This window comes from Lytechinus pictus, chromosome 5, assembly GCF_037042905.1.
Source record: "Lytechinus pictus isolate F3 Inbred chromosome 5, Lp3.0, whole genome shotgun sequence".
NCBI classification, from domain to species: Eukaryota; Metazoa; Echinodermata; class Echinoidea; order Temnopleuroida; family Toxopneustidae; genus Lytechinus; species Lytechinus pictus.
The window spans coordinates 31,446,996-31,559,223 of NC_087249.1; the positions used below are offsets into that span (position 1 = coordinate 31,446,996).

General features: G+C 36.5%; 3 protein-coding genes across 3 annotated transcripts in view; all 3 read right to left on the reverse strand.

The window, feature by feature from the left end:
- Nucleotides 1-29,466: 29,466 nt before the first annotated feature.
- On the reverse strand, nt 29,467-47,176 carry LOC135154134 (ZP domain-containing protein-like). The gene is made up of 5 exons (XM_064099412.1): nt 46,956-47,176; nt 36,836-37,233; nt 36,063-36,162; nt 30,744-30,960; nt 29,467-30,155 (listed from the first exon to the last, which is right to left on the reverse strand). The coding sequence occupies exons 1-5, from the start codon at nt 47,133-47,135 to the stop codon at nt 29,962-29,964; spliced, it is 1,089 nt and encodes a 362-aa protein (XP_063955482.1). The 5' UTR covers nt 47,136-47,176; the 3' UTR covers nt 29,467-29,961.
- An 11,856-nt stretch (nt 47,177-59,032) lies between these two features.
- LOC129261548 (uncharacterized) lies at nt 59,033-101,353 on the reverse strand. Its single transcript, XM_064099467.1, has 19 exons — nt 101,136-101,353; nt 100,337-100,366; nt 94,580-94,612; nt 93,616-93,651; nt 92,806-92,838; nt 89,116-89,151; nt 88,698-88,730; nt 85,635-85,670; nt 85,219-85,251; nt 81,743-81,778; nt 81,327-81,359; nt 79,308-79,343; nt 71,710-71,745; nt 66,232-66,264; nt 65,979-66,014; nt 63,127-63,153; nt 62,627-62,662; nt 59,553-59,579; nt 59,033-59,088 (listed from the first exon to the last, which is right to left on the reverse strand). Exons 1-19 carry the CDS (start codon nt 101,176-101,178, stop codon nt 59,033-59,035), a joined length of 669 nt encoding a protein of 222 aa, XP_063955537.1. The 5' UTR covers nt 101,179-101,353.
- Nucleotides 101,354-109,527: 8,174 nt separating this feature from the next.
- Nucleotides 109,528-112,228, reverse strand: part of LOC129262107 (CUB and zona pellucida-like domain-containing protein 1) — a 7,767-nt gene continuing 5,066 nt past the window's right edge. Inside the window, exons 6-8 of the mRNA XM_054900151.2 lie at nt 111,509-111,608; nt 110,385-110,601; nt 109,528-109,831 (exon numbers count right to left, since the gene is read on the reverse strand). Coding sequence (XP_054756126.2) covers nt 109,632-109,831; nt 110,385-110,601; nt 111,509-111,608 — 517 coding nt within the window. The 3' untranslated portion in view covers nt 109,528-109,631. The remainder of the gene's footprint in view (nt 109,832-110,384; nt 110,602-111,508; nt 111,609-112,228) is intronic.

A 112,228-nucleotide genomic window follows, 5' to 3' on the forward strand; every position in this document is an offset into this window, starting at 1 on the left:
GATCAAACAGTAGATTAGATCAGCCAGTCCTAACGTTAGGGCTACCGGATAGGCTAGAAATAGAATCTAGAATGAATAGAAGAAAGCACAGGCTAGGCCACCTAGGCCCTAGATCTAAATTCTTATATAAATCTAGGCCCTAGTCTAGACTGAGCTGTTGCCAGTGTTGGTCTAGGTTTAGGCCTGTTTTCTAGTCCTGGAAACCTAGATCTAAACAAGTCCTCAAAATGTATAAAATAAAAACTCCAAACAAACAGATGGACCTAAAGCAGGAGTAGGCCTAGATCTAGATAGATGTCTAGACTACTACTAGGACTAGATCTAACTTTAGGCATAGTTGGCAAGCAATGCATAGCGATAGATCTAGCACTGTTGACAGGAATAACCGTCGTTTCTGGGGATTTATTTAAAAGTTTCTGACATTTACTGTCATATCACATTGGTGAGACTAGGCCAACGTAACGTTAGACTGTTTAGTGTCGTACTCGTAATAGCGGAACAACCAAAATACAGTCGGAGACTGAAGCTTTTGGTCTAAGTTAGATCTATTCTAGACCTACATGTATACACAGTTGTTGTGTGTCCGGACAGGTTGTGTGTCCGGACAATCAATTTTTGAAAGTCATTCGGAAAAATTTACAAGCGAAGTTTCATAAATTTTTAGTACAAAATGTTAGGAAATATTATAAAGAACAAAATAGAAGATGATTACAAGTATTGAATTCATATTTTTAGTGTAATCCAAATACAAAAAAGAAGGCTTCAAAAATATAAAGTGTCCGGACACTCGATCCCCCATCCTAGATCTAGAAAGATCTATCCCTGTCTAAAGGCTAAGCCAGGCTAAGTCCTGCATGTTCTAGGCCTAGACCAATATTAACCCTTTGCGTGCGACGGGCTTCCACAGAAGCCCAGCGAGTCGTTCACTTAGCTACGACGGGCTTCTACAGAAGCCGAGATTTGTTTGGTTTAATTCGATGAAGTTTTTCAGCTTTTTCGTAATTGTTATGTACTAAAACCTTTCCCACTATTTCCTTTATAAACCTATTTCGACAATCAAATGAAAAAAATACACAGCTACGTGGAGAAAAATCCCTAAAATAGGAAATCATTTCAACTTTACCCGAATTTTTCGTTGGAGTCAGACGGGGAGGATAAATTTTGTGACGTGCACGTACGCGCGCGCACATTAGGCCTGATCACGTGATTTGTTCTGATCACGTGATTTGTTTTGATCACGTGATTTGATCCATATCGTTGTTTTGAAAGATAAGCTAAAATCATTTCTGGAAGATCGTCACGTAATAACCTACGCGTTTATTCACGATTTTCGTCTTATTTGTTTCATCAAGACGATATCACTCTAGATAGAATGATATCTCCTTGGTTTCATCGATCGATTGTATTTTCAGAAAAACAAAAAGCTTGTAATGTCTTTTTAGTACTTTGAGCTGATCGCGGTGCACTTTTGAACTTTTTCCCTCCCCATCATCCCTCATTATTTTTCTCTACTTTTCTAAAAAAAGACGAGAAAAGAAAGCAGTTTAGCACACCATTTATCTTATGCTCTTTTCAAAAGGGAAACGTCCATGTAGTTCATGATATCGGCACTACCGAAACAAAAGAATGTCTGGGCGGCAACTCAAACAAATTCCTTCCGAAAAGAGCAGGATACAGATGGTCAACGCCCCGAACAAAAGGAAGATTAGCGTTTATCGGCAAGATTACCTATTGAATGCCCTTCGTACTTAGCAATACAACAAGTTTTTATGAATACTTTTCCGACCAACATACTTTATCTAAAAAAAAGAAAACAAAATTGTCTCAATTACCAACAAAACAGGTGCTTATGACATCGGTCAGTGATCCATTTTGCATAAAAGCGCTTCCCCTGGGTGATGATGCATATGAGGATGAAAGAAGAATCATTTAGGGAAATTATAGAAAAAAAATGTTTATATGTCACGGTGAACGAGAGAGAATGAGAGACAGAGACGGCTAATAAAAATAAATTATTTAATTCATGTCAATATACAGAATGAATTTATAATAGGTAAGGTTCTAAAAGCTCTTTATCTTATTCTCCTTTTTTCTCCCAGATGATTTTTTTTGCATTGAAAAGTTGACGGAAACATTATCACTTCAAATTATAAAACCAACAATGAACTAAGTTTCCTCGCCTGAAATGAAGGAAATAGAATGATATATGATGAGAAATTACGTTAAGGCACCCACTATAAAGAAAACGCGTTTGTCTGGCGTGTCACCAGACAGAACCCGCTCAATCCTACAAACTTTTATTCATGTGTGACCTACACCCCCCCCCCAAAAAAAAAAGGTTGATACCGACCCAAATTTTATTGATTTTCCTACTTTTTCGCGAATTTCTTTTTTTTACCGGCGAATTGCGTGGTAGAAAAGATTTCATATAAAAAAAAATTGTTTCCTTTACTGCAAACATTTGGGGCGCTTACCCTGGTTAGCATATACACCAAAATATCTGATTTTTAAAATAAAAAACAGGGGCCGCTGAGCGCTTTGATAATGGAGGGGTTGAGCTGAATGTGGGAGGGAGTGGACTTGCCAAAAAATCACAAATTTATATAGACTTCGGATTTTTTTGTACATGTTTGCTGAAAGGGGTGAGGACTGAAACTTCCTACCAACTCCGCAGCCTCTGTACTATTAGATAGAGACAAAAATGAATTCTAACTATTAGGAATGTTTTTTTTTTATTTATTACTTTGTTTTCGGTTGTGAAACCAATGAGACAAATTGAAAATAGAACAAAACGAAAGAACAAATAAAAAAAACACTTTTATTGCGTAGGCTATAATTTATTCAAGAAAAAAATACTTTCTCTTAATTTCAGTAATTGCTAGCATGGCTCTTTTTGAGGGAATAGTAAGATAAAGAAAGAAACGTAGAAAGTGACAAGAAGAGAGTTGGGAGGTATGATTTTTGACTCATAATTTTAGTCACTTTTATTCGATTTAACTCTTTGAAATAATTTCAGGATATTACAAATCGAATACCGGTGCGCAAAGCTCAGGAACAAAATTATTTTATTACTATAATAGCTGCGTGGAAAATCGAATTAAATGAGACATTTGATTTATGAAAAAAATATAAAAAAAGAAAATTACTTTTGGTGAAAGATTGAGGTCTCTGTCTTGCCATAACCCTAAGCCCCAAGTTCACAAAAAATAGTTTAGTTGTGCATTTTCATACGATGATGATCATCATCGTATTGTCTTTTGCGAAGATATCTACCCACGTTATCAATATAGAAAATGGAAGATGATACAGAATTTATTATGAAATGACAGTAACAATAGTAATTTTAAAAGGTTTTCGGGACATTATTTGAGAAACTGGGGGAAAACCCCCCAAAAATTTCGACATAATGACCACGATGCAATAGGACGAGAGGCCCATCTCCGATACAAGTTGGTAAAAACGAGGCATTCTCTCGGAAGCGTTTCCGATGAAGAGAGAGGGAGAGAGAGGGGAGGGAGACGTTAGATGTAATGTAAAATGACAGGTACTGAGAAGGAAAAATCAGAGAGAAAGGATTGGGGGGATGGGGGCGGGTATATACCTCGTAATCCAAATCGGGAAGACGGAAGACGATATGTACAGATATAATTTAAATGAGAAGAACTCAGAGAAAAAAGGTGTAGAAGGGAGTGGCATAGAAAGACGATAGATATAAGGGAATGAAAGCGGTAGATAATACATTCAGTTTATAGGTTAGAAACCAGAGAAAGGGAAAACGAAGAAATCCCTTATTGGTACCGTTTTATAAATACATTATACATGTACATTTTATATTGACAAATGCGCAAAAATTAAACACATTTACCATCCGCCAGTCAAATAGGAGGATTTCAGTAGCTTTTAAGTGTTATTGAAAATTAGTAAACAAATTTTATATAAAACGGGCCCCTGGTAATTTTTTGAACCCCCACCCCCTCCCGCTTTCCCTCGTTCTCTCATCCGATATTGCTCTTATTTTTGTCTTCTATTTCAAAGGAAACAAACAGAAAATAAAGGAATTTAGAACACCGTCTATCCTCCGCTCTTTTGAAAATGAAATCGTCCATGCAGTTCTTGGTCTCGGCAGTCCCCAAACAAAAGAAATTCATGGCGGACACTCAAACAAATTCCTTATAAAAAGAGCAGGGGACAAATAGCCAACACCCTGGATAAAGGAAGATTAGTGTATTTCGTCAGGATAATATTTAGCAATACAAAAAGTTCTTAGGAATACTGCTTTTCATATTAGGACAGCAACATTAAAAAAAGTAAATGATTACTCAATTTATATTGACAACACATGCAGGCGCTTAAAACATGGCAAGAACATTTTCTTCTTGAGCATGACAGTGCTTTCTTCACAAAAAAAACCACAATTTCCCCTGGGTGATGATACACATAGGGATGGAAGAAGATGCAAGTGAGATTAAAAAAAGAATAGAAAATGCAAATCGAGATACATCTATAGGAGAATAATAAAACGACAGAAAGGATGGAAGGGAAAAAAGAGGAAATAGACCAGAAAGGTATATGTAAACCATAATGTGCGCTTTTGCTATTGCATGAATATTTACTTTAAAAGAATTATAGAATACTAGTCCCCCACCTCAATTTGTAATTCACGCCATTTTATAGAATGAATTTGTCATGTTAGGTTTTGGAAGCTCTTCATCTCATTCTCTCCTTCTCTCCCATGTGAAAATTTTTGCACTGAAAATTCGACAAAGCATAATCAGTTCAAACGCTAAAACTAACAATGAACTAAAAGTTTCCTCGCCGGAAATTGATGAAATAGAATGATAATTTACGTTGAGGCATCCACCTGAAAAAAAAAATGTTTGTTTGACGTGTCCCGACAAACCCCTCTCAATCTTGCACCTACCCCCCCCTAAAAATATTATTAATTTTTTCGCCAGTTTTTTTTTTTTTTTTTTGTCTTTTGTTTTTCTGCCGAATAGCGTAGCAGAAAAGGATCCATTTAAAGAAAAAAAAAGACAGGTTGACCTTATATTTTTTACGGCAAACATACTATTGGGGCGCTTACCCTGGTGAGCTTCAAAACTCAAATATTAAAAAAAAAAAATGGATAAATAAAAGGGACCGCTAGGCGTTTTTTATAATGGAGGGGTTGAGCTGAATGTGCGAGGGAGTGATCGGCCCCTAAAAATCATAAATTTATGGACTTCGCGTTTTTGTATACGTTTGCTGAATGGGGAGGGGGGGGGGGGTGGACTGACGCCTCCTACCGACTCCAACGCATCTGTATTTAATTGAACGATTAAAAAGATAGAGACAAAACGGGATACAAATCTTTCTTTATTTATTACTTTTGTTTTCGGTTGTGAAAAAAATCCAGAACGGTTAAAAACGAATAAAATGAAAGAACAAAATAAAACACTTTTAAATTAAAAGCATCTGAATAAAATTTAGATGCTACCATTTCAGTAGATAAAAATAATTTACTTTCTCTCATTGTGACAAAGAGTAATCGGTAGCATGGTTATTTTGGAGGGAAAATGGAGATAGAAAAATGAAACGTAGAACGAGACAAGGAGAGCGTTTGGAGGTATGATTTCAGATCCACTATTTGAGTCATATTTACCCCCTTCGCTCTTTGAAATTGCAACAGGAAAACAAATCGAAGACAGGTATGCAATCTTCAGGAACAAAATTATTTTTTTATTACAAACTATAATTCATGAAAAGAAGAAGCCAAAGGCGATTTTTAGTGAAACATTGAGGCCACCGTCTTGTAGCCCAGAAGCCAAAAATCACAAAATAGTTTCGGACTTTCGTTGCGCAGCATCATCATCGTACTTGCAAGGGAATATTCACCCTTTTTTATTCATTCTGGAAAATGAGGTATTTGGTATGCTGTGATTTTACCCAAAACGGATTATCGTCGTAATTATACACTTTGCAAATGATCTGTATACAAGGGGGTAAAGAGACCATTCATGAGTAGCGTGACAATAGACAATGAAAAAAGCACCAGAGCAGACAACAAAGCGGTATCGATCGAACCCGACTCGTCCGCGCGTGCTGATTGCCCTTACGCAATTTTGTACACACTGCCTATTGACTTGGGAAAAAGCGAAGATTTGACAAAAAAACACGACTTTTTCCTTATAAATTTCTTAACTATTCTGTTGATTTGAGAAGCGAGACCTTTAATTCTAGAAAGAAAAATGTCTGACCTTTCATCTTTACATTTACTAAAAATCCTGAAAATACTTCAGTTTGTCGCAATTAGCAATAGATTAGGAAAACACCGCCACAGATCCATATACCAGCAATGTACAAAAACAGCTCCGCCGCAGGGAGAGGTATCCGGTTTCGCGGGCCCGCACGCAAAGGGCTAATATAGGTCTATCGTTAGATCTAGGCATATGTAGCTTCAGTCTCAGTTGCTCCACTACGGCACTAGACTAACAAAGTTACGTTTTGCTTCAGCCTTCAGAAAAGTAAAAAGTAAAAACAATGTTCAATTCTCCTCCAAACAGACGGATATTAGTTGTAGATCTTGGGCCTAGGCTAGATCTAGGCCTAATGTTAGACCCAAGACTAGTCTCAAAAGTTACAAATGTTTTCCCTTAGACCCTAGGTCTACTTCAACTGAAGTAGAATAAAGATGTCGAGAGGAATCTACCCTATTCCATTTAGATTTTGACAAACAATACATGAAAAGTAATGAATGGGACTGATACATAAAAAACTGTGCAAGTCACTCGGTTTGGGATTGAAATGTTTTGGTAATTATTTGGTAATCTTCCCTAACGATATTCTATAAACTTTAAGACATTTGTCTCAAGTCAGACTAGCTAAGCCAAAGTCTCAAAGTCAAATTCTATGACCTTCTAAACTGCATGCAGGGGTGACTGCTACAAAATAGGAAAAATGTCATTGAAGTTGTTTTTTTTAACAAGTTTGATTTTATTGAAACTAATTACAACTATTGTAGTAAAAGAAGAGCATTCATCACCCATATATGGTAAGCATTTTTTTATTCAGATTATCTATATTTTGTTAATTACCAAAACATTTCAATCCCAAACCGAGTGACTTGCACAGTTTTTGTCTCGCCTGCATAGCAGAGCGAGACTATAGGCGCCGCTTTTCCGACGGCGACGGCGGCGGCGGCGGCGGCGGCGGCGTCAACATCAAATCTTAACCTAAGGTTAAGTTTTTGAAATGACATCATAACTTAGAAAGTATATGGACCTAGTTCATGAAACTTGGACATAAGGTTAATCAAGTATTACTAAAAATCCTGCCTGAGTTTCAGGTCACATGACCAAGGTCAAAGGTCATTTAGGGTCAATGAACTTAGACCATGTTGGGAAAATTATTTTCAAAATCTTAACCGAAGGTTAAGTTTTTGAAATGACATCATAACTTAGAAAGTATATGGACCTAGTTCATGAAACTTGGGCATAAGGTTAATCAAGTATTAGTAAACATCCTGCTTGAGTTTCAGGTCACGTGACTAAGGTCAAAGGTCATTTAGGGTCAATGAACTTTGGTCAAGTTGGGGGTATTTGTTGAATTACTATCATAACTTTGAAAATATATGGATCTAGTCCATGAAACTTGGACATAAGGTTAATCAAGTATTAGTGAACATCCTGCTTGAGTTTCAGGTCACATGACCAAGGTCAAAGGTCATTTAGGGTCAATGAACTTTGGCCAAGTTGGGGGTATTTGTTGAATTACCATCATAACTTTGAAAATTTATGGATCTAGTTTATGAAACTTGGACATTAGGTTAATCAAGTATCACTGAACATCCTGTACGAGTTTCAGGTCACATGACCATGGTCAAAGGTCATTAAAGGTCAATGAACTTTGGCCGTGTTGGGGGTATTTGTTGAATTACCATCCTAACTCTGAAAGTTTATGGATCTAGTTCATAAAACTTGGGATATAAGAGTAATAAAGCATCACTGAACATCCCCTGTGAGTTTCAGGTCACAAAACCAAGTCAAAGGTCAGTTAAGGTCAATAAACTTAGGCCATGTTGGGGTAATTGTTGAAGTGCCATCATAACTTTGAAAGTTTATGGATAGAGTGAATGAAATGTGGACATGGGTGTAGTTGACAGTCTTAAGTCTCCGTTCAAATGTCATTTATGGTCAATGAACGTGGTATTATGTCATTATATGAATGATGTTTTTGTGAATGATTATTTTATAGTAGTTTTCAAAGTTAGCACTGCTGCTATATTAAATTGCGTAATGCAGGCGAGACTGCCAGAGGCGTTCCACTTGTTGTATGTATCAGTCCCATTCATTACTTTTCATGTATTGTTTGTCAAAATCTAAATGGAATAGATTCCTCTCGACATCTTTATTCTACTTCAGTTGAAGTAGACCTAGGGTCTAAGGGAAAACATTTGTAACTTTTGAGACTAGTCTTAGGTCTAACATTAGGCCTAGATCTAGCCTAGGCCCAAGATCTACAACTAATATCCGTCTGTTTGGAGGAGAATTGAACATTGTCTTTACTTTTTACTTTCCTGAAGGCTGAAGCAAAACGTAACTTTGTTAGTCTAGTGCCGTAGTGGAGCAACTGAGACTGAAGCTACATAGGCCTAGATCTAACGATAGACCTAGGCCTATATTAGTATTGGTCTAGGCCTAGAACATGCAGGACTTAGCCTGGCTTAACCTTAAAGGAGAATGAAACCCTTGAAACCAGCTGAATCCATATCAAAGAGAAAAATCAAAGAAACATATTGTTGAAAGTTTGAGGAAGATTGAATGAATAATAAGAAAGTTATGAGCATTTGAATATTGAGATCACTAATGCCATGTAGATCCTCCTATTGGCAATGTGACCAAGATCTGTGATGTCACACACGTACAACTCCCTCATTACTTTAGTACTTATTTCACTTATATTCTCACTTTTATAGTGTCTATCACAAGGTGAGGTGTTCTCTTCATGAGAGGACAAGTACAGAGGTTTAACAACATTATATCATTGATGAATCGTTTGTCATATGATTAGAATGAGCAAAAAGAGATCTTTTGGGGTATATTTTCAGTGTCCAAAAGGGGAGAGTTGTTCATCTGTGACATCATAGATCTTGGTCGCATTGCCAATGGGAGGATCTCCATAGCATTAGTGATCTCGACATTCAAATGTTCATAACTCTTCTATTGCTAGTCCTATTTTACTCAAACTTTTGTTGATCTTATTCTTTGATTTTTCTGCTTTCAAAAAAGCTAACTTGCTCCAAGAGTTTCATTCTCCTTTAAGACAGGGATAGATCTATCTAGATCTACATGTAGGTCTAGAATAGATCTGACTTAGACCAAAAGCTTCAGTCTCCGACTGTATATTGGTTGTTCCGCTATATACGAGTACGACACTAAACAGTCTAACGTTACGTTGGCCTAGTCTCACCAATGTGATATGACAGTAAATGTCAGAAACTTTTAAATAAATCCCCAGAAACGACGGTTATTCCTGTCAACAGTGCTAACGTTAGATCTATCGCTATGCATTGCTTGCCAGCTATGCCTAAAGTTAGATCTAGTCCTAGTAGTAGTCTAGACATCTATCTAGATCTACTCCTGCTTTAGGTCCATCTGTTTGGAGTTTTTATTTTATACATTTTGAGGACTTGTTTAGATCTAGGTTTCCAGGACTAGAAAACAGGCCTAAACATAGACCGACACTGGCAACATCTCAGTCTAGACTAGGGCCTAGATTTATATAAGAATTTAGATCTAGGCTAGGGCCTAGGCGGCCTAGCCTGTGCTTTCTTCTATTCATTCTAGATTCTATTTCTAGCCTATCCGTTGGCCCTAACGTTAGGACTAGCTGATCTAGTCTACTGTTTGATCTAGAAATCTCTAACCTAGGCCTAGATCTAGACTAAATGACTTACTCACTTAGACTAAAAGTTAGACCCTATCTAGATCTAGAAGTAGAACTATACCAATCTAGGTGTACATAGGGTAATAGTAATAGGTCTACATGTAGATCTAGAGACTTGTAGACTCTATCTCAATGTAGATTCTAGATCTAAAAATAGTAAATGTAGGCTAGATCTAGTCTAGTTCTACTCATCTAACGTTAGGCATGAGAAAGGAAGTAGGCTAGGGATCTAGCATTGGATTATTTCTAGGACTAAAGGATCTTGATCTAGGCTTAGATCTAAACTAGGGGCTGTAGTTCGAAATCTTGAGGTCTAGCCCCCCCCCCCCAAAAAAAAAAAAAAATAGAACTAAGCCCTCAGCTACATGTAGTTCTCTATGTAGCCAAACAAAAGTTAGCATTGACCATTGTCTTAATCTTTTTTTGGCGTATACATGTAGTTATCATACAAACACATATTTTGATGAATGAGAAAATGTGTCTTGCAGATTATTTTAGCTCAAAACCTACATTTCATGGACATATAGGCCAATGTCATAAAATGAAGAAGTAGTTCAATACACATCATGCTGTTTACACATTTATTGATCTGATATGCTGTTACCATGGCAACACATTTTCCAATATATGTCTTGCAGATCTACACCTTAAAATCAATGTGTGAGCCAACTTTTATAAGAACTGGTAAAACTAATAAAGGGATTCAAACCACAAGATTTTCACCTAATTTCATTATATAATATGTTGTTACCTTGGCAACACGATTTCTGATACAGACAAAAATAGTCTTGCACATCTTCAACTCAAGACTATTGTGTGTGTCAAATTTCATGAGCATTGGTTGAAAAAAAATGAAGGAGTTCGAACTACAAGATTTTCACCTTATTTTCGTTATATAATATGTTACCATAGCAACACGAATTCTGATACAGGCAAAAGTATGTCTTAGACATCTTTAACTCAAGACTATTGTGTGCGCCAACATTTTAGGAGAATTGACCAGTTGAAAACTGATAAAGTAATTCAAATCACAAGATTTTCATCTAATTTTTGTTATTTTATTTGTTGCCATGGCAACGCAATTTTTTATAAAGGCATAAAATATACTTTGCACATCTTCACATCAAGACTAACGTTTGTACCACATTTCATGAATTGATTAAAACTGAAGAAGTCGTTGGAACTGCAAGATTATTACGTAATTTTTGCCCTAATATACCGTTACCATGGCAACACAATTTCCGACACATGCGAAAATGTGTCTTGCACATCTTTACCTCAAGACTTATGTCTGTGGCAAACATCATGAGAAGTGGTTGAAATATTATGAACTTGTTAAAACCACAAATTTTTCACCTAATTTTCGTTATTTAATATGCTGTTACCATGACAACGCAATTTTTTTATATAGGCATAAAATATGTTTTGCACATCTTCACATTAAGACTAATGTTTGTGCCACATTTCATGAGAATTGGTTAAAAACTGAGGAAGTAGTTGGAATAGCAAGATTTATACATAATTTTTGCCATAATATACTGTTACCATGGCAACACAATTTCCGACACATGCAAAATTGTGTCTTGCACATCTTTTCCTCAAATCCAATGTGTGAGCCAACTTTCATGAGAATTGCATGGTAGAAAACTGATGAAGTAACTTAAATTTTAAATTTTGGCCATGATATACTGTTACCATGGCAACACAATTTCTGAAAAAGCAAAAAAAAATTCTTACACCTCCTTACCTTAAGACCAATGCGTGTTCCAAATTTCATGAAAATCGGTTAAAAACTGAGGAAGAAGCTCGAAATGCAATATAGGTATAAATTCTATAAAAAATTGGCCATGATTTGTTGGATTTAAACCAAGTTGTCTTAAAACAATTAAGACAACTCACAACTTACTGTCTTTAAGTTAGGGCTAAATTCTTAGCCATGTTGTATTTATGAAATACAGACTCTGCAGTTTTAAGAAAAGTTACTTAGCCATTCATCCTATATCTGTCTTAGTCGCGCAAAACCTCTTAGCCAAATTCTAAGACAAAATTTTTAGCCAATTCTTTATGGAATACGCGTTTTGGCTAAGAATTTTGTCTTAGACAGAAAATAAGACAAAATGCTTAGATTTTTGACTTAAGCATGCTTATCTCGTTTATGGAATACGGGCCCTGGCTTCGTTGGCATGGCTACCAAATTGTTTGCGCACTTCTATTGTATGCGCGTATCGAGTGGACCAAAGGAGTGGACCAACGAACGTAGAGTGCAGCAACACACAAGCGTGTTGCTCTAAGTAAGGTCAACTCGATACGCGCATGCAGCTGAGCTGCGCGCATATTTTATTGTTCATGCCAACGAAATCAAATGCCGATCCAATTCAACAACAAATTAATAGTGATCAAGAAACGAATATGAAAGAATATGACTACAACGATATCAAAGATAACACAAAAAAATATGTTGAGGAATATACAACCATATAAAAACATACTTTGATATTTTAAACTTTACAAATATAAGTTTCAGGAAACTAAAACCATTACCAAATCGGTGATTGTTGTTATCAGCGATTTCACCAGACGGCTGTATTAGGTGATTTGCGCCGAGACGATTTTGTGACCACTCGCAAAGCATTTCGGGATTGAATATAACCACCTTATTTTCTTTGAGCTCTTCGCTGAACCCATCATCACTCTATGCTTAAGCTTCATTATGCTCCGTCGTCTGCTTAGATCTCAACCCCTAGTCTAGCACTGGTACTTGCTAGGCGTCGATCAGCATTTATCTGCAGCCCATAGACCGTGACTAATTTATGAACCGGCAGCAATGCCAATGGGTATTAAACAAACTTATTTACGTACATCTATCAGTAGTATGTTATTTCTTTTCACCAATTTCCCAAAAACTTATAAATTTAGAAATACATTCCAATCAGTAATAAGTGAAGTCTACATCTAACTTAGATCTTGATCATGTTGATCGATAGACCCAAAGCTTCAGTCTCTGTATTTTGGTTGTTCTGCTGAACTGCGCTGGCTCACTCTCACTGATGGAGATTATAGTAATAATATGTCAGAAATTGTTGAATAAATCCTCAGAAACGACGGTTATTCCTGTCTAGTTGATCGATAGACCCAAGTCTAAAGATCTAACTTTATTAGTCTAACTAGACAAATCTCGATCTGTTAAGATCTGTTAAGATGTTGTTCCACACTGGATATCTAACTTTAAGTAGATCTAGAAAAGATCTAGCACGACTCGTTGGTATGAGATAGTCTATGCAAAAATAATAAAATAATAATAATAAACTCAAAACAGACGGATTTCACCCTGTCTACAGATAGGACGCCTAAACCTAGACCATTTGAGGGTTGGTCTATGCAAGCTAACTTCGGTTCAATTAAGGCCAGCCTGCATGGGCTAGTCGCTAGGACTAGTCCGTTAAATGCCTACAGCCAGGGTAAATTCCTTGAGTCTAACTGTTAGATCTAGAAGATTATATGGTTGACAAGTTACCGTTAGGCCTTAGCGTTAGACATGAAATCCTTAAAATTCACTTTAGAAAATGCATAAAATCACGACGAGCTCAGTCACTTTGCTCTTTCGTTTTCGAAATTTCTCAAACAAATATTACGCGTTCTGCCGGCCAAGCACAGGCCAGGCCCAGGAAAATTAATTATGGCAAACAAATTATGTAAAAGTCTTTAAACATTGATTGCAGAGAATAAATGGTCAAATTAAGATATGGATGCTGTCTATCAAATCAACTTTCTGCCCAAAATCAGAAATTAAGATGGTCTAATCTAGCCCCCATCCCTATTCCAGGCCTACCCTAATTGTAATACTTAATGGGTTAGGTCTAACGCAAAACGATGATGGCACTCTGCCAAACGATGTAACATTGCAATCAGTTTCCATCAATTAGCTGATTTTTCTTAGAAATTATTGAAGAAAACCAGGGAAAATGTGGATAGGTTGCCGTTTATTTAAGCTTTAATTTGGCTTTGGAAGTTTGGTTGCTCAATCGACCTTCGACGCGACACAGCCTGGCTGTGCAGCTGCAGCGCAGCGCGTAGCCAATGCAATGCATCCGATGCATGTTTTTTTTTTTCGCCGTCCATATAGTCTCGGACTCGAAGTTGAAATTTAGACCCGGATTTCGGGGAAACAGCGCCTTTATTTCAGATTTATAGATTTAAAAGTCGAATGAAATTAAAAATTTGAAATCTAACCTTGAACAATCATCGTTGATAAAACATCAGCCCTGAAGCAATTGCACTTCAAATCAGACTACGCAAATTGGACGTCATTGTCTATGTTGCTAGAAGGTCTATGACGAGTCGCTTGAAGCCACAGCGCATCATCAACGTCATTAGCTAGCTGCGCGACCGGCCCAGACTCGGCGCACCCAGGCCGGAAAAATGACCTCGATTATTACGGTGGTTGTCTATGCATTTATTAGTGGTGCAGCGAAATTCAGCAGAAGAAAATAACAGATTAGGGGTATCCTCGTCATAGACTTAATATTCCAAAATGAGGAAAAATTTCAAAATCATGATTATTTAAGCTAAATATTTTCTTTAAAAATAAAAATAATATTTTTAATATTTATACCCAGAATAACCGATCTAATAATTGTTCCTTAAAAAATATTTGAAATTAACAAATGAAAAAAAATAAACTCGACAAATTTCCCAAAACCCCACCTTATTTTTTAGAGTGGTCACAAAATTCGAGCGGAGTTGACCTTTCTTAGAGCAACACGCTTGTGTGTTGCTGCCCTCTACGTTCGTTGGAGTGGACCTTCCTAATAGCAACACGCTTGTGTGTTGCTGCCCTCTACGTTTGTTGATGCGTATCATGGTCAGTGGGCCTAACTGAATGCGCATACCCACATTACTGGCGCTGCATACACCACGCGAAAGTATAAAATAAATTTTAAACAAACATATCAGGCCTTCAAAAAGTGTCGTGGAATTATTTATCCGAGGTTGGTCTGGCAATTACTTTTTTCCCCGTGGGGCGTCTCCAAGAACTGATTATTATTATTATTTTATGCAGATTTCTTTTTTTAATCAATGTTACAAATTAAAATACAATTCAACGAAGTCGAGAAAGCTTATTGAGTAAAACATGTTAACTGAACAATGTGATAAATCCTGGAAAAAAAATCATAAGTTTGTTTATACTCACGGATGCATTCTGGAGTATCTTGGGACCAATGTCCAGAATGTGTGCATGTAATGGTCAAGCTATCGGAATCCACACAAGACATCACTTCTGGATCTACAAGACAGTAGTTTTCATCGCAAGAGAATGTGATATTGTCACCAAAAGAACGTCCAGATCCTTCAACTTGACCGAAGTTTGGCACAGCTGGCTCAGGGCATTGGACAACTATGTATGTATAAAAAGGAGGAAGAGAGAGAGAGAAAGAGAGAGAGAGAGACAGGGGGAGAGACAGGGGGATGAGAGAACAGGGGGGGGGGTGGTAGAGAGTACAAAGATATTTTAGAAAATCGTGTAATCTTGCCCTATACCCCAAAAGTTTAAATATGCTTTACAATCAAACAAAATTTGATAATGCGTGGGACGGAGTTGGGCGGGGAAGGCGGGGCCGCTTTTGATATGTCATTTTGGTAGGCTTACATGTTTTTTTCTTCACAATTTATAAGGGATATTTTGCAATTAAGAACCGGCAAGGATATTTGATGATAAATGTTTCCGATACGATGATTTCACACCCGCAACTACACTCTAACATATATTGGGTAAAGTTGCTCCATGAGCGTAATTATGTGTCCAACCAAAATTGGGCATTTCTTTTCGGCATTTTCATTTATCCAGTGTGATGACAATTTTGCCTATTCTAAAGTAATTGCTGCTTATTTTTTAACTTTACTTGACAATATGCTTCCCGCATTGGGTAAAATACTGCCCAAAATTGTTTGGACACATAATTACCCTCGTGGTTGTAAAGATTTAACCCAATATTTTTTTTTTACAGTGTATGGTTTCCATTTTGCGTGGAGTAAGGGGGAGGGGTTTTATTTGAAAAAAAAGTCGGATTAGAAAAAAAAATGTCTGAGCTCATCGACCAATGCTGTCAGAATGTTCTCCTTGAAGGGCTTATACTCACTAACAATGACATTAATAATTGCTTTATTTCATATCTTGAATCCTCGTATTTAATGCTGCCATGAACCCCTGCTATGTTGCGATGATATGTTTCTAGCAGTCCAACCGCCCCTACCATACACCCCCTCCCCCAAAAAGAGAGAAACAGTCGTAAACAATATGACATTGGGTTGTTTGAGTTTACCGTTGACTTACCCGTTTCAAACGATTTTAATTTATATAAAACGTAATGAACGAATGCCATGAAAAAAAAAATTGGGGTATACATTGCTGTCAGATTTAACTCAATTTTGATAGTTCATTGATTCGAACCATAACGGAAGATTGAACATGTTTAAGAAGAGGCGGATGAAAATCATTGACGGTTGCAGAATGTATAATGATGATAGGCAGGCCAACATTTCATTTTATCAAATGAATAATGTAATTACTTTGCATGAACTTTGTAAGGGCAAGAGCAGTAAGTGAGCCTAGACAAGCCTTCATTTGAACTAAGAATACACATCATTGACTGATATATGATAGAAAAACAAGGTTTCGATTATACACGGCTGTCAAAGGAGTAAAGTACTGTCGAGACTATATATACAAAAACCAGTGAATATGCCATTGCAAGATGGCGTTAGAATTTTGTCATCGATTGAGTCCATAGTCTGATGAATAATATCTAAAGGGGAATCCAATCCAAATAAAAAGTTGTTTTTAGAGGAAAAATAAAAATCAGACAAGTTGGATGCTTGACAGTTTTAACAATGTCAGACAAACAATAAGAAAATTATGCAAATTTATGCAAATGCGGCCAACTTTAAGTCGCCATGGGTATTACCCATGGCGACTAAAAATTGGCCACATTTGTGATGTCATAGGGTTGTAATAGACAAGGACTACTCTTCCCCTTACCCCAGTATACAAAATGGCTAATATGTATTTTTTTTTTTTTTAACTTTTACTTCAAATCATTTTTTCATTCATGATGGAATAAAGTTATATGTATATTTTGATTACTGTCCCAGGAGATCCTGATAATTAAGTACATGGCCCATGGAAAAGTTGTCCTTCCCCCTTGTCATAATGCACTTACCGAATTGCCAATTTGAAATTGATATTGTCTCAATTCAGTTAAAGCAGCCATAACTTTCTAATTGCTTGCCGATTTCTTTCAAACTTTCACCATTCTGTTTATCTTATTTTTCTCTTTACCAACCCATAATTTTATGGCCAAGGTTGGATTCCCCTTTAACCACTTATTAATTACACCTATGTTTCTGATTTTCTTTGAAACAAACACGATATACTCACGATCACAGTTGGGCAAGTTTTGGCTCCATGTGCCCTGCGATGTGTCACATACCAAGACAACTGTATCCTGCTCGATGTCCATCTCATATCCTGCATCACACTCGTAAACCGCGTACACCCCATCGCTAGTTGTAGTATGCCCGTTGACAAGGGTCGGCGGGTCGGGGCAGTTGTCTTTGACAAGAGTACATGTATGAGTATATCAAATGCCGATACGGTTACAATTAACACTACTATTTTGAGATTGAAATTGCACGTGACGAGGCCAATGAAGATACAGGTTTATGTTATATTAGGGATATACTGCATACGTCAAACAAAAGACACTTACGAAGACTACTATCACGATTTTACACCGTGCGAGGCAAGCACTCTGCTTGGAAACCAATTTACAAGTAATCATTACCATAATAACTGCCTAAATCGAACAGCATGTTATTCCTGTTAGCATGATTAGAAATATCCCATGCTCTTTCTGGTCATGAAAACGTGTTTTTTTTTATTATCTTTTAAAGACTATCCTCAAATGACATCAAATCGAACGGTCAATTTATACCTCAACCATGTCAACGAAAGAGTAGTTTAGAGCACACGGCGGTAGCTGGGAAAACAATGTAATTCAACAATGCATTCCCATAGTGCATAGGCCCTATTTGTTTTATTTATGACATTCTTCAGACAAATATGTATATGTTCTTTGAAAAGAATGAGGTGGTGTTTCTTACCCCCACCCCCCCCCCCAAAAAAAAAAGTGTAAATGTTAAATGCAGGGAACAAATTTCACTGGCGTATCGCTGTGCGTGAAAGCATTACTACTCGATAATAGGTCCGATTGATAGTATACATGTATATGCACACAGATGACTCTAATAACTCTATCCTAGCCGTTTATGGCCAATAGTATTTATCTTTACATTACTGTACATTGCAAATCGGGAATTTAAAAACAGTGTCAAGATGATATGCGGTACTACTACTACTACTACTACTACTACTACTACTACTACTACTACTACTACTACTACTACCACTACTACTACTGCTGCTGCTGCTGCTACTATACTACTACACTACTATCACTACTACTACTACTACTACTACTACTACCACTACTAATACTACTACTATACTGCAACTACTTTAGGCCCTAATTCTTCTTCTTTTGTCCGGATGCGACACTAAACCATGCATCTCTAAAAAAAAAAAATCCGACTCCCAAAGCAACATTTAGACTGGACAATTTTTTTAGTTTGGCGGACTTCCCCCTGAAAAATGTGAACTCCTTGACTGTTATTTTCATAGGTGTTGTTATTGCAACAGTGATAGTCCAGGATAGGCCCCATATAAAATGGAATAAACCTTGTTTTTTCATATAAATTATATAATGTTTTTTTGATGTTTTTTCGAAGGTGCTGATTCCTTATCTGAATGATGCTACTCTTGTTACCTTGAGCGTTTTCCTCAAATTGGCAAAATCAAATATGGCCGCCAAAATATGCAAATTACCCATGAAAATCATAAAATTGCCAACACATTGACTATAAAATGATGTAATTGTTTTACAGGAGTGAAATACTCCCTGAAAAATGATTTTTGACAAAAATATTTTCTTGATATTCAAAATGGCCGCCATAGGCCCCTGTATACTTTATTGTGTAGAATATGAATGGGGAAAATAATTTCAAAACAAGATCACTATTATTGTATGTTATTGTGATCTACGAATAGACTACTGTCGGAAAACATGATTACTTACAAATATATGTCATTGTCTATGTCATGTGATAAATAATGTATACACAACAAAAAAAGTAAGTCCCCCCTTAAACAAACATCAATAATTTCCGAACTAATGCGAGTTTATGATATATTTTTACATGAGCGTGTAGGTTATTTTATAAGCTACCCTCTGAGTAAACGTTATGGACGTATTTTACTTCATGCTTCAGTGAGCACCGTCAGAAGGCAAAAATTTCACTTTTCAAAAGTCACAAGCCAAATATCATGACTTTGATTCCCTTTTATTGGAACTAATTCCACATTCTCATCATAAAAAATAGTCAGAAGTCTTGTAAAAGGTACTCTCTAAAAGACGATACAACTTTTTTGGCTAAATTTCACGGTTGAATAAACACAAGTCCAAATTTGCTATAATTGGATTTTTTTACACATTTATATCAATAAAAATGATAGAATATGATGACAGTTATTTTTGGAAGAGTTTCTTCAACAATATTCATCGTTTCACGGTTCAATGAACATTTATTGAAAACAAAAAATACGATTTTCAAATATCACAGGCAAGTATTAGTTCATTTTGGGAACTGAAAATTATCTTTTCTCAACTTTTTCGTTATGTTCATGACCAATTAACATGTTTCAATGATTCAAATGTGTTTAATTAAATATCCACGCTTGAATGAACATGTGGAATGCGATTAGCTCTTTTTTACGTTATTGGAAAAAATGCAATTTGTTACTATGGATATCTGTCACAAACCTCCTTGCATAGTTCATTTGATTAGATTTTTATGAAAATCCCGATGTTTAATGCATCAGTGAGCACACAATATTCGAAAATTATGCAAATGAGAAAAAAGTTCAAGGCCTTGGCCCCACTCTGTGTCGTATCGAATTGTTATTTTGGTGTGCGCGCCTTTTGGATAGTGTTACTCTGAAGCCATGTACGAAGTTTCATGAAATAACTGTTGGCAGAAGTAACAAAAACCGTCCATGAAACAAACCCTCATTTCATATTTGTTAAAATTTTGACTTCGTCTCTCATAGACTTGTGTACATTATGGGTGCACATGTTTAAGAATAAGTAACCCCTTATTCAATATGGTGGAACTTTTTTTCACGGCTGTCTTTAGCAATGTCATTTGGCAGTAATGTTTATCAAACTATGGGCAGAATTCTGTGCAAAAATGAAATCGATTTGTTTATTTATGGATGAGTGAGCACGCATCAAAGTGGGAAAATTGGTATTTTCAATGTCACAGACTCATTTTAAAGGGTAATAAAGTTATTGTTTTTATCATCCATCATTTCTATCACCACACACTTTCCGAACTTTAAACATTTTCATGGTTGAGCGAGCACATTCGAAAACTTAGGAATGAATACTCTTTATACTGCATAAATGTATTCTTTTACTAACAAATGATCAGTTTAATTTATGGACAAATCAGTGGTGGGTCCAGAATTTTAAAATGGGGGAGGGGCCTATAATCGGGGGAGCCACCAACATTTTCAAATTTTAACATGATCTAACAAGTTGTAGAGGATAATACCACTGACCCCTATATGATGATACGTCACAATACAGGGGCCGGGGAAGGGTTTTCAAAGTGGGGGGGGGGGGGCTGACCATGCAAAAAATCACAATCGTATGGTAATTTTTACATTTTTGTACATGCTTTTGGAAAAAAAGTGGGGGGGGGGGGGGACTGGAGCTCCCCGCCCAGCCCCACCCCCCACTTCCGCGGCCCCTGCAATACACTGTGCTCACTCAACCATGAACGTATGATATCAAAATTGTGTGTGGAGTGGCTAAATGATGGATAGTAAAACAGCATAACACCATAAAATTCACCTAAAGACAACATTTGCCCAACTTTGTATTTGCACAATTTGAAAAACGACTCTTGTGACTTTCAAAAATTGTCATTTTTAATTCAATCTTTAATTACTCATGCATGACTCAACCGATCAATCTTATCTTTCCCCAGAAGCTGCTCAATGAGTGTAGAAAACCACCTACGGAATATCATATCTCAAAATAATTCCGTTCAAAAGTTACAGCAATTTGATTTAGGGGGGACTTACTTTTTTTGTTGTGTATATTATGATATTAAAAGCGCGTATAAAAGGGGACAAATAATTTTGACAACATTTGTATTTTCTTGACTATAAATTGCCAATAATTGCGAAATATTGGTGTAACAATGTCTGACAACATGATTTATAACGAGACATATCATTCCCTTTGCCATTATGGTAATTAATGTTGTATTTTGAAATTCAAAATGGCCGTCGTAGGCCCTTTTTGTATTATGTACAATATGAGTAAAGAAACTGATTTTCAAAAGAGTAAGAACCATAAAATTAATGTAATTGTGATCTCCGAGTAAAATATTGTCTGAAATCATGTTTTCTGGCCAAACATATTTTGTCATGCATGAGATAAATGCTGTATTTTGAAATTCAAAATGCCCCTCATAGGCTCTAACAGGATTATGTACAATATAAGTGGGGACAGATAATTTTGTAAGAATTTGGATTTGCTTGACTATTATCCATATAATTCTGTGGTATGAATAAAATATTGTTTGAAAACGTAATTTTTATGAATTATAGCATTTCCTCTGCCATCATGGCCATGTAGGTGATACTGTGTTTTGGTCGCTATACTGCTACAAGCCCTAACTAAATTATGTAACATGCGTACAAGGAAACTAATTTTCACAAGAATGAGAACCAAAAAATGCATGCAACTCTTATGTATGAGTAAAATATTGTCCTGAACATGATTTCTAACTAAATACATCACATATTGGTCATGAAGGTGGTGCTGTACTTTGAAATTCAAAATGGCTGTCCCCGAAGTGTTATGTGGGCCTACATTATAACTGGGGATAGATAATTCTGACAGAGTTTGGCTTTGTTTGACTATAAAAATTGTAAGAGTGGAGTGCTGTAAAAAACACATGGTTTTTAACGTAAAACACACACGTAATTACGTAATACACACACACAATATCTATCACACAGCACATCGCTGTGTGTGATAGATCTTGTGTCATTAAGGTGATAAATGCTGCATTTTGAAATTGAAAATGGCCGCCATAGGCCCTTATCGTATTATGTACAATTTGAGTAGGGACACTAGATAATTTCCACAAAAGTGCGTATTGCAGTCATTTTGGAATTAAAGATTTAGCATTTATCACCTAAAAAACATAAGAAATTATCTATTTCGTTAGATATCATGTTGTCAGACAATATTTCACTCATACAACACAATTTAGTCAAGCAAAGCCAAATTTAGTTAAAATTACACTATTAAAATTTTGGGCAACATACTGCCCACACAACAATTTGTTTTAAAAACTTATCCAACGCTGTAGTTTTTAACCAATACTGTGTAGTTTTCAACCAAAGAACACATCATTTGTTTAAAACTACCAATAATTGGATAAAGTTTTAACCAATTGTTGTGTGGACTGTATGTTGCCCAACATTTTTAAGAGTGTATTTGTCCCCTTTCACATTGTACATAATACCGTGTTGGCCTGTAGCGGCCATGTTCAATTTCAAAATACATTATTTATCACCCACCTTACAGATCACAATTATATGCATTTTATTGGTGCTAACTCCTGTGAAAATTGGTTTCCCAATTTAAGTTGTACTTATACATAATACAATCAATGTCTTTGGCTGCCATTTTGATGGTCGAAATACAATATTTAACACAAACATGAAACCTGAACGATATATCTCGATAAAAATTATATTTTTAGGCAGTATTCCACTAATTTACCACAAATACATGCATTTCAGCGCTTACTCTTGTGAGTGTTTTGTCCTCTCTAACATTGTACATAATAGGTCTACTGTTAGGAACTTTTTTCTATAAGAATACAGGATTTTTCACATACATGGCATATAGAATAATACATTTCTTTAACAACGTGTTTTAGTCAGCATTCCACTCGTTTATGATAGTATTATGCATTCTAGTGCTTTTGTGATTTTTTTTTGTCCCCATTCATCATGTAGCTACATAGTGTTAGGGCGTTTGGGGGCCATTTTGAATATCAAAATACAGGATTTATAACATCCATGATATATATTCGTTAAAAACCATGTTTTCAGACATTACTTCACTCATAGATTATGATTAATTGCATTTGAGTGCTCACATTTGTGAAAATTAATTTTCCCCATTCACATTGTACATAATAGGGTATATACAGGGGATTATGGCGACCATTTTGAATATCAAGAAAATAAATATTTTGTAAAAAATCATTTTGTCAGAGAGTATCTTACTCCTGCAACACAATTACACGTATTTTATAGCCACGAGAGGGCAATTTCATGTTTTTCATAGGTAATTTGCATATTTTGGCGGCCATAATGGATTTTGCCAATTTGCAGAAAATGCTCAAGGTTATACACGAGTGGCATCATTCAGATTCGGAATCAGCACCCACGATTTGACAAGAAACCACTAAAACATATTGTATATATGACAAAACAAGGATATGCCTCTTCTAGCCTGGACTATAGGGCCAGCATAAGAAACCCATCATTAATCAGCTTTATATGTTGAACAAAAAAAAAATTAAGTACATACCCGAAGTTGCTATACGAACATTTGACAACAATAAGCAGCAAAAACACAAAATAATCTTCCAGAAAACCATTGTGAAATCCACAGGTGCATTGAACACAACAACAATGTTTTTTAATTCTTTCAGTCCATCCTATTGAATTTGTACTTTTTGTATTGTCGTGTTTCGAGTTTATATTTATTATCATTATTTCATTTTATCTAAAGTACATAACCTCTTTATCGTGTTCACACGTCCTAATGACCCCGCTAAGCGATGACAATTAACTCATGCAGCATTGACATATAGAATATGGGGATAATAAGCATTTTCATTTAGAAAAAAAGGAAAGAGATAGAATTGTCTTATTTAGACGCTGATAAAAAAGGGGAAAATATGGAATTGTACATCATCATCATTACCATATCCATCATCATCATCATCAAAATCATCACCATCATCATCATCAGTGGCGGACCGTGACCGGAGGAGACAAAGCATTGGAGGGGCACAGCATTGTTCACAAACAATACAGTGCCCCTCCAATCAATTGTCTCCTCCGGGTCACGGTCCGCCACTGATCATCATAATCAACATCATCATCATCATAATCAATATCATCTTCGTAATCATCATCATAACCATATTCATCATCATTACCATTACCATAATCATCATCATTATCATCAAAATCATCTTCACCATCATCATCATCATCGTCATTATCACTATTTTCTTCTTTTTCCTCCCCTCCTCTTCTTCTTCCTTCTCCTCCCATTCTCATCATCACCAGCACCACTGTCATTTTTTCAGCCATTACCACTATCGTCGTCGTTACTATGTGTTCAAAATCAAGTAAAAAAAAGCAATTCACATAGATAAGAACGATATTTACATCTTTCAAAACTGTAGGTAATCATCCTGAAAGCTAATCGCTACTTAAATTTGACCCTACGAACCCATTATGTATAATTTAGGGAGGTCAATGACGAAGCTGCGATCACTATTAACCCACTTTATGATATACTAAATGGTATGAAGCAAATAGTGACGCGATTCATAGATCCCTACATTGACCTTGGTTCCGCCCTTTTTATCAAAGGGCGATTTAGCCGTTTCTTTGCGATTCATGTAAGTTTCTGGAGCTTCGTGTTGATTCATAGAGCTACAGCTCTATGGTTGATGTAAACTAAGAGGGAACTGCCTACACAAATTATTTTAGCTGTAGTATGTCCCGAAGTTCACGCTTTTGACTGTATATTGTCCACGTTTTCTTAGAAATAACGAATGAAGGATAACATTGCACGGTTCGTATCGTTATAATTGTGGTAAAAGTCTTACAATTACAATATAAAGTACATGATAAAACTTGATCATTGAAAATAATAGGGCCTATTACAAAATATGGCATTATGTACAAATAATCCTGCTCATTATCTGATACTAGTGATATTGACAGCTATTCTTCGCTTTATGCAAGATTTAAGGCTTGCTGAAGACATGTAATGATTATGCGATATGAAGATGAAAACAATGACCTAGTGCAGTTTCTGGTATTTTTTCTTCTTCATGAACGTACACGATATTGATCGGACCTGTAGGCCTTTGCAAAAGGGAGCCGGGATTATTCTTTGGCGGGTTGTCGGGGGCAATATATCATTTGTTCTTGTCGTAAATGAAGTAGTTGGAGTATAGAGACTAGTTCCAAGACCGAACCATTATTATTGGATGCTCTTTTTCTTCTCTCTTTACAATGTTGGCCATGTGTTGGTCTCTCCTCTTCCTGTTTTCCCTCTCCTTTATTTTCAATCAGTTAAAAACATCATAAGCACGAGGAGGGAGGCTTCCTTGACCTAAACGCTTTTGCTTTACACATGTATACAATACATATGATATTTCCATCTTTAAAGTTTGCCATGAATTATATCTTGAATTCAAGTTCAAGTTTTTATTTTCATTTCAATCATTAACATTATACACAAATACAACATAATAATATATATATAAACAAATCAAATATGATTGCAATGATTACAAATCAACTACAAATTCCAAAACAAATAAGGGGACACACTGAAAAGCATTGCTTGTAGAACGTGTATCCTGTAAGATATATCACACAATGACAAATTGGGAAATCATTCGCATGTGTTGGTGTAAGAAAAAACAACATGTTTAAATGAAATAATAGGAATAAAAATAAGATGATGAGTAATGACGAGAAATATTAATAAGATGGCAGAGATACGGGACGACACTATAAACACAAAAGAAAATAAAGACATGACGAATAGAGGGGGGGGGGGGGATAAAGCACTAAAGGGGGAGCGAAAGAGGAAGAGACTGAGAGGGCAAAGATTCTTAGGAAGAGACAGACAGACAGACAGACATACAGACAGAGAGAGACACACACACACACACAGATGGATATGTAGAGAGAAAGGGTGAGAAAGAGAGAGGGTGGGGGGCGGGGACAAATGTCTATAAAATATTATAGTATTTCTTAAAGGAGAATGAAACTCTTAGCTTTTGTGAAAGCAGAAAAACCAAAGAATAAGATCAACAAAAGTTTGAGTAAAACAGGACTAGCAATAGAAGAGTTATGAGCATTTGAATGTCGAGATCACTAATGCTATGGAGATCCTCCCATTGGCAATGCGACCAAGATCTATGATGTCACAGATGAACAACTCTCCCCTTTTGGACACTGAAAATATACCCCAAAACATCTCTTTTTGCTCATTCTAATTATATGACAAACGATTCATCAATGATATAATGTTGTGAAACCTCTGTACTTGTCCTCTCATAAAGAGAACACCTCACCTTGTGATAGACTCTATAAAAGTGAGAATATAAGTGAAATAAGTACTAAAGTAATGAGGGAGTTGTACGTGTGTGACATCACAGATCTTGGTCGCATTGCCAATGGGAGGATCTACATGGCATTAGTGATCTCAATATTCAAATGCTCATAACTTTCTTATTATTCATTCAATCTTCCTCAAAGTTTCAAAAATATGTTTCTTTGATTTTTCTCTTTGATATGAATTCAGCTGGTTTCAAGGGTTTCATTCTCCTTTAAGTGTGATGAGCTCAGTCATTATTTTGGTGGGTATTCAAAGAGTTTTCTCTAATGGATTAAGTCCATGACTATTAAACGTCAAGGCGGAAAATTGTTGAACAATGGGAGTTCACAGCCTGCCGCCCAAATGAAATATATTATAAGTTATTGGAAAAGAGAAATCGTCTAACGCCATCTTGTGACGAGTTGGATGACGATATCATTTCAAAAGGCAACCGGAGAATTAACTGCCTCAATTGGTAAGTATATGTGAGACATTTAGTTTTAGGTAGATCAGGGACCCTTTGCAGAAAGAGTTGCCTTTAAGTGCGACTCAAAACATCTACTAAACCCGTTTTCAGAAGTCAGGTCCATCCAGAAAACTCCCTGATTTTAATAAAATGAGAATCAAACATTCCATGAGAAACAAATACAAACTAAGAAAATTATGGGATTTTGAAGTTATGCTAAGTTTCCCAAACAACATGAACAAGTAATATATATATATATCACATCATAGATGGTGCGCACGTTAAATTTGGTTTGACTTGCATGCTCCAGTGTGAATAATCGCAGCATTAAGACTCAAATTAAAATTTTACTGCCGACAGAAAATATTCATATTTTGTTAACATTACAATTTGTATTACATTTTCTGTTGGAAATATAATTGAATTTATCCCCACTTTCCGTTCATCTCGTCTCTGAAATCAAACCAATAAAGTGTAGGCATAGTTTATTTCAGTATTTTCAAATTGTATCATATATATATTATATATGTTATATCTGTATTATTGATTTTGCAGTCTCTAATTGGAATCACAATATTTACACGACATTCATACTTATTTAACATAAAACAAATCACATAATCGTTTGACAATGTATATTTCATTTTGGGATATTCCGCTACTGAAAACGTGCACGATCCTAACTTTGCAAGTCTCTTATTCTGATAGACGTGATAACAATTATCTCTTAAGCTTAAAACTTTTTTTTAAATTACATTCGGAGTCTCTTTATCCACTATTCAATACGATATTTTTATTTATTGATTTATGTCTCCAACCAAAATGAGATTTTTAAGGATTTGTCACACCATGGACCTACATGTACTACTCTCCATGGTCACATCAACCATGTTTTAGGTGGAAAGGTGCTGGACCGCAACAATGGCTAAAATCCAATGACGGTACATTCTAACATTTTTTTCTCGTTCGCGCACATATTGACCAACAGATTGGACATTTCAATAAATCCCTCGTGAGTTGAAAGTACTGTCTTATTAGATACGTGCTGAATTCAGTATTTAAGGATCCCGACTTCCAGATAAGTTCCATTTGAATAAGTCTATTCCAATCGGGACATAAGACACACATTATGCCCTAATTATGTGAGCATCCATTTTAATTGATGAGCAGTGACTTGGAAAAATGATTAGGTCTTCTTGGAGCTTCGCCAGGATATCCTGATATATGGATGGTGTCGAGCAAGATGTGTTTCAACTTGTAAGAAATACATATACATGTATATCATAGAGTCACAAGGTCCATTCGGTCTAGTTTGATTTTTTCGTTTGAGTTTGTATTCATTCCCCCTTTCCCGTCTACCTTAACAATACTTGATCATGGGGGCGGGGGGGGGAGGGGCCCTAGGGTCGTGGTCCCAAGGTATGACTCTGGCATCCAGCAGAAAGTCTTTATCTTCGCTAACAAACTCGACACTAACACATCATATTTATGCAAATTTAGTTAGGCTCTAATCAATCTCTCTGTCTATATATATTATATAGCTGGAATCCAACTTCGGCACGCGGCTACTCATTGTTCATTAACTCATCTCCACCCCCAAAAACCTTAAATAATCAATGAAAAGGTTGGAAATTTGCCTGGCGGGTTATCATGGTTAGTGTAGCCTACTTGGTCGCGCCTAACTGCTGGCCCGCCTCCGTGGTCTACTTGTTAAGGCATTGGCGTTCTGAGCCAGGGTCCCGGGTTTGATTCCCGGCGGGATCCTTCATTATATATATATATATATATATATATATATATATGTATATATATATATATATATATATATATATATATATATATATATATATATATATATATATATATATATATATATATATATATATAGTATATATATATATATATATATATATATATATATATATATATAATAGATGCTTGGCTTCACTCAAGGTCCCTCAGAGCTGTCATCCATTCTGAATCAAAGGTTGAAAAATTCCGCTGGGAATCAAACCCGGGACCCTGGCACAGAACGCCAATGCCTTAACAAGTAGACCACGGAAGCGGGCCAGCAGTTAGGCGTGACCAAGTAGGCTGCAATAACCCGCCAGGCAAATTTCCAACCTTTTCATTGATTATTTACGTTTTTTTTTTGGGTGGAGATGAGTTAATTAACAATGAGTAGCCGCGTGTCGAAGTTGGATTCCAGCTAATACAAGCCTAAATACATGCATTCATCAGGAAGGGAGCAATACATTGAGAGAAATTAGATAATTGCAAACAACTTGTGGCAACTCTTTTGTAGTTAATAAACAGTGAAACAAACATTTTTGTTTGCAATAAATATTATCTTCCATTAATTGATCAAGCCACGGAAACTATATCGTGATATTTTCCCCCCTTTTTATATATCAGACATCCAAACGTCGTGGAACCCACAAGTATTTTATTGAAAGTCTTCGTTTATTTGCTTATCTTAGTAATGTTCAAATGTTAAGAAATTATTCTATATTTGAATGATTTTTCAAGACAAAAGATAATTAAATTCGGAGCACAATTAGTTCCCTTCTATCTTGTCAAGCGATTTCTCTTTAGTTGTAAAGATCTCATTAGGAAAATTACATGTAGTTTTCATTTTACTGTTAGATACATTATCCTATATGCAGCCAATTCTCTGTGGAATATACCATATAATGAAAAAAAAAAACACCTAACCTATTACAATCCACATTGAGTGAAGAGTATGAATTTATCTTTGATTTTTTTTTAATGTATTGACGGAATGGGAACCAAATAAAACAGAGTAAACGACGCTGATGCTTTTGATATTTGCCAGGTTATTCTTTTGTATCCAATAACGTGATGAATGTTTATGTTTCAACTTCCTCCCCTTAAAAGGTCTGCAATGCAATATCCTAAGGATGTACCGGATCACTGGAATTATATTTATTCGCTCTCATCAAGAAGTCTAGCTGATTCTTCTTTGTACTGACCCCGCTTTGGTGCTGCAGAGATATTGCTGACTTTGCGGAGGACTACTACCATCATGGCGGCCATTGCCATGACAACGGTTGCCATAGCAGCCATAGCAACCACCCATGGGTTGAAAGCGTTGGTAACTTCCTGTTGTGTTGAAACTCCTGCAAAACGGTAACGATAGAAAGAAAATTAGTAACAATTATAATATTACAGTAAGAGCACTTTACTACTTCTACGGCGAAGACAACGATTACTTCTACAAAAAAGTAGTGTTCTTCTACAACAAACGCTACAGGTACTCGTATTAGCTAGTATTTATATAGCGCCTTTCTACATACTCGTACTCTTACATTAACTTTGAATAGCCGATTTACCTGGCAAAAACAAACTACTTTTATTATAGAGGTCATGATGACAACTTTATTAAATGGCAGGGTAATGATGAGACATGAACGCTATCGTTTGTTATAATTGCCGTTTCCACTACCTTGTAACTTGAGTAAAACTTCATCATTACGCGTTAAACAATCCTTACTTCGTTTATAAATTATTTTGGTGTTGTGCTTGACCAGTTGACAGACTTTTCTTATCTAAATCGAAAAAGACTTATGCCCATTATAAACCAGAAATAGAAAGATGTATAGGCCTTGCCACTGAGAAAGGTTACTGTTCGCCGATTTCTTTCGCAGTAGCAGTCTTGTTAGTAAACTAATGAATGAATGTGAGTGGAAAAAAGATGAAGAACGTACCACTCTGGCTAATGTCAATTCGGGAAATGCTTTCCTGTGACTGTGCAGCGCGTCGTACTCGAATAGGTCCTCGGGTAAATCGCTTGGTCTTTAATCCACTGCTGACGTCACGCCTACTCCTCCCTGTGATCATTGATGTCGAGGTGTTACATCTTTCCTTGCAAAGGGATTTAGTTTTTCCGGCATCGCATACCAGGAGATCACAGTGGATATAAACCTATTAAAAAATGTAATAAGGGAACATGACTAAAGACCCGGTCTCACTAGCCGACGGACGCAAAACGTATTCATTAAGGACACAGCGGACGAAAATAATTTCCATTCGTTTTCATCCGCTCCGGAAATTTGCGAAAACATAACGGAAAACAACGGACCTGGGTAGTATGTAGCGCGGATGTTAAACGGGTGTTCGTCGGATACCTTGCAGATAAAAACGGATGGAAGTGGATGTCAGCTCCGAAGCGGTTACCAGGGGTTTGGGATACTTTATTTAAGATATGCACACGCTTAGAGTACATCCTTTCTATTTCCGTTTTACTAACGATGCATAGACGTTCCATGTACCTTATCTTTCCTCTCTCTTTCCGTTGGTCAGCTTCATTGGATCTGAGTTGCGAGGATGCCCAGATGATGCAGAGAGGATACAGCGGACGTTTGACGGATGAAAACGGACACAGAACGTTTGTTGTTCGTATATGTCACGTATATACATCGTACACGGCGGAAAGTTCATCCGTTAGGAGAGTTTTGTGCATCTCAAAGTTTTTGCGTGGATGAAATCACAGTGGTCGGATGCTCGAAGGATAGAGCGTATGAGACACGTACACAATGGGTACACAACGAAAGCATAGCGTGCTCCAACGGATGGCAAGAATTCTGTCCGTTTTACATCCGCTTTGCATCCGCAAGTGCTGTGGGACCGGGCCTTACGGAGCTAGAATTATATTTACACAAATCATCCGTCTTCTAACTTTAAATCAATCTTATCCATCTTATTTTCAAAATAAGCCCCTAATAATGAACTGCATTTTCGAAAAGCTTACATGTTCAACATGTCAAAGACATGAATTACTAATCATATGAATGATGTTGAAATCATTCAGATAAGAAAAATAAAAATCTTATGTTTCCCTTTATGGAGCACAAACATAATGAGCCAAACAATTGTCGTGAGCGAACAAAATAATGACGTTTTTGATCCAATTTTGTGATACATTTTGACTTAGTATTCAGAGAAAGATATCACAATTAACTTTTTGCTTCCTTTCTCTCTCTTTCTTTTTCCCTCAAGTTTTTCGTGGCCAAGAAACTGTTGTGAGGGGGGGCATCAAAGGCGGATCCAGGGGGGCCCGAGGGGCCCCGCCCCCCCTATTGGCGGAGCAAAAAATAAAAAAAGGGGGAAAGAAAGAAAAAAAAAAAGAACTAGAATTTTAATTCGTCATGAGGACGAATTAGGTGATCTGTCTCTGATTTCATGATCAGGAAGACAATCAGCATGTTTATTGAGATCAATATGATCATCATGAGGAAAACTGAACTTCTCTTACGAAAAGAACGTGTTGAATACTCTTGAAAAGGAAGAAATTAGAAACTTTGGAAAAACGGTGTAAATGATACACATGGTACATGTACATGTTATATTAAAAGGATTTTTAAAACTATTTTATTGTGCAATGTTTTAACTTATATACCTTGTAATGGTCATGAAGGACCATTTGTGAAATGTTGAAAAGAAAGAAAAAAAAAATGTTCATCCCGAGGTTCCAACCCTCGACCTTAGGATTGCAAGTCTGATGCCTTACCAACTGAGCTACACTATTTTCCATAGACTAATACACATAATCACTATTTCCCATAGACTTTACACATAGCAAATTGAGAGGATCTCAAATCCAATTTTGCAATAGAAATGCGGGCATGATCCCGGCATCTGATCGGAAAATGGAGACTTAATTTGCGATAGCTTACAATCTCAGCTACAACATACTCCAAGCCCAGAGAAAACCGACAAACAGAAATGGAGATATAGCTCGCGAAATAGAGGAATGTAAAATCCAGTTTTGAGAAAAAGTCATTTCCCATAGAGATTGCACACAAAATGAGCGAAAATGACATGCCTCTATAACTTGCCATTTTTCAGGATGATCCGTTCCTTTAAATGTTAATATAGCCATTACATTAGAAAGAATATGTTTTCAGCTACAACATGTAACAAAACTTGGCGAAAATTGACCAATATTTACGGAGTTAGAGTCAAATTTGCATAATTGTGATGACGTCATAAGTAGCAAAATGGGAATTTTGAGTTCCGACGCCAGTTTGATGACGTCATGATAAATTTTCGGGTCAAATAAGACATGAAATCATATCTCCCATCCACACTCTATTCGAATATGAAAAAAAATTGGGGGTCAACGGACTACCTGAAGAGCTATAATGAGTTTTGTATAGGCATGTTTTTGCACATATATTGTCAATGGTTAGTGCGCGCGCTTAGGTGATCAGTCAATCGACAGATCAGCTATTAATTTCGTACGAATTTTCTTTATTTATTTATTTCTTAATTTTTATTTTCCACCCTTTTCTTGTTAGCGTAAAATCTCAAAATCTACATCTTCAATTTTCTTCAAAGTATCATCAGTTATGGGGACTTACCATGCCATCTGGATAAAACAGGTTCAAGGTCAAAAGGTCATCATGACGTCATCTAGACGCCATTTTGTAAAGTCACATAATCAATCATATCTTCATTATCAATTATAGAAAATTAACCATATTTACATCACATTAATTTCAGGTCAAGTGTCAACTGTCCATGTCATCAGAGGTCATGTAAAGGTCACGACGTGCGCGTACGCGCGCGTCAAAATTTTAAAATGCTCAAAATCACTTTTTGACCAAAGTAAAGTATGAATCAGGTCATTTTAAGCATTTCAAAAATTTGCGCGCGCGCACAGTTACGCGCGCGTTCTCACGCGTAACGGCGCTATGTAAAATAGGATCGCCATTTTTTTCATATCAATGCACCGCTAATATAATTTTGAACAATTTAATACCTTGATCGACCTTCTACGACAAGTAATAACGGAATTAGCCTCCATCAAAGTTTACAGCACGCACGCGTGCGCGCACTAACCATAGACATTATATGTGCAAAAACATGCCTATACAAAATTCATTATATCTCTTCAGGAAGTCCGTTGACCCCCAATTTTTTTTTCATATTCGAATAGAGTATGAATGGGAGATATGATTTTATGTCACATTTTACCCGAAATTTTATCATGACGTCATCAAAATGGCGTCGGAACTTAAAATTCCCATTTTGCTACTTATGACGTCATCATAATTATGCAAATTTGACTCTAACTCCATAAATATTGGTCTATTTTCGCTCAGTTTCTTATATGTTGTAGCTAAGGACTTACTCTATCTGATGAGTTGGCTTTATATACATTTTTAGGAACAGATTATCCCTAAAAATGTCAATTTATAGGGGTATGTCATTTTCGCTCATTTTGTGTGCAATCTCTATGGGGAAATGACTTTTTCTCAGAACTGGATTCTACATTCCTCTATTTCGCGAGCCATATCTCCATTTGTTTTTTATGGTTTTCTCTGAGCTTGGATTATGTTGTAGCTGAGATTGTAAGCTATCGCCAATATGGTCTCCATTTTCCGAGCCGATGCCGGGATCATGCCCTTATTTCTCTTGCAAAATTGGATTTGAGATCCTATTAATTTGCTTATGTGTAAAGTCTATGGGAAACAGTGTAGCTCAATTGGGAAGGCATCAGACTTGCGTCCTTAGGGTCCAGGGTTCGAGCCCAGGGGTGAACATGATATTTTTTTTTTTTTTTTTCTTTTCAACATTTCACAAACGGTCCTTTATGACCATTACAATGTTTATAAAATAAAACATTGGACAATTAAAAGAGATTAAAATCACTTTAATGTACAATATGTACATGTACAATATAGACTTTTTCACAGAACTTTCTCATTTCCCTCTTTTTCAAGAGTATTCAACATATTCTTATCGTAAGAGAAGTTTAGTTTTCATCATGATGATCATATTGATCTCAATAAACATGCTGATTGTCTTCATGATCATGAATTCAGAGACAGATCACCTAATTCGTCCTCATGACGAATTAAAATTCTAGTTATTTTGTTTGATTTACAAATTGATTTTTTAAAGTGCTCTTTAAAATGTCCGTTTTATGGTGTGAATATCATTTGCAGCTTTTTGCGCTGTGCGCTCGCATTGTTTGATTTGCCAAGAAAGCCTACATATTGTCTTTGTTTATTCCATAAGATTCTTATATATTAATTCGATAAAAAACTACTTAAAATCCCCTTTTATGACAGTTTTTCAAAAATTTCGTCTCGCCATTTGAGCTTGCATTAATAGTCAAAAATATATCAACTCATAAATCCTATTCATGATTACAAAAGTGCTTAAAATATCCAGTTTTCAGGCCTCAAATGTAAACAAATTTCACTCACTCATTAGAAATATTACATTAATAAATATGATTATAACATTTTCATGAATTCCTAATAACGAAATTGTCCCTTTTTCATAAAGGAATATCAACAAGTTTCATATCGCGCTTAGGAAAAGCCAATAGGAAGATAGTCATCATTTTTCTTATGACAACATGTCCTTAGGCCTATAATGTCCAGGTCCTAGGTCAAAATAATAACAAATATATCAGCTCGCGCTTCGCACTCGCATCATTTATTAAGTGCTATCCACATACACTTCACAATTTCCCTACATAGTGCTTAAATTCACCCTTTTCATACCGGAATATCAAATATTTTCCGCTCGCGCTTCGCGCTTGCATTATTGATTTTCATGATAAAAAATGAAATGTATTCAGAATGCCCAGATTCTGTCTTACTCTAAAACACGCGCACACATGTTTTTTTTTTAGATATGCAGCTTGATCTTCATTCAAAACGTGCTAAAATTATCCAGTTTCCGCTCGCATTATTACTGTAGGAACTTCCTTTTTCATGATTTATAAAACATGAATAGAGAGTCCCATTTTTAGGTCGGAAATCTCAAAATTTTTGGCTCATTACGCCACTGAGACAACCCCTTGAAAAAAAAAACAGACACAAATCAACTTTGAGCGGCCGATCGGGGAAATGTGGGTGAAAAAAAAAATTGCCCCCCCCCCCCTATTGGCGGGAGCTGGTTCCGCCCCTGGGCATGGCCCCCAGCCACACCTATTCGCCAGAGGAACTGACATTAAATTCATACGTCAAGCGAACTGTATCGAAAAAAGAAATGGATGACTGACTTACCATATCTTCCCTCTTGATGAACCTGAAAGTGTTCATCTCCACTCCTATGCTATAGTTTGTAAGATAGGTGATGTTGGTGTCATCGCCGTCAAGTGAGCAGCTATACATTTGATATAAGAAGAATATATATATATATCTATTGTACTTGAAGCAGTGATAATTATGAACAAAACATCAACATTCTATTTTGATATGATGTTGTTATCAAATGCCTCTCTTTAATACGGACTGTAGAATATTATTTCAGAATTGAACAAGAATAATGATAGGGAATACCCCTGCTAGTGTACTCAGTTTCACCTTGAAACAACTTTATAAACTTCCATCCGTTATACATGTATTTTAACTGCATCGCAAAATAATTGCTTTGTAGGTGGTAGCATACAGTCAGCTGGGCGTATACAGGTATGTAATTCTATTAATTCAATTATTTAATTCAATTATATTTAATTCAATTCTTTAATTAATTTGAATTCAATATAATTCCCTACATACATACGTTTTCTATAGCCTAGTCCAGGTCGAACTACATGGACTAAAGAGTGTGTTCTTGAGGCTAGTCGGGTTGACCAACACAGCTTTTCTTCTTCTTCATCACCTTACTTTCTTTACCTTATCAAACTTGCTAAAGGTAAACATATATGTTCCATTGACTTTATTACGGTAGTAAAAGGTAACGATAGTTCCAACAAACATGAACCAGTTGAGAGGGATCAATTCTTGTGAGACTGCGACATACTGATATACATGTATTAAGGAAGGAAGAATCTTACGCATTGCCAATAAACTCGAAATTGTCGTCAGAGTCGTAATCCGAAGTTGGTGTGGCTATGCAGGAACGGATGGAAAGGTCGAGGGTATTGTCCAAAGACAGCACAGATGCAGCGAAGTACAGTTTTTCATTGAGGCCAATGACGAAAGGGTAGGGTTTTACAGCCTCCTTATAGGTGTAATCCGTGTAGATATCGAATAAGAAGGTGTAGTCACCCTCCTCATCAAGTCTCTTGTTGATGGTGTAGTCAGTGAGTTGGTAGTGGACTTCCCCAACACGTTTATTCCTATTGTACGAGCATGATAGAGGGATATAAATGGCGTAATGACGACTGATGACATCATCATCTAGGTAACGGCTGATAACACGGTTGGTGTATGTCTCCTCGTCGTCACTTTCCTGAAAGAGATCACATGAGTAAAAGTAAAAACAGCTTGAAGAAAGGAATGACATTATGTTTCAAAACACATCTAGTAATCAAACATCGATGTGTGTTGTCATACTTTCACATTCACCATGATCAAAACCTGGTTCTACGCCAACTTAATTTCACAGTCACCACCACGTCGGTATTCGAACTTTTCGCAGGAGGACGGGAACGGACATTTACGACGGTAGTTGAGACTTTTCGGCCCGTCGTAATAGAATATCCTGCAATGCAAGTTGTGTGTTATGAGAATTGTTTACCTTTCGCATCCTTAACGGAAACATTCAATCTGCGTATCGTGTGAGAGATTCTGGTTGCTACTTAGGTAACAGCCACATATCCGATTTAGGACGAGCTTTCAGAGCCACATTTTGTTCCTCCTCGCACTCGAGGTAGCCGCTCGGGGGGGGGGGGGGTGGAGGTCACTTCCATTGACGAGTGCATACCAGGCGCCACCAAAGAAACGCGTAAAGGATATATTTTTTAAACATTGGGCACGTTACGTAGACAACGTAATAAGAGTGGAAAACGCTAAAATACTGAAACAGGGCGTATAATTTCGCTAGGAAAGCTATATTATTTAAGGTCAATCTTTTGAGGGTATAAAAAGACTTAAATGCTTCATAAAGGATGTACTTTTTGCCCCAACACTATGTGCTTAGTACGAAGCCCCAAACCGGACATTTTTGACAACGAAAAAAAATTTATTACGTACGTACGTAGTATTATTGAGTACGTACGTAGTATTATTACGTACGTACGTAGTATTATTACGTACGTGCGTAGTATTATTACGTACGTACGTTATAAGCACCGCGTCGAACCTGTCGGGGAGTATAGTCTGACGATAGATTTTGGATTAATATGGATGTCAATTTTTTTCATTCATTTATTTCGATTTCCACGCCTTTTGTGGGCTTTTATGACTCCGGGTTGTGACTATACATATTCACATTACAGCACATTTCAATGATCGCTATGTGAGCTGGACAATATGGGGGGGGGGGGGGTCACCCCTAGCTCCCATAATGTCATACGTGTGATCGAGCTTTATAGTCAGTTTGTGGCGAGGCAAGATTATAATATCAAAGAAACATTGTCATTATAAAAAAAAAAAAAATTAAAAATCCAGGGGCCAGCATATAGGCAGATCCAGGAGGTAAAGGGGCCGCCCCCCCCCCATTTGCGGCGCGAAATAAAAGGGGGAAAGGAAGAAAAAAATTAAGAAAAGGAAGGGAAGGGAAAGAAAAGGATTTAAAAAAGAGGCAAATAAGAATAGGGAGATTAGTACGTACGTACGTAGTATTTATTACGTACGTACGTAATAAGCAACTCGTCGAACCTGTATTCTTGACAGAATGACAGTCGGACTAGAGTTTGACTATTATGGATGTCAATCTTTCGATTTTGACGCCTTTAGATCTGCTGGACACTAGTTAAGGGGGGGGGGGGTCACCCCTCCCATAATAGTGTTGCATGGCATTATAATATTTATACATTATGAGATGGAGTAGCAAGAATATCAAAATTAGCATACTGTATACGTTCAAAGAAACATTGTCATCAACCACATCCTAAAATATTTTTTTTTAAGTGCAGGGGTCAGCAAAGGCAGATCCAAGAGAAAAGGGCAGCGCCCCCCCCCCCCTTACCCCATATTGGCGGCGCAAAAAAAAATTTCGGGGAAAGAAAGAAAAAAGAGGTATTAAAGGAGAGGGTAAAAAGAAGGAAAAATAAGAATATAAAGACGGGTCACGGGTGAATAAAACGACGGGTGGGAGGGGTCGACGACTTTGAAAAAAAATCTTTCATGTCAATTTAAAAGTTGATATGAAGCTTAAAGTATTCAATTTTAATTCAATACACAAAACATATTCCATTTCAGAAATAGAGCTTTCATTATTTTGTCTGATGCGCACTCGAATTATTTGAAACGTGAAGTAGGTCCTTCTTCGTGTCTAGTTGTGAAAAAAATATCAGCTAGCACTGCGCGCTCGCATTTTGGTTAGTGAGAATACTTCAGTATGAATTCTAAAATTTTGCTTTCTCATTCGGCCTATTATTAAATGAAAATTTTCCTTTTTATGAATTCATAATCCTTATTCTTTGTCCCTTTTTTCAGATCGGAATATCAACTATATTTTCAGCTCGCGCCTAGGTAGAGGAACTAAAAATATTGATCCTTTTCATGTGCTTAGAATGTCCCGTTCCTATAAAAAAAATAATATATATATATATATAAATGTGTAAAGTTATACATGTACAACAGCATTGGCAACTCTTTTTATTTAAATATTGTAAAGAAATGGATGAAGAGAACAATGGTAGGCGTAGCTTAAATCAAGGTTCCCCAGAGCTATCTACCTTTTGGAAAAATTGGTGATGCCGAAAAAATGTCTCTGCCGGGAATCGAACCCGGGCCCACAGCTTTGAACGCCGGTGCCTTAACCACTAGACCACAGAGACGGGTTATTGGCTAGGGCGACCCTGATCCGATTGACCGTCAGATAGACAGATTTTCGACACTATACCAATTATAATTTCCTTTGTCGGGTGAAGGTGGGTTTTGAACAATGATAAACCGCCATGCCTCAGCTGGATCAAAGCTATTGCTTTGATACAGTACACGTATGGGAGAAAGTATAGAAATGTGTAAAGTTATACATGTACAACAGCATTGGCAACTCTTTTTATTTAAATATTGTAAAGAAATGGATGAAGAGAACAATGGTAGGCGTAGCTTAAATCAAGGTTCCCCAGAGCTATCTACCTTTTGGAAAAATTGGTGATGCCGAAAAATGTCTCTGCCGGGAATCGAACCCGGGCCCCCAGCTTTGAACGCCGTTGCCTTAACCACTAGACCACAGAGACGGGTTAGTGGCTAGGGCGACCCCGATCCGATTGACCGTCAGATAGACAGATTTTCGACACTATACCAATTATAATTTCCTTTGTCGGGTGAAGGTGGGTTTTGAACAATGACAAGCCGCCATGCCTCAGCTGGATCAAAGCTATTGCTTTGATACAGTACACGTATGGTTGAAAGTATACAAATGTGTTAAGTTATACATGTACAACAGCATTGGCAACTCTAGTGGTTAAGGCACCGGCGTTCAAAGCTGGGGGCCCGGGTTTGATTCCCGGCAGAGACATTTTTTCGGCATCACCAATTTTTCCAAAGGGTAGATAGCTCTGGGGAACCTTGATTTAAGCTACGCCTACCATTGTTCTCTTCATCCATTTCTTTACAATATATATATATATATATATATATAGATACATATATATATACAGTTACAAAATAGAGTATCCCGTTTTCTTAAATCTCACACTTTTTCCGCTCGCATCAATTATCGTGTAATTATACATATCTGTATACCTTCGCGCTCGCATTATTCATGAAGGAAGATAACCATCCTTTTCATAATTACCAATAGAGTATTTAGATCTCAATCTAAAACTTTTTCCGCTCGCATCAAACAGTTTAGTTATACTGCTATCTAAATCTTTAACTTTTGTCGGTGCCCTTTGAAAGATCAAAGTGCCCGAAGCGCGAGCTGCAAAAATTGATGTTTGGACCTAAAAACTAGACATTCTATTAAGCACTTTTTATAATTATGACAATGATTGGCAGATTGAATCGAGCGCAAGCGGAAAAAGTTTGAGATTTAGATCTCAAAACAGGATAGACCTATTCTATTCATATATTAATGAAAAGGATGGTTATTCCCCCCCCCCCCGAATCTCGAGCTGAGATATTTTGAGATTCAGACCATAAAAAAAATTACAGATCAATTTGTAAATCACACAAAATAATATATAAAAGCTCGATGTCCGAGCTAAATATTCATGTGACATGAAGATTTATTTATTTTCAAAGTTTTCCTCTAACCTTATTTCATTCTTTCCCTATTCTTATTTGCCTCTTTAAAATTTTTTTTTTTCTTTCTCCCCCCCCCCTTTTTTCGCGCCGCCAATGGGGGGGGGGGGCGGCCACTTTACCTCCTGGATCCACCTATATGCTGGCCCCTGGAATTTTAAATTATTAATTTCTTTAATAATGTTTCTTTAACCGTACAATATAGTTAATTTTGCTTGCCCCTACGCTCTTTGGGATCTTCTTTTCTGTGCTGCTTTCACACGCCTTCAGATCATCTAAGGACGGTGTGTACCTACACACAAGAAGCGATGGAAAACTACTCAATCTTGCACGACTTCGGGCTAAGACGAAAGTGAGGAAAATCCTGATTAGAGACATGCTGTTTGCTGATGATGTTGCTCTTTCATCACAATCCGAGGAAGGCCTTCAGAGACTGATTGACTGCTTTTCAGAAGCTTGTGAAGACTTTGGCCTCACCATCAGCCTCAAGAAAACAAACATCATGGGCCAGGATAAACGCAGTGTTCCAGATATCTCCATTGGAAACTACACCCTTCAAGTGGTTGAAAACTTCACCTACCTCGGCTCCATGATTTCCAGCAAACTCTCCCTTGATCCCGAGCTCAACGTACGCATTGGCAAAGCAGCAACTATGATGTCTAGACTCTCAAAGCGGGCCTGGGAGAACACTTCACTAACCATCAACACAAAAATGAAGACCTATCAGGCCTGTGTGCTCAGCACTCTCCTGTATGGCAGTGAGTCATGGACCTTGTATGCACGCCAAGACATCGTCTGAACGTCTTCCATCTCTGCTGTCTGAGACGAATCCTGAACATCAAATGGCAGGACCACATCCCAAACAAGGATGTCCTCAAGAAGGGAGAAATGACAACCATCTATGCTTATCTAACACAACGACGACTAAGATGGCTTGGGCATGTCACTAGAATGGACGACGGCCGTATTCCGAAAGACATATTGTACGGAGAGCTAGCGACCGGGATCAGGGCTGTTGGAAGACCTGTCCTCCGCTTCAGGGATGTGTGCAAGAGGGATATGAAGACCAGTAAAATCAACACTACAAACTGGGAAGCCCTAGCTGCAGATCTCCCCAAAAGGAGACATGATGTGAAGATGGGCATCCAAAGGAGCGAACAGAGAAGAGTAGAACAATGGGAGGAGAAAAGACAACTAAGACGACAGTTAGCCATGGCTCCAACAGCTCAGCCACAAGTGACATTTGTATGCAGCAACTGCAACAAGACCTGCCTCTCAAGGATTGGACTGTGTAGTCATCGCAGGAGCTGCATTTTATGAATTAGGAACTAAAAGAAACTACCAGCTCAAACTCTATTGTCTCTCGAGACAGACAGATGCCAATGATGATGATGATGATGATGATATTCTTACCACGCCACAAACTGACTGCAAGGTTTGACCACACGTACAGTGTATAACATTTAGGATCGAGGGGTGGGTGACCCCCCCCCCCATATTCCAGCAAATCACATAGCGATCATTAAAATGTGCTGTAATGTGAATATGTGTAGTCACAACCCGGAGTCACAAAAGCCCACAAAAGGCGTGGAAATCGAAATAAATGAATTAAAAAAATCCATAATATCCAAACTCTATAGTCCCGACTATAAAGGTTCCCCGACTGGTTCGACGCGGTGCTTATTACGTACGTACGTAATAATACTACGTACGTAGTCCAGGGGCCGCGGAACGGTTTTCAAAGTGGGGGGGGGGGGGGGGCTGGCCATAAGTTGGGGGGGGGGGGCTGACCATGCAAAAAATCACAATCATATGGTCATTTTTACGTTTGTGTACACGGTTTTGGAAAAAAGTGGGGGGGGGGGGGGGTGAAGCCCCCCCGCTTCCGCGGCACCTGCCGTACGTAATCAACGTAATAATACTACGTACGTACGTAATAATTTTGTTTTCGTTGTCAAAAATGTCCGGTTTGGGGCTTCGTAGCTTAAGATCCGAAAATCCGTTTTGAAAGAGGTGTGGGAGGTCCTTATCTTAGACCTTAGCTCGTTCCATCCACATGTGGACATTGATCCGCAAGGGTTTGCCACTGGCATCGATCTTTGTCGACGAGGACTGCTTCGTTCCAAGTTGTGTCCCGATCAGTAAGATCTCTTAAAATTGTTTTCCACTATGTTAGACGCGGTCTCCCTCTTTTCCTTTTCCCTCCTTCTGGTTTTCATGTTACAGCCGTCCTGACTAGGCTGCTTTCTGGCATCCTTAGGACGTGACCAAGCCATGTCAGCCTTCGTTTTGCAATTATTTGGCCGAGTAACTTTTGGTTTGTTTGGTGCCTTACATGTTCATTTGTAATGTGTTCCCTCCATGAGATATTTAAGATCCATTGTAAACATTTGTGATGGAAAGCATCTTGCCTTTGCCTGTCTCTTACCGTCATTTCCCAGGTTTCACTGGCATACAGAGGATTGATAAAATGGTGGCTTCATACACCCTCAATGTGGTTTATATTCGGATGTTCTTCACTTTCCAGACAGCATCTATGCTCCCAAACATTGACTGCGCCTTGCCAATCCTTCTGTAAATCTCCTCTGACCTTTTCCCATTGTTACTAATTGTGCTACCAAGGTATTGGGTTGACCTTCTCTATTGCCTCACCCTCAAAGGGTAATGTTATATATAAGTAGAATTGTAAGAGCAGTTACATTCATTTATTTAGTTATTTCCTCTTTAAGGATATTCATAGCATACAATGATTAAGAATATTCCAGAATGTCTCTGTAAAGCTTTGTCAGGCACCATACTAAATGAGATGATTAAATGAGTAATTTTTGTTATTTCTGGAATGTACAAAGAGAGACAATATAGACTGCTAAACAATAGAGACTGCTATACAATAGGCACTCCTAGTGGTAGTGGAAATGGACAATAGGATTAGGTATGTTGTTTTCATTGTTAATTTCAAGGATCAAGAATCTTCTAAAATTAGACTGTTCTAGAAATTGGCAGAATGTTCTTTTTGTAGACAATACTAGAAGCTTCCAGAATAGTGATTATTAATATATATAAGCCATGTAAGCTGGCAGTTTCTTCAAGGACATCATCAGATCAGAACTCAGAGTTTCACGCCAGACTTTATGTCAGAGCATAGTTTATTTCCGACTGGGACACAACGTTTATCTTCTGTGGAATTATTTGCACACCATCAATGAACTGTTTGCAGTTACTTTGAGAGAGGAAATATCAGTTCTCATCGAGATCATCAACCTGTTTTAATGAACGCTTTTCAACCCATGGATTGCTGAAATTGACTGTTAATCATTATCAACATCGTCTTCACGGACATTTCAACTCGTTACAGTGACTCTTGTCATGCTTGTTATTCATCGGGCTTCAACATCAATTTCATCATCGCCATCATTGTGAACTTTAATTTAATGAATCTTCGCCAACCAACGTGGATTTTATCTGGATTTAATAAAGGACTATCATAACTTTGGATTGTACATCTGACACTTCAAGAGATGTACGATCATTATTACTTTTGTTTTGTTTAGTATATGATTGATCTATTTCCTGTAATAAAAGAAAAGGAAATCAAATTTAAAACTAAATTTTCATTGTTATTTGTTGCAGTATCGTAACAGGTACTAGAGTTGTGTTCTGGCCTATTTGCATTGACTTAAAATCACTTCTTGTTGAATCTGAGACCAATTTTGTTCATTACCTCCTGTGATTTCTCTGTACTCGTTTGTAAATTATTTAGGTTTGGGTCAGAAAGTGCGATGTCGTCAGCAAAGTCGAGATCAAACAATTTCCTTTGTCTATAAGGAATACCTGTTGCCGTTTGTTCTACACGTCTCATTCCATAGTCGATGACGAGGAGGAACAGGAAGGGTGAAAGGGTGTCTCCTTGTTTGACTCCTAGTGTTCCCCCTTTCAACCTAAATGCAGCTCTCAATGTTTGAGTACAAAGCTTTCATGATCACAATAATTTTGTATTTAACAATTGACCACATCGCTCTTCTGTTCACGCTATCGAAAGCTTGTTTGAAGTCAACAAACATGATTGACAGTGATTGTTGACATTCCCTTGTCGTCTCTATCACTCTCTTTATGGTATGTATTGCACCTGTTCAAGATCGACCCTCACGGAACCCAAACTTTTGTTCTCTGAGTTGTGGGTCCACTACCTTGTAGATTCTTCCCAGTACAACACTTGCCATGACTTTGCCTGTAACAGCTAGAAGCGTCACTCCCCTCCAATTTGCACAGTTTGTGAGATCACCTTTTTTTGCTAGCCTTACTGTGAGGTAATAACCCATCGCTTTACTTGTTTAGGGGTCAATTCAGGGAATAATTTTCAAGATTACCGCTCTGTTTCCATTACTTGTTAAGGGTAGGGCTTCACACTCCGATGCTTGTTAACGGGTGCATTTTCTGAATATGGGAAATCCCTTGTTAGGGTATGTGTTTTTTTAAACCCCATGGTCGCGCCTGGTGTCCACTTGTCAAAATTTAATTCCCTATTTCGGGGAAAGTAAAACATAATGCCCACGGGGCATATGTTCTTCACATTGTGTGTGAGATGACTCGCCGTTTGTGTAGGAGGAGCCAGCAAAATAATTAAAAATTCTAACAAATCCGAATCGTTTTCTATCAGACTTTGCTATGCACATCAACGCTGCGAAATGGTTTATCAGGAGAGGTGAATATGACCAACGGATTTAATTGCCAGTGATCCACCAATAATCCTCATTAAGTGCAAAATCGATTCGATATACACCTGAGCCGTAATTCAGTAAGTTGTTTTCTCACTTAATATGTTCTGATTTGTTTGACGAACCACTTTCTTATCCATGTCACAATACACCATATAGGCCTAGCGATTCCCAATGAAATCTTCAGCCAAGCGGCGCGGCTGGAGTCTCGGGGTCAGGCGGGCATGCTGTGATGAGCAGTTTTACGCGCGTGGAAGCACGGGATTTTCTCATCTCACAACTTGCGAAGGCATGCATGGTGTCGCATGCGTTGTTATCGAAATGTCACTGTATAACATACATGCAATACCGGGATGCAATATTAACAAAAAAATTGCACACGAACCGCAGATCTGATGTTGCCGTACTCGAGGTTGCGAAAGGTACCAATTGTGCGGGCAATTGTGATACTGCAAAGGCGACGTCAAACTGATATTATGCCGGTGGGGTAAAATATAATTAGGTTAGGGAAATAAAGGATAAGAACTGAACTGACTGACTATATACTTATCTGGGATAGGGAATGGGCCGAGTGAAACTAAAGATGAACGGTCCTACCCCTACCTTAAATAACTAATGTTAATACCTCCCACGGGGATCGGTAGAAGTTCCCTATGGTACAATATAAGCGATGCTGCCTTGGTCCCAGTTACAATACGTTGGAGGGTGCACCCTACGATGGAGGGAGATGTTGGGCGACTGGCTGATCCGGGTCTCATCGGCGGCACAGGGAGTTCTCACCAGGCCGTGGCTCTCACAGACAGCTTTTGGTCCTCAGCGGGTCTACAACTCACTGTGCCCTAGCTTATTTGCTATAGTTTTTGGGGTTCACTCATACACTGCACTGATGAATGTAGTGAATATAATGACAGAGCAACCTATTCATGGATTGAGGGTTATTAACAATGTTAAGCCATGACCAGCCAGGCTGTAACACTGTGTTGGATATGCTTAGGTGCATTAATGTGCACCCAGGCACATAAGTGCAGCAGCACTACACTAAGATAAAGATAAAAACCTGACAGAGTGGAATTTTGATAACATTCTGAGTAATGCTTACGGTCATGTTTGTTCCGCACGCGGTTAGGTTTGTAGTGAGTTTGATGATTGTCTCATTGGCACGGTTAGATGTGTCTTCTCCCATGCAGTAGGTATTATAAGGGTCTATTTCGTTCTCGAAACGAACGTTCTCACCCGACATGTCACCAGTCAGGAGTGATTTGGGGATCTCAACAATCATCTCAGTGTCTGTGCATGTTAGGAAGATTCCTTTAGTGTCCAATTCTGGAAGAAGAAGAAAAAATACATCGCGCGATGACGATAATGAAATTCTGATTAACAAAATGAAATTACAGAGGCTCGCTTCAAAATAAACAATACACTCCTATTTTCTTACTAATTGCTTAAGTACTTTTTAGCGGATATCATTCTTAAAGGAGAATGAAGCCCTTGAAACCAGCTGAATCCATATCAAAGAGAAAAATCAAAGAAACATATTGTTGAAAGTTTGAGGAAGATTGAATGAATAATAAGAAAGTTATGAGCATTTGAATATTGAGATAACTAATGCCATGTAGATCCTCCCATTGGCAATGCGACCAAGATCTGTGATGTCACACACGTACAACTCCCTCATTGCTTTAGTACTTATTTCACTTATATTCTCACTTTTATAGAATCTATCACAAGGTGAGGTGTTCTCTTTATGAGAGGACAAGTACAGAGGTTTCACAACATTATATCATTGATGAATCGTTTGTCATATGATTAGAATGAGCAAAAAGAGATGTTTTGGGGTATATTTTCAGTGTCCAAAAGGGGAGAGTTGTTCATCTGTGATATCATAGATCTTGGTTGCGTTGCCAATAGGAGGATCTCCATAACATTAGTGATCTCGACATTCAAATGCTCATAACTCTTTTATTGCTAGTGCTATTTTACTCAAAATTTTTTTGATCTTATTCTTTGATTTTTCTGCTTTCACAAAAGCTAACTTGCTCCAAGAGTTTCATTCTCCTTTAAACTAATTTTCGAAATTTACAAATGGCGTAGACTAAATGTAATCGCATACATGTCTTATTAAAATAGAAGCTCTCTATGACCAGTTCCATTAAATGAAAAACTTAAATTCACAAATCACTAGACCTTTCCAAGTTTATACATTAATTGAAAAAAAAATGTCTAATATAATTTTTGTTTGAGCAATCATCTGGTATTTTTATGTACACTTTAAATAATCAATGCACTGTTCATGTTCATGGTTTACAAACAATACACGTTGACAACAAAATAATCAAAAAGAAAAAAAAACGCAAGATAAATTATCATCTCTCATGACTTTTCGTAAGTCAGCATTAAAAGCCAAACTAAACTAAAATTTGTTTCAACGCTTCCGCTTTTCATGGTTCTTCCTTTTATAGAACTGAGAAAAATTAATCGAGTTTACAGAAAACAATATTTTTGATTAAAGGGAATACACCGTACTCATGTCAACATGCATGTTTTATGCATGATCATGTGTTATCGATATTACATACTGCGGCAATGAGGTAATATTCAACTTTTCTATGATCAGATGTTATGATATAAAAGGCCGAGCTCGGACAGTCATCAACTTGATTTTAATACAGTCAATTTCACACAACAGGACAATACGAATTTCATCGAAAATTGATGAAAAATCAAATTGTGGCGCTTTGCATTTTGCGATATTTAACACGACATATGAGGCTTGTAAAATTAGCAAGACGTCATCAGCTCCCTCTTAGATATTTATTCACATTACGACTTCCAAAGTATTCAATGTCTACTCCAAGCGGAATCTGCGTAAAGTTGCGTAGGGAGTGCGCGATTTGCTGCGTAGGCATACTCATGACAAAAACAATGGATCGGCGTAGTCCCTGCGTAGGGTAGCGTAGGGTCTACGTACACTTGCGTAGGTCATGCCTAGTCACACTGTCACTTTCGTTAAGTTACGTCTGCCGCAGATAGATACGGATTAGTGGACGCGACACGGACGCAGCCATCTGCAAACGTAACTCTACGTAACTGATCCGTATTGATACGCAGACTTACGGCGCAAAGCCTGCGACTTCGGAAATTTTAGAAAATTTTTGAATTTCACATTGGCTCACCAAGGGTGCTAACTTCCGCAAGTCACCGCAACTGAACGTAACTATCCGTAATTGTACGTAAATATCCGTACTTTGGACGCAGATTATCCCTGAAATGTTTTACCTCGCGTCCATTTGCGTCCGTTTGAGTCCCCCGTAAGAATTCGCAATTACTCACAAGTTTACCGACATATACGGATGCTGCGGACAATCGCGTTCTTTTACGGAAGAGAGATCCCAACCACCCTTTTTACCTTCCCCTAGCTCTACCACCTTGCTTCCTGGGGAAATTTTCAAATAAAAATTCAGTTTGTTCACATCCATTACAAATTGAACAAGAATTAATTTAATATACGAACATTAAAAAGAAAATAATCTATAAAAAAATCAATATCTTGACACAAGGAACAGGCAAAACCAAAATGCTGTGGATGTAGGTGATTGGTAATGGCTAGAATAATACAGTGGCGTAACTACGGGGGGGGGGGGGGGCATGGGAGGCACGGCCCCCTAAGGGCTGGTGAAGAAAACAACGGGGAAAAGGACAAAAAAGATTTATAAAGGAAGATAAAGGTAGTGGGAAATAATGAATTATTGTTCATTATAATTGTAATAATAATTACGTTATGTTATATTACATAAGAAACCTTTTTTCATAACTTTATGAAACATAATTTGCTCAGGGCCTATGTCTTCATTTTTCCTGGTGCTCGCATTGTTTGTTTTACGAGATACATAATCCTGTTGTGCTAAAACCTCCCTTTTAAAGTCAAAATACACCAAATATATTTACTTCAAGTTATTATTGTTTTATGTAGTGACATGCTTCTTTTTTTCATGACTGCATAAAGTGATTGCCCCATTTTAAGGTCTTAATATAAAACAAACATCTCCTGTCCATGCTTGCGTTCACATTATAGGATTGGTGAGATATGTCTGCTCTTCATAAATTCCTAAATTCAGTCCTTAAAATGTGTGGTTTTCTGATCTGAATATCACAATTTTCAGCTCGCACTTCGCGCTCGCATCATTTGGATAGTTAAATACGTATGGTCTTAGTGAATTCCTAGAAACAAGCCTTAGAATGCCCCTCTTCGGGTCTTAATTTCCTAAAGTTTCAACTCGTGTTTCGCGATCGCAATATTTGATTAGTGAGATGCGTATGTTAATCATTGTTACAATGACTACAAGTGCTTCATGTGTTTAGATGTAATTCTAACAAAATCAGCAAGCTATTGGCACTCGCATTAGATGACTATGGTGAGATATGTAGCCTATACTCTTAATGGATTCCTAAAATATAGTCCTCAAAATGTCCTTGTTTGGGGTCAATACATACAACAAATTCTGCTTTGCGCTTCGCGCTCGCATTTCTTTGTTTAGCAAATCAGGTACGTATCATGATTACAAAAATTTGATAATGTCCCTTTTCAGGTCTGAATAACACAAGTTTTCAGTTCGCGCTCGCATTATTTGATCAGTGAGATACATATCCGTTTAATGGCACTGTCTTTAAAGTGTCTCTATTAGGTCAGTACACCTGGCAACTGAGCGCGCTTCGCGCGCTCACTAAGTGACCGGTAAGTGACTCAGCATTTTGCTGGTGCCCCCATGCCGTGACCCACGGTACGCCTCTGTTTGGGGGAAATGTACATTATATTACTATGTTCATTAATCATGATATGCAAGGGCGTAGGCTGGTTTGAGCATGGGAAGGTGCACATCTTGGGGAGATGGAACTGAAAAGGAAATAAAATCAGCTGTTGAAAGCAGAAGAAGGGATACACATTTCGTTTTACTTGCCAGTGTCGGAACTCCTCTGCCTCAGCGGGAGGGTGGACGTGCACCTCCACCCTAAGTCCTTGATATTGTAGCGTTAGTGGAAAGGGAACTGAACTATTGTTAGCTGTGTCATTCTCCTCTCATTATTATGATGCAGAATTATCATGATATTCTTATGGTAAGCTTGAGTCTCGAATGACATATCAGGTGTGTTTTTGTCAGTACATGCATCGCAGCTGCAATGACATGAGGGCGCAGTAATGCGATTTTTACGTCTGGTATCACAGGCCTATAATTCCCCATAGACTCGTGTGTTCACAAAAAATAAGGAGGAAATTCGATGGTTGAATGTTTACTACCAGTGGATAGGATATATGTCTGACATTCCATATCTGACCAGAAAAAGGGTACCTCGACCGGCTCATTTTTAAATTAATTCGGCATCTATGAAGACTACACCTGACAGGCTCAAATTTGGCGCAAATATTCACTACTGAACGATACGCGCCGTATAAGCTAAAACAACAACAAATTCATTACTTGAGAGAGTAAAAAATGCCCTAATTCGTCCGCCAGTAAAGTGGTGATATATCTTTCCAATTAGGATAAAAAGGAAGTTCAGGGGAGCGTTTCATGAAAGGACTTGTCAGACGTTTTATCCGACAAGTCCCATTTTATCCGACAGTTACCATAGTAACATTGTATATCAGCCAATCAAAATCAAGGAAAGATATCAGATCTGACAACATGTCGGACAAAAATGTTGATGAAACGCTCCCCAGGAGGTACCCTCCCTAGAATCAGTGTAAGATTGTCAGTCATATTCATTCATTATTGTCAATCAGCAATATCAAATTTAAAAATGAGTATCTTTTGCCTGCGAGTTGTAATTAGGCCCGTGTAACCGTCTATGTTTTCGTGGTCAAATCCAATAGTGAGCCTGTCTCCTTTTCCTCTTGGCCCTATATCACTGTACCCCATTTAGTATGGTGGCCCTGAAGGGACATCGCAAATAGACCAAATCGCGAATATTCACGACGAAATTGGCGACGAAATTCACGACGTCGCCAATTTCGTCGTGAATTTCGTCGTCAATTTGAATATTCACGACGAAATTGGCGACGAAATTCACGACGTCGTGAATTTCGTCGCCAATTTCGTCGTGAATTTGTTTTGCTTGCCTGGGCGGTATGCGGGTTGAAACCAATTCGTCTGCTGCTAACTCCTCCACTGCAGGGTCGATCTACATTCATTTAGTCTAATGCAATTCTGTCCATTAACTTTTCGCCTAACAACCATATGGTCCAATAACCATTTGGTCCAGTCATCACTTCGTCTATAATCACCAGTTCGTCTATGACCATTTCGTCTCACAACTAGTTGGTCTAATATCAATTTTATTTTCCTTAATTTCGCCCAATTAACACTTAGTTCAATTAGACCAAATGGCATATGGAATGAATGGCAATTGGACCAACTTGGTTATTAGACAAAATGGCAGCTAGACCATGTGGATAGTGGACGAACTGATGGTAGACCAAATGAAAGCAGACGAGTTGGCATTAGACCAATTGAAAAAAAACATTGAAAGGACAGAACGATGTCCACTGCTATCCATATGCATAGGCGGATCCAGGGGGGAGGGGGGCCAAGGGGCCCGCCCCCCCCCTATTGGCGGAGCAAGAAAAAGGAAAAAAGGAAAGAAAGAAAAAAAAGAGGGAAAAGAGAGTAAAAAAAAAAGAAGAGGAGGACGAGTGAATAAAGTAAGATAAGGGGAAGACATGGAAATAAAAAGAATATTTCATGTCACTATATAAAATTTTCGCTCGCGCTTCGCGCTCACATTGCCTGTTAAGTGATTTTCATATCTTGTTCAATATGGAGTTTGAATATCAAGTTTGGAAGTCAATATACAAAACATATTTCATCTCGAAAATCAAAATTTCATTATATTGCGTGATTTACAAATTGATTTTTAAAAAGTGCTCTGTAAATATGACAGTTTTATGGTCTGAATATTAACATTTTCCGCTCGCGCTGCGCGCCCGCAAATTTCGATTTAGCAGGTACCTATTATTTTCGTGTATTCCATAAAGTTTTCAAAATATCCCTTTTCAGGTCTGATTGTCAAAACGTATCAGCTAGCGCTACACGCTCGCATTTTGATCGTATGTCTCAATATTGATTATACAATCCCCTTTTCATGACAATGCAAAGATTTAGGCTCGCAATTTGCGCTCGCATTAATTGTTAAAATATATTAACTGATGCATCCTATTTAAATTACAAAAGTGCTTGAAATGTCCAGTTTTCAGGCCATAATATCATCAGACTTCACGCCCTCATTAGGCATTAATGAATAAGATATTGATTTAATAATTGAATTGTCCCTTTTGTTTCATCTCGCGCTTAGCAAGAGGAATAGGAAGACATTCATCATTTTCATATGATGACATGTCCTACATGTCCTAAGGATGTACCGGTCCTATGTCAAAACTCAAAGTAATTATAATGAAAAAAATCAGCTCTGTGCGATCCATATCCACTTTACAATTTTCTTACAAAGTGCTTGAAATATAGAGCTGAAATTGACTCTTTTTTCAGATCGGAATATCAAAGAGTTTAAGCTCGCGCTTCGCGCTCGCTTTGATTTTCATGATAAAAGATGTATTTAGAATGCCTAGATTTTAGGTCTAAATATGAAACACGCGCGCGCATGTTTATTCAGATATTCAACTTGTTCTCTATTTAAATCATTATCCAGTTTCACATCACAATATAAACAATTTTCTGCTCGCACTTTGTGCTTGCATCATTAATGTAGGAATTACTCATTTTTTTTTTGAAAATTTACAAAACATGAATAGAGTGTCCCGTATTTAGGTCTAAATCTCGATTTTTTCCGCTCGCGCTTCGCACTCGCATCAATTGTTTAGTTATATAGCTATCCTGCTCACGATTACAAAAATTGATTAAAATGTTCCATTCTTTATGTAGAAATGTCAAAAATTTTCAGCTCGCGCTTCGCGCTCGCATCAATTGTTTATTATATACCTATTCTGTTTAAGTTACAAAAAGTCCTTAGAATTTCCATTTTTAAGTAAAAATTTCAAAAAAATTCAGCTCGTGCATCGCGCTCGCATTATTTGATTTTTAAAATATATAACGTCTTCATGACTAACTGCATGCAGTCTTTAACATGTACCTATTCCACCAGTTCATTTCTGCTCGCGCTTCGCGTTCGTAGTAATTATTTATTTGCATACACATCTTTTTTAGGAAAACAAACATTGCCCAGAATGTTCAAATTATAGGAAAAAATACATAAGATTTCCAAAAAAATTTAGCTTCCGCTTCGCGCTTACATATAAATAAGGATTATGGTATTATATATTTATGTTGATTTATAAGAATAAAGCTAAGAAGAACCCCCCTTCACAAAAACCAAAAATCATCTTCGAGCGGCCGATCGGAGAAAATATGGCTGAAAAATAATTCCGCCCCCCCCCCCTATTGGCGAAGGCTGGATCCGCCCCTGGAACACCTAACAGGCAATGCGAGCGCGAAGCGCGAGCGAAAATTTTATATAGTGACATGAAAGAATCTTTTTATTTCCATGTCTTCCCCTCATTTTATTTTTTAACTCGTCTTCCTCCTCTTCTTTTTTTTCTCTTCTCTTTTCCCTCTTTTTTTATTTCTTTCTTCCCTTTTTTCTTTTTTTTTGCTCCGCCAATAGGGGGAGGGGGCGGGCCCCTCGGCCCCCCTCCCCGCTGGATCCGCCTATGCATATGGATAGCAGTGGACATCGTTCTGTCGTTTCAATTGTTTATTTTCAATTGGTCTAATGCCAACTCGTCTGCTTTCATTTGGTCTACCATCAGTTCGTCCACTATCCACATGGTCTAATTGCCATTTTGTCTAATAATCAAGTTGGTCCAATTGCCATTTATTCCATATGCCATTTGGTCCAATTGAACTACTAGTAAGTGTTAATTGGGCGAAATTAAGGAAAATAAAATTGATATAAGACCAACTAGTTATACGACGAAGTGGTCATAGACGAACTGGTGATTAGACAAAGTGATGACTGGACCAAATGGTTATTGGACCATATGGTTGTTAGGCGAAAAGTTAATGGACAGAATTGCATTAGACAAAATGAATGTAGATCGACCCTGCAGTGGAGAAATTAGCAGCAGACGAATTGGTTTCAACCCGCATACCGCCCAGGCAAGCAAAACAAATTCACGACGAAATTCACGACGTCGTGAATTTCGTCGTGAATAATTGGCGACGAAATTGGCGACGAAATTGGCGACGTCGTGAATTTCGTCGTGAATATTCGCGATTTGGTCTATATTTGCGATGTCCCTTCAGGGCCACCATAATTTAGCATCAATGAACTCGTGAAGGAGATATTCAGCTTTGCACTTGAAAGTCACTATTGACCTGCAACCGACTCGCTGGCTACATACAAAGACTACGTCTTGAACCTCACAATGAAGATTTTCATGTGTGGACATAAAAAGCATTTGAAACTCCAAAATGTACATAAAGTGATACTTCTAAACGAAAACTACTACAGCAAATCAAGACCCCTTAAACAACCAAAGGAAATTATGCATATAGGCTAAGCCTCTTTTGATTGCACATGTGCATGGATGCTGCAAAGCAAACTAAACTTATGCTGAATGGAAGTAAGACAGGATTGCCAGTTGGATAATACTTATGTCACATTTGCTCTACGGCGGCCGTACGGCTAGTCGAAAACAGCCGTTTAACATTTTTTGTATCAGCTACATATAGGTGGCTTGAATTAAATTTAATAAAACGACTGTTTTCGACTCGCCGTACGGCCGCCGTGGCGCAAATGTGACCGAGGTATATAGCTTGATGTTAAGGCTCCGTCACACTTATTCTGAATTGATCGTGCCGGTGTCATAGGATATGTGGCCCGGGTACCGGCGGTCCAAAGCGGCTAGTTGGTTAGTACCGCCAGTACAAAACGGCTAGTCGATCGGGCCCCCCGGATCCAAATGACTAGTTCAAATTTTTGCCGAAACGATAGGAGAGCCGCCGTTTGGTTCCGTCTTCGTCAGAAGGTTCGAATGTAGTAAATCTATTCTATAAATATCTGCTTTGGTGAAATGTTTCAATATATATATTGGTGTGATTTTTAATGTTATTTCATCACAATTATTTCTATAATTCGGTCTAAAAAAATGTTGGTAGATCTAGATAAGAGGTATTTCAGCCTCGTACGTTACGGACGGTTACCTACCCTCGGTACACGATGCGATGTACCGGTACCTTTTTTTGCGCACGCGCAGCGCTGGACTGCTTGGACAGTTGACACGGTACCGTACTGTACCACGTCTCTTATTTGGAGTAGGGTCTACTATAACGTTAGTTTTTAAACATTTGTTTTTTAACTTTTTGATTGTAAACATGGACCGTGATATTGTTATGTTTAAAGACAATATTATGTCGTCGGCTCGTCAGATGGGGTTAAAGCAGGCTGGTACTAAAACAAAGAGATTCCTATCCTTCGTAACACATCCCTGGTCTGAATATTACGTCAATATCTATACATCACAAATTATATTTTTTTATTAAACAGTCAAAATTTTGCTCGCAGCTTAAAAAAAAATGCGTTGTACGCCATGTCTGGCCCAAACTTTTGCCTCATTACGCCACTGGGGTAGATAGTATACTTTTTTTTTTTTTTGTTCTTCATATTTTAAGTGCGCTTTTTGCCTTTTTCCCCTGTGTCCCTCTCCCACTTTAAAATTTGCCCCGCCGCTCCTGATTATTTTCCTCTGTCTTCATATTTCTATACATTTGGTAAAATATATAGCGTGAGAAATGACTAGCGGACAAAACGTCGCTGGTGTTTCATACTTCAATGATCAGTGAAATGACAATACAAATCTTGTAGCTTCTTTCTTGTGCCAAGCTTTGGTCGAAAGCTTGGTGCAATTAAAGTGATATTAAGAAGCTACATAGGCGACGGAAGTGGGGGGCGAGGGTTCTGTCCCCCCTAAATTTGAGGTGTTTTTTTTTTTGCTTGTCAATTTTGTTTCCTGCGTCCCCCCTAAATTCAGGTGGACCGCCCTAAAATTGTTTAAAATCGTTATGGTCCCCCTAAAATTTTGTTTGTTCACTTTTTTTTTTGCTTGTCAATTTTTTTTCCTGTGTCCAACCATAAATTCCAGGTATACCCCCCTAATTTTGTTGGCTTCCGCCGCCAATGAGAAGCTATACGACCAATTTTGAGTCATTCATTCACTTCTAACTAAAAAAATATATATAGGGCCTAAATGGTATTAAATGGTATTAAATGCCAGCCAGGTGTGGATCCAGGAATTTCAAGGGGGGCACTTTTGTCCAGAAAAATTTGACAGGCAAAAGATAAAAAAAGGGTTAGCACTTGCACATATACGGTACTTTCGACCACTTTTTTGTGGCTCTCAAAAGGGGGGGGGGGGGAGGCATGAGCCGGGTGTGCCCCCCCCCCCGGATCCGCGCCAAAGCACCCCTCCCTCGAGCTTAAGGTCAGTTTGGTGCCCCCTCATAACGGGTCAAGTTGATGCCCCCTCAGTTTAAGTTCAATTTGTCCACCCCCCTCCCCCATGTGACACATGAATGCGCTCCCGGTCAAACATCAAATTAGCACCCCAAAAGTCGAGCATCATTTCTGCTCCTCGCTAGGTCAAACTTCAAATTGCGGGCGCGCCCATGCACGCTCTTTTATTATTATTATTTCATCTCCCCCTCTTTTCCCCCTTCATTTTCCTCCCCCACCCCTTTTTTTCCTTTTCTCATATATTTTTCCCCATTTTTTTGCGATCTCTTCTTCCTAGTTCTCTCCCTTTTATTTTCATATATTTCCTCCTTTTTCGACTACCCGGGTCCCGTGCCCCAACCCCCCCCCCCCCAAAACAAAAATATGCGCATAAAAAAATTATGTGTGTGTGTCTCATTACCGTGTTTACACTTAATCGGATTTTGCATCGGCTTTTTCATAGCGTGTAAACGCGATTAACTTGCATCGGCTCGCGGTTCAGAACTGGCAAATTGCACCACCAAAGTAGTAGGTTCTGAACCGCGAGCCGATGCAAAATCGGCTTTTTTTTACTACGTGTATTACAGAAAGCCGATTCTGCATCGGCAATTGGTGCGCATTTCATTTACTTTACCATTGTGACGTAATTGTAAGCGCACGGATCCAGCGTTGTCTTTATTATGACGTATATTGTTGGTGTGCGTATCATTCAGGTTTTTGCATCGGCTCGCGGTTCTGAACCGCAAACCGCGAGCTGTAACAGCGTGTAAACGCAGTGCAAGATAAACCAAAAGCCGATTCTGCATAGACTTTTGGTTCTGAACCAAAAGCCGATTAAGTGTATACACGGTAAATGAGGAGTCACTTAGAGTTCCCTGTGTTTTTGGCAGCCTTATTGTTGGACTTATATAGTTTTCTTGTATTGATACATTCATTTTGATTTCTACTTGATTACTTTTGGGGTTCGAAGAGCATGCAGCAGTGTTTACCCCCCCCCCCCCATCACCCTAGTCGCCAATCCAATCCTATTCCTTGCTTGGTTATGAAGACCAAGACAAACCAGCCATATTGGTGGATTATCGAAGTTCACACCCCGAATAGCACAGGCGCACAAAGGGAGCACGCAGTGTGAATAGGGCTTTATGGCTCCACACAGCAGCCGTCCCCGGATGTTTAATTAATTAATGGGAAGAGTGCTAAAAAATACGACTCCCTAAATAACTTGAGATTCTCAAATCGGCAACTGTATCTGTTCTGTGGGTGTGGTTGACTTGGAGGAGCCAATTGGTTGAAAAGGACGACTGGAATATCACATTCTTGCTGTAGGGGTGATAATGGTGCATGAATAGCGTATCGGAACAAATCGCCTGGTCGGAACAAAACGATTATGACGATCGCATCACACAACAAAATTCGGAACTAATCGGCGGGTAAAAGAGCCGTCGATTAGTACCTCCGGCCCCGATCACCTGCCCGGTCCAAATCGCCTATGACACCGGCCTGATAATATTTGTTCGAAAACCAGCTTGACAAGGGTTTCCCGCTATTCTGCTCTCCCAATTTGTCCAATACGTTTTGAATGATGCTAGGAAACATACTGTGAATGATTTGTGGTTTCAACAAATCAGGATGGGTGGGGGATGGGCTGGGATTGTGGTCAATGCAAGTATGATGATTTTAGGAGTGGCACCATTTACCTGTAGTTGGGACACCTTGGCTACCCGTTGTAACATCTGAAAAATATACATTATATTTTTATCAGTCAATAATGACAAAGAGTACGAACATTGTAAAATGACAATATTTCCAATTACTATAATTCCCAATCCTATTGGCTAGCCCATCGTAACTCGGATTGACGAAGAAATATGTAAATGAAGTGAAAGTCTATACACCCTAATTGGCTAAGTGATTTTCAACATTTATTACGATAATCATTTTGTTAATAATCCGATGGAATGGGTAGAAATTCAAAATGTAATGTGAGAGTCAATTTTATTCTGAAGGAAGTTATTAAAGCAACATATTTTGTACTTCACATCTTCCAAGTGCAGGAAATGGCTACCTGCATGGCAAAGATATTATTTCCTTGATATATTATCAATATTCTCTTTGTTTTAAAACTTTATCATGATCGATTAATTTTCATTCAAATATATAATTAGCTTTATTTTTTTTGCTTACGGCATAGTCTTACCTGGATATTGGTGAGCAGTTGTAGATTCTGATTTTGAAAAGAAAAATTAAAATGAGAGTTAAATTTCCTTTCAAAATATGTAAATAATTGATAGGACGTCACGTTTTTCATGTTTCATGTCATAGAACAGTGGCCGTGAAACGGTAATAAAATTAACTTAAGGCATAAGGAGGTTAAGTCGGACGCCGGGGAGGGATCATTTCTACGTTTTTGTACACGGTTTTTGAAGAAAAAAAGTATGGTGGAGGCTGAAGCCCCCAGCGTCAATATTGCTCCTGCGACAATTGCTCCGGGCTTAATTTCGTTTAGAAAATGTTAGTGTTTAGGTTGCAATAGGATGTTATGTTAAGTTTAGGGTTAGGGTAGGGTATAGTAATAAAACCAGGGTTGAAGTTGGTGCGATACTATCATGAAATTTCAACTGTGTCGGTTGGAAAACAACTACTGATTAAGCTTATGTTCTAAACACGAGAAAAAATCTCGAAGAGCTGCATTGAATTATTTTGCTACTTAATGATCAACGATAACATAACATGATACTTAGTACATTCTTACACTTACTTGGGGAAGAAGAACTAGTTTTGGAATCTAAGGGGAAAAGTATATAGTGTTGATTAATTCAACATTTTTTTCTAAAACTAGAGAAAATGGATGTATATTGATGTTTCCGTGAAACAGTTCATTTTCTATGAATTTTAACAAACACCATTTTTTTCTTGCGAAGAAACCATAAATTTTTTCCAGGATACTTTGCACCCACAATATTTCAACGATGAAGTAGTTGTTGATTTTGAGGACGGAAAATTGCCCTCAAATTTCTGATTTGTTGCGAGACTGATATCGCCCAAAGAGTAAGTAGTATGAAAAATAGATATACCAAGTTGATAATGATGTAAAAATGAAAGAAATTTGATAAACCATAATGAAGATGTTTTAGGATTAAAGTTGGATGTCAATAGTATTATTTACATAGAAATTACGTAAAGTGGTTCGCTATGCGAACGCGTAGCGAGTGAAGTATGTCAGTTTCAGAAACAAATATTGAAAAAAAAAATGTAGAATTCATGAAAATTATAAGGATTTACTTATTTGCTCGATAGGTTGTAGTGTCAACAAGGTATTGAAATTTTAGCACAAAACACATGTTTTATTGGTGAGATTAAGCTTTGTCAAATTCGATCCAAGGCACAAGATTTGTTATGTTTGACGGCCATTTTGTGTTAAGGTCAAGGTTTCGACTTAATTACAGTTATAAATTAGGCCCAAGGTTTATTTCGAAATAAGATATAGATTTCTATAGCATGCATATTAAATAATGCCTGAGATAAAGGCTGAATGCTTTATGAGGTTTATAATGAAATCTTTAAGCTGCATTATGCATCATTATGCATGAGGTTATGTAGGATATTTTGTGGACAGGATGTAGAATCCAGGTCAAAGGTCAAAGTCTGCAGCTGACCTTTTTTTCATTTCATTCAGAAGTATCTGGAATTTCTAAATGAATTAATTTATTGCATTTTACACCTTTTGGTCTTCATGCAAAACAAAAGCAAAGGAATAGACAAAAAAGGAAATATTATAGAGCAGTTCATTGATGATTTAGATCACTTTTTTTTAAAGCTATGAACACTGTAATTGTTGGTTATAAATCATGAAAGAGGTTTTCAGGATTAATTATTGCTTAATAAGCACCAAGTATTAATGCAAGAACAATGAGTCCATTAAAGGACATGTTATATTTAGTTAGCATTAACTTTTGCTTAGATAAACAAAGATTTAGCACTGAATGATAAATGAAAGAATTTATTTTTTATTCTTAGAATTGTGCTTAACAATGAACAGCTTCAAGCTAATGCTGTCAATCCAAACAAGCATAAAATAGTAATATTGCACATGCGAATTTAAAAGATTATTAATTGCATGTGTGTAAAGGAGATTTTGTTCTTCCTTTAGTTTTCAGGATGAGATGTTGATTTTTCCACAAAAAAGTGAAGCTTATAGTTTCTTACTATTTATATAAAGCACAATTCTGAGAGAGTATACTTATGGAACTATTTGTGCTCTATAGACAATAGAGGTCAAATATCCTTAAGATATTTTGCATAAATTAGGCACTTACATATACAAAAGAACACACAAGACAAAAGGTTATTTCATGAAGTGAAATTATATATATCTATTGTCATACGAAATGTACTAGTGAACTGATTGAAAGCATGACACTAAACAATATGTTTATCCTTTCTGTTTCAATTACAGATTGAATGATTTGGAAGGAGAATCTTATAGTTTTCTTGTATTGATACATTCATTGTGATTTCTACTACTTGATTACTTTGGGGGTTCAAAGAGCATGCAACAGTGTTTAACCCCCCCCCCCCCATCACCATAGTCGCCAATCCAATCCTATTTCTTGCTTGGTTATGAAGACCAAGACAAACCAGCCATATTGGTGGATTATCTAAGTTCACACCCCGAATAGCACAGGCGCACAAAGGGAGCACGCAGTGTGAATAGGGCTTCATGGCTCCACACAGCAGCCGTCCCCGGATGTTTAATCAATTGGAAGAGTGCTAAAAAATACGACTCCCTAAATAACTTGAGATTCTCAAATCTGCAACTGTATCTGTTCTGTGGGTGTGGTTGACTTGGATGAGCCAATTGGTTGAAAAGGACGACTGGAATATCACATTCTTGCTGTAGGGGTGATAATGGTGCATGAACAGCGTATCGGAACAAATCGCCTGTTCGGAACAAATCGACTATGACGATCGCATCACGCAACAAAATTCGGAACTAATCGGCGGGTAAAAGAGCCGTCGATTAGTACCTCCGGCCCCGATCACCTGCACGGTCCAAATCGCCTATGACACCGGCCTGATAATATTTGTTCGACAACCAGCTTGACAAGGGTTTCCCGCTATTCTGCTCTCCCAATTTGTCCAATACGTTTTGAATGATGCTAGGAAACATACTGTGAATGATTTGTGGTTTCAACAAATCAGGATGGGTGGGGGATGGGCTGGGATTGTGGTCAATGCAAGTATGATGATTTTAGGAGTTGCACCATTTACCTGTAGTTGGGACACCTTGGCTACCCGTTGTAACATCTGAAAAATATACATTATATTTTTATCAATCAATAATGACAAAGAGTACGAACATTGTAAAATGACAATATTTCCAATTACTATAATTCCCAATCCTATTGGCTAGCCCATCGTAACTCGGATTGACGAAGAAATATGTAAATGAAGTGAAAGTCTTTACACCCTAATTGGCTAAGTGATTTTCAACATTTATTACGATAATCATTTTGTTAATAATCCGATGGAATGGGTAGAAATTCAAAATGTAATGTGAGAGTCAATTTTATTCTGAAGGAAGTTATTAAAGCAACATATTTTGTACTTCACATCTTCCAAGTGCAGGAAATGGCTACCTGCATGGCAAAGATATTATTTCCTTGATATATTATCAATATTCTCTTTGTTTTAAAACTTTATCATGATCGATTAATTTTCATTCAAATATATAATTAGCTTTATTTTTTTTGCTTACGGCATAGTCTTACCTGGATATTGGTGAGCAGTTGTAGATTCTGATTTTGAAAAGAAAAATTAAAATGAGAGTTAAATTTCCTTTCAAAATATGTAAATAATTGATAGGACGTCACGTTTTTCATGTTTCATGTTATAGAACAGTGGCCGTGAAACGGTAATAAAATTAACTTAAGGCATAAGGAGGTTAAGTCGAACGCCGGGGAGGGATCATTTCTACGTTTTTGTACACGGTTTTTGAAGAAAAAAAGTATTGGGTAGGCTGAAGCCCCCAGCGTCAATATTGCTCCTGCGACAATTGCTCCGGGCTTAATTTCGTTTAGAAAATGTTAGTGTTTAGGTTGCAATAGGATGTTATGTTAAGTTTAGGGTTAGGGTAGGGTATAGTAATAAAACCAGGGTTGAAGTTGGTGCGATACTATCATGAAAGTTCAACTGTGTCGGTTGAAAAACAACTACTGATTAAGCTTATGTTCTAAACACGAGAAAAAATCTCGAAGAGCTGCATTGAATTATTTTGCTATGAATTTTAACAAACACCATATTTTTCTTGCGAAGAAACGATGAATTTTCCAAGGATACTTTGCAGCCACAATATTTCAACGATAAAGTAGTTGTTGATTTTGAGGACGGAAAATTGCCCTCAAATTTCTGATTTGTTGCGAGACTGATATCGCCCAAAAAGTAAGTAGTATAAAAAATAGATATACAAAGTTGATAATGATGTAAAAATGAAAGAAATTTGATAAACCATAAATGAAGATGTTTTAGGATTAAAGTTGGTTGTCAATATTATTATTTACATAGAAATTACGTAAAGTGGTTCGCTATGCAAACGCGTAGCGAGTGAAGTATGTCAGTTTCAGAAACAAATATTGAAAACAAATTCTGTAGAATTCATGAACAATTATAAGGATTTACTTATTTGCTCGATAGGTTGTAGTTTCAACAAGGTATTGAAATTTTAGCACAAAACACATGTTTTATTGGTGAGATTAAGCTTTGTCAAATTCGATCCAAGGCACCAGATTTGTTATGTTTGACGGCCATTTTGTGTTAAGGTCAAGGTTTCAACTTAATTGCAGTTATAAATTAGGCCCAAGGTTTATTTCGAAATAAGATATAGATTTCTAGAGCATGCAGATTAAATAATGCCTGAGATAAAGGCTGAATGCTTTATGAGGTTTATAATGAAATCTTTAAGCTGCATTATGCATCATTATGCATGAGGTTATGTAGGATATTTTTGGGACAGGATGTAGAATCCAAGTCAAAGGTCAAAGTCTGAAGCTGACGTGTAGTTCGTTTCATTCAGAAGTATCTGGAATTTCTAAATGAATTAATTTATTGCATTTTACACCTTTTGGTCTTCATGCAAAACAAAAGCAAAGGAATAGACAAAAAAGGAAATATTATAGAGCAGTTCATTGATGATTTAGATCACGTTTTTTTTGTGTTAGCTATGAACACTGTAATTATTGGTTATAAATCATGAAAGAGGTTTTCAGGATTAATTATTGCTTAATAAGCACCAAGTATTAATGCAAGAACAATGAGTCCTTTAAAGGGCGTGTTATATTTATTTAGCATTAACTTTTGCTTAGATAAACAAAGATTTAGCACTGAATGATAAATGAAAGAATTTATTTTTTATTCTTAGAATTGTGCTTAACAATGAACAGCTTCAAGCTAATGCTGTCAATCCAAACAAGCATGAAATAGTTATATTGCACATGCAAATTTAAAAGATTATTAATTGCATGTGTGTAAAGGAGATTTTATTCTTCCTTTAGTTTTCAGGATGAGATGTTGATTTTTCCCAAAATAAGTGAAGCTTATACTTTCTTACTTTTTATATAAAGCACAATTCTGAGAGAGTATACTTATTGAACTATTTGTGCTCTATAGACAATAGAAGTCAAATATCCCTAAGATATTTTGCATAAATTAGGCACTTACAGATATATAAAAAAAAAAACAAGACAAAAGGTTATTTCATGAAGTGAAATTATATATATCTATTGTCATACGAAATGTACTAGTGAACTGATTGAAAGCATGACACTAAACAATATGTTTATTCTTTCTTATTCAATTACAGATTGAATGATTTGGAAGGAGAATCTTATTAAACTCCATCCTCCATACAATATGCGGTATTCTCTCTGTTATTGAACTCCTTCTGTGACTTTAATGATCTAATACCTAAAATATATACATACGACTGTCCACTACAGCCTTTATCAATAATGTGACCAAATATTTCCTTATAAAGGCTGTAAGTCATTGCTAGACATTTCGAGGTAACATTTTTTCAATGCGTTGAGCACATAGATGACTTTTTCTCTATCTCCTCCCAGCACACATTAACCTTATAACAAAGAAAGGTTTGAATCACGCTACAGAAAAAAAGCAGAATGTCTGCTAATACAAATCTCAATACACGATAAAGAATATCATAAAATATACAGGGGAGCGGTTCATCAATGTTTGCCGTATGACAAGTTGTCAATCTGACAACCTTTTTCTCTTTTTGATTGGTTGGCAAGCACGGTTTCTATGGTAACTGTCGAAAAAAAAGAAGACCTGCAGGATAAAGCATCCGACAAGTTCATTTTTATAAAATTTAAAATCATTTAACAGTGTCAAATCGCGTTTTCACGTCGTCCTCTCTGTGAACACACTGTGAACAAGCACACTGTGAAAATATCCACAGCGAAAAGGTATCTTCACAGTGTGAGATTGAGCTGTTTATCAGCATGAATCACATCGTATACTGTGCTTTTTTGAAAACATGACTGTGAAAACAATGTGAATTCACCATATATACACTGTGAACACACTAATCTATAAGGGCAAAGCTTACCCGATGTTGTGACAGCGGGAGCATCAGATGTGACATCTGAACAAAATAAACAAAATATATTCATTTTATACCTTAAGAACTATATTATTGATTTGATTGCTTAGTGGTCATTTCTTTTATTGCTGTTTCACAGTTCACCTTATAATTTCAATTGTATTGCAAACACATTTTGAAAACATGACTGTGAAAACAATGTGAATACACCACATACACTGTGTGAACACTCTATTCATTATATAAGAGCAAAGCTTACCTGATGTGGTAACGGGAGCATCAGATGTTGCATCTGAACGGAAAAGACAACAAAAAATCATTTACGTTCAAGAACTACACAATTGTCATGAATGCTTTTGTTATTTATTTCATTGCTCTTTCATAATTCACCTCAATGTTTATTGACAATTATTCAGTGCACAAAAGGATAGTAACCTTCAACTCCTCACTATTTTTGTGATTTCTTGGTTTAGCTCTTATTGGGCACACTGTTAAAAATAAAACAGTAACAAGCAGTAATTATTACTGGCAGCTGGGACTCACAAACAGTATGAACTGTAAAATTGCCTTGGGCTGGAAAAAATTCAAAAAAATCTGGATGATTGTAAAAAAAAAAACCACCATTTTAACATTCATTTACCATGAAAATCGCCGTTAATTTACAAATACGAACACTATTTATACGATGAGATGCACTACAATCAACGTAATAACACGATAGTACGTTGGTATTTTTACAAAGATTACTTTGTCATACATTTAACTAGTAATTCTACGTTACATATCACTGCATAAATACGGTTGGTTTGTTAAATCATAGTGTCGTCTCTTTTTAAAATGTAAACATCCTGTAAATCTACGATTTTCTTGGTAAAATTACTAGTATTTTTAGTATTTTTAACAGTGCAGCGCATAAATTGCTATGTCTGAAAAAAAAAATGTTACACGTAATCTGAATAAAGAAGTTTCGCCATAAATAAGCGGGAAATAAAATATAGTAAAAACTGTATAGTCCAAAGCTGCAAGTTTCAACAATTGCAGCTTGCACCACTCCCAGTGTTGAAGCGATTAACCACCGAAACGTTTATAATGATGTCCAGTCTGTTTGTTAGAATAAAGTCAATTCCGTTCCTAGTGGTACCAATTGGACTTTGCCATGCCCATTTTTTTGTCCTTTTTCTTGAAGAAAGAGTTCATTACTCAATGCAAATTCCATTAGACGATCTCCTCTGTCATTCCTAGAGCCTATTCCAAATTTTCCTAGCATCACCTCGCTATTATTTTCAGTTTTGCCAACTTTAGCATTGAAATCTCCCATAACTATAGTAAAATTCTTTAACAGTTCTATAAAATGTATACATGTATTTCGGAGATAAAAGTCAATTATGTTTCTTGTTTAAAATCTTTAATAGTATCTAGTAGGGTCCTTTTGCAATAAGAAAACATAAAACAGGAAATTTTGGCCTACATTACAATTTGGACGCAGATATTTTCTTCGTTGAGATTTCAGCAGGAGCTCGTCTAGGTCCTGACGATGTTTTGAGGACGTCATATCTTTGCTGAACACTTTTGCTGAACTGTCTGCAAACGCTCCTGATATGAGGAACAATTTGGTCATTTTCACGAATGCATTATTTTGCAATTATATCCGAAGAATACTTCAGGTAGGCGCAGATTCACTGTGGATCTATTCGGTGAGCGGAGACGTCACGGCCTGGACACGAAAACGACACCAGGGGATCGCTTCATAAAAGGATTTGTCGGACGTTTCATCCGACAGTTTACAAAATACTAGTCCGACATCTGTGTTTGACAGTCGATCAAAACAAAATTTGCCTCAAAATTTGTAAGACGACTATGTTGATGAACTGCCCTCCCATTCCGACCTAAATTCAAAGTTGTTGCACACACAAACATGATTGGAAATTTATATTTTTTCTAATAATTAAGCAAATGCTATTCTTTCTTGTCTAAAGGGTACAAAACTGTACCTTCATTTCCCTATATGTGTGTGTAAGTTATGTCTCTTTGTACAAAATAAGTCGCAGCAATGAATATTTTATGCGTTAAGTCAGGTGTAAATCCATGTTTTAAAATTCTAGGTGGGCAAAATTGGAATATGATTTTCTTATAATTAAATACATCATCAGTTTGCTCATTTCATATTGAGTAAGACATGATCCACTGTTTCACCGAAAAATGTATTACTCCTTGTCTGATTTTGATGGAAATTTTTAATGTTTTGCCTGTGTGATTTTACGTTATCTGTTCAAATAAAATTATATTGAGCCTAGATTACCCGTTTAATGTTTTGCAAAATAATCTACGCATTCAGCGACTCAATGTCCTTATTTGAAAATTAAAAAAAGGGAAATATTATCTTTATGTTGATACGGTACTGGTATGTGCATATCTTTTCTTTTCATCTTGATAACGCCAATTAGTAATGATTTAACGGGTCGGTATTGCATTTGGCTAATCCGTTCTGAAAGTTCCAAACCCCTGAATAATGTGCCAAGAAAGTTACTTAGAATACCCATGAAACGAAACGAATTGAATAGGGCAATCGAAAAAAATCATAAACCTAACTTATTGAAACAAATGGCCAATAATGTTTTATGAACAAGGTTATTTTTTCATTACATAATTCTGACGGTACTTACCACAAAGTTTTAGTCTTGTGGGTAAATCGGGAGGAGGGGAAGTGCAGTTACATGTTTGACCGTTACTGAAACACACGTCGAAGGCAGGTACTATAGTGAAATTGATATATTGCACAAAAAATCACATCTTTCGATGATGCCTTCGGTCAAGAGTATATAGGCCTGCCGTGGGGATTTTTCGAGGAAATAAATTCACAAAATTTCTCCCATTTTGGCATGAAAGAGTTCAAATGTGCACTTTTCTTCTTATTTATTCATCTTTTTATCTTTTTTTTTTTTTTGGGGGGGGGGGGCGGGGATATGTTTTCTCTCTTCTCGGGGAAGGGGCACTACCTTTACAATCGATGAAGAATCTGGAAGAAACTTAAAATGAAATCTTTATAGATACTTGCAATTATGAAGTGATTTATTTTGAAAATGTTGTCTTATACCTGTATATTTCCAATTACATATATTATTGATGTGCTTTTAGGCATTTTCTTTGGTTGTTTAAGGGGTCTTGATGTGTTGTAGTTTTCGTTTAAAGTTATCACTTAATGTTTATTTTGGAGTTTCAGATTATGAAGAGGAATGTTATATAGGTATGTAATTTTCAAATTCATTATGACCCCAGTAATTTATTTCCTTTTCTTCATATTTCTTTTTAGGTTTTTGGAAATCCCAGGGAGACAGGGGGACGTGTCCCCCCCTATCCAAAATAATAGGGGGGACACAGTATCAAATGCCTCCCACTATTTTTGGTATTTTATGATGGAAAGAAATACATCATTCAAAATCGAAATAATGCATGTATTTTTTATGAGATTACCTTATATTTGGGGGTGATAACTTTTTTTTGCTTGTCAAATTTATTTGGGTCGAAATTACCTTACATTTGGGGTGATAAATTTTTTTTTTAGGGGAGGGGATTGTCAAATTTTCCAACCCCTGGTCCCCCTACCTTTGGGGAGAGATTTCCGCCAAAGGTTCTTTCAAAAACAACTATACACATGATACAAGGACTGTGAAATGGACTGCGTTGAATGGAGGCTTCCTTTGGAGGTAATGTACATATTCATGTGTTCATTAATCATGATATGCAAGGGCGTAGGCTAATTTGAGCATGAGAAGGTGCATATCTTGGGGAGGTGGAACTGAAAAGGAACTAAAATCAGCTGTTGAAAGCAGATGGGATACACATTTCGTTTTGCTTGCCAATGTCAGATCTCCTCTGCCTTAACGGGAGGATCCAGCCTACGCAGTGGCGTAGCTATGATTTTTTCCTGGGGGGGGGGGGGGGTCCTTGCTTTTTCAGGGTGGCAACATTTTTTCTGTGTGTGTTTACCATGTGTCACAAGGGCAGATCTGACTTTCGCCAATAGGGGGTGGGGCCCGAAATTATCTTCACCTATATTTCCCCCGATCAGTCACTTCTCAGCTTTATACTTAAAAAAACCATAAATATGATATAATCTCATAAGCCTTATATAAAAAGTGCAAGCGCGAAGCGCGAGCGATTTTTGAATATCTTTCATGTATTTTGTCCTGATAATTTATCATTGGCTGGGCAATGTTTGTGATCGTGATTCCTGAACAAGATGCGTATGTAACTAGATAAATACTGCGAACGTCAAGCGCGATCAGACATTTTTAATAAATGTTCTAGCATGATCGGAAAGGGACCTGTTAAGGACTGTTTACAGCTATACCCACGAATACGGTACATATTTCAACACTGGGAGCGTGAAGCGCGAGTTAAAACTTTTTAACATTCCGACCTAAAAATTGACATTCTAAGCATTTTTAGTAATCATAAATGGGATAGGTATGTAACTTAACAATTGATGCGAGCGAGAAGCGCGAGTGGAAGATAATTGAGATTTTAGACCTAAAAGGGGGGACACTATTCATATTTTGTAAATCATGAATAGGATAATGCGAGCGTGAAGCACGAGCAGACAATTATTGATATTCTGATCTGAAACTGGATAATTTAAGCATATTTTAAATAAAGAACATGCAGGCTATCTCAATAAACATGCGTGCGTATATATTATATTTAGACCTGAATCTGGGCATTGTGAATACATTTTTTTAATCATGAAGATCAATAATGAAAGCGCGAGCTGAAAATATTTGATATTACGATCTGAAAAAGGTAATTTTACACACTATTTCAAGTACTGTGAATGAAAATTGTGAAGTGGATGTGGATCACACTTAATGAATGCTGCGAGCGCGAAGCGTAACCTGATATTTTTTGTTATTATTTTAACAAAGGACCGGGATATTCTAAGGACATTTTGTCATATGAAAATGATGACTATCTTCCTATATTCCTAAGCTTGTCTATATTCCATTCTGAAAATATCCAATTTAGTTATTAGGAATTCATGAAAATGTTATTTTCTTATTTGTTAATCTAATATGCGTAATGACAGCGTGGAAGTTGTTGTTTTCAAGGGTTGAAAACTAGAAATTTTAAGCATTTTATAATTATGAATAATTGATTAATTATTTTCAATTTGATGAGCACAAAAGTTCAATTTCTCAATACCCTCTAAATATATTACCCTCTATCAACGCAGATAAACTTACGAACTCGTTTTGTTAAATCAAGCCACCAAGAAAACAACAGAAATGCTGCTAATTGATTATTGTTGTATTAATCTTAAGAGATGATAAAGGATATCAGAGAATACACAGGACAGCGTTTCATCAACATTTGCCGTATGACAAGTTGTCAATCTGACAACCTTTTCTCTTTTTGATTGGTTGTGAAGCAGTTTCTATGGTAACTGTCGAAAAAAGAAGACCTGCTGGACAAGGCATCCGACAATTCCTTTACATGAAATATACAATCATATTACCGTGTCAAATCGCGTTTTCACGTCGTCCTCTCTGTGAACACACTGTGAACAAGCACACTGTGGAAATATCCACAGCGAAAATGTATCTTCACAGTGTGAGATTGAGCTGTTTATCAGCATGAATCACATCGTATACTGTGCTTTTTTGAAAACATGACTGTGAAAACAATGTGAATTCACCATATATACACTGTGAACACACTATTCTATAAGGGCAAAGCTTACCCGATGTTGTGACAGCGGGAGCATCAGATGTGACATCTGAACAAAATAAACAGAATATATTCATTTTATACCTTAAGAACTATATTATTGATATGATTGCTTAGTGGTCATTTGTTTTATTGCTGTTTCACAGTTCACCTTATAATTTCAATTGTATTATTCAGTGCACGAATGGATGGTAACCTTCAACTTCTATGAGGCGCCGAATGTACCAATATTATATAGAACAATTATTTGTTATATAATCATTATTTATTAAATAATAACTATTATTTATATATAATTTACATTTTATTTGTAAATAACTACTATTATATAAAATATCATTTATAATTATTTATATATAATTCCAAGTAATACTTCATTATTTGTAAATAAAAATAGTTCGACATTCCATTATTTATAAATAATGATTATTTGTTTTTCATTATTTATAAATAATGATTATTTGTTTTTCATTATTTATAAATAATGATTATTTGTTTTTCATTATTTATAAATAATGATTATTTGTTTTTCATTATTTACAAATAATGATTATTTGTTTTTCATTATTTATAAATAATGATTATTTGTTTTTCATTATTTATAAATAATGATTATTTGTTTTTCATTATTTACAAATAATGATTATTTGTTTTTCATTATTTATAAATAATGATTATTTGTTTTTCATTATTTATAAATAATGATTATTTGTTTTTCATTATTTATAAATAAGGATTATTTGTTTTTCATTATTTACAAATAATGATTATTTGTTTTTCATTATTTATAAATAATGATTATTTGTTTTTCATTATTTATAAATAATTTGTTGAGTTTTCCATTATTTATAAATAATGATTATTTGTTAAATAATGAAAACGTCTACTTCATTATTTATAAATAATTTTTTCGAGTGCACCATTATTCTCATTATTTATAAATAATCATTATTTAATGTTCGAGTTTTCCATTATTTATAAATAAAGATTATTTGTTAAATAATGCCATTATTTATTAAATAATGCCATTATTTATTAAATAATGGAAAACTCGCTATAACATGCAAATGTGGGACCGCCCATGATATGAATATTCATGATGCCATTTCCTTTTTCGTGATTTTTCTTCACAAATTTTTGTCCATTTCCTCTTCATAATGACATTTCTTGAAGCAATTTTCTAGGGATATGGTCTGATTGTAATATTCTTCATTTTCTATATAACTTCGTCTTCGTAGAAATATCAAAAAGTGTAATTTTATACGATTTTTCCTACAGTTCACAATCCCCATAGGCGCGCGTGTACGGTAGGGACAACCGGTGAATCGACGGAGTGCTCTTCATCGAAATACTACGTTGGTTGGTCCCCGGAAGTGGCGGGCGGAATTTAGCCCGAATCCTCGATGGAAGTCGATCAAGTGCATATGAGCTGAGAGAGTGAAATATCAGTGTACTTGTACAGGCCCTTCTACTTTTTATAAATATTTCTTGTTGCTTTTTTTGTTAAGTTAATTTTTCCTGGTGTAGAGATAAGTTTCAGTTCTAATAATGCACTTCAAATACATTTTGGAGTGTCTGTTTGAGGCGTTTGGGGCGATTTCACCCTGGCCCCAAAATGCTCGCAACGACAATACGGGGGCATGATGACCCCTAAATTTTAAAAAACTTATTTTTCTATTGAAAATTATCTCAAAATTCACCAAAAGTGTGCACGAAAGCCTTCGTATTTCACTTTTAAAACTCCAAAAAGTGCCCAAATGACAAGCTTGGTCGCTTCGCTGTGTCGCATTCAACTTGAGAACGTTTAAGCGTCTGCTTCGATATATCCCCCCCCCCCTCCTCCGAAAGAAATTCTGTATACGGCCATGCTCTAAAGAGCCTGGCACATTGATTTATGTATACTTTCATTTTCATTATTTTTATCTCATTATCAACATGGCCTTACGCAGAATTTTTTCCAGGGGGGCCGGGGCCGCGGAGCATGACGCGTGCGTAAACTTTCTAAAAAAAATCTTGAAAGCGAGACAGCCACGGGACCAAGCCCAAATGACAAGCTTGGTCGCTTCGCTGTCTCGCTTTCAACTTGAGAACGTTTACGCGCGTCTGCCCCCACCCCCCGAAAGAAATTCTGTGAACGGCCATGCTCAAAAGAGCATATGGCACATTGATTTATATGTACTTTTCATTTTCATTATTTTTATCACATTATCATCATGGCCTTACACAGAATTTTTACCGGGGGGGGGGGGGGGGGAGCAGCTAGGACGCGCGTAAAGTTTCTCAAAAAAATCTTGAAAGCGAGACAGCGACGCGACCAAGCTCAAATGACAAGCTTGGTCGCTTCGCTTTTTCAAGATTTTTATGAGAAAGTTTACGCGCGTCCTGCTCCCCCCCACCCCCCCCCCCCCCGGAAAAAATTCTGCGTAAGGCCATGATGATAATGAGATAAAAATAATGAAAATGAAGTATACATAAATCAATGTGCCAGGCTCTTTAGAGCATGGCCGTATACATAATTTCTTTCGGAGGAGGGGGGGGGGGGGGGGAAGCAGACGCGTAAACGTTCTCAAGTTGAAAGCGACACAGCGAAGCGACCAAGCTTGTCATTTGGGCACTTTTTGGAGTTTTAAAAGTGAAATACGAAGGCTTTCGTGCACACTTTTGGTGAATTTTGTGATAATTTTCAATAGAAAAATAAGTTTTTAAAAATTTAGGGGGCATCATGCCCCCGTATTGTCGTTGCGAGCATTTTGGGGACAGGGTGAAATCGCCCCAAACGCCTCAAACAGACACTCCAAAATGTATTTGAAGTGCATTATTAGAACTGAAACTTATCTCTACACCAGGAAAAATTAACTTAACAAAAAAAGCAACAAGAAATATTTATAAAAAGTAGAAGGGCCTGTACAAGTACACTGATATTTCACTCTCTCAGCTCATATGCACTTGATCGACTTCCATCGAGGATTCGGGCTAAATTCCGCCCGCCACTTCCGGGGACCAACCAACGTAGTATTTCGATGAAGAGCACTCCGTCGATTCACCGGTTGTCCCTACCGTACACGCGCGCCTATGGGGATTGTGAACTGTAGGAAAAATCGTATAAAATTACACTTTTTGATATTTCTACGAAGACGAAGTTATATAGAAAATGAAGAATATTACAATCAGACCATATCCCTAGAAAATTGCTTCAAGAAATGTCATTATGAAGAGGAAATGGACAAAAATTTGTGAAGAAAAATCACGAAAAAGGAAATGGCATCATGAATATTCATATCATGGGCGGTCCCACATTTGCATGTTATAGCGAGTTTTCCATTATTTAATAAATAATGGCATTATTTAATAAATAATGGCATTATTTAATAAATAATGGCATTATTTAATAAATAATGGCATTATTTAATAAATAATGGTTATTTGTATATAAATAATGATTATTTGTATATAATGGCAAACTGTAAAAATTGTTTATAAATAATGATTAATGGGATATTGAAACAAAATTATTATTTATAAATAATGAAGTAGGTATTTCATTATTTAACAAATAATCTTTATTTATAAATAATGGAAAACTCGAACATTAAATAATGATTATTTATAAATAATGAGAATAATGGTGCACTCGAAAAAATTATTTATAAATAATGAAGTAGACGTTTTCATTATTTAACAAATAATCATTATTTATAAATAATGGAAAACTCAACAAATTATTTATAAATAATGAAAAACAAATAATCATTATTTGTAAATAATGAAAAACAAATAATCATTATTTATAAATAATGAGAAACCAATTATCATTATTTATAAATAATGAAAAACAAATAATCATTATTTATAAATAATGAAAAACAAATAATCGTTATTTGTAAATAATGAAAAACCAATTATCATTATTTATAAATAATGAAAAACAAATAATCATTATTTATAAATAATGAAAAACAAATAATCATTATTTGTAAATAATGAAAAACAAATAATCATTGTTTATAAATAATGAAAAACAAATAATCATTATTTATAAATAATGAAAAACAAATAATCATTATTTATAAAAAATGGAATGTCGAACTATTATTATTTACAAATAATGAAGTATTACTTGGAATTATATATAAATAATTATAAATGATATTTTATATAATAGTAGTTATTTACAAATAAAATGTAAATTATATATAAATAATAGTTATTATTTAATAAATAATGATTATATAACAAATAATTGTTCTATATAATATTGGTACATTCGGCGCCTCATAAACTTCTCACTATTTTCTTGTGATTTCTAAACAAGTGTTAAAAAATTCCCTTTTTCCTTAAAATATAGAAAATGGATAAAAGAAGTCCTGCTTGATAAAGTATCCGACAAGTCGTTTTTCATGAAATATAAAATCATCTTACAGTGTCAAATTACGTTTTCACGTCGTCTACTCTGTAAACACACTGTGGATGTTTCCACAGCAAAAAGGTCAGGCGCGGTAGTAGACTTTTTTTTTTTTTTTTTTTTTTTGGGGGGGGGGCTATAATTTGGGGCCTTGAACAATTATCGACATAAGTTTATTCAATGCAATGAAAATGGCCTATTGTGGATGGCCTTATACCGATCAAGCAGCTAGTCCTCCTTCCCCTCCCATAGGCTACTCAATGTATACTCTTCCAGTTGGTGATATCATTCGAAATCACTGTATCAATTATCATTTTTATGCTGACGACACAATTATATGTTTCTTTTGATCTGAAGACCCCTGGAGCTCTCAATAATGCACTGGTTAAACTCCAGAATTGTATATCAGATATAAGAAAGTGGATGGTAGTGAATAAGCTAAAACTAAATGACAAAAAACTGATTTTTTTGTTGTTGTTGCGGCCTCTACTTATAACTTGCGCAATCTTCCACATGTTCAACTCGATGTTGATGGTACACTCATTAGACCATCAGAAAAAATACGAAACCTCGGTGTCATATTTGATTCCCGCATGTCAATGTCGTACCATATCTCTCATATCTGTAGCACAGTCACTTTTATTTCAGGAACATTTCTAGAATCAGAAGGTTCATTGACCAGTCTGCCTGTCACAATGCTGTTCGTTCATTGGTTCTGTCTCGTATCGATTATTGCAATGGGCTCCTTTCTACAATTCCCTCTAATAAATTAATCCGTATTCAACGACTACAAAATTGGGCAACACGATTAATTTTACAGGTTTCCCGAGATCATCCTTCCCAACCACTCTTTAATTCTCTTCACTGCCTTCCTTTTAAACAGAGAATTACGTTCAAATTACTCGTGATTGTCTACAAAACACTGAATAAACAGGCTCCACAGTATTTCAGTAACTGCTTGAATCTGTATACACCAACTATAGAGCACTAGGTCGGCCAGTGATCACCTTCGCCTCATATATTCATTAACTCGTATATAGATTAGCTGGTGACAGAACTTTTACGGTGTCGGCTTCATAAGTCCTGGAACGACCTGCCACTAATAATTAGACAGTCTCCAACATTAGCAATTTTCAAAAAGTCATTAAAAACTCATCTCTTTCGTACTTTGTAGTTTTTAAAAATATTACATTTAATTAATTCATTGTAAGCGCTTTGGGCCTAATGGGAAAAGCGCAGTACAAATAATAAGTAATAATAATAATAATATGAGCAATATTTTGTATCAATGTTATGCATAAGGGCCTGATGGGTGTTACAAATGTAGATAAGGACATTTAACGAAAGGGGGGGGGGCTAATTATCAGGAAAATGGGTCTGTGTTGTTACTCTCCCCGTACATGTTTTTAAAGACTTTGAACGTTAAATGTGTAATAGAACATGGGCGGAGATGAATATTGGGGATGCGGCAAACATATCGATTTGCCCTGCCCAATAATTAGAATGAAAGTAAAAGTAATGACAGAATGTTACACTTGAGTGAGCACTGTCCATTTTTGTAAAGCTCGCAGAAATCTGTTTGCGCAGAAATGCTCGTTTTCACGTTGTGTCAAGGGGAAAGGGCGAAATCAAACTTACCCTGCGAAACATTTCTCATACATTTCCCTTGCACTTTTAGTCAATTGAAATAAAGCGGATACATTCAAGCATTTTGTAACAATTTTGCCACCCAAATTGAAATTTCAACACTTAGTAAGCACAACCGTTACCCTTTTTGGATCTGAGGACATAACTGAATCTGAACAAAAGTTTATCTTAAACATCTCCAGCATTTTTTTACTAAGTTTTTATAATTGAAAGTGGGTTTACATTTCATTTTTCATTTAATACTTGTTACTCCACACTTCCCAAGTTTGACAATGATTAACAAAATGAAAATCAAGCCTAAGCCATTTCATGTAAATCACAGCTCAGTGTAAAGCAAATATCGTCACGATGGCCTCGGTGTGTGGGGGAGCGGTGTTGGGCGCAGTGAGCTCTTCGAAGTGTTTTGTGCAAGGAAACAGGTTAAAAGAGGTAAAAGATATCTTCAAATAAATTTTACTGGCTAAATTCCACGTGTTCTTCATGATTAAGGTCTACTTTTATTCGAATTACCATTTCAAAGTTCTACGCAAATCATTTTTCACTAACTTTTCAAAAGAAAGTGGTGCTCACTCAAGCGGAAATATTTTTCGACAGTTATATCGTCATTTGCTTAAATGGATCTGTACCAATGTTTAAATGTGGAAAAATCTTCAGGATATTACAAATGTAGGATTTTACAGGATTTTTTCTAAGTGTAAACTTTTTTTTGATACGCACTGTATAGGGATAGAGCCATTTTCTTTAAAAAAAAATATCCTAAACGATGACAAATTTCGGAGCGCTTTTGACAAAACACTGACAGGTTTAGAGTCAAAAATTTAATTTTATGGCGTTAGTATTGTGATATTCGTGGTGGATGAAATACATGTATATAGGGAGGTTGATTTTGATAGAAAAAAAGTTGCAAGGCTATATTGCAGGATATCATTGACTTCCTATACTCGCATTGGATGTTTTCTGAATTTAGGTGATATTTTGCGAGGGAGCGTTTAGCGACCGAGCGAGAAAATTTTCGAATTTGAGTAGTGAAAACTTCGATTTTCGAGTACTTACGACATGCATGGAATATTGCATTAATGAATACATATATAAGAATATAAGGCCTACATATTTACATTTTTTTCTTTGTGGTAAACTTTTTAAGGGAGCTTGAGCGATTTTTTAAATTTTTTTTTTTTTTTTTTGGGGGGGGGGGCTTCAGTCCCCAAAGCCCTCCCCCCTAAAACCGCACGTGGAAAAGGCATCTGAAGTCACAGTGCAAGATTGAGCTGTTTAACAGTTCACATTCAATTTATTAACTTACATGACATCAACATTGTTCCTTACTGTCTGGGAATGATAACTGAAGTATTTTTCTTTATTATGAAAGCAAAAGGAGACAAAATAATAAACATAAGAAATATACGATTTAAACAGAATTTCTGAATTTTTGGCTCCCCATAATTTTAGTACTGAGTTGGACCGTGGTCCAAATTAAACCTAACTTCAGAATACGGGCCATTGTGAACGCAATGTGAACATACTCAGTGTAAACACCTGCGTTCTTTATACAGCAAGCCTACCTGAAGTAGTGACAGCGGGAGCATGAGAGGTAACACCTGAAAAATAAACAACAAAAGGTATTTATTCACCTTAAAAACCCCTACATAATCATCATGTATGCTTTTTGTAATTTCCTTCAATAATGAGTCACCATTTCAGGCTTGGTAAAAACTTTTTTAGTCTGCTCTTGAATTCCTTGTCCTCTATATTAACCTATAAGCACATTAGTAATTTAATGATAACTAAATAAATAAATGGAATGCTACTGTATATTTTCGCTCGTAATGCGGATAAATACAATGAATATAGACATGTTAGAGGAAAATATATATACTTATTGTTTGTTATTAGTTATTCACCTATGAATGGGAATATAGGCTTTGTTAAGAGACTACCAGTTTTTCATTGAGGCATTGAGTATATGGGCGTAGTCTAGATAAATGATTACTTTAAGCAGATGTATAATTAACCTGGGAAGAAATATCAATGACTTTAGAACTATTTTGACTTAGGGAAGGTGGTAAATTTGATCAGGCGAAGAGAAATCTGAATAAATACAGATATATATAAATAAATGATATTTTTTAAATAAACCGGTCCAGATTTCCTTTTCTAATCACATAAACTGTTAAACAATGACAGAAATATATCCTATCCACTGGTAGTAAAGGCGTCAGTCACTAATCAGAGCAGCGACCGACCGATTAGTAACCTGCTCGGGCGCCGCTGGAATTTAGGAATCGCCCAGTGATTTTTGTAGAAGTCGAATGGGCTGTAAAAAGACTTATCGGTTGTATTGCCGAGCAGTGCCCTGTCGATTATTCAAGGCCAAATCTGGGTCATATCGTGGGAACTGTTCAGTTTGGCGTCCGAGCAGTGATCGGCTGACGTCCCACCGATTCCCTGGTGGTCTCCCATCGGCCACCGGCCTATTTTTAAGTAATGGCCAGGCCGACCTTGAATTCGCCGCGAGATCATCGACCGATCTCCGAGCGGCCAGCGGCCGGCGACCGGCCGATGACCGCTCGACAGCCTTTGATCCAACGAGTTCAATTTTTGAAAAGTGAGCAGGCGCCGCGCTAAGTCCTGAGCGGCGACCGAGCGATGCCCTCAAAACCAGTGGTGCCCAGACGAAATTGGCTAAAAACTCGCCGCCCGGTCGCCGAGCAGGCTAATTTTAGAGGTTGTGACTGTAGCCTTAATATTTCGACAATCTAATTGCATCTTTATTTTTATGTTTTTTTGCAGTCAATTTAACACACCAGGTTATGGAATATGTTTTACGCGCGTGATACCGGTAACGTCGACGTCGGTGTAATACACGTGAATGAAAATGGCCCACCCTGGAGTAGGTACTATATAACTTGACAGCTGGCATGTCTAATATTAGGCCGCCCCTATCCCTGACGCGGCGATTAATTAGTTTCAACCCCACAATAAAGCGAGGGAAGAGGAATACAGGCATACAGTCGTTTAAAGGAGAATGAAACCTTTGGAACAAGTAGGCTTGTGTGAAAACAGAAAAATCAAAGAAACAGATCAACAAAAGTTTGAGAAAAATCGGACAAATAATGAGAAAGTTATGAGCATTTGAACATTGCGATCACTAATGCAATGGAGATCCTCACATTGGCAATGCGACAAAGATGTGTGATGTCACTTGTGAACAACTCTCCCCATTACTTTTATCACATCTAACAGTAGATAATGTGTTCTTTCTATAGGAAGGCTTGTAATACAGATTTTTAAAGAATACATCATGAATAAGAGTTTGTATCACCATAAGAAAAAAGCAAAAAGAGACATTTTGGGGGTATTTCATAGTCCATCAAAGGGAAAGATGTTCACATGTGACATCACACATCCTTGTTGCATTGACAATGGGAGGATCACCATGGCATTAATGATTGCAATATTCAAATGCTCATTATTTGTCCGATTTTTCTCAAACTTTCTTTGTTCTTATTCTTTGATTTTTCTGTTTTGACACAATCCTACTTGTTCCAAAGGTTTCATTCGCCTTTAAGGTATACACTTACCTGAGGAAGAAGAACTCTTGGTAGTTGAAGAATCTAGTAAAAAAAAAGAGAAAAAAAAAACCGAGTGTTGATAAATTCAACATTTCTCTGACACTAAAAAATGAACCTCAAAATGTTCGGCTATCTACTGCATTGTTTTTCGATGATGTGACCAGATCTAGTTCGATAAAAGCTTCATTGGATAGCCGAAATCTTCAGGTTATTTTTTTTTTCAATGAGTTCAGCACAAAAGTGGAATTTCTGAATAATCTTCTACCAACACAAATGATCTTAAGTGACCGTAACAAAAAGGTGTTTAGATAAAGCTTCCATGAAAAACAACTACAACAGAAATGCTGCCAAGTCGTTATTTGTTGTATCAACCTCACTATGCGAACACATTGTGAACACTATTCATTATATTAGAGAAAGCCTACCTGAATTTGTGACAACGGGAGCATCTGATGTAACATCTGAAAAATAGACAATATAATAATAATGATGATAATAATAATAATATATATATATATATATATATATATTCACTATAAAGAACTACATAGTTGTCATGCATGCATGCCAGTAATTTTTTATTGCTGAGTCACATAAATCATTATTAGTGCTCAAAAGGATGGAAACCTACAACTCTTCAGGTTTTTTTTAGGTTTCTTTGTTTGGCTCTTACCGGACCAAAGGTGCTATGTCGGGATATGCTCTTACACATAATGTGAATGCACATAGAATTGAAAAGTTGCGCCTGTGGCAAAATAGTCCCAAAAGAGTGGATTCCCTCAATTCCAGCTTGCATGATAAAATATTGATGTCTCTTTGTCTATCTCTCACTGTAGTTGATTTGAAAAAATGCATGTCTTTACCTGGAAATATATACTTTAACTATCTGCTGCAGCCTCCATCAACGATGCGACCCAATCTAACCTCAAGGTTGCAATTAGGGAAAGTTGAGAATTTTCGAGGCAATTTTTGTCAATGTGTTGGGCACAAAAGTTGATGTTTTCAATATATTCTACTGACATATTTTCTTGATCGTGTTTAAGGCTAGCCATTAAGATAATAATATATTTACATAAAAATAGACATATACACTTCTACTTCGTTTTTTGTTGTATTTATTTCAAGAGCGAGAAGAGAGCTCCATTAACATTTTTGTCTGACAAGTTGTCAATCTGACAACCTTCCTTGATTTTGATTGGTTGAGAAGCACAGTTACTATGGTAACTGTCGGATAATATATACGACAAGTCCTTTCATGAAGCGTTAACTGTTCTTCAAACAAATTTTGACATTTTTACCTGAAGAATGGAAAACGATAAGTAGATACGTATATAACTAAATAATTGATGCGAGCGCGAGCTGAAAAATTCGAGATTTAAACGTAAAATGGGACACTCTATTCATATTTTGTAAATCATGAAAAGGATGAGTAATTGGAAATCTTCCAATATTAATAATGCGAGAAGTATATAACTAAACATTTGATGCGAGCGCGAAGCTCGAGCTGCAATATTCGAGATTTAAACCTAAAAATGGGACACTCTATTCATACTTTGTAAATCATGAAAAGGATGAGTAATTGGAAATCTTCCGATATTAATAATGCGAGAAGTATATAACTAAATAATTGATGCGAGCGCGAATCGCGAGCTGAAAAATTCGAAATTTAAACCTAAAAATGGGACACTCTATTCATACTGTGTATATCTTGAAAAGGATGAGTAATTGGAAATCTTCCAATATTAATAATGCGAGCGCGAGCAGATTTTTTTCGTTATTTTTACGTTTTGATCTGATAAAAAAAAGGATCTGTTAACGGCTGCCTGTTAGCCATGAAGACGTTACATATTTCAACTATCAAATAATGCGAGTGTGAAGCGCGAGCTGAACATTTTGACCTGAAGAATGGAAAACGTTAAATATATAATTAAATAAATGATGCGAGCGCGAAGCGCGAGCTGAAAAATTCGAGATTTAAACCTAAAAATGGGACACTCTATTCATATTTTGTAAATCATGAAAAGGATGAGTAAATCTTCCTATATCAATAATGCGAACGCAAAGCGGGAGCAGAATTTTTTAAATTTATTTTTATTATACGTTTTGATCTAATAAAAAAAGGATCTGTTAACGGCTGCTTGTTAGCCATTAAGACGTTACATATTTCAACTATCAAATAATGCGAGCGCGAAGCGCGAGATGAAAATTTTGACATTTTTACCTGAAGAATGGAAAACGATAAGTAAATAAATATATAACTAAATAATTGATGCGAGCGCGAAGCGCGAGCTGAAAAATTCGAGATTTAAACCTAAAATGGGACACTATTCATATTTTGTAAATCATTAAAAGGATGAGTAATTGGAAATCTTCCAATATTAATAATGCGAGAAGTATATAACTAAATAATTGAAGCGAACGCGAAGCGCGAGCTGAAAAATTCGAAATTTAATCCTAAAAATTGGACACTCTATTCATACTTTGTAAATCATGAAAAAAATGAGAAATTGGAAATCTTCCAATATTAATAATGCGTCAGTCACTAATCAGAGCAGCGACCGACCGATTAGTAACCTGCTCGGGCGCCGCTGGAATTTAGGAATCGCCCAGTGATTTTTGTAGAAGTCGAATGGGCTGTAAAAAGACTTATCGGTTGTATTGCCGAGCAGTGCCCTGTCGATTACTCAAGGCCAAATCTGGGTCATATCGTGGGAACTGTTCAGTTTGGCGTCCGAGCAGTGATCGGCTGACGTCCCACCGATTCCCTGGTGGTCTCCCATCGGCCACCGGCCTATTTTTAAGTAATGGCCAGGCCGACCTTGAATTCGCCGCGAGATCATCGACCGATCTCCGAGCGGCCAGCGGCCGGCGACCGGCCGATGACCGCTCGACAGCCTTTGATCCAACGAGTTCAATTTTTGAAAAGTGAGCAGGCGCCGCGCTAAGTCCTGAGCGGCGACCGAGCGATGCCCTCAAAACCAGTGGTGCCCAGACGAAATTGGCTAAAAACTCGCCGCCCGGTCGCCGAGCAGGCTAATTTTAGAGGTTGTGACTGTAGCCTTAATATTTCGACAATCTAATTGCATCTTTATTTTTATGTTTTTTTGCAGTCAATTTAACACACCAGGTTATGGAATATGTTTTACGCGCGTGATACCGGTAACGTCGACGTCGGTGTAATACACGTGAATGAAAATGGCCCACCCTGGAGTAGGTACTATATAACTTGACAGCTGGCATGTCTAATATTAGGCCGCCCCTATCCCTGACGCGGCGATTAATTAGTTTCAACCCCACAATAAAGCGAGGGAAGAGGAATACAGGCATACAGTCGTTTAAAGGAGAATGAAACCTTTGGAACAAGTAGGCTTGTGTGAAAACAGAAAAATCAAAGAAACAGATCAACAAAAGTTTGAGAAAAATCGGACAAATAATGAGAAAGTTATGAGCATTTGAACATTGCGATCACTAATGCAATGGAGATCCTCACATTGGCAATGCGACAAAGATGTGTGATGTCACTTGTGAACAACTCTCCCCATTACTTTTATCACATCTAACAGTAGATAATGTGTTCTTTCTATAGGAAGGCTTGTAATACAGATTTTTAAAGAATACATCATGAATAAGAGTTTGTATCACCATAAGAAAAAAGCAAAAAGAGACATTTTGGGGGTATTTCATAGTCCATCAAAGGGAAAGATGTTCACATGTGACATCACACATCCTTGTTGCATTGACAATGGGAGGATCACCATGGCATTAATGATTGCAATATTCAAATGCTCATTATTTGTCCGATTTTTCTCAAACTTTCTTTGTTCTTATTCTTTGATTTTTCTGTTTTGACACAATCCTACTTGTTCCAAAGGTTTCATTCGCCTTTAAGGTATACACTTACCTGAGGAAGAAGAACTCTTGGTAGTTGAAGAATCTAGTTAAAAAAAAGAGAAAAAAAAAACCGAGTGTTGATAAATTCAACATTTCTCTGACACTAAAAAATGAACCTCAAAATGTTCGGCTATCTACTGCATTGTTTTTCGATGATGTGACCAGATCTAGTTCGATAAAAGCTTCATTGGATAGCCGAAATCTTCAGGTTATTTTTTTTTTCAATGAGTTCAGCACAAAAGTGGAATTTCTGAATAATCTTCTACCAACACAAATGATCTTAAGTGACCGTAACAAAAAGGTGTTTAGATAAAGCTTCCATGAAAAACAACTACAACAGAAATGCTGCCAAGTCGTTATTTGTTGTATCAACCTCACTATGCGAACACATTGTGAACACTATTCATTATATTAGAGAAAGCCTACCTGAATTTGTGACAACGGGAGCATCTGATGTAACATCTGAAAAATAGACAATATAATAATAATGATGATAATAATAATAATATATATATATATATATATATATTCACTATAAAGAACTACATAGTTGTCATGCATGCATGCCAGTAATTTTTTATTGCTGAGTCACATAAATCATTATTAGTGCTCAAAAGGATGGAAACCTACAACTCTTCAGGTTTTTTTTAGGTTTCTTTGTTTGGCTCTTACCGGACCAAAGGTGCTATGTCGGGATATGCTCTTACACATAATGTGAATGCACATAGAATTGAAAAGTTGCGCCTGTGGCAAAATAGTCCCAAAAGAGTGGATTCCCTCAATTCCAGCTTGCATGATAAAATATTGATGTCTCTTTGTCTATCTCTCACTGTAGTTGATTTGAAAAAAATGCATGTCTTTACCTGGAAATATATACTTTAACTATCTGCTGCAGCCTCCATCAACGATGCGACCCAATCTAACCTCAAGGTTGCAATTAGGGAAAGTTGAGAATTTTCGAGGCAATTTTTGTCAATGTGTTGGGCACAAAAGTTGATGTTTTCAATATATTCTACTGACATATTTTCTTGATCGTGTTTAAGGCTAGCCATTAAGATAATAATATATTTACATAAAAATAGACATATACACTTCTACTTCGTTTTTTGTTGTATTTATTTCAAGAGCGAGAAGAGAGCTCCATTAACATTTTTGTCTGACAAGTTGTCAATCTGACAACCTTCCTTGATTTTGATTGGTTGAGAAGCACAGTTACTATGGTAACTGTCGGATAATATATACGACAAGTCCTTTCATGAAGCGTTAACTGTTCTTCAAACAAATTTTGACATTTTTACCTGAAGAATGGAAAACGATAAGTAGATACGTATATAACTAAATAATTGATGCGAGCGCGAGCTGAAAAATTCGAGATTTAAACGTAAAATGGGACACTCTATTCATATTTTGTAAATCATGAAAAGGATGAGTAATTGGAAATCTTCCAATATTAATAATGCGAGAAGTATATAACTAAACATTTGATGCGAGCGCGAAGCTCGAGCTGCAATATTCGAGATTTAAACCTAAAAATGGGACACTCTATTCATACTTTGTAAATCATGAAAAGGATGAGTAATTGGAAATCTTCCGATATTAATAATGCGAGAAGTATATAACTAAATAATTGATGCGAGCGCGAATCGCGAGCTGAAAAATTCGAAATTTAAACCTAAAAATGGGACACTCTATTCATACTGTGTATATCTTGAAAAGGATGAGTAATTGGAAATCTTCCAATATTAATAATGCGAGCGCGAGCAGATTTTTTTCGTTATTTTTACGTTTTGATCTGATAAAAAAAAGGATCTGTTAACGGCTGCCTGTTAGCCATGAAGACGTTACATATTTCAACTATCAAATAATGCGAGCGCGAAGCGCGAGCTGAACATTTTGACCTGAAGAATGGAAAACGTTAAATATATAATTAAATAAATGATGCGAGCGCGAAGCGCGAGCTGAAAAATTCGAGATTTAAACCTAAAAATGGGACACTCTATTCATATTTTGTAAATCATGAAAAGGATGAGTAAATCTTCCTATATCAATAATGCGAACGCAAAGCGGGAGCAGAAATTTTAAATTTATTTTTATTATACGTTTTGATCTAATAAAAAAAAGGATCTGTTAACGGCTGCTTGTTAGCCATTAAGACGTTACATATTTCAACTATCAAATAATGCGAGCGCGAAGCGCGAGATGAAAATTTTGACATTTTTACCTGAAGAATGGAAAACGATAAGTAAATAAATATATAACTAAATAATTGATGCGAGCGCGAAGCGCGAGCTGAAAAATTCGAGATTTAAACCTAAAATGGGACACTATTCATATTTTGTAAATCATTAAAAGGATGAGTAATTGGAAATCTTCCAATATTAATAATGCGAGAAGTATATAACTAAATAATTGAAGCGAACGCGAAGCGCGAGCTGAAAAATTCGAAATTTAATCCTAAAAATTGGACACTCTATTCATACTTTGTAAATCATGAAAAAAATGAGAAATTGGAAATCTTCCAATATTAATAATGCGAGCGCGAGCAGATTTTTTTCGTTATTTTTACGTTTTGATCGGATAAAAAAAGGATCTGTTAACGGCTGCTTGTTAGCCATGAAGACGTTACATAACTATCAAATAATGCGAGCGCGAAGCGCGAGCTGAAAATTTTGACATTTTACCTGAAGAATGGAAAACGATAAATATATAACTAAATAATTGATGCGAGCGCAAAGCACGAGCTGAAAAATTCGAGATTTAAACTTAAAAATGGGACACTATATTCATATTTTGTAAATCATGAAAAGGATGAGTAAATCTTCCTATATTAATAATGCGAGCGCAAAGCGGGAGCAGAATTTCCGGCCGATGACCGCTCGACAGCCTTTGATCCAACGAGTTCAATTTTTGAAAAGTGAGCAGGCGCCGCGCTATTAAAGTCCTGAGCGGCGACCGAGCGATGCCCTCAAAACCAATGGTGCCCAGACGGCAGCCACTCGGTGCCCGGGCGAAATTGGCTAAAAACTCGCCGCCCGGTCGCCGAGCAGGCTAATTTTAGAGGTTGTAACTGTAGCCTTTATAATATTTCGACAATCTAATTGCATCTTTATTTTTATGGGTTTTTTTGCAGTCAATTTAACACACCAGGTTATGGAATATGTTTTACGCGCGTGATACCGGTAACGTCGACGTCGGTGTCATACACGTGAATGAAAATGGCCCACCCTTGGGCCTGTTGCATAAAACTTTTTACCTGAGAAAACTCAGGTATTTTTTACCTGAGTTTTTGCCCTGTGTTAAACTCAATGGCAGAAATCAGACTAACCTTAGTTTTTTATGCAACAGGCTGCTGGAGTAGGTACTATATAACTTGACAGCTGGCATGTCTAATATTAGGCCGCCCCTATTCCTGACGCGGCGATTAATTAGTTTCAACCCCACAATAAAGCGAGGGAAGAGGAATACAGGCATACAGTCGTATACACTTACCTGGAGAAGAAAAACTCTTGGTAGTTGAAGAATCTAGTATAAAAAAAAAGAGAAAAAAAACCCCGAGTGTTGATAAATTAAACATTTTTCTGACACTAAAAAAATGAACCTCGAAATTTTCGGCTATCTACTGCATTCTTTTTCGATGATGTGACCAGATCTAGTTCGATAAAAGCTTCATTGGATAGCCGAAATCTTCAGGTTATTTTTTTTTCAATGAGTTCAGCACAAAAGTGGAATTTCTGAATAATCTTCTACCAACACAAATGATCTTAAGTGACCGTAACAAAAAGGTGTTTAAATAAAGCTTCCATGAAAAACAACTACAACAGAAATGCTGCCAAGTCGTTATTTGTTGTATCAACCTCACTATGCGAACACATTGTGAACACTATTCATTATATTAGAGAAAGCCTACCTGAATTTGTGACAACGGGAGCATCTGATGTAACATCTGAAAAATAGACAATATAATAATAATGATGATAATAATAATAATATATATATATATATAAATATATTCACTATAAAGAACTACATAGTTGTCTTGCATGCATGCCAGTAATTTTTTATTGCTGAGTCACATAAATCATTAGTGCTCAAAAGGATGGAAACCTACAACTCTTCAGGTTTTTTTTAGGTTTCTTTGTTTGGCTCTTACTGAACCAAATGTGCTATGTCGGGATATGCTCTTACACATAATGTGAATGCACATATAATTGAAAAGTTGCGCCTGTGGCAAAATAGTCCCAAAAGAGTGGATTCCCTCAATTCCAGCTTGCATGATAAAATATTGATGTCTCTTTGTCTATCTCTCACTGTAGTTGATTTGAAAAAATGCATGCCTTTACCTGGAAATATATACTTTAACTATCTACTGCAGCCTTCATCAACGATGCGAACCAATCTAACCTCGAGGTTGCATTTAGGGAAAGTTGAGAATTTTCGAGGCAATTTTTGTCAATGTGTTGAGCACAAAAGTTGATGTTTTCAATATATTCTACTGACACATTTTCTTGATCGTGTTTAAGGCTAGCCATTAAGATAATAATATATTTATATAAAAATAGACATATACGCTGCTACTTCTTTTTTTGTTGTATTTATTTCAAGAGCATGAAGAGATAGCGAAGAATATCCTGGATACAGAAAAAAGCTCCATTAACATTTTTGTCTGACAAGTTGTCAATCTGACGACCTTCCTCGATTTTGATTGGTTGAGAAGCACAGTTACTATATGGTAACTGTCGGATAAAATATACGACAAGTCCTTTTATGAAGCGTTAACTGTTCTTCAAACAAATTTTGACATTTTTACCTGAAGAATGGAAAATGATAAGTAGATACGTATATAACTAAATAATTGATGCGAGCGCGAGCTGAACAATTCGAGATTTAAACGTAAAATGTGACACTCTATTCATATTTTGTAAATCATGAAAAGGATGAGTAATTGGAAATCTTCCAATATTAATAATGCGAGAAGTATATAACTAAACAATTGATGCGAGCGCGAAGCGCGAGCTGCAAAATTCGAGATTTAAGCCTAAAAATGGGACACTCTATTCATACTTTGTAAATCATGAAAAGGATGAGTAATTGGAAATCTTCCAATATTAATAATGCGAGCGCGAGCAGATTTTTTATCTTTATTTTTACGTTTTGATCTGATAAAAAAAAAAGATCTTTTAACGGCTTCTTGTTAGCCATAAAGACGTTACATATTTTAACTATCAAATAATGCAAAGCGCAAGCTGAAAATTTTGACATTTTTACCTGAAAAATGGAAAACGTTAAATATATAATTAAATAATTAGGATCTTTTAACGGCTGCTTGTTAGCCATTAAGACGTTACATATTTCAACTATCAAATAATGCGAGCGCGAAGCGCGAGCTGAAAATTTTGACATTTTTACCTGAAGAATGGAAAACGATAAGTAGATAAATATATAACTTAATAATTGATGCGAGCCCGTAGCGCGAGTTTAAAATTTCGAGATTTAAACCAAAATGGGACACTATTCATATTTTGTAAATCATGAAAAGGATGAGTAATTGGAAATCTTCCAATATTAATAATGCGAGAAATATATAACTAAATAATTGATGCGAGCGCGAAGCGCGAGCTGAAAAATTCGAAATTTAAACCTTAAATTTGGACACTCTATTCATACTTTGTAAATCATGAAAAGGATGAGAAATTGGAAATCTTCGAATATTAATAATGCGAGCGCGAACAGATTTTTTCGTTATTTTTACGTTTTGATCTGATAAAAAAAAAGGGTTAACGGCTGCTTGTTAGCCATGAAGACGTTACATATTTTAACTATCAAATAATGCGAGCGCGAAGCGTGAGCTGAAAATTTTGACCTGAAGAATGGAAAACGATAAATATATAACTAAATAATTGATGCGAGCGCGAAGCGCGAGCTGAAAAATTCGAGATTTAAACCTAACAATGGGACACTATATTTATATTTTGTAAATCATGAAAAGGATGAGTATAAAATCTTCCTATATTAATAATGCGAGCGCAAAGCGGGAGCAGAATTTCATTATTATTACTTTGAGATTTGACATAGGACCGGGACATTCTTTGAGGACATTATGTCATCATATGAAAATGATGACAATCTTCCTAAGCATGACAGCGCGAAATCTGTTAATATTATGGTCTGTAAACTGGACATTATTTTAAAACACTTTTGTAATATTATGAATAAGATGCACGATATAATATCTTCCAACATTCAATGCGAGCGGTAATCGCGAGCCGTAATTTTTGATAAACTGGGGATTTTATCACCAATCAAAATGCGAGCGTGCAGGGCTAGCTGATACGTTTTGACATTCTGACCTGAATAGGGATATTTTGATAACTTAAAGGAATACAGGAAAACAATAGGTACCTGACAAATCAAATTCTGCGAGCGCGCAGCGCAAGCAGAAAATGTTAATATTCAGACCATAAAACATAATTTTTTACAAAGAACTTTTTAAAAATCAATTTGTAAAGCAAACAAAATAATGAAAGTGCAATTTCTGAGCTGAAATACGTTTTGTATTTTGACTTCAAAATTTGATATTTTAAGCTCCATATTGAGCAAGATATGTAAATCACCTAAAAGGCAATGCGAGCGCGAAGCGTGAGCGAAATTTTTTTTCCCGACATGAACGATTTTTAAAATCATTTTCCAAGTCTTCCCCCATCTTATTTTATTTACTCGTCTTCCTCCTCTTATGTTTCTTCTTTTTTTCTCCTCTCTTTTCCCTTTTTTTTTCTTTTTTTTGCTCCGCCAATAGGGGGGGGGGGGCCCTCGGCAACCCCTGGATCCGCCTATGCACCTCAATGTGTTCTGACAAAATACTCAGTGCTCAAATGGATGGAAATTTACAACTCCTCATGGGTTTTTTGTGTGTGATTTCTTTGTTTAGTTCTTATTGCGCCAATGTCAGGAAAAAATGTTACACATAATCTGAATGCAAATTTAATTGGAAAGCAGCGCCAAATAAGCGAGGAATGAAATATGGCAAAATAGTCAAAAGCTAAAGATTTCATCAATCCAGCTTGCAAGAAATGATAGATATTTCTCTATCTCTATCCCCCACTGCAGTTGTTCTGAAAATATATATGAATTTATTTCAACTACCCACTGCAGCCTTTGTCAACGATGTGGAGAAATCTAGCCTCATAAAGGCTTCATTAAGGAAAGGAAGAAGTTTCGAGAACGTTTTGAGCACAAAAGTTGAATTTCTCAATATCTTCTATACCAACACAGAGGGTCGCAACATTTAGAGCGTTTTCAACCATCACATTACAAAGAAAAAGCGACAACAACGACAACAACATACACGCAGCTTTTTCATTATTTGTTAACTTGTATTACACAGGAGAGTGTTTCATCAACATTATTTTGCCGGATGAAAAAGTGACCGATCCGACAACTCTCCTTGATTTTGATTGATTGGAAGGCACAGCGCCTTTGGTAATTGTCGTGTAAAACAAGACCTATTGGATGAAAACAACCGACAGGTCCTTTTATGAAATGTAAAATCATCTTAAAGAATAGTACGAGGGAAGGAGAGTACAGGCGTACATGCACTTACGTGAGGAAGAAGAACTCACGGTAGCTGAAGAATCTAAACAAGAAAGAAAACGAGTGTTGATAAATATTATTGAACAATTTTGTTATGAAAATAAAAAATATCCGTTACCTAAAATAATCATTTAGGCTATGCACTGCAGCCTTTATCAACCATGTAGCCCAATCTAGCCTCATGGAAGCTGTAATGTGAGAAAGCGAGAAATTTCGAGTGTTTTTTTTATCCGTTTAGGATGCACAAAAGTTGAATTTCTCATTACTCTCTAAATATGTTATAACGTCTTTGCCCTCTACCAATGCAGATGAACTTGCATACTCGTGTTTAAATCAAGCAACCAAGAAAAAAATAACAGTAGAAATGCTGCTAATTCATTGTTTGTTGTATTAACCTCAAGAGGTGGTGGAGAATATAATATAATAAAGAAAAGCAATTCCATCAACATTTGCCGTAAGACATGTTGTCAATCTGTCAGCTTTTCTTGATTTTTATTGGTTGAGAAGCACAGTTTCTACGGAAACTCTCGAATAAAAGAAAATCTGATTGATAAACATCTAAACAACAGACAAGTCATTTCATGAAAATGTAAAATCATATTCGAACCATTAAGTTTTAGCAATGAAATAGCGTGAAATCCCATTTTCATTTCGTCCACTCTGTGAACACACAGTGAACAACCACACTGTGGAGTGTCCACAGCGCACAGTGCTTGATTTGAGTTGTTTAACAGTTTAAATCACATAATATGCAGACACACTGTGAACGCATGACTGTGAAAACTCAGTGAACACATTATACATTAGGGCAAGCCTATACCTAAAGTGGTGGCAGCGGGATCATCAGAGCTAACATCTGAAAAAATAATAGGCAAAAAAAAATCGTTTACGTTCATGAACTACATTACTTTTGTCATTTATTTATTGCTCTTTCATAATTCCCTTCAATGTGTATAAAATAACAATTATTCAGTGCAACTAATTGATGGTAGCCCTCAAATCCTCACTATGTTCTGTGATTTCTTGGTTTAGCTTTTATTGGGCAAAAATTGCTATGTCTGAAAAATATGTTACACATCATCTGAATACAGAAGTTGCACCAAAAATAAGCGGGAAATAAAATATGATAAAAGCTGTATAGTCCAGAGCTGCAAATTTCAACAATTTCGGCTTGCACGAAAATATGTATTTTGGTATTTCTCCATCTCTATCTCTCACGGTCGTTGGAGAATCTAATGTAAAAAAAACTAACAAAACGAATGTTGAGAAATTCAACATTTTGTTCTGAAAATAGAAAAAAAAAACACGTAAATACCTAAAAGATATACTTTCGACTATCCACTGCAGCTTTTATCAATACAATCTTTCCTTTAATATAAGGGCTGTAAAGCGTTGCCATAAATGTGTACGTTAATTATTTTCAGTGTGATGAGCACGAATAAAAAAATTTGAGCGTTTTAAACATCACACTACCAAGGAAAAAGCAACAACAGAAATGCTGCTATTTCATTATTTGTTGTATTAATCTCAAGAGATGATAAAAATATCATAAAATACACAAGAGAGCGTTTCATCAACATTTGCCGTAGAACAAGTTATTGATCTGACAATTCTCATTGATTTTGATTTGTTGAGAATCACAGTTTGTATGATAACTGATTAACATAACCTCTTGGATGAAAACAACCGACAATTCCGTTTATGAAATGTAAAATCATCTTAAATAATAATACGAGGGAAGTACAGGGAGTACAGGAGTACATTGGTTTATGGCATACACTTACCTGAGGAAGAAGAACTCACGGTAGCTGAAGGATCTAAAGAAAGAAATAACAAAACGGGTGTTGATAAATTCAACATTTCTTCTGAAAATAGACAATAATATGCTTATACATGACAACTATTCATTTTAAGTAGTTGTATATAGCCTTGCATAACCTAAAATAAAACACTGACTGCTGGCTTCACACATAGGCAGTCATTGTATTCATGGGATAATATTAACTTATTTAATTCACGGCTAAGTCGCTTCGTTACCTGAGCGGGATTTGTAAAAAGTATAGAGTGCGTATCAAAAAAGTTTACACTTTGAGAAAGCCCTGGGAATTAAAAAATATACATGTGGGTAATTTTTTTCACATATAATTTTGGGCTTGGGTCTCATCTATCCAACGAAAGTAAAAGCTTTGAGTGAGCACTGTCCATTTTTGTAAAGCTCGCAGAAATCTGTTTGCGCAGAAATGCTCGTTTTCACGCTGTGTCAAGGGGAAAGGGTGAAATCAAACTTACCCTGCGAAACATTTCTCATACATTTCCCTTGCACTTTTAGTCAATTGAAAGAAAACGGATACATTCAAGCATTTTGTAACAATTTTGTCACCCAAATTTAAATTTCAACACTTAGTAAGCACATTCTTTACCCCTTTTGTGCCAGCTAGATCTGAGGACATAACTGAATCTGAACAAAAGTTTATACCAGACATCTCCAGCAATTTTTCGCTAAGTTGTTATCATTTAAAGTGGGTTTACATTTCATTTTTGTCTCACCTGCATAGCAGAGTGAGACTATAGGCGCCGCTTTTCCGACGGCGACGGCGGCGGCGGCGGCGGCGGCGACGGCGGCGTCAACACCAAATCTTAACCTGAGGTTAAGTTTTTGAAATGACAGCATAACTTAGAAAGTATATGAACCTAGTTCATGAAACTTGGCCATAAGGTTAATCAAGTATTACTGAACATCCTGCCTGAGTTTCATGTCACATGACCAAGGTCAAAGGTCATTTAGGGTCAATGAACTTAGACCATGTTGGGGGAATCAACATCAAAATCTTAACCTAAGGTTAAGTTTTTGAAATGTCATCATAACTTATAAAATATATGGACCTAGTTCATGAAACTTATACATAAGGTTAATCAAGTATCACTGAACATCCTGCATGAGTTTCACATCACATGACCAAGGTCAAAGGTCATTTAGGGTCAATGAACTTTGGCCGGATTGGGGGTATCTGTTGAATTACCATCATAACTTTGAAAGTTTATGGATCTGATTCATGAAACTTGGACATAATAGTAATCAAGTATTACTGAACATCCTGTGCAAGTTTCAGGTCACATGATCAAGGTCAAAGGTCATTTAGGGTCAATGAACTTTGGCCAAATTGGGGTATTTGTTGAATTACAGCCATAAATTTGAAAGTGTGTTGGTCTAGTTCATAAAACTTGGACATAATAGTAATCAAGTATCACTGAACATCCTGTGCGAGTTTCAGGTCACATGATCAAGGTCAAAGAACTTTGGCCACGTTGGGGGTATTTGTTGAATTGCCATCATATCTCTATAAGTGTATTGGTCTATTTCATAAAACGTGGAAATAAGAGTAACCAAGTATCACTGAACATCTTGTGCGAGTTATAGTAGTTTTCAAAATCAGCACTGCTGCTATATTGAATCGCGTGATGCAGGTGAGACGGCCAGAGGCATTCCACTTGTTTCATTTAATACTTGTTTCTCCACACTTTTTCAAGCTTGATAATGATTAACAAAATGAAAATCAAGCCTAAGCCATTTCATGTAAATCACAGCTCAGTGTAAAGTACATCGGCGGATCCAGGGGGGTGGCGCAGGGGGCGCGCGCCCCCCCTAATATTTGAGCGGCGCCGCTCAAAAAAAGTAAAAGAAAGAAAAGGCGCCGCTTGAAAAAATAAAAATAAAGGAAAGAAAAGAAAACTACCTTTTTTTCCAACAACTTCGCCGGTATAGCAGTGCGCTGCCTGCATATAACTGGTGCCAATGAAAAATAATCAGCGCCACCTAAATCTAAATCGGCGCCGGACAAGAATAATCAGCGCTATTTGGTTATAAATCGGCGCCAGTCAAGAAAAAATGACACTGCCAGAGTCTTAACCGGCGCCAATCAAGGATAATCAGCGCCACCTAAATCTAAATCGGCGCTGGACAAGAATAATCGGCGCCATTCGGTTATAAATCGGCGCCGGTAAAGAAAAATCGACGCTGCCTGAGTTCTTAACCGGCGCCGATCAAGGATAATCAGCGCCACCTAAATTTAAATCGGGGCCGGACAAGAATAATCAGCGCCATCTGGTTATAAATCGGCGCTGCCAGAGGCTTAACCGGCGCAGATCAAGAATAATCAGCTCCACATCTAAATCGGCGCCGGGCAAGAATAATCAGCGCTATTTGGTTATAAATCGGCGCCAGTCAAGAAAAAAAATCGGCATTGCCAGAGTCTTAACCGGCGCCAATCAAGGATAATCAGCGCCACCTAAATCTAAATAGGCGCCGGACAAGAATAATCGGCGCCATCTGGTTATAAATCGGCGCCGGTAAAGAAAAATCGACGCTGCCTGAGTTCTTAACCGGTGCCGATCAAGAATAATCAGCTCCACCTAAATCCAAATCGGCGCCAGTCAAGAATAATCGGCGCCTCCTGGTTCTTAATCGGCGCCAGTCAATTATGAATTGCCGCTGCCTGAATCTTACGTGACGTCTGTAAAATTAATCAGCACTACTTGTTTAAATCGGCGCCGGTCAAGGCAAATCGGCACTGCCTTTGTCTTAACCGGCGCCACCTAAATTTAAATCGGCGCCGGTCAAGAATGATCAGCGTCCCCTGGTTCCACTAAATAGGCGCCGGTAGAATAATGAAGAAGGGCCTATTGCCAACCAAATCTAGATCGGCACCGGTCAAGAATGATCAACGGCACCTAGCTGGTTATACATTTTATTGTTGAATGGTCATAACGAATAACAAAGCTTATCGCATGCCCTTACAGAGTGGGCTGGGGCGGGACAGTTGCCCACAGATGTCATGAAATCTTTAATTTGTTATTTTAAGAAATCCCAGAATCATACAAAAGTGTAGAGCAAATCGTTTATTTTTTTATCTTATTTTCCAATGCTTTAGTAAAAAAAGGTCAGTCACTTTTCTTCTTTACACATTCCACATTGTGCCACCTCTTTAGTGTAAGACAGCTACTCAAGTGTTTTATGAAGATGATTCGATATTTTAGTCCAAAACGTTGCTTATACCGGGAGTGTATAATTACGCAACCATGCAGACGTATATTCGTTAGACCTTAAACCACTAAATATAATTTTCATAAGCATTATATCCAGTTTCATCAAAGTAATTAGATAAAAATTACTCATCATTACAAATTGCATTAGATTTAGTGAAAAGCATCACAATAATTCTGTATAAAGGCCTAAACATCATGTACATGAAAATTGAATGATAACATATAAACCTGGATTGGTGAGGTATTACAAATGATTCATGATGACTTGTAGTATCATTGTATATGCAGTGGCGTCCATCCGGGATCCGGGGGGGGGGGACAGGGGGCGATCGCCCCACCAATGAAAATATTGGGTTTGGGGGGCAAACATATCGTTTTGCCCTCCCCCAATAGTTCCGCATGTGCAAAAATAAAATAAGATGGTAATGTTACACAGAAATCAGCAAGTGAGATAGAGCTACACAACTCGTTCTTTATTTAAAATCGTGCAAATTGTCCGCTTTTCAGATTGGAATATAAAAATTTTCAGCTCGCGCTTCGCGCTCGCATCATTTCTGTAGCAAAACCCCATACTTTTTATGATTAAATATATGTGAATAGAATGTCCCGTTTTCAGTTCTAATCAAAAGAACTCCCGCTTCGATTTGCAATAATCTTTTGTTGGATATAATCTTGTTCTCTATTAAAAACGTCCATTTAACTGTCATTTTTTCAGATCGAAATATCAAAATTTGAAGCTCGCGCTTCGCGCTCGCATCTACCATCTTAATCATTGGTACCAAAATGCTTAGAATATAAACCTTTCTGGTCAGAGTATAAAGAAATTTTAGCTCGCCCTCGGCACTCGCCTTATATGTGTAGTGAGATATGTATCCTCCTTATGAGTTACTACAAACAGTCCTAAACAGGCACCTTTTTCCTTTTTTCAGGTCAGTATACTATAAAAAATTTCAGCTCGCGCTTCGCACTCGCATTAATTTGTTGGTGAGATGTGTGTCTCTATCTCATGAGTCATATAGATATATATGTATATACATGTATATATATATATTTATATATATATATGTATATATTTATACACCTTTTTTCAACATTTTCTTTTATGGCGCCGGTGAAGTGCAAAAATTTGTGCGCCGCTCGGCAGTGCGCCCCCCCTTTCGCAAAAAGCTGGATCCGCCTATGAAGTAAATATCGTCACGATTGCCTCGGTGTGTGGGGGAGTGGGGTGGGGTGCAATGCACCCTTTGAAGTGTTTTGGGCAAGGAAACAAGTCAAAAAGGGAAATATTTCTTCGAATCAATTTTACTAGCTAAATTCCACGAGTTCTTCATGATTAAGGTCTACTTTTATTCGCATAAATATTTCAAAGTTCTGCGCAAATAATTTTTCACTAACTTTTCATAAAAAAGTGGTGCTCACTCAAGCGGAAATATTTTTCGACAGTTATATCGTCATTTGCTTAAATGGATCTGTACCAATGTTAAGATGTGTAAATATCTTCAGGATGTTACAAATGTATAATTTTACAGGATTTTTTTCTAATTGTAAACTTTTTAATACACACTTTAGTAATACTGGTCCCGTGGTCTCTTAAGTATTTCTTATTCCGAAGAAAGATGAATTACATCCGAGGTTTCCTATCATTAATTGAATTCTCTTATAATAATACTACAAATCAACATTTTTTGAGAAGTTTTAGTTTTAATTTCCTTTTCCATACATAAATCTAATATTTGTATACGATTGCACTTTTTGTGATGTCGAACGTGGGTATGTGTTGTATATTAAAATTTCGAATAAAGTATTCATCTATTACCAGGACCATAATCAATCTTGATTAATCATCATAAATTGTATCATTTTGATGTTTTTAATTTTATTTTTTAGAAATCGTATTATAAATTTCATCCTTTGGAATATAAAACTTGAAAACTGCATTAACAATTTTATACTTTATCTTTGAAATAATATGGATTGGCCTTCTACCAGGAAGTGTAGACCAGCTATCAATGACAACTTTAAAAAATGCCCTTACTAAACATGCTAAAGACCCAATAATTTACAAAAACTAGACCACACTCCCCGGCACACCTCCAGTTAAAACTCATCTTGGAGTATTTCGTAGGAACATCATACCTTGCAAGTATACCAAGTATCTATTATTACAATGCGGTATCTAGTTAATGCAAATACAATTTAGTTGACTATGTAGTAAACTATTGTATAAATGGATGTTTCATTTTGTTTATGTTGATGACGACGACGATGAGGATGACGATGATGATGACGATGATGATGATAATGATGTTGTTGATGATGACGACGACGATGATGATGGTGATGATGATGATGACGATAACAATAATAATAACATTATAATGAAGAAATAATACCCTATTTTACAGAACACAATGTCATACACCTTGTAAAGGTTACCGACGAATTCGATAACATTCGCACAGGTTTATACGAATAAAAACAAACGAATATTCACTTACCCGTTGTTTGAGCACAGATTATGCCAGTCACTTTATTTGGATTAAAAATAATAAAAGAAAATGCAAATTTCGGTTTTAACAATCAAGGATATAATCTTGATGCACAAAAAACGTAAATTTCAATTTACTCTTCTTTAAAGAGAAAAAAAGGAGGGGGATAATAACCCCTTTCATAAACCCAATAAAACAATTAGCCGCCTAAGAGTAATGCGGATAATTCAATAAAAATTGCGTTCACAAACTCCGAAAATTATCCGCATTATTTTTACGAGCGCCCGTCCTGAAAAAGGCGGATAATCGTCATGACAACTGGACACGCCCCCTCCGATGCGGTTGTGTTGGAAAAGGGTGACCTTGTGACCGCACCATGGCAATTATCCGCATTATTTGGAAATACGTTCATAAACTCAAAATGTTGTCCCGATGCCGCTATTATGCGGATAATAGCAGCATCAGAATAATGCGGATAACTCTTGTCCTCCTCTGATTTTACGACCAAATTATGCTGCTATTAGCCGCATAATTCGGTTTTATTGGGTTTATGAATGTTCGTGCAGAAGCAGGATGTCCCAGTGTTTTACGATCAAATTTTCGTCATGTACTCTTGTAATTTCGACCTCAAAATATTATGAATTTAAAACGAGTAATCTCTATAAGAGGAATGTAATCAACAGAAGAAGTAGAATGAGAAGAAGACGAAGAAGAAGAAGAAGAAGAAGAATAAAAGAATGAGAAGAGGGAAAGATTGACTCAAGCGATGTGTTTATTAAAGTACAAGTAAATGTATTTAAACACTCACCACATATGACGCATAGAATCTGTAAGTATTTCTTGGACAACATTCTTTCTGCTTTTGAATTTCTCTCTAAAATAGATATCAAATGCTTCCTCTGGAACCGAATACTATTCGAACAAATAATCTTACAAACTTGAAAGTACTTATTAATATTAGTACCTATGCTGGCAAGAATTGAGTAGACTGACTCTGACCTATTGCCATTGGATGATAGTAGTTATACGGGACTCTTTGATTGGTTAGAATGGTACCCGACGCCATAGACGGACCTTGAGTGTCTTCGGGCCTTTGGACCTCTCATGATGGGAGGTAAATCATGCTTCTTAAGTTGATTAATTTCATATCAGATTTCATGATACACTTTGATACGGAACCAAAGAATAAGTAGAGATAAGATATTGACAAAAAATTAGAGAGAGAAAGAGATAGACAGACAGACAGACAGACAGATAGATAGATATATAGATAGATAGATAGGCAGATAGGTAGAGAGAAAGATATATAGAGAGGGGTAACTTTAAGTAAGAGAAGGGGAGATATCTACTAGAGAAAGATATTATAATAATAATCTTGAAAGAAGAAACCATGCGCAATGAAAATGTGTTTTTTTAACAATACAGTAAATATAAATGTTTTCTTAAATTTAATGGACTTGAAACATGTTCAAGCAGTAAAATAAGGGGAAAAGCTCCTATTCCTCCGTAATGTCGAACTTTTCCTTCTCTTTCTTCCTATCTCTATCCCCTGCCCATAGCAATATCTTATTTTGGTCTTGTATGTGTCGTATCGTTATGTCTGTGTGTGGCTGCGGGGGGGGGGGGGGGGGGGGTCTCTCTCTCTTTCTCTGTCACTTCTCAACTCTTGCAAATGTCAACTTTTGTCAGGTGAAAAAAAATTGTGGGATATTTTAGATCAAAATTTTCACCTACATTACAAAATCTTTAAATAAATTCAAACAAATGACCTGAAAGAATCTGATGTATATTTAGAGCAGTAATGACCGAATTAAAAGAGGTTTTGGTCCGCATCAAGCTCATTACATATGGAAATCGCTCTTGTCATGAACATCACTCATGTCACTTGTTGAAAGAAGCGACCGTTTTGGGACCTGCCTACTGTTGTAAAATAGGTAGAAAATCATTCAATTACTCGAGTGCGTGAATGGACGACGACTAATGGCATGAACGGCCCATCATACTTGTAGGTATGTGGTTGTGTGTGAGAGAGGGGCGGGGTTATTGGGCTTCTGAAATTATGATCCAGTTTCTGCTACGGTAACTCCCATAACGACTCGGTACGACAGCTTTCTACCGCATGATGCTAAACTGTTATACCCAAAGTTATTGTACGCATATTAGACTAATTTTCTTTTATACACATTCGCCAAGTACATCCTTATTGATAAGTGATGATAACGATCCTGAAATCCGTGATTTCGTAGAAGTTAATCCTACACCGCCATCGATATCAAAATGGGGAAAACTCTGATGCCGTATTGATATTCATTTTAATATACATCTCGAACATTACCGATTAAATTACTAGAGCATGTATGCTTTAAGATCAAGGCCTTTGATAAACTTCGCGCTTTCTTCGTCTTCATCACAATGATTTCTTTTGGAAGGTGACTTTCACAACCCGTATGACATGAACAGACGTGTTTTTAACGACTGTTTTGAATCATATTTTTGGTAACACTGACGAAGAGTGTGACTTTACTTTTCGTCTTTTGAGAGCTATGCTCCGATTCTTGTATTCTTTAGATGCCAAGCAGACCAAATTTCTTATATATGAATATATATATATGAGTGGGACCAGTGGGTGTGTGTTTTTATATGCAACGTCATACAACAATGAGGTACATCCAAGCTCAAGCAGGATCATGGTACGATTACACCCAGATAAAATTATTATCAGTCGTTTGTGAAGTGTATTAATGTTCAAACCAGGGGGCGATAGTATGTGTTTTGTTTTCAAAAATGATTTATTTTTTGGTGTGTGTGTGTGTGATAAAGAAGGTTATCGAGGTTAAACTATATAGACATATAGATATATTGCTGACTTACATTGTAATCGAGAATGGGTAAATTTAAAGGACGACCTCAAACATAAAGTTCGATGGTATTCCAAAATGGATGTGGACTAATCATACACCAGTATTGTTTACGGTATATCATTGACCAAGTAGGCTTATACTTTTTGTACTTTTTTTTAGATTTATTTATTTATTTATTAAAATATATTTATACAGGATAACAGGCTCAGACTGACTGTTTTTCAGCCTGGTCCTGTTAACATAAAATAACAATATATACATAATAGATAAAAGAGTAACTTGGGTTCTGTACAGTAATGAGTGAATTCAATAACATTTAAAATCAGAATTATCACTAATACAAAATTATTCAAAGATAAAATACACTACCAGTCACAACTCCCAGACTCACCACTACCTGCCTCAGCCAGAGAACAGTAGAATCAGTGGACCAAATCCATTGCTCCCCGGCCGAAACATGCAGGCAATAGTGATTCAAAGAATGGTGACTGGTACTGTAGGCTTATTCATTTTTTTTAATTGATGAAATGGAAAACTATCCTATAGACAATACAATAACTGTGAAATATAAATTAAGATGTATGATATCATTGACATAGTAAATACAAAATTCAACAAAATTTATGAAGGAAATTAAGAATATAATTATCAATGAGCATATCATACTAGACTTAAGTATAAAATTTTACAAAATAAATATCGCCAAGTTAAGTAATGGAAGCTTATTTGCTAAGAGTACGAATTATATTACATAAAAATCATTCGTTCCAACATATTTGATATCCCAAATCATTAACACAATCAAAAGAGAAAAATCAAGTAAAATTGAACAAAAAGCATATAATATTAATTATTGAAATAAAACTTCTTATAAATCAATGTAAATGTTTCGATAGTTTGTGCATTTTGAATATTATGGGGTATGTCGTTCCAACGTTTGGCACCGGAAAATCTGAAAGCTTGTTTGAAAATTGAAAGGTGAACAACGGGTGCAACTACGTTAAGGCTGTCGTTATTCTTGTATGGTAATTATGTCGGTCACAGACCATTTCAATGTCATTACAAAGTTGGAAAGGGGCTAATCCATGTATACATTTAAACATTTGTGTGGCAAGAAAGTATTCTTTTCGTTCATCCATATTAGTCCAGGATAGGTTTTTTACAAGTGTTTTAAGAGAAATATTTTGATCAAAGTTTCCAGTTATGTAACGTGCGGCTCTTTTTTGCAATCTATACATTTTGCTTTTGTTTTTATCAGTAGTATTTCCCCAAATAGGTAGTCCATAATCGATGCAAGGTTGTATTGTAAATTTATAAAGGGTGTTTAATAATGAAGGACTTAACAATTTTCTTAATTTTCCAAGGGAACGGATCTTGAATCAAATGGATTTGCATAAGTTACTGACGTGAATGTCCCATTTAAGATTTTCATGTATTAAAACCCCTAAATAACGAATTGACTTAACTTGCTCAATTTCAGTCCCATCAATAAATATTTTCATTACATCATGGGAGCGTGTTTTTAAAAACATACATTTTGTTTTGTCGACATTTATCTGTAAATGGTTAAGTTTATACCAGTCATTAAGGGAATCCATATTTGATTGCAATTTTGAAGTTATTGTCTCAACATCTTTACCAGTCTCAAATATAATAACATCATCAGCATAAATTGATCGCTCAATTGTTGCGCTCACTCATATAAATGCAAAAGCAAGAGCCTAATTTTTGTTTACCCGCACTATCTCGAAACTCTGCTAGAAACTGTACAAAGTGAAGACACAATTTAGTTTATAGTCCCCGTTTTCGCCCCCCCCCCCCTCTTCTCTCCCTCTCATGATAATACAATAACCCTTGCTGAAAACCGATGAAAAGCAGGCGCAGATCCAGAGTTGGACTTTTACGGGGGGTTGATTAGTGCACGCAAAACGTGCCAACTCTTACAGAGCGCGCGAAGCGCGCTCCCTAGGGGGAGGGTGCATTGAGGGGGAGTTCCCCCCTCCCACGCGGAGCGCGAAGTTTTTGATATCTCCTCAAAGTCAAATCAAAAGAAGACGTCTCCTGCGTCTCTAGAAGAAAACTGAAATTTTAAATAAAGAGTGATGAGAAAGAGAACAAGAGGAAGATCTGAGGACAAAGAGAAGTAGAGAGAGAGAGAAGAGACAGACAATGCAACATAAATATACGAGTAATTTTTGCAATAAAATTACTCAATATGATTATCTAATGTTTTTGGTCCCTTTTGTATTGTTTCATGTATGTATCCTCTTAAATTTCTCAATTGGTATTGTCTAAAAATTTACCATCTGAAATTCATCATTCAGCAATTTAATCATTTTGAAATTGATAAAGTTTGAATTTATATTTTTAATGAAAGTTTCAATCTGCACGTTTCCATAATTTAGCAATTTCATTAAAATTGAACTTTCTGTTTCTTAATAAATAAAACAAACCCATTTGCTTGATGCAAATTTACATAGATTTTTAAATTACCTTCACCTTTTAATATAGATAAACAGGAGCTGATCCAGCTTTAACCAATAGGGGGGGGGGGCGAAAAAAATTCAGCCATATTTTTCGGCCGCTCAAAGTTGATTTTTGTTAGTTTCTTTGAAGGAGAAGTCCTATAACAGTCACTTTTTAGCTGTATTCTTATAAAACAACATTAATATATCATACTGTCATAAACCCTATTTTAAAAAGTGTGTGCGCGAAGCCCGAGCTGAAATCTTTGGAAATTTCATGTATTTTGTCACCAATATTGAACATTCTGAGCAATGTATTTAATCCTGAATAAGATGCGTATGTAACTAAAGACCTATAATTACTCCGAGTGCGAAGCGCGAGCAGAAATTTTTAATATAGGTTTTGGCCTGATGGAAAAGACGTATTTACCAATCAAATAATGCAAGCGCGTAGCGCGAGCAGAAAATTCTTGATATTCTGATCTGAATCTGGATAATTTAAGCATGTCTTATATACAGAACCAGCTGCATATCTCAATAAACATGAATGCGCGTGTTTCAGATTTAGACCTAAAAATATGTACATTCGGAATACATTTTTTATCATGAAAATCAATAATGTGAGTGCGAAGGGCACACTGAATATATTTGATATTCCGATCTGAAAAAACGATTAATTTAAGCACTATTTCAAGCATTGTGGTAAGAAATATCTGAAGTGGATATGGATCGCACCTAATAAATAAGGTGAGCGCGAAGCGCGAGCTGATATTTTCATAATTATCATTTTGACCTAGAAACGGGACAATTTAAGGGTATTTTGTCATCGTATAAAAGTGATGACTATATATTTTACTATTCCTTATCAATTTTCTTTTTTGAAAAAGGGGCAATTTGATTATGAAGAATTCATGAAAATGTTGTTATCTTGTTCATTAATCTAATAACCCTAAACGAGAGCACGAAATTTGTTGACATGAACATTCGGCGTTTTAAGCACTTTTGTAATTTTGAATACGATGCAAGGGTAAATATATTTTTGATAATTAATGCGAGCGCAAATCGCGAACCGAATTTTTTTTTTATAAAACTTCAGGAAAATGGGATTTTAAGTAGTTTGTTATAGAATTACAATGGAGGTATACTTTACCCACCAATCAAAATGCGAGCCCGCAGCGCTAGCTGATTGGTTTTGACAATCAAACCTGAAAAGGGATATTTTGAGAACTTTATGTAACACACGAAGAGGAAAGGTACTGAGCAAATCAAATAATGCGAGCGCGCAGCGCGGGCTGAATATGTTGATACTCAGACAATAAAACGGACATCATACAGAGCACTTTTTGAAAATTAATTTGTAAATCAAACAAAATACTGGAAGCTCGATGTCCGAACTGAAATATGTTTTGTATATTTACTTCAATACGTGATATTTTAAGCTCCATATCAGCCTATTGAGCAAGATATGTATTTCATCGAACATGCAATGCAATCGCGAAGCGCGAGCGAAACTTTTTTGTAGTGTCTTCAACTCACCTTATTTTATTCACCCGTCTTCCTCCTTTCCCCCCCCCTCTTCTTTTTTTCTCCCCTCTTTTCCCTTCTGTTCCTTCCCCCTTTTTTAAATCCTACGGGGCGCGCGCGCACCCTTCGCCCCCCCGGATCCGCGCCTTAATAAATCAGATACATTATACATATATTTTCCGTTTTATGAGTTTTCTGTTTAATGTATGCAGATTAATATTGATGATCACGAGGATAATAAAATATCACTAACAACTCGAAACTGGTGGAAAACAAAGCTCATTCAACTATTCAGGGGACGTGCAGTACGTGCTCATTGTGCGGATTTGATAAAAAGTAGATCGTCATCAGTTTATAAAGCCAAACATTAACTTCACATAATTTTGTCGACCGATGCTTGTTTTGATCAAAACTTGTTTTGTACCCCAATTACCAAACGTTATCTTCATTGAAGCACTGTTTTTTGTGTTTTTTCTTTAAATGTTAGATATCTCAACAGCCTAACAATGACGAAACAATAGCAACAATATCTCATCACGGAATCAGTCTCAGCTGTGGCTCCTATACGCTTGGGGCTCGCTTGTTATCTCTTTCGAAGTAGCACGTGACTTACGAAATTGAGTTACGTAGTTTTCTATAGACAAAGGTCATGTGAACACACAGAGTATCATTATTAGATTAAATTTTTTAGCTTCATTAAAATTTCTTATCCATTTCTTCGTTGTAAACACTTTTAGTCCTATTTGGTTTTCTAATATTTTTCAGTGAAATTTGAAAAAAAAATCACACAGCAGTTTATAGTGATTTATTCGATGCATGCTCCCGCCCCCTAAAAAATAACACTAAATTGAAATAAAGCACACACTCTTAACCGATCACTTTCAAAAGCGCACAAAAACACATCATTTTTTTTATATATAGAGGCAAGGATTCGTAAAATGTTAAAAAAGAAAGGCCTAAGTAAGCGAGGCAGCGAAGCGACCGACCAAGCGAGTCGACCAAGCTGATCGCGACGGTATTTTTGAAATATAATTTTAATGATAAAACTATAATACCTTGTCCACATTGTTTTTCTTGACATTATTTGCAATATAAAGAAGGTTGGAATTTTAAGGGGTTAGCATTGCCGCTCACCACCCCCACCCCCCTCGCACAATAGACTTTCACCTTACACACACGCTAACTGTTTAACTCTCCTGTTGAACCTCTCCTTCAAATTATATTCGCTGTGCACGTAGAATTTACATTCTTTTCATCCCCAAACACAACCCGAACGAGAGTACTTGAATCATCATTACGTAAAAATATATTTGCTAGTAAACAAAATGTTTGAAAGACATTTATTTCAATATTCTTTTCTTTTGCTTGTTTAAATAAAAAAGTCTCTGAGTATTAAAATGGTTATCTACATGTTTGTTATCAACAATAATCTAAGTATACACTGTACGTGATTTGGTTGAATTTAGTCAGATTACATGGCCCTGGGAAGATGGTGGTGTTTGGGGTGCTTCAGCACCCCCAAACATTTCTTTGGGGTGCTGTGTGTGTTATTTTCCGTAGGCAACAGCCCCGGGTATTCTGGAAGATGTGACAAAATGAAAAAAAAAGGTACAAAAATGACTTTCATTCTTTAGTGAAAACATTTTTTCTTTGCTTTTAACATTTACATCAGCATCCCCAGTATAAAAAAAATCGTTCCCAGGGCCATATCAGATTCCTGTACAGCTGTTGAAATCATAATAGATTTCCAATGACCCAGACATTAAATGAACATGTACAATAAAACATGTTTTTCTGCCAATTAACTGTAAATAACAGATAAGATATTGCAGTATTAATTATCAGTAATCTTCCATTAATCAATGAAGCCACAGAAACTATTTCATGATATTTTTTTTCTTTATATACAGACATCAATACGTCGCGGAGCCCATTCGGATTTTATTTAAAGCCTTCGTTTATTTGCTTATCTTTATTCAAATATTGAAAAAATAATGAAATACATCTGATTGATTTATTAAAAAACAAACGATAAATAGATCAGGAGCACGATTGGTCCCCTTCCATTTCGCCAAGTTATTTCTCATCAGTTGCAAAGATTTATCAGGAAAATCAGTTTTCATTTAAATATTATATATATATATATATATATATATATATATATATATATATATATATATATATAATGCCACATGAAGCCAATGCACTGTCAGTGGTTTATGACATTTTATGAATAAACGAATACATGTATAGTCTATCACAACCAATGCACTGCAGAATATGAATTTATCAACAAAATAAATGCATATTTAACTATGCTGAATCCTTTGTTATTTGCCAGGTTACTATATTTTTCATATCCATTGATTTTATCGGTTTGTACTTTGAAGGTTCATTTTTCACCCCTTTCCCCTATTCTGCAATGCAATATCCTAATGTACCGGATCTCTGGAATTAGATTTCTTCGCTCTCATCAAGAAGTCTAGCTGATTCCTCCTTGTACTGACCCCGCTTTGGTGCTGCAGAGATGTTGCTGACTTTGCGGAGGACTACTACCATCATGGCGGCCATTGCCATGACAACGGTTGCCATAGCAGCCATAGCAACCATCCATGGGTTGAAAGCGTTGGTAACCTCTTGCTGTGGTGAAACTCCTGCATACGGCAACGGTGGGAATAAAGATTGATAACAATTATGACATTACAATAATAGCACTTTACTACTTCTACGGCGAAGACGACGATTACTACTACAAAAAAAAGTTGTGTTCTCCAACTACCATTACTGTTACTCTTTCCATTACATTCGAACAGACGATGTACCTGGTAAAAACACATTTCCTTTAACTATAGAGGTCATGATGGTAACTTTATCAAATGGCGGGGTAATGATGAGACATGAACGCTATCGTTTGGTAATGTGGTAATTCCAGTTTCCACTACCTTGTGACTTGAGTATAACATCGTCATTACGCGTTAATAATATTTCGTTTCTTAATTATTTTGGCTGGTGTTGTGCTTGACCAGTTGCCAGACTTTTCTTATCTAACTCTAGAAAGACTTACGTCCATTATAAACCAAAAGAAGAAAGATGTATGGGCCTAGCCACTGAAAAAGGTTACTGTTCGCCGATTTCTTTCGCTGTAGCAGTCTTGTTAGTAAACTAATGAATGAATGTGAGCGAAAAAAAGGTTATAAAAGAACGTACCACTCTGGCTAATGTCCATTCGGGAAATGCTTTCCTGTGACTGTGCAGCACGACGTACTCGAAGAGGTCCTCGGGTAAATCGCTTGGTCTTTAATCCACTGCTGACGTCACGCCTCCTCCTCCCTGTGATCATTGATGTCGAGGTGGCACATTTGTCCTTGCAAAGGGATTCAGCATTTCCGGCATCGCATACCAGGAGATCACAGTGGATATAAACCTATAAAGATGTGTAGGAAGAGAAGAAAATGACTAGGGAGCTAAAATTATATTTACAAACATCACCCATCTTCTAACTTTAAATCAAATATCCATATTATTATTAAATAAACTCATCCTAATAAGGAACTGCATTTACGAAAAGTTAACATTTCTTCAAACATGTCAAATGCGAATGTGAATTATATTGAATTCATTCCGGTAAGTAAAATAAAAATCTAATGTTTCCCTTTATGATGCACAAACGTAATGAGTCAAAAAGTTGTCGTTAGCGAAGAAATAATGAAATTTCTGAAACAAAAAAAAATCTGATTGTGTGATATATTTTCACATAATATTCAGAGAAAGGTATCATATTTGCATTATTTCATATAATGCAACGACTGCTCCCTCGTGAGCTTACTCGGCCTTCTCTTCCTCATGCCAGTTCAGTTCCCATACCTCTCGCTGATATCATGGACCTATTACGTAATAGGTCCATGCTGATATTCACACCCTTTCTCATCTTTCAAAATCGCTTGATTCGTTTTTTCCTCAATCATTTTTTTATGTTTTATCACATTATGTATTTTACTTATGTTTATATTCATTTCAGTTGTATGGTTTTCCGGGGAGCAACCCTGTATGGGTTATTTAACATTTGTTGTCTCCCCGAGACATGCTTTTTTTATACTTGTCTAAATAAATTCAATTCAATTCAAATTCATGTATTAACTTTTGTTTCTTTCTTTGTCTTTCTTTATTTCTTCATTCTTTCTTTCTTTCTCCCCCCCCCCCCCAAGTTTTTCTTGGTCAAGAAACTGTGTTTTTTAGGGGGGTGGCAAGCCATCCCAATGACCTATACGCCAGTGAAATAGACATTAAAATCATACGTCAAGCGAAAGGAAATGACCCGATGACTGACTAACCATATCTCCCTCATCGATGAACCTGAAAGTGTTGATCTCTACTCCGATGCGATAGTCTGTAAGATAGGTGATGTTGGTGTCATCGCCGTCAAGTGAGCAGCTATACATTTGACATAAGAAAAATATATATGTTGATTGTACTTGAAGTAGTGATGATTAAAAACAAAACATAACAATTTTATTCTGATATGACATTGTTGTCCTAAACCTCTTACTCTAAAACGGACTGCTGAATATGTATTTTTTTTTCCAGAATTGACCAAGACTACAAGGAACACTCCTAGCTAGTGTATACCCTTGAACCAACTTCTAAACTTCCATCCGGTATACAATGGTAAACATGTATTTCGACCTGCATCGCAAAATACTCGCGTAGTAGGTAGTAGCACAGAGACAGTTGGCCGAATATTCAATTCAATTCTTTATCTAATTTCCGTTCAATATATTTCCATACTATACATACTTTATATATAGCCTAGTCCGGGTCGAACTACATGGACTGAAGAGCAGGGGCTGCGGAAGCGGGGGGAGGGGGGGGGGGGGGTGCTTCAGCTCCCCCACTTTTTCCAAAACCGTGTACAAAAACGTAAAAATTACCATAGGATTGTGATTTTTCGCATGGTCGCCCCCCCCCCCCCCACTTTGAAAACCGTTCCGCGGCCCCTGCATGTTCCATTGACTTTATTACGGTACTAAAAGGTAACGATAGTTCCAACAAAC

What these genes read in the sequence shown, in the direction of transcription:
- LOC135154134 (XM_064099412.1), bottom strand. Translation starts at nt 47,135, where the DNA reads ATGATTGTTGAGATCCCCAAATCACTCCTGACTGGTGACATGTCGGGT. An exon ending in TCATCAAGAGGGAAGATATG is followed by an intron (nt 30,961 to 36,062) that starts GTAAGTCAGTCA and finishes ATTTTTTAATAG; the next exon opens with GTTTATATCCACTGTGATCT. An exon ending in AATTGACATTAGCCAGAGTG is followed by an intron (nt 30,156 to 30,743) that starts GTACGTTCTTCA and finishes ACCGTTTTGCAG; the next exon opens with GAGTTTCAACACAACAGGAA.
- LOC129261548 (XM_064099467.1), bottom strand. Translation starts at nt 101,178, where the DNA reads ATGTTGTCCAAGAAATACTTACAGATTCTATGCGTCATATGTG. An exon ending in AATCTGTGCTCAAACAACGG is followed by an intron (nt 94,613 to 100,336) that starts GTAAGTGAATAT and finishes TTCTTTCTTTAG; the next exon opens with ATCCTTCAGCTACCGTGAGT. An exon ending in TCCCGTTGTCACAAATTCAG is followed by an intron (nt 81,360 to 81,742) that starts GTAGGCTTTCTC and finishes TTTTTTTACTAG; the next exon opens with ATTCTTCAACTACCAAGAGT.